At 42.9% G+C, this 144,179-nt stretch overlaps 7 protein-coding genes across 13 annotated transcripts; 3 read left to right on the plus strand and 4 right to left on the minus strand.

The window, feature by feature from the left end:
• Positions 1-21,976: 21,976 nt before the first annotated feature.
• Positions 21,977-29,672, minus strand: sec22c (SEC22 homolog C, vesicle trafficking protein). Its single transcript, XM_034108650.2, has 7 exons — positions 29,432-29,672; positions 28,684-28,895; positions 27,146-27,309; positions 26,619-26,798; positions 26,417-26,535; positions 25,540-25,605; positions 21,977-24,643 (listed from the first exon to the last, which is right to left on the minus strand). Exons 2-7 carry the CDS (start codon positions 28,863-28,865, stop codon positions 24,443-24,445), a joined length of 912 nt encoding a protein of 303 aa, XP_033964541.1. The 5' UTR covers positions 28,866-28,895; positions 29,432-29,672; the 3' UTR covers positions 21,977-24,442.
• A 220-nt stretch (positions 29,673-29,892) lies between these two features.
• nktr (natural killer cell triggering receptor) lies at positions 29,893-44,795 on the plus strand. Of its 7 annotated transcripts, XM_034109024.1 has the most exons (17): positions 29,893-29,992; positions 31,418-31,490; positions 31,963-32,037; positions 34,276-34,383; positions 34,653-34,697; positions 35,773-35,860; positions 36,466-36,495; positions 37,457-37,602; positions 38,000-38,213; positions 38,309-38,455; positions 38,551-38,638; positions 39,013-39,161; positions 39,242-41,566; positions 42,573-42,650; positions 43,240-43,299; positions 43,999-44,100; positions 44,204-44,795. In XM_034109024.1, exons 2-17 carry the CDS (start codon positions 31,433-31,435, stop codon positions 44,250-44,252), a joined length of 3,762 nt encoding a protein of 1,253 aa, XP_033964915.1. In that variant the 5' UTR covers positions 29,893-29,992; positions 31,418-31,432; the 3' UTR covers positions 44,253-44,795. The 7 variants fall into 7 exon arrangements, 6 of the variants coding, with proteins under 6 accessions (XP_033964915.1, XP_033964917.1, XP_033964916.1 ...); XR_011645103.1 differs by lacking the exons at positions 29,893-29,992; positions 44,204-44,795 and adding an exon at positions 43,700-43,894 and having other exon boundaries at positions 31,295-31,490; positions 43,999-44,084; XM_034109025.2 differs by lacking the exon at positions 29,893-29,992 and having other exon boundaries at positions 31,296-31,490; positions 39,266-41,566.
• Positions 44,796-49,307: 4,512 nt separating this feature from the next.
• Positions 49,308-76,802, plus strand: zbtb47b (zinc finger and BTB domain containing 47b). Its single transcript, XM_034108553.1, has 6 exons — positions 49,308-49,517; positions 66,503-67,768; positions 68,588-68,735; positions 70,022-70,137; positions 70,705-70,849; positions 71,677-76,802. The coding sequence occupies exons 1-6, from the start codon at positions 49,515-49,517 to the stop codon at positions 72,066-72,068; spliced, it is 2,070 nt and encodes a 689-aa protein (XP_033964444.1). The 5' UTR covers positions 49,308-49,514; the 3' UTR covers positions 72,069-76,802.
• Positions 76,803-76,914: 112 nt separating this feature from the next.
• klhl40b (kelch-like family member 40b) lies at positions 76,915-81,183 on the minus strand. The gene is made up of 6 exons (XM_034108297.2): positions 79,870-81,183; positions 78,868-79,028; positions 78,683-78,790; positions 78,422-78,607; positions 77,931-78,080; positions 76,915-77,762 (listed from the first exon to the last, which is right to left on the minus strand). Exons 1-6 carry the CDS (start codon positions 80,986-80,988, stop codon positions 77,651-77,653), a joined length of 1,836 nt encoding a protein of 611 aa, XP_033964188.1. The 5' UTR covers positions 80,989-81,183; the 3' UTR covers positions 76,915-77,650.
• An 803-nt stretch (positions 81,184-81,986) lies between these two features.
• Positions 81,987-91,951, minus strand: hhatlb (hedgehog acyltransferase like, b). The gene is made up of 12 exons (XM_034108831.2): positions 91,767-91,951; positions 89,710-89,847; positions 88,205-88,272; positions 88,014-88,127; positions 87,366-87,560; positions 86,419-86,628; positions 85,833-86,004; positions 84,734-84,878; positions 84,620-84,655; positions 82,855-83,056; positions 82,556-82,697; positions 81,987-82,341 (listed from the first exon to the last, which is right to left on the minus strand). Exons 2-12 carry the CDS (start codon positions 89,813-89,815, stop codon positions 82,115-82,117), a joined length of 1,617 nt encoding a protein of 538 aa, XP_033964722.1. The 5' UTR covers positions 89,816-89,847; positions 91,767-91,951; the 3' UTR covers positions 81,987-82,114.
• A 531-nt stretch (positions 91,952-92,482) lies between these two features.
• LOC117465569 (glycine--tRNA ligase-like) lies at positions 92,483-98,900 on the minus strand. Its single transcript, XM_071206966.1, has 17 exons — positions 98,631-98,900; positions 97,763-97,864; positions 97,492-97,594; positions 97,257-97,398; positions 97,087-97,175; positions 96,515-96,591; positions 95,486-95,631; positions 95,256-95,405; positions 95,021-95,183; positions 94,775-94,939; positions 94,579-94,687; positions 94,306-94,450; positions 93,835-93,920; positions 93,648-93,757; positions 93,460-93,553; positions 92,920-93,110; positions 92,483-92,835 (listed from the first exon to the last, which is right to left on the minus strand). Exons 1-17 carry the CDS (start codon positions 98,673-98,675, stop codon positions 92,719-92,721), a joined length of 2,034 nt encoding a protein of 677 aa, XP_071063067.1. The 5' UTR covers positions 98,676-98,900; the 3' UTR covers positions 92,483-92,718.
• A 1,530-nt stretch (positions 98,901-100,430) lies between these two features.
• On the plus strand, positions 100,431-113,125 carry LOC117465568 (glycine--tRNA ligase-like). Its single transcript, XM_071206965.1, has 17 exons — positions 100,431-100,719; positions 101,166-101,267; positions 101,798-101,900; positions 102,926-103,067; positions 104,110-104,198; positions 106,173-106,249; positions 106,341-106,486; positions 106,647-106,796; positions 107,907-108,069; positions 110,327-110,491; positions 110,570-110,676; positions 110,821-110,967; positions 111,054-111,139; positions 111,537-111,646; positions 111,741-111,834; positions 111,937-112,127; positions 112,666-113,125. Exons 1-17 carry the CDS (start codon positions 100,495-100,497, stop codon positions 112,789-112,791), a joined length of 2,223 nt encoding a protein of 740 aa, XP_071063066.1. The 5' UTR covers positions 100,431-100,494; the 3' UTR covers positions 112,792-113,125.
• Positions 113,126-144,179: the final 31,054 nt, after the last annotated feature.

The raw sequence follows: 144,179 nt of genomic DNA on the forward strand, positions 1-144,179 counted from the left end.
TTCACACTTGGATGAGAACCATTCGCGATTCATTGCACTGTACAGGGGAATTAGTGAGTCATATCATTATGGATCATTTGGTCAATCATTATCAAGTTCCCCGTGTGATGTGTCGCATTTTTAACGGGTTAGGTTAGGGAATCCTAATGTGAACTGCTCCAGCAGCTCTGCAATCTGATGTAATTATCACTGGTTAAAAATCACTTAGCGGATTCCTGCTGCTCCAAATGAACACGGCTGGTGCGACGGCGGTTAAAAGAAAAAGGAGCGAAGGTTTTTCTTTCAACAGCAAATCTAATTATCTATATCGTGGAGTGACATCAGAGGCAAAGAATAGCACCAGAAACGCTTTGTGAAGATGTGTTTGAATGTGAGAGGTGACCACAAAAAGGACTTGGATGATAACATGTAGGATCTTTTTTTCCAATAAACGCTGAACTGACCTCAGACCAGTGTGCTGCTGATTCCCAGCGATGGGTCTGGAGCATAAATGCCCTTCTCTGCACTAATCACTCTCATGAGAGACTGATTTCCATCCCATCAGTACAGCCCGCCCTCTTGTTCGTGTGATATCTGTGTTTTTATTGTATTTGATTGCACGTGCCGATCGCTGACGAGTGCCTGGTTTCGTTGTTTCCGAAGAGACACTTTCAATCCAATCTTCACCGGCTGTGAGCTGAGAGGAACGCCTTGAAGCAAATCAGCCTTTCAATGTTTACAGTTATAAATAGCATTGTATAAGAAATAACTCTACATCGTCGTGCCATACCGTTTGCATTGTTGCTACAATAAGTTGTTGTTTGATAAGTCTGTGGCTAAATGCTTAGTATAACAGATAATTAATTGCACCGCATTACACTTAAAAACAGACTTGTACAGAGAAGTGTCTGAGCAGTGCTTCTGTGGATTTGAATTCTCTTTTGACCCGTCTGGTTCTCCGAGGAGGAGTGTGTCCGACATGTCAGCAGAGTTTTGTTCAAAGCAAAGCAAGGTGACAGGGATGACTGGTGCTGTCCCCCTCGAGGCCATCATTGTGCTTTTCAGACGTGATGTTTGCTGGCTACAAAAGATAAGAGTAATACTGCATGTTTGGAAATCTTCGTAGTCCTCAGTCCTGTAATTGTGTGCCGACGTACCTCTCATATCGTGAATGTCGATATATGTACATACAAAAGAAACAAGCCAAGTGATTTTAAATCACTCAGGTGTTGCTAGATATTATCTTTTTAGTGTGTCGGTGACTTTGCATGGTTGTTTTGTATCAGTGCGATAATAATACAAAGGTTTTGAAATAACAACTATTTAAATGTTCACGTAAAGTAATAATGCAGTGTTGAATTATGTGTTACATAGACGTGTTAATATGCAAGCTTGGATAATGTGTATATGTAGTATTTGATTGGTTATGTGTCGCATGTGACAGTGGTGCAATGCCTCCATTGTGGAGCTTCAAATGTGACACAAAAGGCTCTTTCTTAGTTAAAAATAATTGTTGTTTTTTAAATATTATTCATTGTTTTGTTGTACAGTGCGTCAAGATTGCTGTCTTGGCAGAAAACTTGCCATAAAATATTGACATTGTTCAAACTGTGTGAAATAATTACTTTTTTATTGACATCATTTCAAATTCCACGTTGTATTTTGCTGTCAAAATGAAATCCCAATCAAGTCAATTATTTCTGCTGAATGAACATCCGTGATGTCCTTATTGACTACATGTGACGTATTGTTTGCTTAAATGAAGTGTGCTGACAAGGGCATCATTTAAAGTTTTATCTACAGAGATGCTTACTATTACTTAAAGAGACCCTATTTGTTTCGTAATTGCAGTTGAGCCTCTACTATGACATGTCTCCATGCTTTAAAGGGCCCCTGTCATGCCTTTTCTGGTTTCCCTTACCGTCCCCTTGTTGTTATGTAGCTTTTATTGCAAGTAAACGGTCTGCAAGGTCACAAACCCTCAAAGTACACCCTGTAGTGAGTAAACTCTAACACAGAAAATACTTGTCTATGCTGCCCCAGAACGCCTCGTTGGAGATTTTCTCTTTCCATTGTTTACTTTTTGGGTTATAGTGACGTAACCTAACGTCCATGGAGCCGTTACGTTTGGACCAATCCGCGGACTTCCTCTGCTGCGAGGAGCTGGCTCAGTGGTGTGGGGTCGGCGAGACAACCGCGGAACTCAGCCTGGGCCACACACAAACTCCCAAGCCATGCTGTTGTGTGTGTGTGTGTGTGTGAGTGTGTGTGTGTGGGGTGTGTGAGTGGGTGGTGTGTGTGTGTGTGTGTGTGTGTGTGTGTGTGTGTGTGTGTGTGTGTGTGGTAGTTGTGGTGTGTGTGTATGGTGCTGTGTGTGGGTGTGTGTGTGCTGGTGTGTGTGTGGTGTGTGTGTGTGTGTGTGTGTGTGTGTCGTGTGTGGTGTGTGTGTGTGTGGGTGTGTGTGTGTGTGTGTGCTGTGTGGTGTGTGGTGTGTGTGTGATGTGTGTGTGTGTGTGTGTGCTGTGTGTGTGTGTTTCGGCCTGGGCTTCACGGTGTCTCGCTGTCCTCGCAGACGGCCTCTGGCTCACAGGGGGGGGGGGGGGCAGGAGCTCCAACAAGCTGTTTCAGGACAGATAGTGAATACACTTTACAGAGATGCTGTTTGAGAAACCAATGTGAGTTTGGAAAATTGCACAATATACATGTATTCTAGTGGACCTCAACAATGGAATTATGATCAGTAGAAATGGCCATGACACGGGATCTTTAATGTTCTATTTTCTCATCCTTCCTGCACCCTGCAGCATGTCTTTACAGGCACGACAACCTACATGAAAAGGAAAAACCCCTAAAAGCATAATAGTGCCTCTTTAAGCTTCAGACATAACACCTGTAATTGAAAATGATATCTTCACAGTCTTTTACATTAGCAATATTCACATTTTACAGCTTGAATATAATCAGGTAGCAATTAACACATGTAATTAATTAGGAAGAAAATGTGTTATTAAGAGAAGGGAAACACTATCTCCAGCTTGTAGAGAGAGGAACAGTAACAGTGCCTTTAAAACTAAATAATTACAAAACACACCTCTAAATGTACAAACCAGGCATACTCCTTTCAATCAAATCTCAGTATTTCTCCAATGGGATCTGAAGTCAGAAATCAAAGCACCTCTCGCTCCAGTTCCCTCCATTGTTAGTTCAGTTACAATATTTGACGGGTATAACTGGCCCCGCCTGAGCGAATTCAACCAAGGAAAAAGGCTGTGTGCCGTAAAAAGATTAACAAACACACCGAGCCATGCCTGGTTGAACACATCAGCCGCTCTCGGGCCTGATGTTTCATTAGCTCTGACCATGAAGTGGAAATGAGCATGCAGATAATACGATTAACTATTAATAGGAACTGTAATTGTTGTGGGGGGATTATTAGGGTTGTTGCATTGAAAACATCAACCCTGAGCGTTTTGTAAACGCTTAATATATAGGTGTTATAGTGTCGTGCTCTCATTAAACAGGCAGTGGGCTGCAGACGAAAGAGAAGACGGATGATGTTATTTTCAGATTCCCAGTGACACTTAAAATGTGCGACAGGTGTCCTGCCTTTAAGCGCCTTTTAATATTCATGACACCGGTTAAATATTCATGTTGCACAATAAAGCAAAGTTTGGAGAGGCGAGGGTCCAACGGCGAAGAGGCTGCTTTGATTTCCGTGACTCTGATTTAAAAAAGCGAAGCCGTCGGATCCGATCAGAAGCCAGGAGTCATGCTATTGAACATCAGAGGAAAGGCTGGAGGATAAGCCTCGCTGTTTATCAATGATTTCATGAAAGCATGAGTGAAAAGGCTCTTCTCTTCCATGCGAAAGCTTAAAGAGAGATGCAGCTTTGTTGGATAATAACAGAATTGAAAGTTTAGGAAAATATCTCGCTTTAGCATGCCAACGAATGCCAGCGGGTATGAGACCAGGCCCAGACTGGCCATCGGAGGACCGGGACTGAGACCCAGAAAGAAAAAAGGTTTCAAATTTCCGTTTTTGTGATCACACAAGTCTTTAGGGTGGTATAAACATAATGACTAACGAAAACTAAAAATATATATTTGTATTTTTGTTTTATTGTGTTTATCCTTTGTAGAGGACATCGGGTGTTATACGAAGCATAGTACACAAACAACATTAACATACAAGTACATTTAGACAACATTAGGCAGGCCAAGGCAAGTTTATTTATATAGCACCTTTCCACACAAGACAATTCAAGGTGCTTTACAAAAAACGAAAGACTTTAAGAAAATGGCAATTTAAAATCACTCAGTAAAAAGAAAAGCTAATAAAAAACATTAAAAGAAAAAATACATGGATAAAAGTTTACAGTGCAGTTTAGAAGATGTGATAGTTCAATTAAAAGCAGCGACAAAAGAAAAGTCTACAGCCTGGATTTAAAAGTAGTCACAACATTAGAGCGCACAACAACTCAATGCAACAAATACTGAGCCCTCATTTGTAGTACTCCATCCTTTTTTGAAATGCAAAGATATCTGACACTTGAGGCACTTGATGTATGTTTTCCCACTGCGTCCGTCTGCCATGACCCCTACAGAAACCTACGTGTTACTTTTGGCTCATATGGACTCCATTGTGTCGTGTAAAATGGGGGAAATAAAAGTTAGCAAATCCCCATGTCCTCCTCAGAGGGCATTCATAACAACATAGTTTTAGGTCAAATAAGTCTTACACTGCTCTGAAACTCACTACACTAACTCCTAAGATGTTCCCTTGCTATAAGTAATTAAAATATTGAACTCACAACACTGGTAATTACAAAATGATAAACTTACCATTTCTCTTTCTATAAATAGTGCTTGGTTGATGGACGCCATTTTGAAATACAATGACATTATCTTTTTCAAAGCCACACCCCCACATATGGCATATGTCTGAAAAGCCCAGGATGTCCTCTGTGGGGTTCAATTTGAGTTAATGCTCTGTCATGTATAACCTCAAAGTAATGGACCAACACCCAATGTGCTCCACAGAGGGTGGGTCTCTGGAGGACAAAAGAACAATATGGACAGCTCTAGATCTGATGGTGCCTCATCGAATACGGCACAATGTGGTAAAACTGCAAACTGGTTATAGTTACAGTTTTCAGTCTGACCATCTCTTCTGAACCACGAAAAGTCGGGGATGGTTCAAATGCTTTAGTATGAGAAAAATAAAGCACTTTTTGAACACTAAATCATGGAAACATATCACAGTAGAGGCACGCAATACAAATATGCAAGATATGTCTTCTTTAAGTAGTTGTACCACCAAAAACATAGCCAAATATTGAACATATATTCATCAGGAGGACATTATCACAACTCAGAGTGGAAGCTAACGCTGCTCCACGTCTGCTGGATGTGTTAATAAGCCACTGTTTGCTAACACGTTCAACATTACATATCTATCGAGTCATGTTTTCCATTTGTTGTCGCTTGATCTGCTGCCGCCATCTGAACAAAGAAGACCAACTAATCATGAATGAATACAACAGAAGTTATTTCCCCCTTCACGTCTGTCACTGCCAACACACAATGTAGTGTTGCAGATATGGGCTCCTTGATTCACGTTTATCCGAGGTGTCAAAAAGCTTGGGAAGTTGTTTCACACATTTAAACAATGACAGGATGCTTCATATCGCTTTTGACATAATTAATGTAGTATTTAAAGCATGCCGCCATGTCTGGGTGAAGTCATGTTATTGTGAAGGCCTGGGTTTGACGGAAGGGAGGGTTTTCACTTACATACAGTCTATAGTTATCGCTTTGTATTATACACACGTGGGATACTCGGTGAATATCCTTCAGATACAACAAATAAGAAATTATAAGTAAGTTTTGAATGATAACAGATTTTAAGCATTGACTGACTGAAGCAAAACAAATCCTTTATTTTCGAGAACCACAGATCTATCAAGTTAACTGAATCTCTTTGGATCAATTAATTAAGTGTCAGAAATCCACTTCAAGGCAGACAATAACTTTGTACTGGCGAGAATGGAGTGGAGTAAAGTTTATGATTGGATTTGTCTCTGCTTTGAGATTACAATAATTGTTGAGTCGAGCCAGCAGGGAACATCAAAGGCTGTGGGTTTATGAACTGTTGAGCATCCTAATACGCATAAGGCACCCCCTGAGTAACAGACCGGGAATCAACACATGACAGAACATAGTGTGAATGTTAAAGCCATTGTTTCCGCATCAGCTACGAAAGCACACTATGGGAATCCAAGAAATGCACAAAGGTAGATAATTGTTGCTATAATAAACCATTCTTAATATGTAAGGATTCAAAATATACCCACTGCTGTTGAAGACAGAGAACTATAATGGGCATAATTCTTATATCTCTGATATTGGAGACCTCCACAGAGAGACTAAGTCATGGCCCTGAGAAATGAATAGTATTTGAAATGTATGGGAAAAGCTTGAGTGGCCGCCAGCATGGGCACTGGACCTGGGACAAATATTAAATAGCCTTGATAAAAAAAACGGTGGTTGCCAGAGTCACTCACATTCTTCCACGGCACAAGGTAATTTCATACAGTCTTGGAGCGTCCAAAATACTTCCTGCCACTGTTAAAATATCAGGGAAGAGGCATGACATTTTAAATAATAAGGTTGTTCTGGTGGGCTCTTGCCTCTGCCACAGTTATTTTAAATTATGAATTGGATAAATTGGATATTACAATATATGTATTTTTCACCTTTTGGGCTGTCCATCATTTATCCATTACGCTGCTGTTGGCTATCTAAACCATTTATCCATGACTTGTAGCTAACCGTTTCAGCTAGCTATAACTGTCAATTCACCCTTTACTTAAGGTGACCAGATTTTCAAATTAAAACCGGGGACATTTTGAGTTTTGCGGTCAATATATCATTAACACATCCAATTGTCTTCACTGTTAAAGAAAAAAGGGGGACAATTCTGGTTCAATGTAATTCGGACATTTGAACTGTTGGATACAAACAGAAGGAAGATAGCTCATATATGAGACTTCAAAGCTTTTTTATTTTGAAACTCTGCATCAGATTGTCCTGATTCTCTCTGAGTGACTAGATGGGGTCTCCTGCTATCACCCTGAAGTGAAATAAATCTCTGATAATTTGACAGTTTTTTATTTATTCTTGTACAAAACAGAAAGAAGTGAAATAAGTATTTTATTGAATTTGAATGAGTCTTTGATTATGGATGGTTTTCATTAAATAATAATCAAAATGTAGATGGACAATATGTCTAATTTGAGATTTTAAACAGCATACATTTTAAATTGTGCTTCAGAAAGTAATGTTATTTTAGGAGTGTTGTGAGATGGTGTCAACATCAATTGAAATTAGTCACCCAGTGGAAATGTCAGATATGTCTTCATAACTGTATACTTACATTTTACATTCACTCAGTTATAATGTGGTAGTTATACGTAGTTTGTTTTAAATTATTATTGATCACATTATATAGTACATATTTCTTAATGTAAGCTGCAGTATATATGAATATGTTTGGTGTGTTCTTTAGGTATATTTGTTATTGACCAAGTAAACGCTTTTATTTTGAAGGCCTCTACTCTACTCACCGCAATACAACGTGCGGGCCGGCTTGAGTGTGTTTTCCGAAGTGGGGGCTGACTCGACCACAGTCTGTTTACCCAGTGTTTCCTGACATGAAACGTTTTTATTTCACCTTGCTATGTGTTTTTAACGTATATTAAAAAACGGGGACATTTCCGGGGACAGGCCAATACAAACGGGGATTGTCCCTGGAAAACGGGGACGTCTAGTCACCCTACCTTTACTCAGGCCCGGTTCCAGAACAAAATGACTCAGGGTGCATCTGAGATTAGAGAGGGTGCAGGGGTAAAGTGCTATTTTTACAAGTGGGGAGTGGACCTAACACCCTCTAGGGGGGTCCTCACCTCCTCTAGGGGGGTCCGGGGGCATGCTCCCCTGGGAAGATTTTCTTTCAAATATTGAAGTTAAAAGCATCAATCTGGTGCACTTTGAGTGCAAAATGAAGAGATCTATGGATACATCTCAACACCCATATGAAACAGAACTGTAAACAGATTTACTTTTTCTTTATGGATATTTTACAAATCACTCCCCTTTTAAACTGTATTCTTGTTTTACTGTCATATAGTATTTAATTGTTAGTGAGTGAGTTACTCAGATGAGTACCAGGAGACAGCGGTTGGTACTCTGGTACAGTTGTGGTATCTGACTTACTTGAACTGAAATGTCTACATGCATAGCAGAAGATGGCATCTTTTCACATGAATATTCCAGCCAATCTGTGTTTTAAACCATGAGCTGCAAAATGAGCGCCTTGCCCCACTGTACAGGCGAGTTGGGTACTTTTTTTATATACCTGTGCAGGGTCTGTTTCGCCGAGGTCCTCTGGCACTTGCGGGCCGCCAACGGGTGGTGGTGTTTGGGGCAACGAGTACGGCTGCGGCTGCTCCGCCTCCGTGGGCGAGGCGGGCAAAGCCGGCGAGTCGGGCGGGAGGACGTTAGTGTCCACGACAGTGGCCACAGGTAACGTAATGTCCCCATGATCTGAACTGTTATTACCTGCAGTAGATATAGCTGGTTGTTTTAACCATTTTCTGATGTCCATCATTGACTATATTCTTATTCTTATTGTTATTATTACTACAATTATTCTTATTGTTATATATGTAATATTTTTCACTTTATATATATTTATTTTTTACTTTTAATCCCTTAATTCCACCCTTATGCACCCCCGTAGAACCGGGCCTGCCTTTACTGTAAATGGTCTGCTTAATATTTTATCATTCATCCATTACTTTAAGATAACTGTTTATCCATTGCTCTACGTATTTGTTATTTATGTTTTCTACAGTTTTTCCAGCTAGTTTAATCAGTTAGCTAGCTAGCCAAAGTAAAAACAGCAGGCTAAGCTAACTTGCTAACTGTTAACCATTACTTTTAGCTAGCTGCTCCATAATTCTACCATTCGTGTTTTATTTACATGCTAGTTAGCCATGTCATTACCAATATGAACCTATTTTTCCATAGTTATTTCGTTTATTTTTATATACTGGGACGGGTGGCGCAGTGGCCTGTGCATCCGATCATCAGATCAAGGGGTGCTGGGGACCTCCGGTTCGAAACCCGCTTCCGCCCCCACTGCGTCAGGCCGTTGTGTCCTTGGGCAAGACACTTCACCCGGATTTGCTCCTGTGGGTATTGTCCACAGTACATGTATAATACCAATGTGTACTTGTAAAAGCGCCTCGAGGCGTGAAGATGGACGGTGTGGCGCAGTGCACTGGGCAATGATCATCAGATCAAGGTGAAACCCGCCGCTGCTGCGTCTGTAAAGCCGGTGTGTCCTTGGGCAAGACGCTTCACCTGAACGTGCTCCTGTGGGTATTGTCCACAGTATCTGACCATTGCATATATGATATGTGTAATGTGTGTTATGTAAAGTGCTTTGAGTCATTGAAAAAGCGCTATAATAAATGGAAGGAATTATTATTATTATAAAACATTCTGTCAATGACAATAAATAGCACAGACATGAAAAACGTGTGGGCAAAAACCAACACATTTTATTGTTAAAAATAAACATTATAATTCTCCCTACATTACGAAAGCAAATATACATGTATTCTAGTGGACCTCAACAATGGAATGATCAGTAGAAATGGCCATGACACGGGATCTTTAATGTTCTATTTTCTCATCCTTCCTGCACCCTGCAGCAGTCTTTACAGGCACGACAACCTACATGAAAAGGAAAAACCCCTAAAAGAATAGTGCCTCTTTAAGCTTCAGACATAACACCTGTAATTGAAAATGATATTCACAGTCTTTTACATTAGCAATATTCACATTTTACAGCTTGAATATAATCAGGTAGCAAAACACATGTAATTAATTAGGAAGAAAATGTGTATTAAGAGAAGGAAACACTATCTCCAGCTTGTAGAGAGAGGAACAGTAACAGTGCCTTTAAAACTAAATAATTACAAACACCACCTCTAAATGTACAAACCAGGCATACTCCTTTCAATCAAATCTCAGTATTTCTTCCAATGGGATCTGAAGTCAGAAATCAAAGCACCTCTCGCTCCAGTTCCCTCCATTGTTAGTTCAGTTACAATATTTGACGGGTATAACTGGCCCCGCTGAGCGAATTCAACCAAGGAAAAAGGCTGTGTGCCGTAAAAAGATTAACAAACACACCGAGCCATGCCTGGTTGAACACATCAGCCGCTCTCGGGCCTGATGTTTCATTAGCTCTGACCATGAAGTGGAAATGAGCATGCAGATAATACGATTAACTATTAATAGGAACTGTAATTGTTGTGGGGGATTATTAGGGTTGTTGCATTGAAAACATCAACCCTGAGCGTTTTGTAAACGCTTAATATATAGGTGTTATAGTGTCGTGCTCTCATTAAACAGGCAGTGGGCTGCAGACGAAAGAGAAGACGGATGATGTTATTTTCAGATTCCCAGTGACACTTAAAATGTGCGACAGGTGTCCTGCCTTTAAGCGCCTTTTAATATTCATGACACCGGTTAAATATTCATGTTGCAAATAAAGCAAAGTTTGGAGAGGCGAGGGTCCAAACGGCGAAGAGGCTGCTTTGATTTCCGTGACTCTGATTTAAAGCGAAGCCGTCGGATCCGATCAGAAGCCAGGAGTCATGCTATTGAACATCAGAGGAAAGGCTGGAGGATAAGCCTCGCTGTTTATCAATGATTTCATGAAAGCATGAGTGAAAAGGCTTTCTCTTCCATGCGAAAGCTTAAAGAGAGATGCAGCTTTGTTGGATAATAACAGAATTGAAAGTTTAGGAAAATATCTCGTTTAGCATGCCAACGAATGCCAGCGGGTATGAGACCAGGCCCAGACTGGCCATCGGGAGGACCGGGACTGAGACCCAGAAAGAAAAAGGTTTCAAATTTCCTTTTTTGTGATCACACAAGTCTTTAGGGTGGTATAAACATAATGACTAACGAAAACTAAAAATATATATTTGTATTTTGTTTATTGTGTTTATCCTTTGTAGAGGACATCGGGTGTTATACGAAGCATAGTACACAAACAACATTAACATACAAGTACATTTAGACAACATTAGGCAAGGCAAGGCAAGTTTATTTATATAGCACCTTTCAACACAAGACAATTCAAGGTGCTTTACAAAAAAACGAAAGACTTTAAGAAAATGGCATTTAAAATCACTCATTAAAAAGAAAAGCTAATAAAATAAACATTAAAAGAAAAAATACATGGATAAAAGTTACAGTGCAGTTTAAGATGTGAATAGTTCAATTAAAAGCAGCGACAAAAGAAAAGTCTACAGCCTGGATTTAAAAGTAGTCACAACATTAGAGCGCACAACAACTCAATGCAACAAATACTGAGCCCTCATTTGTAGTACTCCATCCTTTTTGAAATGCAAGATATCTGACACTTGAGGCACTTGATGTATGTTTTCCCACTGCGTCCGTCTGCCATGACCCTACAGAAACCTACGTGTTACTTTTGGCTCATATGGACTCCATGTGTCGTGTAAAATGTGGGAATAAAAGTTAGCAAATCCCCATGTCCTCCTCAGAGGGCATTCATAACAACATAGTTTTAGGTCAAATAAGCTTACACTGTCTCTGAAACTCACTACACTAACTCCTAAGATGTTCCCTTGCTATAAGTAATTAAAAATTGAACTCACAAACACTGGTAATTAAAAATGATAAACTTACCATTTCTCTTTCTATAAATAGTGCTGGTTGATGGACGCCATTTTGAAATACATGACATTATCTTTTTCAAAGCCACACCCCACATATGGCATATGTCTGAAAAGCCCAGGATGTCCTCTGTGGGGTTCAATTTGAGTTAATGCTCTGTCATGTATAACCTCAAAGTATGGACCAACACCCAATGTGCTCCACAGAGGGTGGGTCTCTGGAGGACAAAAGAACAATATGGACAGCTCTAGATCTGATGGTGCCTCATCGAATACGGCACAATGTGGTAAACTGCAAACTGGTTATAGTTACAGTTTTCAGTGACCATCTCTTCTGAACCACGAAAAGTCGGGGATGGTTCAAATGCTTTAGTATGAGAAAAATAAAGCACTTTTTGAACACTAAATCATGGAAACATATCACAGTAGAGGCACGCAATACAAATATGCAAGATATGTCTTCTTTAAGTAGTTGTACCACCAAAAACATAGCCAAATATTGAACATATATTCATCAGGAGGACATTATCACAACTCAGAGTGGAAGCTAACGCTGCTCCACGTCTGCTGGATGTGTTAATAAGCCACTGTTTGCTAACACGTTCAACATTACATATCTATCGAGTCATGTTTTCCATTTGTTGTCGCTTGATCTGCTGCCGCCATCTGAACAAAGAAGACCAACTAATCATGAATGAATACAACAGAAGTTATTTCCCCCTTCACGTCTGTCACTGCCAACACAATGTAGTGTTGCAGATATGGGCTCCTTGATTCACGTTTATCCGAGGTGTCAAAAAGCTTGGGAAGTTGTTTCACACATTTAAACAATGACAGGATGCTTCATATCGCTTTTGACATAATTAATGTAGTATTTAAAGCATGCCGCCATGTCTGGGTGAAGTCATGTTATTGTGAAGGCCTGGGGTTTGACGGAAGGGAGGGTTTTCACTTACATACAGTCTATAGTTATCGCTTTGTATTATACACACGTGGGATACTCGGTGAATATCCTTCAGATACAACAAATAAGAAATTATAAGTAAGTTTTGAATGATAACAGATTTTAAGCATTGACTGACTGAAGCAAAACAAATCCTTTATTTTCGAGAACCACAGATCTATCAAGTTAACTGAATCTCTTTGGATCAATTAATTAAGTGTCAGAAAATCCACTTCAAGGCAGACAATAACTTTGTACTGGCGAGAATGGAGTGGAGTAAAGTTTATGATTGGATTTGTCTCTGCTTTGAGATTACAATAATTGTTGAGTCGAGCCAGCAGGGAACATCAAAGGCTGTGGGTTTATGAACTGTTGAGCATCCTAATACGCATAAGGCACCCCCTGAGTAACAGACCGGGAATCAACACATGACAGAACATAGTGTGAATGTTAAAGCCATTGTTTCCGCATCAGCTACGAAAGCACACTATGGGAATCCAAGAAATGCACAAAGGTAGATAATTGTTGCTATAATAAACCATTCTTAATATGTAAGGATTCAAAATATACCCACTGCTGTTGAAGACAGAGAACTATAATGGGCATAATTCTTATATCTCTGATATTGGAGACCTCCACAGAGAGACTAAGTCATGGCCCTGAGAAATGAATAGTATTTGAAATGTATGGAAAAGCTTGAGTGGCCGCCAGCATGGGCACTGGACCTGGGACAAATATTAAATAGCCTTGATAAAAAAACGGTGGTTGCCAGAGTCACTCACATTCTTCCACGGCACAAGGTAATTTCATACAGTCTTGGAGCGTCCAAAATACTTCCTGCCACTGTTAAAATATCAGGGAAGAGGCATGACATTTTAAATAATAAGGTTGTTCTGGTGGGCTCTTGCCTCTGCCACAGTTATTTTAAATTATGAATTGGATAAATTGGATATTACAATAGTATTTTTCACCTTTTGGGCTGTCCATCATTTATCCATTACGCGCTGCTGTTGGCTATCTAAACCATTTATCCATGACTTGTAGCTAACCGTTTCAGCTAGCTATAACTGTCAATTCACCCTTTACTTAAGGTGACCAGATTTTCAAATTAAAACCGGGGACATTTTGAGTTTTGCGGTCAATATATCATTAACACATCCAATTGTCTTCACTGTTAAAGAAAAAAGGGGGACAATTCTGGTTCAATGTAATTCGGACATTTGAACTGTTGGATACAAACAGAAGGAAGATAGCTCATATATGAGACTTCAAAGCTTTTTTATTTTGAAACTCTGCATCAGATTGTCCTGATTCTCTCTGAGTGACTAGATGGGGTCTCCTGCTATCACCCTGAAGTGAAATAAATCTCTGATAATTTGACAGTTTTTTATTTATTCTTGTACAAAAACAGAAAGAAGTGAAATAAGTATTTTATTGAATTTGAATGAGTCTTTGATTATGGATGGTTTTCATTAAATAATAATCAAAATGTAGATGGACAATATGTCTAATTTGAGATTTTAAACAGCATACATTTTAAATTGTGCTTCAGAAAGTAATGTTATTTTAGGAGTGTTGTGAGATGGTGTCAACATCAATTGAAATTAGTCACCCAGTGGAAATGTCAGATATGTCTTCATAACTGTATACTTACATTTTACATTCACTCAGTTATAATGTGGTAGTTATACGTAGTTTGTTTTAAATTATGATTGATCACATTATATAGTACATATTTCTTAATGTAAGCTGCAGTATATATGAATATGTTTGGTGTGTTCTTTAGGTATATTTGTTATTGACCAAGTAAACGCTTTTATTTTGAAGGCCTCTACTCTACTCACCGCAATACAACGTGCGGGCCGGCTTGAGTGTGTTTTCCGAAGTGGGGGCTGACTCGACCACAGTCTGTTTACCCAGTGTTTCCTGACATGAAACGTTTTTATTCACCTTGCTATGTGTTTTTAACGTATATTAAAAAACGGGGACATTTCCGGGGACAGGCCAATACAAACGGGGATTGTCCCCGGAAAACGGGGACGTCTAGTCACCCTACCTTTACTCAGGCCCGGTTCCAGAACAAAATGACTCAGGGTGCATCTGAGATTAGAGAGGGTGCAGGGGTAAAGTGCTATTTTTACAAGTGGGGAGTGGACCTAACACCCTCTAGGGGGGTCCTCACCTCCTCTAGGGGGGTCCGGGGGCATGCTCCCCTGGGAAGATTTTCTTTCAAATATTGAAGTTAAAAGCATCAATCTGGTGCACTTTGAGTGCAAAATGAAGAGATCTATGGATACATCTCAACACCCATATGAAACAGAACTGTAAACAGATTTACTTTTTCTTTATGGATATTTTACAAATCACTCCCCTTTTAAACTGTATTCTTGTTTTACTGTCATATAGTATTTAATTGTTAGTGAGTGAGTTACTCAGATGAGTACCAGGAGACAGCGGTTGGTACTCTGGTACAGTTGTGGTATCTGACTTACTTGAACTGAAATGTCTACATGCATAGCAGAAGATGGCATCTTTTCACATGAATATTCCAGCCAATCTGTGTTTTAAACCATGAGCTGCAAAATGAGCGCCTTGCCCCACTGTACAGGCGAGTTGGGTACTTTTTTTATATACCTGTGCAGGGTCTGTTTCGCGAGGTCCTCTGGCACTTGCGGGCCGCCAACGGGTGGTGGTGTTTGGGGCAACGAGTACGGCTGCGGCTGCTCCGCCTCCGTGGGCGAGGCGGGCAAAGCCGGCGAGTCGGGCGGGAGGACGTTAGTGTCCACGACAGTGGCCACAGGTAACGTAATGTCCCCATGATCTGAACTGTTATTACCTGCAGTAGATAATAGCTGGTTGTTTTAAACCATTTTCTGATGTCCATCATTGACTATATTCTTATTCTTATTGTTATTATTACTACAATTATTCTTATTGTTATTATATATGTAATATTTTTCACTTTATATATATTTATTTTTTTACTTTTAATCCCTTAATTCCACCCTTATGCACCCCCGTAGAACCGGGCCTGCCTTTACTGTAAATGGTCTGCTTAATATTTATCATTCATCCATTACTTTAAGATAACTGTTTATCCATTGCTCTACGTATTTGTTATTTATGGTTTCTACAGTTTTTCCAGCTAGTTTAATCAGTTAGCTAGCTAGCCAAAGTAAAAACAGCAGGCTAAGCTAACTTGCTAACTGTTAACCATTACTTTTAGCTAGCTGCTCCATAATTCTACCATTCGTGTTTTATTTACATGCTAGTTTAGCCATGTCATTACCAATATGAACCTATTTTCCATAGTTATTTCGTTTATTTTATATACTGGGACGGGTGGCGCAGTGGCCTGTGCATCCGATCATCAGATCAAGGGGTGCTGGGGACCTCCGGTTCGAAACCCGCTTCCGCCCCACTGCGTCAGGCCGTTGTGTCCTTGGGCAAGACACTTCACCCGGATTTGCTCCTGTGGGTATTGTCCACAGTACATGTATAATACCAATGTGTACTTGTAAAAGCGCCTCGAGGCGTGAAGATGGGACGGTGTGGCGCAGTGCACTGGGCAATGATCATCAGATCAAGGTGAAAACCCGCCGCTGCTGCGTCTGTAAAGCCGGTGTGTCCTTGGGCAAGACGCTTCACCTGAACGTGCTCCTGTGGGTATTGTCCACAGTATCTGACCATTGCATATATGATATGTGTAATGTGTGTATATGTAAAGTGCTTTGAGTCATTGAAAAAGCGCTATAATAAATGGAAGGAATTATTATTATTATAAAACATTCTGTCAATGACAATAAATAGCACAGACATGAAAAACGTGTGGGCAAAAAACCAACACATTTATTGTTAAAAATAAACATTATAATTCTCCTACATTACGAAAAGGTAGCTAACTCTGGACTTAATCATTTAAGGCACTCGTCTTTGAGCGAGAGAAATGTCAGCCATAAACATTTCAGCTGGACGACCCATAACTATTTTTGTTAAAGGAAAGATGGCAGCTTCTCAACACAAGGAGCTTCTGCCAATTAGGATAAAATAGGTTCATCCCAGCAGATGAAGACTGGACTGATCATTTAATTCAAATGAATTGCAGGAGTGATGTCTCTGTGGATATATAATGACTCTAAGGGGGACATGTTCAATTAGTTTCCAGGTCGTGACCTCACATATCCTGTTTAATATTCATGAAAATGCTGACAAGCCCTCTGCATGCTTTACAGCTAATGACACCGCTGAGTCAAAGTCTGTAAAATAAAAACGCCAATAGAGACAATGACTCAGATATTTATGGGAGGGTTTTATGGGCCTCTCTAGAAATGTAACAGAAGCTTATTTGTGATGTTATGGGCCATGAGGGATACAGTAGTTTAAGGTCAAAGGTTGTGAATGGTAAATATCTCTGTGTAAAGTAAGACCTACCTTATTGATTAGAGGGCGTAATCTCTGTCTTTACCCTAAAAAAGGCACTAGAAATACACTTTCTCTTTTCTATTTGAGAAAGTTTGCAATCAATTATCCAAAGACTTCTCTAACAGTGTTTGCAGGCAACATAAACAGTTTATCTGATGAAAAAACCGAGCAGTATTTTTAAAGTAAACCCAGCTCGATCTGTCATTGAGTAAAAACTCTAGTCAAATGAGGACACAAATATTTGTCTGGACTTTAATCCTTAGTTGATTCAGTTTAAACATTTTGTACTTGATTTGACTTTTCCAGCGGTTTACATTTGACCAAAGTACATAGGTCAGGTACCAACTCAGGGTCGCCAGATCTCAAAAAGAACAGAACTATTATTTCCACAAATGCTTAAATGCGTCATCTACGAAAAGATCTTCCAAGCAGTATATATTCCCACCTTTTTGAACTTTACTGTAAACGGGATTATTTCTCAAATGCAAATAATGACAAACTGTAGAGATACAGTTCAGAACACTTTATACCAAAAGATGTGTTTGGCTTTTACACTAATGTACATTTCTATTACTATAGGATTAAGGCTTAGGAAAAACGTATATAGATAAATGCAGAGGTGGGAAGTAGTGGAGTACAAATACTTCTTTCTACTTAAGTACATTTTCTGGTATCAGTACTTTACTCCACTACTTACTTTTCTGACGACTTTTTACTTCTTACATTTTGAACACAAATACCTGTACTTTCTACTTCTTACATGTTGAACTCAAATACCTGAACTTTCTACTCTTACATGTTGAACACAAATACCTGTACTTTCTACTTCTTACATGTTGAACTCAAATACCTGTACTTTCTACTTCTTACATGTTGAACACAAATACCTGTACTTTCTACTTCTTACATGTTGAACACAAATACCTGTACTTTCTACTTCTTACATGTTGAACCCAAATACCTGAACTTTCTACTTCTCACATGTTGAACACAAATACCTGTACTTTCTACTTCTCACATGTTGAACACAAATACCTGAACTTTCTACTTCTCACATGTTGAACACAAATACCTGTACTTTCTACTTCTCACATGTTGAACACAAATACCTGTACTTTCTACTTCTTACATGTTGAACACAATACCTGTACTTCTACTTCTCACATGTTGAACACAAATACCTGTACTTTCTACTTCTCACATGTTGAACACAAATACCTGTACTTTCTACTTCTCACATGTTGAACTCAAATACCTGTACTTTCTACTTCTCACATGTTGAACACAAATACCTGTACTTTCTACTTCTTACATGTTGAACACAAATACCTGTACTTTCTACTTCTTACATGTTGAACACAAATACCTGTACTTTCTACTTCTTACATGTTGAACACAAATACCTGTACTTTCTACTTCTTACATGTTGAACACAAATACCTGTTGTAATGGCAATTTCCTTTCCTATGTCCTATATATTTTTGCCGTTACTTTCACAGAAGGGCTGAAGAGTGATCCAGACGCAGACACAAACAGATGAGTTTCCGGTCCTTTGTTGTAGTTTATAATGAGGTTTTATTCAGCTTTACATACCAGGGTTAATTGTACAGTTCTAATTGTTGTGATGAGCATCTGCCGGGCTGGTGGAATCGGTAGCTCTCTTCCTTCTGTGTCCCTTCCTCTCCTGTCACCTATGACCTCTTTATATACACCCGGTGCAGCTAAACCCCGCCACCCAGTGTTCATAAATAATATTGCACTATACATATAACTTAAATAAACTGACACACCAACAACACCCATAAAATGGCTCCTACACCTGTACTTTCTACTTCTTACATGTTGAACACAAATACCTGTACTTTCTACTTCTTACATGTTGAACACAAATACCTGTACTTTCTACTTCTTACATGTTGAACACAAATACCTGTACTTTCTACTTCTTACATGTTGAACACAAATACCTGTACTTTCTACTTCTTACATGTTGAACACAAATACCTGTACTTTCTACTTCTTACATGTTGAACACAAATACCTGTACTTTCTACTTCTTACATGTTGAACACAAATACCTGTACTTTCTACTTCTTACATGTTGAACACAAATACCTGTACTTTCTACTTCTTACATGTTGAACACAAATACCTGTACTTTCTACTTCTTACATGTTGAACACAAATACCTGTACTTTCTACTTCTTACATGTTGAACACAAATACCTGAACTTTCTACTTCTTACATTTGAACACAAATACCTGTACTTTCTACTTCTTACATGTTGAACACAAATACCTGTACTTTCTACTTCTTACATGTTGAACACAAATACCTGTACTTTCTACTTCTTACATGTTGAACACAAATACCTGTACTTTCTACTTCTTACATGTTGAACCCAAATACCTGTACTTTCTACTTCTTACATGTTGACACAAATACCTGTACTTTCTACTTCTTACATGTTGAACACAATACCTGTACTTTCTACTTCTTACATGTTGAACACAAATACCTGTACTTTCTACTTCTTACATGTTGAACACAAATACCTGTACTTTCTACTTCTTACATGTTGAACACAAATACCTGTACTTTCTACTTCTTACATGTTGAACACAAATACCTGTACTTTCTACTTCTTACATGTTGAACACAAATACCTGTACTTTCTACTTCTTACATGTTGAACCCAAATACCTGTACTTTCTACTTCTTACATGTTGAACACAAATACCTGTACTTTCTACTTCTTACATGTTGAACACAAATACCTGTACTTTCTACTTCTTACATGTTGAACACAAATACCTGTACTTTCTACTTCTTACATGTTGAACACAAATACCTGTACTTTCTACTTCTTACATGTTGAACACAAATACCTGTACTTTCTACTTCTTACATGTTGAACACAAATACCTGTACTTTCTACTTCTTACATGTTGAACACAAATACCTGTACTTTCTACTTCTTACATGTTGAACACAAATACCTGAACTTTCTACTTCTTACATTTTGAACACAAATACCTGTACTTTCTACTTCTTACATGTTGAACACAAATACCTGTACTTTCTACTTCTTACATGTTGAACACAAATACCTGTACTTTCTACTTCTTACATGTTGAACACAAATACCTGTACTTTCTACTTCTTACATGTTGAACCCAAATACCTGTACTTTCTACTTCTTACATGTTGAACACAAATACCTGTACTTTCTACTTCTTACATGTTGAACACAAATACCTGTACTTTCTACTTCTTACATGTTGAACACAAATACCTGTACTTTCTACTTCTTACATGTTGAACACAAATACCTGTACTTTCTACTTCTTACATGTTGAACACAAATACCTGTACTTTCTACTTCTTACATGTTGAACACAAATACCTGTACTTTCTACTTCTTACATGTTGAACCCAAATACCTGTACTTTCTACTTCTTACATGTTGAACCCAAATACCTGTACTTTCTACTTCTTACATGTTGAACCCAAATACCTGTACTTTCTACTTCTTACATGTTGAACACAAATACCTGTACTTTCTACTTCTTACATGTTGAACACAAATACCTGTACTTTCTACTTCTTACATGTTGAACACAAATACCTGTACTTTCTACTTCTTACATGTTGAACACAAATACCTGTACTTTCTACTTCTTACATGTTGAACTCAAATACCTGTACTTTCTACTTCTTACATGTTGAACACAAATACCTGTACTTTCTACTTCTTACATGTTGAACCCAAATACCTGTACTTTCTACTTCTTACATGTTGAACCCAAATACCTGTACTTTCTACTTCTTACATGTTGAACTCAAATACCTGTACTTTCTACTTCTTACATGTTGAATACAAATACCTGTACTTTCTACTTCTTACATGTTGAACACAAATACCTGTACTTTCTACTTCTTACATGTTGAACACAAATACCTGTACTTTCTACTTCTTACATGTTGAACTCAAATACCTGTACTTTCTACTTCTCACATGTTGAACACAAATACCTGTACTTTCTACTTCTCACATGTTGAACTCAAATACCTGTACTTTCTACTTCTTACATGTTGAACCCAAATACCTGTACTTTCTACTTCTCACATGTTGAACTCAAATACCTGTACTTTCTACTTCTCACATGTTGAACTCAAATACCTGTACTTTCTACTTCTCACATGTTGAACTCAAATACCTGTACTTTCTACTTCTTACATGTTGAACACAAATACCTGTACTTTCTACTTCTTACATGTTGAACTCAAATACCTGTACTTTCTACTTCTTACATGTTGAACCCAAATACCTGTACTTTCTACTTCTTACATGTTGAACACAAATACCTGTACTTTCTACTTCTTACATGTTGAACACAAATACCTGTACTTTCTACTTCTCTCATTTTCCAAACAGCTGGTTCCTTTAGTCTGAATGTGTGAGTAAAGAAGTTTAGTCAGTACTTCTACTTTTACAAGAGTATTTTTAAACACGAGTATCTGTACTTCTACTTGAGTAAAGGATGTGTGTACTTTTCACATCTCTGGATAAATATCATCTACTAAAATATCTGCTGACTCAAATGGGGATTAAACTGTGAAAGGGCTCCATCTAGTGAAATATTGGAAAAAACACATGTACTGTCCATCGTTTGCTCCAAGTCCGACTGTGAATTAACAGCTTTCCTTATCTGGATGTAGCATATACTTGTACTTTTAAATTACCTTTAAAAGTACAAGTATATGCTACATGAGCCTCATAATGAATAATCATTTTCTCATAATTGGAAACACAAATCAAAGACCGACAAATGGGAAAAAAGACACTGTTTATTAATGAAATGTCAGTTTTACCACAGCAGGAAAAAATAAAGCCCTGTCGTCACCAGTGTATTTGGCAGTTACATTTAATTACATTACTTGCCATTATTCCCAATAGGTTGCAGCCACAAAATAAACAATATCAATCTAATTAGAGTCCAATTAGATACAAAGCATTCAGCTGACTGCTTTGTAATTGAACAAGATTAAGAAAATGTCCCGTTAAACATACCTCATTCAATAATTTAAAACCGTTTCCTGTATTCTGATCACACTTAAGACTTTTAGAACAAAATATTAAGGGAAGGCTTCCACATGTTTCTGCTGTACAGTGCATTTCTCCTGCATGTTATTCACCTTCATAATCTACTAAATGATCCTTCATTTCCATTTCAAATGTTCAAATATCTCCCACATTATTTTACAATTTACGTGTCAAAAAACTTGTTTTCAACAGTACAAATGGTGGTTCAGTAAAACCCTCTTTTTTTATGAAAGATATTACAGATTCACTAATTATATGCACAGAAAATATAAAAAAATTATACTTTTTATCTGAAATTGAGCCAGTAATAGACCATTTAGAGCAGGGGGGTCAAACTCAATTTCAGCATCAGCATCAGCATCATGGTTGCACTCAAAGGGCCGGTTGTAACTATATAAATATACATATATAAATATATATATAAAATAATGTATTATATTACATTATCAGATAGGGTAATAACTTCATAATTAACTACGTCTGAAAGCAGAAATCGAGGGCAAATAATTGCGCATGTCACAAAATGAGATGCATTGTGGGATATGTAGTGTATGGGCAACCTGCTTCTGTAAAGTGGCCTGTAACCGTATAATAAACGTGTTATATTCTTTGCAAGTTCTTGCGGGCCACATCAAATGAAGTCGCGGGTCGGATTTGGCCCCCGGGCCTTGAGTTTGACACCCCTGATTTAGAGACAACAGTTTACTCCTCAAAGCCAGTGTGATTCTCACAAATCGCCAAACGTTTTATAGGAACAAATTGAGTTTTGTATTAAAAGGCTCCTCACTCTTTGTACTAACTAAAAGTGACTTTATCTAAACTATTTCTACATTGTGAAGGACGTTTGGATTAAAATTCCCTCCAACTTTCTTTGTAAAATACTTACACAATGCCACAACGGTACTTGTTTGTCAAACACAATAAACTAAGAAATTAATTCCCATGCTTAACAGATATTAGTGCAACTGTTAAGCTATAAATAAATGAATATCTAAGAAGCTAAATACCCAAAAACATTAAAAATAATTAAGTAAAATTAGACATTTCCTATTCGTTTAGCAGCACTACTGTTCTATATTCAAACATCGATCATAAAATGTGATTTCATGTTTATAGGAATCTGAGAACTACATACAGTCAACATAAAATCAGGATATAAAAAGCTGAACCCGATATGCAGCACATTCAAGAATGATCGCCGTAACCAACGCAAAACAAATCTTAGCCTAATAGTGCAGTCCAAATAAATAAACTCCGACTAATTTCCAAACTATTTTACCCATAAAACAGTGCCTTCATATTTATACCCGCAGTTTTTACAATTTAAAAATGGCGAGATCAGTAGAAAAAAGAATCTGCTTTGATCGTACAAAAATGTAGTTGATGTGATAAATGTCTCTTAATATAACATGCCTTAAACATAATGAATACAACACTTATATTCCCTCAGTATTGAATGTAGTCATTAAACAATACGGAGCCCTTACATTTGATCCTTTGCAATGACTAGCTGAGCACTTGCCGGTGTATAAGACAACACAATCAAACAAAATCAAACAATATTTTTCATACAATAAGGCGCGAAACAAACCCCAGATTAATAATTACACCTCTGCATTAGGGTTTTGCTGAAGCCTAATGATTAAATAATGCAAAATACATTTTTTAAAAAAGCTGCATTGTCCGCATTACCCGACTGTTTCTGACCTCAAATGAAACCCACCATTACCAAAGCAGATATACCACTACTAACTAACTAGCATATGTTACAATCACCAACTGTCACTCAGCGTTGTGATCACACGGAGATAATCAAACCCTGGAAAGCAGAAATAATACTGAGCCGTACGAGAGCTGACATGCTTAAAAATAGCAAGTAGGACTGGATTGTATCTTCATGAAAGACTTTGGTCAGCAATTCTGACAGAAAAACAACTTTCCTAAAAAACATTTTTGGAACAGGATGGCACGAACATTTTGTTTCTAAAACCTCGAAGCTTTTGCAGATCATTTTAAAGTTCCAGAAATAGTCACTTTCATTCTCTTGAAAACAAATGTACACAAAGTGCAAGTACATAATGTATACAAGAAAACATCAACTTGTAGTTATAATTGTCCGTTATGACACAACACGAATGATTTGATGATAAGAACCCCTCTTCATACCTCACGCTGTGCGCGCTGCAACGTAGTAAAATGTCCTCTCGTCCTCAGACTCCACAGTCATTGCTTCTGTCGATGAGTTTGCGGCGGAGGATGAGGAGGGTGGAGATGCAGGCCACTGAGATGTGGAAGAGCAGCTGCCACGGGTTCCTCAGGCCGAGCAGGCAGAGGTTGCATAGGACGATCACACTCAGCAGAGCGAAGGACTTGTGTTTCTTCAGAGAGGAGTGGAACAGGTAGAGGTGGCACTGCGAACACAGAGGTCACATGGTGTCTGTTAGAACAATATCACTCGTCCCCGGCTTGAGCTTCAGCCTCAGGATCCGAGTGTTTCTGATCCTCTCCAGAAGGGAAGGAGTCATCACATACAGAGCATCAGCTAGTTCCTGAGCAGTGTCCTTCACATGCTGATATCCAAGAGAGGGACACAGTCACAAGATGGAGGAATACCGGTTATTCTAGGTAATGATACATCCTGTCACGTACAAAATACTGAGGTTTTTCTCAAAATGTTGGTGTTTGGACAATTTCTCAAAATTCGGACTTTTTCTCAAAATCTCAAAATTCTATATTTTTTCTCTAAATCAAAAGATTCTGACTTTTTTCTCAAAATCCTGTATTTTTTCTCAAAATTCTGACTTTTTACTCAAAATCTCAAAATTCTGACAATTTTTCTCAAATATCTGACTTTTTCTCAACATTTTTACTTTTTCTCAAAATTGAATACTTAAAAATGTTAATAATCCCTGGTCCCCGGCTTGAGCTTCAACATCAGGATCCATGTATCTGTGATCCTCTCCAGAATGAAAGGAGTCATCACATACAGAGCATCAGCTAGTTCCTGAGCAGTGTCCTTCACATGCTGACATCCAAGAGAGGGACACAGTCACAAGATGGAGGAGTAGAAAGCAGTATTCAATGTTTACTTCAGATTAGCTCCACGTCAGAAATGAGCATGCTTGATGTCTCTCTCCATAGAGGCTGGATCATCATGTTAATCCCATATGTTCACAGCTACAGTTGGGATACCTTTGTTATCATGCTACTCTCATGGAAGAGCACATTCAGTATTATCCCAACAGTGTCAGAAAGAGACGACACAGGTGAGTTTCTCCGTGACCATATAAAACTGAACTATATTTACCTGACACACACAACAGGCAAACGCCAGCAGAAACGCCACCACGTTCCAGATGCCTTCATAATCGTCCTGAGTGTGGAGAGGGCACAAACTGATGATTTGACATCATTTGAAGCACTTTTATTTCAGAGTAGGGCTTATTCACACAAGAGTGATAAGTTTGCAGTTTTACACAGACCTCGTTATTATCAAGCTTCCACCGCAGTACTGGCCGCTGTGTATTAGCATGTTGCCGTGAAAGCATTAGTGTGATAATAACGAGGTCCGTGTAAAACTGCAAACTTGTCACTCTTGGAATTAACGTCGGCTTATTCAAGAACTTTTTTAAATAAAGTCCCCAGCGAAACATGGGTGTGTTCCAGTGAGTGCGTGAGAAAGACACCGTGCAGCATAGTTTCTCTTAAACCAGGGGTGTCAAACTCAATTTCATCGCGGGCCACATCAGCATTATGGTTGCACTCAAAGGGCCGGTTGTAACTATATAAAATATATATAAATATATAATATATATAAAATAATGTGTTATATTACATTATTGCCCCTGAACTGGATTATTATCGGATAGGATAATGACTTAGTAATTAACTACGTCTGAAAGCAAATAATTGCAAGTCTCTTCAGTGCGCATGTCACAAAGCGAGATGCATTGTGGGACATGTAGTTTATGGGCAACCTGATTCTGTAAAGCGGCATTTAATCGTATAATAAACGTATTACATTCTTTGCAAGCTCTTGCGGGGCCGCATAAAATGAAGTCGCGGGCCGGATGTGGCCCCCGGGCCTTGAGTTTGACACCCCTGTCTTAAACAATAAAACACATCAAATATAATGTATGAAGCCCAATCATGCTAGACTCCTCTATGGACATATCTGAAGTTACCTGAAATGTGTACTCTATGAGGTGAACACCACGGATTATGTTCAACGACGCACACACGATATTAAGAACCAGAGAGAGGATGCCTGGCGCCGTCACTGGCTCCAGTCTAACGTTCGGACCTGAAAGAAAGTCCCCATAAAAGCTGTTAAAAGGACGAAACAACACAGACTAATACATGCTATGTTGTACAAGTCAGTCGGACCTGATGCAGGGCCTTGCTCCAGGTGTCCGTTAGCAGTGCCGTTGGTGAGGTCCACTTCCTCCAGGTTAATTTCTTGCGGTGGATGGATGATCAGATCCCCCTGGACCTCTGCCAACGTCACCTCCAGCGCCGGACCCCCGCTCTGGTTGTACTGCTGCTTCAGCTTCTGAATGGTGCTGTCTGTAACATATTAGTTTTTATATAATAGTTTAAAATATCTCTTATTTGGTTTTTCCCACACACAATGCAGGTGCTATATAAACCAAAAAACACGTTGACATGATAAACCCCTCAGACCCTCCCACCTCTACCAGTACTCGTCAAAAAAGGAGAAAGAAAGGTTCAACTACTTGAGTATTTGTCATAGCACTTCTTCAGCCTAGTTGTTGGATGTTTTCTATATAATTCCTAAAGTACTTATCAAAGAGATGTGGCTTTCTAAAACATCTCAACACAGGAGCTTTGTTTGTGATTCCCCAAATCCTCTGATCCGCCCGAATGACCAACAGATTTCTCCTCGGACTCACCAAATTCCAAAAACGGATAAGGCCTGTCTGCCAGGGACACAGCCGTGCTATTGAAGCACGTTGTGAACTCCCAGCGCAGGTCTTCCAGGAAGCAGAAGGCCTTCGCCACAGGGAGGCTGCAGTGACACACCGTCATGTAGGACACTCCCTCTGAAGAGATGAAGCTGAACAGGTGAGAGCAGAAAGGCGTTTAGTAGACAGACACAGCGGGACACCGACGCCCCCGTGATCAAACATTCTCCTGAACCTCTGCAGCAGCGGCAGCGGTGTCCAAACTACGGCCAATTCAAAAGGTATAATGGAGTACGGCCCACAAATGAAACTTGTGCTCGGCTTATATTGTACTTCTTGAATATAAATGTAAACATATATCACACGGTAGTATTCATGTGATAATGAGACCACTTTTCAAAGATATTCAGTCAATTCAAGTTGGAAACATTTTCACATCTTAGTTGATAAGATAAAAGTGGTGAAAACGGCAGAGAACATTGCCAGGACGGAGCTGCCATCCGTGGAGGGCCTTTACTCCCAGCGGCTCAGGAAGAAAGCCCTCCGGATTATAAAAGACCCCCGCCATCACCCCAGCCACAAACTGTTCAGTCTGCTGGCGTCCGGCAGGCGTTACCGCAGCATCCGGACACAACCACCAGGCTCAGAGACAGTTTCATCCCACAGGCAGAAGGTGGAGGAAACCCTCTTTAATGGCCACACATGCAGAGCACAGTGAAATGTGTCCTCTGCTTTTAACCCATCCTAGTAGGAGTCTAGGAGCAGTGGGCAGCTATTGTACAGCGCCCGGGGAGCAATGGGAGTGAGGGGGGAAGGGGGGTGTCCGGTGCCTTGCTCAAGGGCACCACGGCAGGTGAACTGGGACCTCTCCAAGTAGCAGTCCACACTCCATATTTTAGGTCCGGTCGGGGACTTGAACCGGCAACCCTACGGCTCACGGTCCAAGCCCCTATGACTGAGCCACGGCCGAACAAAAAGACTGTTAAACACCTGAACATAACATTCATCTGCTACTTAGTAATTATGTATCTATGTATATAATATATAATTCCAATAGCTTGCATATAGACTCTATTTCACTTTTTTAAAAATATTTTTCTTTTTGTATTTACTTTTTAATATTTACTTGCACTATATTGTTCTGTTTATCTGTGTTATTGTGTTGCACCGTTGGAGAAGCCTGTGACCTAAGATTGTCATCGACATAACTACTCTGTAGCTACGTTCGTATGACAATAAAGAACCTTGAAGAGCCCAATGACTTATTTCCATAACAAGCTTGAAACACAACCTTCCTATTTCTCCTTATTATAATCAATCTGACGCTTCTGTTTTACGGGATGAGCTGCCAACACTCAAAAGCATCATTTACCTACATCTGATTGATTTAGCTAACTTATAACTGAACTTATGAGGCGATATACCTCGAGTGAGCGGCCCAGCCCTTATGTGGCCCTCGGTGAAAACAGTTTGGACCCCCCTGATCTACAGACAGTCTGCTGCCGCTTTGTTTCCTGAATCCTTACAATATGTTGAGCTCCTGGCCCTTGACGGTCCCTCTCTCAGGGAATCGGGCCAGGCTCTTGCTGATGGTCCTGAGCTGCTGCTTCCTCTCCTGGAGCTCTCGGAAGTGTTCAAAGTCTGTGGAGGCCGACAGGGGGAGTCCATCCCTGAGCCGAACCACGAAGGCAAACAGGATCAGAGGCATGATCCACTAGGTCCATGGAGAACACACTGCCTGCATGGGGTGAAGAGCAAACCATCAGTGATGCTATGTTAGGGCTGCATGTTAATTTTCTTGAACAAATCCATTCATCTTTGGTCTAAAAAATATAAAATTGTTAAAAAAAACTCATGTCTCTAAAGGCACCTCTGACAACTCTAAATGTCTTATTTTGTTGTTTATTTACAACTTTTTTTGGTTTGAACATTTAAACATGATCAAAATAGTTGCACATTGATTTCCTGTGTTTGACTTCCTATATCAGTTAATCAAAAGCTACATCAAATAAAGTTATATGAGCTACTACTCTTGGAATAGTTCTGGCAAAAGATAAACATGAAAGAATAATGTAATAGTCCTGTTTTCTTTGCATATCAACATACACTAGCTTCAGCAGGTGCACACATGGACTGCCAACTGGGTGTGTATTACTAGTTAACTACGTATGTTGTTCAATTGTGCAATATTGATACAAATGCCCCTGCTTTTAAAACAGTAAAAAATATCAGTTTATGGTTATTCTATAGGTGTAGAAACACATAACACCTTACCTCAGTATCATGGGTTTCATGCTGCACTTTGTGACTTAGCTCCTGGAGGCTAGCTTGCTATAGCATCATATAATGCAGCAGTAAACCGGCAAAAAGCTCCACATACAAGTTACAATTGCGTACTTTCTAAATACAGAGATTTAAACATAAAACATGTGTTATAACATTAGCGGAAGAAGTTATATTTAAATTAGCAAACGAGCTAGCTTCACATATTCTTCCGGATACAAAAGAACCACAACAAATGCACTACGGAAACAAGGGAGGGACCAAACATTCAAAACCAGTCGGGTTTTTTTATGTATCTTTTTTTAAATTATTATTTCATATTTCTGCATCTGATGAGACGATTATAGTATGCAAAATGTATTATAATTATATGTCCTTGAATAAAAAAATTAAGAAAAACTGAAAAAAATACTAATCTACTACGGAATCTACAGAGGGTCAAAAAACTCAAAACCAGTCGTAGTCATAATGCAGCGCAGCAACCCTTTCACTTAAAAGCGAACTTAGCACCGTCAGTGACTAGCTGATTACTTGGCTAGCTACTGTGCAGAGGTGAGTAACGCTTTGTGTTTAGCACATTAATATCAAGCTGTTCTTTTTTAACATCTCGTAACATGTGAATATTAAGTGCGAACTGTGAGCTATTGGACGGAAGAGAGCTAGCTGCTAGCTGTTAGCACAACCATTTTGGAAGCTTCAACGTTTTTGTTTACAATATTTAACATTTAAATATTTGTTTTCTGTCACTGGGAATAAACATGTCGTAATTTAAGATTGTTTGCGGTATTGACTGTTAGCTGTTATACAAATAGTGCATGTTGACATTAGTGGGTTAACAGTTTCGTGTGAACTGTGTTTTGATCAGCTGTTCCTTGTTTTTGATTGACACCATTTGGGATGGATTACATTTTGACTGCTTTTAAATCATGTATTAGTCACTGCGGTCTTCATGCCCTGGAGGAGATCTAGTTTAGGTCACTGGTGTTTATTATAAGTTAACTAGGTTGGTTTCAAAATGTTGCAATATTGTTAAATGTTGCTCTGCTTCGAAAACAGTAGCATTGCAGATTATGATCAATTCTATAGGTGTGCAACTAAATAACTGATAATACTTTGCACAATTCAGACTTCTCCTTGAGTTGTTGTGAGTATTGCTTATTATTACAATGTCTACATCAACACATTCAATGTAACACGATAAGGCTATTAATACACTGCATTCCCGTCAACATATTTGTATTAGTGTGAAATGTGAATGCAGTAAAACTCAGCTGCACTGTTAGCTGTGAATGTACATACAGCAAACACCAGTGATAATCAAATACTGTTTGACCTCTTATCTCTTTGTCACACTACTACACCCAAAATACACAGTCATTTCATAATTACAACATGTCAGCACAGGGACAAAGCATTTCCTGAACAACACGCACCCTGTGTATTTCAAATTGTGAGAAGATTAAGCTTTTAATAAATCCAGACGTTGCTGACAGATTATTGGACGCCCTGCTGTTTTGCCAGCAATCCACTGTCCAGCAGAGAGGATGTATCGGTGTGTGTGTGCTGCTGACACACCACATATTAGAGTGAAGATATAACAAGTCTATTGTCTTTATTACAACAGGAGATACAAACAAGTTGAGGCAGGGTGGGTGTTGTGAATTTCCGAATTTCAGTCAATCTAGTATCAGCGTGTTTGGGACATTTCACACATTGACACCAAGTAGAGAGTGGAAACGAGGAAGCAGCGCCATGCTCGACTTGTGATACGCAAAGCCAATACATCTCCCCACAGACTTCCCTCACCCCCTCCCCTCTTTCTCTCTCCTCCCCTTTCTGTTGCTCTCTGTCTTTCAGTCTCTCTACTTTGCCGGCACACTTCCTTTAAATATTCTGTACAGCTGACCGCTCCTTAAAGAGAAGTTCTTTCTCATCATGTTTCCTGCTTAGCTTCTGTGGTTTTATTCTTCATTTCAGCTACCTTAGGTGACAATGGGGGTGAAAGACCGCCCTCAGTGTTACTTTGATGTGGAGCTCAACCGGGAGCCAGGTAAGAGCATTTTTGAAAAGTATAATATGTAAACAGCCGATAACGGTAAAGTGAGATCATTAAAAAATATGTTTTTACTGTATGTATGTTGTGGTTTTGTTACTTTTCAGCTTTGTGCAACTGATGTGAATTTAAAGACCAATTTAAAGGCCTCAGGTAAAAATAAACGGTCATGTTTGGCCAAGGAGAGCTATCCTCCAATCAGGATGTGAGGGGAGTTCTCCATTTGCTCCTGGCTATAGAAAAGTGTTTACAAAGTCTGAGCTTCACCGCAGGATTCTTCTCACAATTGGAGGCCACTCAAAAGTGTGCAGCGTAGTAAAAAGGATGCTACTCTTAATTGCCTCCTAAGGCTATTACTGTGCCATCCCTCACATGTTGTGTAGCCCCACGTCTACATTGACAAAGCCTCGTATCGTTAAACATGAAAAAGATGATGGTGTGCGTTAATATTCTTGTGTGTGTTTTACAGTCGGACGCATTGTCTTTCAACTGTTTTCGGACGTGTGTCCCAAGACGAGCAAAAACTTTCTGTGTTTGTGCACTGGTGAGTAGAAGCATTGCGTAACCGAGTATGTGTACAATAACAACTAAAACAAGATAACCCTGTAAGAGAACACGGAAGGAACAGTATGTCTTTGCGTGGCTTATATGTAATGTGCTGAAAGCGCCATGTCAGCAAGAAAACTAATAAAAAGATTTTGAACGAGTTGGAAAAACAGAGCCACAGTCAGAGGCAATCTCTCCGATTTAATAGAGATATTTGGGATTTAAAGGCAACTGTCTTTCTGTTCCTCATTACACTTCAGATATGTTTTCTTTCTGTCTCCCAGAAACAAAAGAAATCGGCAAATATATAAGAATATAAACGGAAAGTTAGAGCAACAACATCATGTAGACACACCCCTCGTTGGTGTTGAGGAATGTGTGTGTGTGTGTGTGTGTGTGTGTGTGTGTGTGTGTGTGTGTGTGTGTGTGTGTGTGTGTGTGTGTGTGTGTGTGTGTGTGTGTGTGTGTGTGTGTGTGTGTGTGTGTGTGTGTGTGTGTGTGTGTGTGTGTGTGTGTGTGCACGTACACACACAGTGACAGATGGCGTCACAGGAAGCCGCTGTGTCTCCTGACTTTAGATACTTCATCCCGCCGAGCAGGACACGCTGTACTGTAGTCGCCGCGCTCTGCCTACAGCGAGCCATAAATCTGCAAACCGGCTGCAGATCCGTCCTCGCTCTCATTTTTCACCCCACCTGGCCGCGGGAATGCAACGCTGACAAGGGCAGATAGGCTCGTTAGTCTGTTCCTTTTCCTAGAACACACACACACACACACACACACACACACGGTGATACACACACACAACCCAGGTCTCTAATGTGTCCTTTTAGCAGGGGATGGGCTCATAAGAAACCAAACCCTTGGAACAACATTTCGAGAAGATTAGCAACCTAATCTGCCCATTCTAACAGCGAGCCCTCTGTACTCCAAACACACCCTGAAACACATCTCGTGAAGTCTCTGCACACATGTCTCTTTTCACCCCAGGGAAGGGGAGATCCCGGGGGCTTTAGATCTGGGACGATGTATTCTGTTTTCTCTCCAGAGGAAGGGTAAAAGCAGGAGGCCAAACAAAGGCATCTGCTTTATTGAAATCGACTACATATTTGCATTTATTCCCTTCTTTAATTGACGTGGCAGCATGTATTAGACCACATGCACAGGGTGTACATCATTCTAATAATAAGGCTTTATTTGTTTAGCGCTTTTCATACACAGCGATACACACAATAAGACACTAAAGACAAGATAAACAGAAAAAATCAATTAAATTCAGGTCAAAATAAATACTGAAGATATATTTTACAAGGAGGAAAAATAGGCAAAACATTTTGATAGTAATAATAATAATTCAGAACAGAAAACCCACACAGTAAACGTAAGAAGGACATAAGTCAAAAAAGTTATAAATACGCTAAATATTAAACATGATATTTAAAATAATTAGATCAAATTGAATTCAAATATATCATTTATTTATAATAACAATATTAATAATGATAATAATAAAGATTAAAATAACGATGAAAGGGGGATGTCTCTGATTAAAAGAATATAATATCTGTTTGCAGTTGTTTAAAAATGGCCACTGAGTTTTCCTCTCTGACATTTCCTGGCAGTGGCCGTTTCTCAATGTCGAGTAGAGCTGCTGCAGAGCCACTATGTCAAGCATACTCCGTCATCGAGTGGCGCCGAAGGACCGTTTAAATGCCCAGCATTCGGCGCCACTCGATGACGTGGTGTACTTGAAATAATAACAATACATTTTATTTTTAGGCGCCTTTCATGACACCCAAGGACACCGTACAATTTAAAAAAAAAAAAAAAAAAAAAAAGAGGCAACAGAACAAGATAAAAACACAAACAGGAAATCATGGAGGAGACAGTCAAGTGGACACAAATGAAACATATAATGGGGAGCACTACAGTGAGTAAGCAGATTTGAACAGGTGGGTTTTTAATTGGGATTTGAATAAGGTGGTTGTGTCTGACTGTCGGGTGTGCGGGGGGAGGGAGTTCCAGAGTCTGGGAGCAGTGCAGCTAAAAGCCCGAGCACCCATGGTGAAAAAATAGTGGCTCTGCAGCAGCTCTACTCGACATGGAGAAACGGCCAGAGTGTTCCGGAGTGTGTAGTGGATGTGAACGACTCGATATGCAAAGGAACCTCCTCGAGTAGCCGCTCTGTCATGCTCTGTGTCGGGCGAGAGCTCAGTTAACATGCGTGTGATTTCAGGTGAAAAGGGAACTGGTAAAGTCACCGGGAAAAAGCTGTGCTTCAAAGGCTCCACCTTTCACAGAGTGGTAAAGAACTTTATGGTCCAGGGAGGCGACTTCACCGAAGGTAATAATCCGCTTCATATACTCTGAAAGTGTGTTTTACATTACATCCAATGGGAAGCAACACGGCTGTTCCTAGATGTTATTCGGTCTGACTGAGAGGAAGTAAATACTCTAAATAGATACTTTTCTTAGTTTCACAGCAGTTACATTCTGATAGAGATATACGCGTCCAACTGTGTTCGTATTAGCAGCCATTATTCACTTGCGTCGAGAGCACTTTCTTTTGATGCCGTGCAATTATCTTCAATATTTTATTATGTTGGTTTCCAGGAAATGGAAGAGGAGGGGAGTCGATATACGGCGGCTACTTTGAAGGTAATTTAATATTACGTAATACACAGTCTCATAAATGTTCATCTAAATACAACCGAGCTAATTCTGCATGACCACAATGCTGCATGTTGTGCTGATAATGTCACTTTCCTACCTTTGACCTTTGACCTTTTGTCTCGTGCTGTCTTCTATTGAGTCGTGGGCTTTATCAGATGAGCATGGAGAGTAGGTTTTCTCTCTCTCTACGATCTACCTGCCTAAAATTTTCAACATATTCTTTTATTTATAGAGTGGTCTTTTGCAAAATGAGAAGGTAAGAGATGTACACAGCTCAGTAACACCATGTCCACACTGCCCCCCCCCCCCCCCCCCACCCCTCTGTGAGGTTTCACTCAGGCAGCTTCCTGTTAGACGTCATGCCCCCCCGACGCAGGGTGCTAAAGTTACTCTCTGTTACATACGTGCTATTTAGGCGGCAGGGTTCTCTGCAGATGAGATATTTAGCGCCCTGGACACATGTAGATATAATACTTGGAACACAAACTGGAAGCATTTTAAATAACCTTTATATTTGCAATTGGCTTAATGACTTGGAGCTTTTCTCATTACATCTGAGTCTGTTAAATCAGAATCTCAAAGCTTGTATTCGTCCCACGGCGGGGAAATGTACAACTTTATAGCAGCAAGGTAAATTATAATTCAAACGTACGCACACAATGGGCATGAAAATAGCATAATAGGGCCATTTATAGAATATTAACATGTAAGTACACCATGGTTAAAAATAAAGTAGCATTGTTTTAAGCGAGTGAACATATACAAATATTAATTGTGAAGTAGAAAGGATGGATAATCTATCTCAAGCAACTCCAAGCAACTGACCTCCCATTTAACTGAATTGAACCCAGCTTCTCTAACACCAGCTCAGAACATAAGTTGTATTTAACTTAAGCTTCAGAGAAAGACTAGACACTTAAAAAAACAACACATCCCTTTCTGGAAGGACTGGTCGGTGAGGTTTGACGGTTTACAGTCCTGTTCTCCCCTGAATATTTCCGCTGTTCTTTACCGGAGAGCACACTGTGAGACGGCGCCGTTTCTTCTCTGCTCCCCACAGATGAGAACTTCCTTCTCAAACACGACAAAGCGCACCTGCTGTCGATGGCCAACCGCGGGAAGGACACCAACGGCTCTCAGTTCTTCATGTGAGTTCCACTTTGAAACCCCTCTGCACCTTTTTAATACCATGTCACTGACACGATCTATTCACCTCTGTCCCGTTTGAAACTGTAAAGTAGAATTTGCCATTGAGTGACAGATTCTACTTTGTGCAGCTAGATTTTCAAAGTGCACAGAAACATGGATTCATTAACTTTTTTACCTACAAATGTGTTACATTTTTTCTCTTGCCGTTTTTGTGTAAAATTTACAGAATCTCTAGCATCCTGCTCTTCCAAGGTAATGTGTCTCCAAGGCTGTGTTTCTCTCTCTCCTGACTGTACTCATCTTTAAGTATTCTGCAGAGTGTTTATTATGTTTGGAACAACATTCATAAGTGGCTGAGGTTATTGTAGACTTCACTAAAACACCCATAAGATGGAAATGAATAAAGGAGGAAATGTCTACAGACTGCCTTCCTCATATTTGCATTGTTAAACAAATGTAAAAATCTGCACCTATTCTTCAGTAGCGCCCACACTTTGATGAAGTTTCTTGTTTATTCTCATTCCTCTCCTTCTTTTCTCCTACTTCCATGTCCTCGTCCTCGGTTGACCTTCCTCGGCTTCTTTGCTGAATTTCGCACAAACAGCACAACCAAGATGGCGCCTCATCTCGACGGGTAACATTCAGCGTCACTTTGGAACCTATATAAGCATTACAATACAATGGCCTTAAGAGCCCTTTAAAACGTGGGTTTCTTGATGTTATTGTGACAAATCAATCAATCAATCAATGTTTATGTATAGCCCAATATCACACATGTTACATTGGTCTCAGTGGACTTCACCGTTTGTACAGAATATCAGTATGACAATACGACACCCTCTGTCCTTAGACCCTCTGTCCTTAGACCCTCTGTCCTTAGACCCTCACATCGTACAAGGAAACACTTCCAGAGAAACCCCACAGTTTAAAGGGAACATGGGAGAAACCTCAGGGAGAGCAGCAGAGGAGGGATCCCTCTCCCAGGACGGACAGACGTGCAGTAGATGCCGTGTGTGAATTGAAAAGATAATACATTTTACAGCATATAGACCGAATGTTAGGAAATGCATGTGTCTGTAATGAGAAGATGAATCCACGAGGATTTCAGCTACAATCCTGTGGGAGCCATCAGGGAAGTAGTGTGATGAGTCAGGCAGGACCACAGAGACAGGTTCAGCCACGACTCGAAGTCCAGGACTCGGATCAGGACTCAGATCAGGACTCAGATCAGGACTCAGGACTCAGGATCCAGGCGTAGATAGACACCAAAAAGACATTTGGGGAAGCTGGGTTATTCGGAACATGAGAGCACACGGGTACAGACGGAGAGAAGGAAGAAGTCAGGTGCCCCCGACAGTCTAAGGACTCTAAGCCTATAGCAGCTAAACTAGCGGCTGACTCTAATCAGCCCTAACTATAAGCTTTATCAAAAAGGAAGGTCTTAAGCGCACTCTTAAAAACCGATAGGGATCAATGGATCAATCAAAGACGTTTTGGTGCGTAGAATAGTCTGGGTTTGTATGCTGACTTCATTAAAGACACTTAAATCATATAATAATCCCGCTGCTGTAACATGCGTTGATGTTGCGTTGCAGAGTCCACGTCGTCTTCGGCTCGATCATCTCTGGTTTCGAGGTGATCAAGAAGGTGGAGGGGCTGAAGACCGATTCCTCCAGCAGACCCTACGCTGACGTGCGAGTGATGGACTGCGGACAGCTCTTCACCAAGTCCGCCAACGACGGTGAGGTCACTCGGATGTACTTGAAGCTGTTACGGTTGGCCTCGACTGGGAGTGCGGTCTGTGAGTCTGTCGGGAGATCCTAACCGATGTTAAATCAGACATCCAGTTCAACGGCCCGAGGGGTTCCTTACAAACACATCTCTAGTTTTGAATAGCTTGAATAGATGGTATTAATAACTTATCAGTGATGCATACATGAGCTTCATACCACTTTGTTTGCCTTTGTTGTTGCCTCTGTGAAGTTCAGCTGGCATCGTCCCAGCCGACTCTGCCAGCTTTCACTTTCCCCCGACATACCGAGAGCAGCCAAACAAAGCCTCGGTTGTTGCAGCGCCACACCACCCTGAAAGTGACTCCTGGCTTCTGACCTTTCTTTCTTTCTGCTTTCTTGCTCCAGTTCTCGAGGGCAAGAGGAAGAGAAGCTCCCACTCTGCCGACTCGTCCTTCTCCTCCCACGACTCGTCCTCTCGGTACTCCTCGTCTGAAAATGAATCGGGTGAAAAGCACAAACATCACAAGCACAAGAGCCATGCAAAGAGTAAAGGCTCCAAAAGGAGAAGAAGGGAATCAAAGCAGAAGGAGAGCGTTGAAGTTCTGCCCTCCAATCAGAGGTACCGTACAAATCAGGAGGAGAAGCCACCCGTGGACACGACTCACTGCTGGGTTCTTTGCATAACACATTACTGTTTTGCATGTGTGGCTGTAGCTCTCCCAGTGCTGTGGAGGTGCTGGAGGTGGAGCAGAGCGGGAGGAGAGAGAAGCTCACAGTGCGCCCGGAGGAGATCCCCCCTGTGCCGGAGAACCGCTTCCTGCTGCGACGGGACGTGCCACCTCAGGAAGTGAAGGCGGAGATGTAGGTTTTATTGGATATATGTCATCTTACACATCGTAACAGTGACGACCTACATATTAAGTGTCTGTGTTGACTTTGAAACTTGATATTCGCAGTGTGGAAACGGAAGAAGCGTGTCCTTTAACTGACCCGAAACCATCAGTCTCCAAGTCTGGACGGAAGATTAAAGGCAGAGGAACAATGGTAAGCTCACATCTACATAGTCTGCTTTTCATTTGAACCTGAACCACTAGTTCCAACGTTCGGTTAGGGTTTGGTTGCACAAACAAAAGCGCTACCATTGCTATAAATAATTGACCCACATCTACATCTGCCCTATTGTGCTTTTTGTAGTCCTAAATCTTTAAGCACAGCCTCGGTGAGCGTTAAGAGTTTTCACTTATTTGTATCAATGCGATAGGAAGTATCACACCGACAGAAATGTAGTAGTCGTTACCAGGACAAAAACAAAGCCATGTAGGCCTGCTTTAACTTCCTTACAAGTACCACCACAGTGTTGGCATCGAATATGGGTTATTGTGACATCCCACGTATCCGTATATTTTCCTTTTTTGCAGAGATATCACACCCCGACGATGTCCAAGTCTCGCTCGGCGTCAGTGGAGGAACGGGGCAGCAGCGAGACTCCGCCACACTGGAAAGAGGAGATGAAGAGAACCCAAGTGTACCAACCTCCGAGTATCGAGAGGTGGAGCAAAGGAGACAAGTAGGACTCAACCTGTTTACCGTTTCCTTCAAACATCAGATTGTTCTCTGTTTTCCTTCACGCATCTCTTGACTTAACAGATTGAATGACCGTTCCTCAAGCAGATGGGAGAACAGGAGTGACTCTGCGTGGTCCCGGTCTGCAGATCACTCCTCGGATCGCGGCTCAGAGAGATCGAGCCTGCCGCTCCAACCGAAGAAAGAGAAGAAGAAATCCAAACACAAGAAGAAGTCCAAGAAAGGGAAACGCGGGAAGAAGAAGAGCTCAAAGGACAAACCTCCAGAGCCTCTCGCTACCGTGAGTGAAACGCCAGCGTCGTCAGAGAGGAAGTCCAAGAGATCCCGGTCGTCTTCAAACCAGCGGGACTCCTCAACTCAGAGGAAGCTACGGTCCTCGCCTTCATTTAGAGACTCAAGATCCTACTCTCGATCGTCCTACAGCCAGTCCAGATCCAGAGGAAGGTCTTACTCGAGATCCAGAAGCCGTTCGAGGTCTTTGTCTCGATCCAGATCTCGTTCCTATTCTCGATCCAGGTCAAGATCCAGGTACAGGTCTAGGTCCTCGTCCAGGAAGAATAGTTTATCCCCGAGAAAGATGAAAGGTAGTAAGCCCAAAGCGGCCGCGATGATGCCCGAGAAGCTTCCAGACAGCAAAGCCCCGCCTCTTCCCAGACTCCCAAGTGTCCCGGCTTCAGAGAGTACCCCCGTGATCCCGATGAGCGACAGCCCCCCGCCGTCTCGCTGGAAACCAGGTCAGAAGCCCTGGAAGCCGTCGTACGTGCAGGAGGTTAAAGCAAAAGCAGCTCTCGGCTCGTCGTCCGGACCAACTGTAGCCGGTGTTACAGAAAAAGCTCAGACTGCCCTGACACCAAAGTGTCCGTTGGTTGACTCTGAAATCCACAAACGCAGCAGGTCTTACAGTCGCTCCAGGAGCAGGAGTTACAGCAGGTCCTCCTCCTACAGCGGGTCGGACTCTGAAAGCTCCAGAAAAGCACCAAGCAACAAAAGAAACTCACTGGACAAGGAATGGAAAGAGTATTACAGCTCCCTGAAGAGGGTCAACAGCGTAGATAATTACATTTCGCTCGCGAGTAGTCAAGATGCCAAGTCTGGGTCGAATAGTCCGGATGTCTCAAAGAGATCGCCGGATCAAGAGGGGAAGCAGCTCGGCTCAATGCCTGCGGAGAGCTTTAACAGCCGGTCTGAATGGGACAGTGACACGGAGAGAGGGAGCAACAGCGGGGCTCGGTCAAAGAAGCAGAAACGAGCCGTTCAGGCCAGAGAAGTTCTCGAGAAGAAGTCGTCCGCGTGGAATTCGGAAAGCGATTCGGATCATGTGCCCGCCAGGAATTTGGCTATATCTGAGAAAGAGGAAGGGGAAGCTAGTTCAGAATCAGAGTTTGAGACCTCCAGGAAAGCTTCTGGAGAAGTGTCTGCGCCAAAGACTGCCAAGGCTGCTGCCAAAGGTCCCGAGGAGGTCGCGGAGAAACACAAGAGCAAGAAGAAATCCAAGCGTAAGCGAAAACACAAGCGGCGGCGCGAGAGCAGGAAGGAAAAGGGAAAGAGATCCAAGAGGAAACACCAGAAGCTCAAAGAGACGTTCCACTGGCAGCCTCCTCTGGAGTTCGGAGAGGAGGAGGAGGAGGAGGAGGAGGAGGAGGAGGAAGAGGAGGATGAGACCAAACGAGAGAAACAAAGTCCCGGGAGAGTTCTCAAAGAAAAGCTTGTTGTGGAAAAAATAACCTCGAACCCCAAAGAGGAAAAGATTAGGAGAGCGAAGGAATGTATCAACGAGAACTCGAAACACGTTGAGTCTCTTCTTCAGCCGTCCAGCAGGAACGGGGCTGAAGTACCCGTCTTCGACCAGCAGGCGTCTTTAGACGATATGGACATCTGTACGCCAGAGCATGACGCCGAGATTGTGCAACCAACAGATCTTTCTACTAATGCACCTGAATTAATCGTAAAGCCTACCTCAACGATTTCAGATAACGCTTTACCTCAAAGCAAAGACCCCACTGCGCCCTCCTCTGCCGGACTGCAAGACGAAACCCGCGGAAAACCTCCCGTCGTTAACTTCAAATGGAGGCCTTTGAAAGGACCGTCAGCCCCACAGAACGTCGCCATGGCGCCCGTCAGCGTGGTGCGCGTCCAGGAGGTCCAGAACGCCTCGGCGCCGGGAGTGAAGATGGAGATAAAGAGCCAGAGCCGGGTGCGTCCGGGGTCTCTGTTCGACGAGGTCCGGAAGACGGCTCGGCTCAACCAGAGGCCGAGGAACGAGGAGAGCTCCAGCGAGGAGAGGTCTCCGTCCGCGGGGACGACGCGATCCCCCAAGAAGTCTCGAGGCTGGTCCCGGTCCTCAAGCCGGTCCAGGAGCCGGTCCCGGAGCTCCAGCTACTCCTCCAGGTACAACAAGGACTTAAAGGTCACCTATTGTGCAAAGTCCACTTCTTCATGTCTCTTCTACATCAACATGTGTCCCCTCTTCTTCATGTCTCTTCTACATCAACATGTGTCCCCTCTTCTTCATGTCTCTTCTACATCAACATGTGTCCCCGCTTCTCCATGTCTCTTCTACATCAACATGTGTCCCCTCTTCTCCATGTCTCTTCTACATCAACATGTGTCCCCTCTTCTTCATGTCTCTTCTACATCAACATGTGTCCCCTCTTCTCCATGTCTCTTCTACATCAACATGTGTCCCCTCTTCTCCATGTCTCTTCTACATCAACATGTGTCCCCTCTTCTCCATGTCTCTTCTACATCAACATGTGTCCCCTCTTCTTCATGTCTCTTCTACATCAACATGTGTCCCCTCTTCTTCATGTCTCTTCTACATCAACATGTGTCCCCTCTTCTCCATGTCTCTTCTACATCAACATGTGTCCCCTCTTCTTCATGTCTGTTTGATCCATTTCTATAAAAACCTGTCTGAAAATGATCTGATCAGATTTTGGTCACTTTATGATGTCATAACGATGTTTTGTCTTGTGTAACCATTAGCCAATCAGCAACCACGGTACCCCCCCCCTTATCACCTGAATCTCCTCCTAGAGCACCATTGAGTTCTTTGTAACCAAATCTCTCTCAGAGGGGCGTGGGGAGGGGCTCCTTGTTTTCATCTGAAGTAACAGACAGAGAATCAGCACTTTGGAAACAGGGCTGAAACAGAGGGGATTCTGGGTAATGCTGCAATGATCTGCTTGGTGTTTCAGCCAATCAGAGACAGGCTCTGTATATATCTGAGGCCTGTGATATATTGATGAAAGTATAATAAGGGACCTTTTTAATGAATAACGCCAGAGGGCAAAATGTCTCTTTTAATCTAAGAGGTCGCTCACGCTTGGCCTAAAAGAAGCGAAAACCTTTTGTACTAGAGTTCAAATGTAATTTATAACACATTTTCTTTCAGGAGCCACAGCAGGAGTCGGAGGAGACGGAGAAGAGGGCGGTCGCGCTCTCGTAGCACCTCATATCGAAGGAGTCACAGGTACCCAACCCTCTCTTTATATTTCTCCATCGTGCGTCTAAAGGCGCGGACACACCGGGACGAGTTCGACCGTCGATAGATGTCAGGCCGTCGATGAGCGTCCTGTCGCCCGACTCAGATCGGTGTGTCCCGCACCATCGTGTCTTTTCGGCCGTGCCGATACTGCCGGCTGTCGGCAAAATAAATCACTGATTGGCTGTTCAGCTTAGCGAATCAGAGCATGAGAAGCTAAACGGAAGTGAAGAAGGCACGCACAGACGGCCATTATTTTTCATTTTCCAATACCGCACTAAACGTGTTTTCGATTATAAGTCGTTACGTGAAACGGCCTCTTTTGAAAGACGAATACACACTACCGCCGCCTGCTGGTAAGGAGAGTTATTGCCACTCACGCATGCGCAGTGCGTACATGCTACTTGGCCGTCGGCTGAAGTCTTTGCGGTGTGTTGCAGTGCGACTTTTTGGCCCAGACGCAGGAGACGTGAGGCGACACAACAATCGGGTCCGTCGGGACGTGTTCTTTGGTGTCAGTTTCGTGTGTCAGGGCCTCTTTCTAACCGTGTGTGTCTTTTTCTCTTCCCTCTTTCAGTCGTACGTACAGTCGAAGTCGTTCCAGAAGTCGCTCGCGTCATCGCCGTCGGAGATCAAGGTATGTTAGCTTTTTAATGAGCTAACTCGAAAAAATAAATCATGTGGGGTGTCACTTAGTGATAAACATGCTCATGTATATAAGGTTTCATAGAAAGAATGAATGCTGAGTAATACACTTTCAGGATTATTCTGTCATGATAGAATATTATTGATTAACTTCTCTTCCCGAATCAGAAACAGGTTTATTACCAGGTAGGTTGACACGTACGAGGAATTTGACTTGACGTCGTGGTGCGTACATAAAAGTAAAAACACAGATAGAGAACTAGAAAAATATTTAAACATATAACAGTATTTACCGTACTTTTCGGACTATAAGCCGCGACTTTTTTCCCCATTTTTTTTTTTTGTACAGCTAACGGCCACTAGGGAACCTCCTAAATCTATGGATCTTACAGGTAAAATTAACCACCTTTAACACTATGGGCTCGATGACCGGTCCGCGCCCGCCACCTTTAAGAGGCGGGCTCCAGCAGGAAAAGCTGGAGGACGGAAAAGAGTGAGACAGGACGCGCGCCAAAGTAAAAGTGGAACCGAGAGACAGAACGAGAGCAAGACAGACGGACAATTTAGCTGCTGCGGCTCATATGCAGGTGCGCGTTATAGTCCGAAAAGTACGGTACATAGAAATGGAATAAAAAAAATAAAAATCACTTCTAGCAAAGTGATGAAATGATATCTCTGTATGTTGACGCAGGTCCGACTCCTACGACAGCTATTCCAGTCGGAGTCGCAGTGCGAGCAGGAGGCGAGGGCGCCGGAGGAGTCGCAGCCACAGGAGCTCAGAGCGCCGGTCCCGGTGAGAAGCTGCCCAAAGTCTCAGTCCTTCATGCATCTGCATTTTAGATTATCGCCATATCAAAGTAAGCATTTCACATTGTCTCCTTCATGTTTTTCCGCAGGTCCTCCCGCTCGTCCAGCCGCAGCTCGTCCAGCAGCCGCTACAGCTGAGAGGAAACGAAAAACCACACAGGCTGGACACAAAAAAACAGATAAAGCTCAGAGGAAGAGTTGTATTCCTTTTGTTACATGTTTATAGTGGGACAGTCTTTGAGGAAATGAATGTAAATAAGTAAACCACTTTACAGGCGGAGCTTCTTATGAAGTGACTGTCTGTCAAAGCTGACAATAAGCTATACAAAATGTTTTTATGAGAAAAATGTCCATATTTTATACTGTATATTTTGTTTATTCCTTTTTAACTTGTTCTTCTTAAACTGAAATGGATACTTATTATTCTGTAAGTGTCTAATCCGCTCAGTTCTGACGTGTTTGAGGAGTTATAGGTTGAAGTTATGCCTTAAATTCAGATTTTAAAAAGTTATTGCTTTTTGTAGCAGTGTAAAGCTTTATTCAAGCTGATTTATGTTCATCTCATTCTTTATTATTGTATCATGAATGTTAAAAGCTGTACTCAAAGTATAGTCTCTCTGATTTGCATTGTATTCAAACCGTTATGAATGTGTATGCTGAATAAATACCACAGCATCTTAAGTCTCTCTGTTGTTCCTCACTATGTACAGTAGATGGTCAGTTAATGGACTACCTTTACAATGGCGCCATCTACCTTTCAGAACTGCATTGTATTTTTATTTTCATCCTGGCCAATTTAAGTGCATGTATGACATGTGTCAAACATTACAAATGCACTGACCAAATACTAACTGTACTCTTCTGACGATATAATCTTAGATATTGTGCAAAAAAGAAATGCAATCTCAATTTGGTGCTTTATAGAAATTTAGAAAAAGGGAGTCTATTCAATTGCAAATCCTTAATTGAAAAAACATTTCAAATATGTGTGTACACTAAAAACTGATGGTGCTGAACTCTTGTCTGTCTATACTGGAAAATATACCCCAAAAAGTAGAATCGGGCCCCTGTGACGAAGGTGGCTTCGTCACTATGGACTGACGGCTTCAGGCCGGGTGATGGGGCACTTTATTTGCGTGATTGCACAGTGTTGTCTGTGGCTGATGATTGTGTGCACCTGGTGTCCTGTGTTGTCTCCTCCCCCCTCCCCCGTGTCTTGTTGTGATGATTGGAGGGTGGGTATTTTAGGCTCTGTTGCCCTGTCTGTTGAGAGGGCTGGGTGTGTGTGTGTGAGATCCTTGTGGCTGCAGGATGTGTGAAAGAAGAACAGCAGGATTGAGACTGTGAACTTTGTGCCCATGTTTTAATAAATATTTTTGGACGTTCTGCCTCTGCCTCCTTGCTTGGTCTGGGCCGCTCAACGGTCAGCTTCACATATGGTGTCAGAAGTGGGATTTGACCAAGTAAGGAGGTGAAAATTAGAAGAGGGACCAAGGAGAGGAACCGCGGCTGGGGGTGCCTGGAACGGACCAGGGGGCCACGGCTGTTGAGGCAGCAGGAGAAGAAAGAAGCAGTTTCCCCTCCGCCATGAGGAGGAACTGTCTCGTTCAAAACAGGAGAACGAGACACACCGGAAACTACTGTTGCCCTGTCTGTTGAGAGAGGTGTGTGTGTGTGTGTGTGTGTGTGTGTGTGTGTGTGTGTGTGTGTGGTGTGTGTGTGTGTGTGTGTGTGTGTGTGTGTGTGTGTGTGTGTGTGTGTGTGTGTGTGTGTGTGTGTGTGTGTGTGTGTGTGTGTGTGTGTGTGTGTGTGTGTGTGTGTGTGTGTGTGTGTGTGTGTGTGTGTGTGTGTGTGTGTGTGTGTGTGTGTGTGTGTGTGTGTGTGTGCAAAGAGAACAGCAGGATTGAGGTGGTGAACTTTGTGCCCATGTTTTAATAAATGCCCGCGCCGGGTTATATGTGTGGACGCTCTGCCTCCTTGCTTGGTCTGGGCCGCCAACGGTCAGCTTCACAACCCCTTTAATGTTTAACCCAACAACACCTCATGTCCATACTGAGGTCATCATTTGGCAATAGTAGACGCACTGCAACAGGATTGGATTAATGTTTCCTTCACAAAAAAGCTCCTACAGTAACCCTTTCATTGTTTGCAGCCTTTATTGAACCAGGTGAAGCCCCTTGAGATCAGAAGATCTGTTTTTCAAGGGTGACCTGCAGGACACTAGTTACACATGTAACATCAAAACAACAGAACAACAATAAGGAAGACACACAACATAATGTACATTTTACAAACTCTACTCACAGTGACAGGTACCATGAGTATCAGACAGCATGGCACCCAGCCGAGTTTCAGAGTGATGCAGGGGAACCAAAGTGCTCAGTTTTAAACATGTTTCCAGACTGTTTCAAGTTAGTGGAGCTGCTCATCTAAAAGCTTTCTTCCCTCAGACAGTCCTAGCACTTGGCACATTTAATAAAACAACATCATGAGATCTCAGGCAGTACGTACTTTTAATTCGTCCAGAGATCAGAGAGCAGATATAAAAAGGTAGTTTACCCAGCATGGCTTTATAGATGAACATGTACCAGAGACTGAGCCTCCGTACAGTTAGTGAAGGCAGACCTGCCTCGGCATACAGGGTGCAGTGATGAGTAAGTGCTTTGCAGTTAGTAACAAATCTCAGTGCACCGTGATAGGCGGCATCTAACTTGTCCAGGCAATGGGCCGGTGCATTCATATAGACCAGATCCCCATAGTCCAGCACAGGTCAAAGGTCACAGAGCCTTTTCCTGGCCTCAAGCAAGAAACAGGACTTGTTCCTGGAGAAGAACCCTAGCCTAACCCTCAGCTTTTTAAGCAGATTAATGACCTGAAGTTTAAAAGAGAGACAATCATCAAGCCAGATACCAAGGTATTTGTAACAGGTAACAACTTCAAGTTTTGTTCCTTGCGTAGTTACAATATCAAAAACAGGCTCTGGTGTCTTTTTAGCTTTTGAAAAGAGCATGACCTTGGTTTGATCCACATTTAAAAGAAGCTTTAATTCAGAGAGCTGAGTCTGGATAGTGTTAAAAACAGCCTGTGATTTAACAGCAGCCTCTTTAATGGAGGGACCTGCACAGAACATCACGGTATCATCCGCATACAAATGTAAAGTAGCTTCGTCCACAGCATCATTAACAGCAGGTGTTGCTCCAGGTATGATTTCCAGGCTCCTTCCAGAAGGTGGAAGCTTTGTTGAGCTCAGGTTTCATGAGGAAAAATCACTATCCTGCTGTCACCTCACACAATGTCTCTCTTTCATTTGTCTTCATCGGAAATGTTGATATGAAATACATATAGTTGTTTTTGCTGTTCGGAGAAGCCAAACTACACTAGTACACATCCACATAATGTAGATCAAAGCAAATCTCTAAATGCTGTAAGATGTTGTTGTATAGTGGTCAGCCTCCCTGCGTCCACCCTGACGCTGAGGCGCAGAGTGATGAATGGAACCTGCTCCAGGTGCAGATCGATATTTTTCCCTGCTTGTTATGAGCGTATTGACTTCTGCTTCATACGGTCTGCTCCGGAGTGAGAGATGGGGTCCAGGGATCCTCCAGGGGGGGAGACAAGGCTGCATTACTAACTGGGCAAAGCGGGAAACTGCCCCGGGCCCTCAGAAGATATAGGCCCTAAAATGTGTTAAGAAATGTAACATCAAACTTTTTTGTACATCTGATTGTTCCAGCACATTGGCACAGATGCTGTACATCATGGTCAACAGAGTATCATTAAAGGGGGCCTATGTTTCGTGGGGGTTGCCTTCACTGTAGTGTGTTATATAGGTTTCTGTCTGCAAAGGCTAAAATCCCATCACTATGGAACATTTATGCTCCTATTGGCTATCGCTCCAACATATTGTAGGCCAAGGGGCGGGACATATCTAAGCGGTTGACCAATCACAACGGAGCAGGCCAGCTAAACATTTTGGTCTCTTCAAATGTGATAAAATGATACTTGTTGCATTTAGGTCACATGTGTCAAAGTCAAGGCCCGGGGGCCAAATCTGGATTTAATTTCGGCCCGCAGGATAATTTGTAATTCCTATTAGATCTGGCCCGCCGGTATATTGCACGCACACCTTCACTCCATCCTGAGGGTCTCCTCCGCTCAGAGCCGGACCCCAAACATTGATGACCTTGCACCCTGATGAGATGCTAAGTGTCTGAACTAGCATCACAGAGCAGCAACCTGAGTTTAATGGATGCTTCCTTCTGCACTTTCTCTCTCACGGCAACAGGACATGTTTGGTTTCTCTCTGAGGGAATAGTTTTGTTGAAGCTGTTGTTGGCCTGTGGGGAAATGTGCTCATAAGAAACGACTCTGGAGAAGCTGCAGATAGAGCCATGAGAAATTAATGCAGCTGATTATTTAATGTTTAATGTTGTTTTTATAGGCAATAGTTTAAGCTTTGTTAGTTCCAGGTTCAATATGTGCAATAAGTTCATTTCAATACGTTATGCAATAAACATTGAACCAGTCCGGCCCTCGACTAGTACTGATTTTTATTTTGGCCCACTGTGTATTTGAGTTTGACGCCCCTGATTTAGGGTAGTGTGGTTTATAATCATTTACACACCATCAAAACACACAATTATTATAAACATTCAAGAAATGATAGGGGCTTTAGGAGACACACTCATTGTTATGTTGTTGTTATTTTCAGTTTAGATTATATATTTTTTAAATAAAATTGCTAAATCAAATCACCAAAGACCCTAATTTAGTCCCAATAATTGAAATGCTCACATTTTCTCTAATTATGGTTATATTTAACTTCGCAAATTGTGATATTAAAATGTTATATGATGCTTATATATGTCACAACCCATTTATATATATTGTATAATTAAATTGATTTATATAATGACTTTTGTACTTTGATAAAATGCATGAACTTCCGGGCCTCCGCATAGTCTGGCCCGTGACGTCACACAGTTGCACGAGCGCACTGACAGGAAGCGCACTCAGGTTTTTGCGCCATATGCAGATGCGTATCCTTCCCAATTTCCCTGTTTACGCCAGAACATAAATAAATAAATAAAGTAGAGTATCCTACAAAGAGAAATGCGCCTCTCTGCCAACTCCACGTGAAACAGTGCGGTGTCCCTTTAACAGCGCCTGACAAAAAGCCCATATGATCCCCGAGCTCCAATCACCAATTCCTCCTGCAAAAGCAGCCTCTGCATTTTTGTCTGTCTGAATGCTACAGCAGCACGGGGGGAAACAGGATTGAGGATAAGAGCAACAACTGAAGAAATGTGACAATTGCACGGTCCTTTTCATGGCGGAGGGGAAACTGCTGCGGAAGGAGTTATTCTGGGACTCCTTTGAGCCTCGAAACGCTGGATCAAAATGGTAGGCTTCACAGGAGTGCGCTGCATTTTTGTTTATTTGTCTGTGTCCCGCTTTGATCTCTTGCACATTTCAGCTACTTAGCAGGCCGATGAAAACTTGCCACACTTTGTGCCTCCTTGTGTGTTTGCCGCAGGCACACCGTGTATCTCTGTGTAAAGTTTGTAACTTGCAGACATGGCACAAGTTGGAAATTGAAGCTGCTTGGAAGAACGCAATGGCTACAATAGCCACATTGATGCAGAGAAGGAGTTAAATTCTTTCATATCAGGGCGCTCCTGTACACACAAAAAGGGCTCAGGTCGTGACTGGTGCGAATGGAGACAGGATGAGAGGAAGTCCTTTAGAGCAGGACAAGTTTGACATGCATGCATACATTAAAGATCCATCGAGAGGAGGAGATGTCACTCTTCATGTCGCAATAACTTCATGTGTTGCAGGTGACCCTCAGGTAGAGGTGCTATCAGCTTGTTTGAAGTGTCCTAGTTCAATGAAATGCAGATTCCACAGTCTGACAGTCAAAGCAGAACTGTTTCACTGGATTAATCAGAATCAGGAATGCTCTACATCAGGGAAAAGCACAGTATTACAACATCAAGAGTGCAGTGGATATATTATACAAACAAAGTATGTACACTTTATTCATAAAAAAACAACAACACAATAAGTAAAAACCGATAAGTACACCATGGTAAAAAAGTGGCCATGTAAACATATTGAAGTAATGTTTACAGATTTAAAGAAAAATACAGTGTATTGCACAAAGTTTTAATTCACAAGCAGTGTTATGCACAAAAGGGATATGTCGGCATCCTCTTAGCATTCCCCCATGTTTGTATTCCCTTACATGATACGAAGCACAGACAGACTTATGGGAATGGAGAGGCAGACAGTGCGCTCTGTCTCCAGGGTCATATTAGGATGCCTCATTAGGAAAGCATGTGGAGCCCGATGCAGTGGTGGAGTAATCCCAGTGCGCGTTCACATCTGGAGGCTTGGGTTAATATCTGGGTCAGGGTCAGCGGGGTCAGATCTGGTGCTAGCTGGGTGGCTTCCGCTGGTGCTGCGAAGAGAGAAGGAGAGAGGTTGTGTAGTCTATTGGAGAGTAAATCTGCGAAGGGTAACGCGCCGGTGATCTGAGATACTGTATCTTTTGAGTGTGTGTGCCCCCGATCATTTCTGTTTGTTGACAAGCTGATTAGTGTGTGCTAATTTAGTTTTTATCATTAGCCTCACATAACCTCCCTTATTTGTGGGTGGGTTACTGAGCAGGCAAAGGGGTTTAGGGGCCCCAAGCCTGGACCAGAGCCTCCGTATGAAGTGACTGTTCACATTTACTGTAGGAAAGTGAATACAAAACACTAAAGAGACACAAAACACGTTACAATAGACGCACATGTCAAAGAGATGACAAGGGATCACAAAGATATTACAAAAAGTGCGTTTTAAAATGACTAAAAGAGACAAATAGCTGTTCGTAGTTTCTTGATCTCTTTTAATCTGTGGTCTGGATCGCCTGCTACAAGATCCATTGAATCATAATCCGCCTACCCTTTATTCGAATGATTGTGTTTCTCCAAATACGATGGATTTGCACAAATATAAACCTGTTTCTCTGCCAACTTTTAAATGTTTGAAGCGTTTTTTTCTGTGGGCCACCTGACTGAGTTTAATCTCAGCGTTGTCAGGTCCCGAGTAGCTCCTTCTCTCTCCTCGCAGGGTGCTGTGAGTTTTACGTAACTGCCTATTCAGAGCATTCCTGCCCACCCTTGACTTCGAGGCGTCTCTGGGTGCTGAGCGAGGAAACGGTCTTTAGTCCTTGTGACAAGTGCAGTCATTCCCGAGCCCTGGCAACACACTCCAGCTCTCCGTGGAAACTCGGAGCATACTGTAGGTGCTGCTTATTCATGCCCCTGAGATTAAGAACAGTGAGCAAGGTCAAACGCACATATCTTATGTAAGGTGGCTTTTGTTCTTGTTGGTTAAATTGGCACAAGTTTGTCCGACGGGGTGGATTTTACTCTTGGTATAATAAATTCACATTTTTATTGTTTTTCTCAGCAGTGCCAGCCTGGGAAGAACAGTTACTTTAATCTATCCCGTATGGCACTTCACTTCAAAGAGTCAAACAGGCTTTCTTTTTGTATGTACACCTTAAATGAGGATTTCTATTAGCTTTCCATTGACATACATTTATAAACGTGTTCTTAAAGCTATTAGCTGAATCCAGAAAGAGAGACGCAGGAAGACGGGAGTGAGTTGCCATGCTGTTGTTGTAGAAAATAAATACAAAGAACAACTTAGAAACACGAAAACAAATACATTATTTATTGAAATACTATTTAATCTGTAGTGTTTTAAAAATACACTTATTTGGTTTCTTTGCAGACAGTTTGATAAGAAGATTGATCTCTCTGTAGACTTAATATGAAGCTACAGCTAGCGGATGGTTAGCTTAGCGTGAGGCCTAGGAAACAGCTAGCCTAGCATAGCTTGAAGCTGACAAAATATGCCCATCAATGTCTCCAAAGCTTACTAATAAAGCACTTTATGGTTGTTCAATATATAAAACAAACTATTTGCTGTTTTACTGGTACAATGTATCGGCTGGTTAGCTTAGCATGAAGCCAGGGCAAACGGCTAGCTTAGCTTAGTTCGAAGGCAACCAAATATGCCCACCAGTGTCACTGTAAAGCATAGTATAAAGCAAGTATCCATACATAAACTATTAACTATTTTACAGGTGTTATGTGTCTGACAATATATCAAGGAAGTGACTGCTCCTTCATTACATTACATGTTACTTGTTACATGTTAGACGCTTTTATCCAAATCGACTTACATACTCAATACTGTGGGCAATCCCTACAGGAGCACTTTGGGGTGAAGTTTCTTCAGGGACACAACGACATGCTGACTGCAGTGGGGTTTGAACCTGTGCTCCCCTGATCCGAACACCAACGCACTACTCCACTGCTCCTTGCCAAGAAATGTCCAATGCATGACCTCGTAAGGTGTTGCTAAAAGGCTATGCTTAGCCAACCAGTTGATGTACATTCAATGTTTTTTGTGTCCAACTGTTTACCAGGAAGCCGATGATGAACACCGTCTCCAAAATGTGAAACTATTCTTTTAAGCTCATATTCATAATTTCTCTGACCTGCATTGATTGGCTGTGGCTAAAGAAAGGCGACGCTCCGCCTCTACCTCTCCTCTTTGTCCTCTCTGACCTTCTATCAAACATATCAACCACACACACACACACACACACACACACACACACACACACACACACACAGAAATATTCCTGCCACACCACTGAGATTCCTCTGATAAGGAGCTCTGTAGAGTCTTGTGTTGCGTCTCCCGTGTGCGTGTCCTGCTATGAAAGGGATAATAAAGATATCTCCATTTCATGGTGTAATGGCCCTCGGGTGTGTCTGCACCTGCCCGCCGCTTCACATCAGAGTGATCTGTTGTCTCTAATGGATCACTTCAAAGGTGCATCGTTCACTCTTTGTGCCTTAAATTCGGGCAAATCGCATTTTGACACTCCAGTGACTTTTTTATGATCTATGACGATGGGAAATATCTCCCTCTGTCTTTAAAGCGCCACAGGTATTTGGTTTCACATATCTGTGATCACTGATGAATTTGAATGCACATGCGTGTGCGGTGCTGGCTTGGGAACAGTGTGTGATGACTCCAGCGGAGCGGTGGTGTGTGAAGCGCTGTAACGCGTGTGTGTGAGGAGGAGATGCCAGCAGCACCACGGGCCTCTCTCTTGGCCGGGCTTCCTGACTCAGCGCTTCCTCTCCCAGCTCCGAGCCGGCAGAGCTTCAGTGCGGACGCTCCAACCTCATCACGACACACACACGTACACACACACACTCACACGTACGTACGTACGTACGTACGTACGTACGTACGTACGTACACATACACACACACACACACACTCACACGTACACACACAGACACACACTCACACGTGTACACACACACAGACACACACACGTACACACACACACACGTACACGTACACACACACGTACACGCACACACTCACACGTACTCTCACACGTACAGACACGCACACACTCTCACACGTACAGACACGCACACACACACACACGTACACACACACGTACACACACACGTACACACATGACCGCCCCTGGGCAGCCTCTTTGATTTACCAACTGCCCGTCATCTCAACGAGCCAGTTGATGTCTTCTTTCAACATCACTTCTGATTGGGCCCCACACACACACACACACACACACACACACACACACACACACACACACACACACACACACACACACACACACACACACACACACACACACTGTCAGCTTTACCCAAACTGATAGCACACACTGTTGTCCGGCATGTTTAAAGCAGAAATGGACTTCATGCGGCTGAAGCAATCCTGCTCACGCTGTCAGATTTGTACCATACGTCGCTAAAATGCCGCTCATGCTGTTCTCATCCTTATTTTTTGTTTGTCCATCCCAATTTCATGCTCGGCTAAACGCGTATCAGTCGTAGATTGACTTGTCACCTGTGGTCGCATTAACATATAGATGGAAATGTGATTCAATCTAAAGGTGAAAGCAGCCGGAGAGCTCCACGAGGTTAGGCAGGGCGAGGTCCAAGCTGCCATTAGGGAAGCCTTCGTGTGCAGCGGAGATTGGATGTGTGGAATTAGAGCCGCAGAAACGCTGATAATATTGTCTTTATTAATTGCAGTCGGCAGTGAATGCTGGGGTAAAGAAAGTTAACTGTTTTACTAAACTGAGGGGAATTAAATAATTAGCCAAAGTGGTGGAAAGAGAATAACCATCAGCTCATTTTTAAGTTATTCAGGATTTGCCATGCTGAACATTTTGCCTCTAATCGCAAGTGTTGGGGCAGTTCTTGTGACCTTTTTACACATCATCTCTATTGGCTAGCACTCCAACACATTGTAGGTGATAGGCTAAGGGGCGGGACATCTCTAAGCGGTTGACCAATCACAACAGAGCCGGCCAGCTAACCAATCAGAGCAGACTGGGCTCTGGTTTCAGACGGAGGGTGAAAAGAGGTGCTGCAGCACAGGCAGTATGAGAAGAATAAAGAACTGTTTGAACATTAAAGCATGGAGACACTACATACTGATATACACCTGAACATCAGCAGGAGAGGACTCTTTAAAGTAGAGACACTACATACTGATATACACCTGAACATCAGCAGGAGAGGACTCTTTAAAGTAGAGACACTACATACCGATATACACCTGAACAACAGCAGGAGAGGACTCTTTAAAGTAGAGACACTACATACTGATATACACCTGAACATCAGCAGGAGAGGACTCTTTAAAGTAGAGACACTACATACTGATATACACCTGAACATCAGCCGGAGAGGACTCTTTAAAGTAGAGACACTACATACTGATATACACCTGAACATCAGCAGGAGAGGACTCTTTAAAGTAGAGACACTACATACTGATATACACCTGAACATCAGCAGGAGAGGACTCTTTAAAGTAGAGACACTACATACTGATATACACCTGAACATCAGCAGGAGAGGACTCTTTAAAGTAGAGACACTACATACTGATATACACCTGAACATCAGCAGGAGAGGACTCTTTAAAGTAGAGACACTACATACTGATATACACCTGAACATCAGCAGGAGAGGACTCTTTAAAGTAGAGACACTACATACTGATATACACCTGAACAACAGCAGGAGAGGACTCTTTAAAGTAGAGACACTACATACTGATATACACCTGAACATCAGCAGGAGAGGACTCTTTAAAGTAGAGACACTACATACTGATATACACCTGAACAACAGCAGGAGAGGACTCTTTAAAGTAGAGACACTACATACTGATATACACCTGAACATCAGCAGGAGAGGACTCTTTAAAGTAGAGACACTACATACTGATATACACCTGAACATCAGCCGGAGAGGACTCTTTAAAGTAGAGACACTACATACTGATATACACCTGAACATCAGCCGGAGAGGACTCTTTAAAGTAGAGACACTACATACTGATATACACTTGAACATCAGCAGGAGAGGACTCTTTAAAGTAGAGACACTACATACTGATATACACCTGAACATCAGCAGGAGAGGACTCTTTAAAGTAGAGATACCACATACTGATATACACCTGAACAACAGCAAGAGAGGACTCTTTAAAGTAGAGACACTACATACTGATATACACCTGAACATCAGCAGGAGAGGACTCTTTAAAGTAGAGACACTACATACTGATATACACCTGAACACCAGCAGGAGAGGACTCTTTAAAGTAGAGACACTACATACTGATATACACCTGAACATCAGCAGGAGAGGACTCTTTAAAGTAGAGACACTACATACTGATATACACCTGAACATCAGCAGGAGAGGACTCTTTAAAGTAGAGACACTACATACTGATATACACCTGAACATCAGCAGGAGAGGACTCTTTAAAGTAGAGACACTACATACTGATATACACCTGAACATCAGCCGGAGAGGACTCTTTAAAGTAGAGACACTACATACTGATATACACCTGAACATCAGCCGGAGAGGACTCTTTAAAGTAGAGACACTACATACTGATATACACCTGAACATCAGCAGGAGAGGACTCTTTAAAGTAGAGATACCACATACTGATATACACCTGAACAACAGCAAGAGAGGACTCTTTAAAGTAGAGACACTACATACTGATATACACCTGAACATCAGCAGGAGAGGACTCTTTAAAGTAGAGACACTACATACTGATATCAGCAGGAGAGGACTCTTTAAAGTAGAGACACTACATACTGATATCAGCAGGAAAGGACTCTTTAAATATCAAACTATGTATTAAACTCGACTTTTTAATGTGTCTGTGCATTTGACCCTGGTGTGTGTGACCTCGCCACCCGCTGCCATGGCTCCCGCCTTCAGTCATTGATTTTTATTAGCATGTTTTATCACAGCGCCGTAACGATCACCACAGGGCTTGTTAAAAGTGAGAGCCGAGTGCAACATGTCTGACGAGGGGGTACCGTTACAGTTAGATCCCCCCTCTGCCTCTGCGAGCATCAGCAGTGTCATCACACGCCATGTTTCTGTTTACTGACGTGGGCACAAACACATGATTGTGATGCAGGTGAGCGTGCGGGGGGGGGGGGGGGGGATGTGAGGGTGGGAGAGCTCGTGCCTCAGATACTGTATGTGCTTCCTCTACCTCAAGGTCAGTGCTGGGTCTCTGTGCTGATTGGATTTGGAGAGGAGGGAGTGCAGACTGCAGACGGAGGAGAAATCTTCCACTAGACGGATTATGAGAGAACGGCAAAAAGCCCCCCACCCCTCGTACAGGCTAAAACACCGGTGGCTTTGTGGTCACTCGTGCTTGTTCAGTGTCCTGTTGCCTGTCTTTGTATTCATTTTTCATCTTTGTGTGCTCCGTTTCTCCCTTTTTGTTGTTGTTGTTGTTGTTGTTTTGTGCCTTTTTCTTCCGCTTTTAGTCATGTTGTGATTGTTTTGGCTGTATTCCTATTGATTTTTCCTTTGGTTCTTTGGCATCAGTCTCCGTGGGTTTCTTTTGCGTCTTCATTGAGCCTGATTGTTGTTGTTTTGTTTCTGCAGTCGTGTTTCCAAACTTTTCAGTCATTGTTGCGTCTTCTTGTAATCGCTCTGCCGTCTTTGTAAGACTCTTAAATGGGTTATTATGCATCTCTTTTCGGTGGTTTAGCTTTCCTCTGTCGTACTTTCGCATCTAGTTTGTATCGAGTCTCCCAAGTGGTAGTATTGCTTCTCTTATTGGTCCGTTTCTGTCAGGGTTGCCTCTTGTTCTGTGGTGTGCCTGTCTCTGTAGTCATGTCGTCTTTCCCTTTCGTCGTTTGGCCTCAGATCCTAGTCATGTTGTGTTCGATTGTAGTAGTGTTGTGTCGGTTTCGGTTATTTTGCTTCTGTCATCTAGATTTTTCTCTCCAACAGCAATGTTGACAATCACTCAACAGTAAATGGAGTCCCGTACCCGGGGGACCTGGGAGACCTCGGCCTTCCTTTCCTGTATCAGAAACCACATATTCCCAGGACATCAGGACTTCCTGCTCTGGCTCAGCTTCTCTCAGACCTCACCTGTGTGTCAGCAGCAGGAAGGCCTGCTCTGCTCAGAGGACACGGTGTCAGCCATTAACCTGATGACTTTTTAATGGCTGATTTTACTCTGCCAGAAACGACGTGCCCTTGTGCCGTTCTTTTTTGTTTGTGCTCATGATCCTATCCATATCCCACCCTCTGATGTTACTCTGAGGCCAGACTGCATGATCTCTGTGTGTAGCTTGTATTCAGGCTCGTCATGCTTTGCTCTCGTCTGGTGATGACTCAGGGGTGTGCGTGTGTGTGTGCGCGTGTGTGTGCGCGTGTGTGTGTGCGCGTGTGTATGTGTGTGTGCGCTCCCCCATCTCCATGCCAGTGAGTGAGATGCGGCCTGACGCGGTGCCCACTCTCCTTCCTCCGGGTGTCAGTCACGTCTGGCCCCTCAGCAGGAGCCCCTCTCTGCTGAGGGTGCTCTTTACTGTAGGTGGAAGGGCTCCATGGGTGGAAGGGGCAGAGCCAAAATACCTAAACTTCCCGCTGAGTTGCAAGAGGGAACGAGGCATCATGGGATTGCTGTCTTAAAGGGGCCTTATTGTGCTTTTGGGGGGTTTTCCCTTTCCCGTAGTTAGTTACCAGATATATTGATATTTGAGATTCAGTGCACTCTAGTGGTATTGACTGTTCCCATATCTCCCACAGACGTTTGTTTAGAAAGATAAAGAAGGAGAAGTGAAAGCACACTGAGTGCAGTCAGAGACTGTTGGCAGGCGGCACAGAAAGATTTAACCCCGTGTGTGTGTGTGTGTGTGTGTGTGTGTGTGTGTGTGTGTGTGTGTGTGTGTGTGTGTGTGTGTGTGTGTGTGTGTGTGTGTGTGTGTGTGTGTGTGTGTGTGTGTGTGTGTGTGTGTGTGTGTGTGTGTGTGTGTGTGTGTGTGTGTGTGTGTGTGTGTGTGTGGTGTGTGTGTGTGTGTGGTGTGTGTGTGTGTGTGTGTGTGTGTGTGTGTGTGTGTGTGTGTGTGTGTGTGTGTGTGTGTGTGTGTGTGTGTGTGTGTGTGTGTGTGTGTGTGTGTGGCAAAAGCATTGATTGACATGTGCCAGTAGAGGACATTAGGTACATTGACTCAATAACTATATCCTGTATTTGCATGTAATGCTATAACAAGCAGCACTTTCACTTGTAATGGTGAACATGGCGTCACACGACATCTCAGTGAGCAGAGGAGAGCTTTTGTAATGGCAGCTGTGTGGAGGTCACAAACATTCCCAGTGACGGAGGCTTCACAGAGCAGTAAATCCACACGGGCCGTCCCGTGCAGGTGCTGGAGGGAAAAGGGCATTCTCACCAGTAAAAGTCAAATTAGAAAGAGAGATTATTATTCTCACACTCGTATCTGTCTGGCTCAGGTCCAGGAGACAAGCGTCTGCCAACAAGACATGGCTGAGGATTCTCCACTTGCTGTTATTTCACAAGCTTTGATTGACGCATTCATGATAACTCAAGCTAACGGCTAATTAGCTAAACTAATGAAGTAGCTTCCTGTTGGTCCGAGCAATACTCCTGTGCATCATCCATCAGAACCGGATTAGTGCTAAACTAGTTTCCAAGTTTGAAACCTCGATTTGGAATGAAGGCTTTGCCATCAGACATGTTTTTTTGTGTCATTATCTTCCCAAAATGCATCTGCCCTCCAAAGTTGTTCAAATATGGTGTCTGACACTCTTGAGTGACCACCAGTTAATCAATGTTTCACAGGGCCAAGTAGAATAATTTACCGTACTTTTCGGACTATAAAGCGCACCTGCATATGAGCCGCAGCAGCTAAATTGTCCGTCTGTCTTGCTCTCGTTCTGTCTCTCGGTTCCACTTTTACTTTGGCGCGCTACCCGTCTCACTCTTTTCCGGCCTCCAGCTTGTCCTGCTGGAGCCCGCCGCTTAAAGGTGGCGAGCGCGGACCGGTCCTAGAGCCCGTAGCGTTAAAGGTGGTTAATTTTACCTGTAAAATCCATAGATTTAGGAGGTTCCCTAGTGGCCGTTAGCTGTACAACAAAAATGGGGAAAAAAGTCGCGGTTTATAGTCCGAAGAGTACGGTAGATTAGATTCACTTTATATATTAAATTAAATGTAAAATAAACAAACTAAAAGAGTAAATATATACATGAAAACTGTAGAATATAGTATGTAAACGTATCGACAGTTAAAGATATCTACAGAGTATCTCTATCCAACACACAATGGAACATTTTCTCAATAGACGATTGCCTTCTTCGAAATTCTGCAACAATCCAACATATAAGATTATAAAACAGTGTCGGTGTGCAACAGGTCCTCCACATTAGGAGAGGATCGCCCCACATGTTGTGTTTGGCAGATTAAATGCTGTGTGGACGGAGAGCTTTGATTGAAGCCCGTTTAAATGACACCTCTTGTCAGTAATCCCCCCGCTGCGTGTTTGTCACGGGTCAGGCCAAATATGAATAATGTATTGGGAGACATCTGACTGAGAGGCTGGTTAAAGGTGGCGCTCCGTCTAATGACAGCAAACAAGCTCTCTGCCTGACATTTGGGAGGACAAAGATGGAGCCAGTTGGATGCAGAGTTGAATTGCAAAGTACTTGTTTGGCTGCAGTTCTGATTGTGATGAAATGTGACTGGATGGCTTGAGCTTTATTGCATACTGTGACAGATGAGGCATGGAAACTGCAACTATTTGATGATGTAGTTTAAAGCATAAAGCAGTGATTGAATGATTGAAACCCCTCATTTACCAGTTAGGGTGATTCTCTGAATCGGGTGCCCTTTGTGTGTCCCAAGCACTTCAAAGATTTTAAATGAAAGGAAACTACAACATGTATTTTAAAGCACTGAATTAAAGGAACAGGGTGTTTTGCATTAGATCAGGGGTGTCAAACTCAATTTCATTGCGGGCCACATTCGCATTTTGGTTGCACTCAAAAGGCCGGTTGTAACTTTAATACTATATAAAAATACATATATAAATATTTAACATATATAAAATAATATATTATATTACATTATTGGCTCTGCATTGGATTATTATCGGATAGGGTAATACCTTCATAATTAACTACGTCTGAAAGCAGAAGTCTAGGGCAAATAATTGTAAGTCTCTTCAGTGAGAATGTCACAAAATGATTTAAAAAGAAAAGCCAAATTCTGAGAAAAAAGTCAAATTTGAGATGCATTGTGGGACATGGAGTTTATGGGCAACGTGCCTCCGTAAAGTAGAATGTAACCGTATAATAAACACATCATATTTTGTGCAAGCTCTTGTGGGGCCACATAAAATGAAGTCGCGGGCCGGATTTGGCCCCCGGGCCTTGAGTTTGACACCCCTGCATTAGATAGATAGATAGATAGATAGATTCAACTTATTGTCATTACGTAGTAACTATGGTACTATGTAACGAAACGGTTTCTCTGCATTTGACCCATCCATCCCATTACAATGTAAAACTAAATATATATATTTAGTTTTTGTTTTATAATAATTAGTTGTCTTTGTAGACAACACACATGTTTGTATGTCCTCACTGAGCATCATCACATATTCATTGAATATTAAACAAATAACAATTGCCAATTATACCAACATTTTGATGCTAATATAAATCATAATGCGTGTGAACTTTAACTGAGAAGAAACAATCTGAAAAATGCATGAATTATCTGTGAAATTGCGCTATTGACACTCGTCCCCCGGTTTGTTTCAACCCCGTCTGATTATTAACATAATGGATAAGTCCATGTGCCATCTGCATTGAGGGAGTGACATCACAGAAGTCTATTGAGGAAACTTATAGTAAGCAATTATTTAGGAAAAATTAAACAATAGTTTTGCAGAATATTACAATTTTATGATGTCCTTAAATTCCATGTGGTGCCGTCTTAGCTAAACAAGGTCTCATGGCTACTTTTTGCCAAAAACTTCAACCCCGTCACATTGTTCAAGGACATTCTTAGTAATTATTAATTTTGTGCCTGAGGTGGGAACATTTGTTTTCTCAAAGTTTGAAGTAGTCCACTACCAGATGTTATGATCAAAAATGCAAAAAATGTAGTTTCATTTTTCAAAAAGGTAAAGACCCAAAAGGCGGTTCAGAGAATCACCCAGTAGGTTTGTGTTACGAACTCAGACACAGGATAGGACCCAATTGCAAGACCCGGGAGACAGAGGCAAAGTATTTGTAAGATACTTTATTTTCCAAAACAGCATTGAACAACAAAAAATTTAACTCTCAAATCTCTCGCCGAGATGACAAAAATAGAGAACAAAAAATGAAAGCGCTCACATAGTGAGGAATCAAACTTCTCAAGAGTACAAGGAGCATAGACCTGACCATTAAGAGACAATATGCATCGACCTGAACATGACAAAAACGACTGACACTGAACACTGGGGTTGCGTTCCGATAAGACAAAGATCAGCTCCTAAGTTCTAACCCTATCGTCTATTCCTTGACCTCTGAGTGAAACGTTAAGGGATAGTGGATAGGAGACTTTAAAAGGACTTAGGAGAAGAGACTGCGGTACTTTAGAGAATCCGACTGCACTTTCGCTATCCAACGTGTTTATGATGCGCCAGCGGACGTCATGAATGTGTGTCTGCTGCTGTGGGGAAACCATGGAAACTACAGTTTTCTATACAGCGGACTACAACATGGATGTTCAATAAGAACGAGGGACTCATCTAGAGACTCTGCACCGTGCTCTGATGCTGCTGCTTTGTGCTTTATGAACGTGGACAACAGAGAAACATATTCTTCATGACCAAAGTTGGAATTGAAATAAAAAAGGAAAGTGAAACTAATGCTCGTCACCCTCTCCCTCCGGTCCACATTAATACCAATGATCTCAATACGTATGATTGTATGAACTAAAGATCTTAAAATCAATACAGATGTATTTATTATAAACGTTAGTCCTTAACATCTATCTCTGTGTATATCACCATTCAGACATCTTTTAAAAGTTGAACAAACCCCACACAGCTCAGTAAAGACTGTGAGATGTTGACTTTATTTGATCATTTCAGTAAAAACTAACGTTCATATTTCTCTTTTGATTATAATACTGATGAACGTTCAAAACAAAGCACTTTGGCAACTTACCACATACGTTTTAAAATGCTTAATAAGCACCGTAACTTTCATGATATAATTTCTCCGTCATAATCGGTTGTTTCCGTGAACGGCCGACTGTTGAGTGACGGCAAATGCTGCGGCTGCAAGGCATTGTGGGGCAGCATTTTCGCTTCTCCTGTCGGTTAGGGAGGTCCAGTGGTTCCTAAGCTAAAGGAGGTTATAAAGGAAGTTTGAAACCTCCTTTCCTTTCATTTAGAGAATTGGAACGGCACTTATCGTGGCTGCCACTGAGGGACTTCCGGGTCATTTCACTCGGTTAGGAAGGTTCCTAAGCTAAATGGACTATTAGAACGCAACCTGGGAGACAGGGGAATTTAAGGGTAACAAGACACAGGTGGGAATAATCAGGGGCGGGACTGACGCTGATGAGCACAGGAGACACACAAGGGGTGACAGGTGAAAACAATCAGGAAATTAGACACACCAGGGAAACTAACGACAGACAGGAAAACACAGGGAAAAAAGACCAGACAATATACAGGGAGGAAAACATGACAAGGAGAACAGAAAAACACCCACTACCAGACACACAAACTTAAAACCGTGACAGTTTGGCTATAAAATATGTTCATCTTATTGTTTAAAACGCATGTGACTGAAGATTTTGACCACATACAAGCACCGGTGTAATGTCATTTACTCAAGAACTGTACTTAAGTAAATCATTTAGGTACTTGTACTTTGCTTTTAAAATAAAACAGCGCAGCTATTTTGGTTTTTAGCTTGCTAGCTTCCAACGGATAAACAGCTATGCTAGGCTAAGCTACTTGGCTAACATCATAATCAACAGTTAGCCCTGCTGCTAGCTATTTTATTGACGTTAGATATCACGAAATTAAACAAAACAGGCTTCTAGTTTCTAGATGAAACCAGCGCCATATAGAGAGAAGAGTTACGACAACGGAAGTCCAAAAACGGTTATCGTCACGTGGTTCATGTAGACGAGGATCGTTCCCCGGAAGTTCATGGCGGGCAATGTTAATGCATTGATAACTACGATTTTTGGTAATAAGTAGTGAATTAAGGTTTTGATTTGCAATATGTATACAACATATCGATGTGTATATACTGTAGTTACATCAGTATTTGAAAAAGTTAAATTTGCTAATATTTGAGGATTAAGATAAAATATGAAGTACCGTACTTTTCGGACTATAAGCCGCGACTTTTTCCCCCATTTTTTTTGTTGTACAGCTAACGGCCACTAGGGAACCTCCTAAATCTATGGATTTTACAGGTACAATTAACCACCTTTAACGCTATGGGCTCTATGACCGGTCCGCGCCCGCCACCTTTAAGCGGCGGGCTCCAGCAGGAAAAGCTGGAGGCCGGAAAAGAGTGAGACAGGTAGCGCGCCAAAGTAAAAGTGGAACCGAGAGACAGAACGAGAGCAAGACAGACGGACAATTTAGCTGCTGCGGCTTATATATATATATATATGCAGGTGCGCTTTATAGTCCGAAAAGTACGGTACTTTATTGATACCAATTTGGGAAATGTTTGCTTTGCAGCAGCAAAAGACAAGGCATTGCACATAAGACAGTTAAAAGACTAGAATTAAACAATCGAAAATGTACACATCTCAAATAGAAATAAAATAGCAGAAAATATACATAGTGTGAACAGCTATCTTACCTGTTAACATACATGTTAGGCTAACGTTGCCTTGGTTACAGAGCCTGTTGCTGTTGTTTATTGCTTTGATATATTTAGAGGGAGGGAAGGAAGGTTTCAAAATTCGGATTAGATTCATTTCTACATTTTCTTAAGTTCATGGTGGTTTCAGTAATCCCCTGGTAATTGAGGACGTATCATTCTATTATATGGCTCTGGATGAAACTAATTTCGTTAGCCAAACTGTAGCTAACGTTAGCTCGACAATTCTGTCTCTGGCTCGCTTTTAATGTATCCACCTGACGAATATGAACTTAATCTACAATGTAAAGACATTTTGTCTAAATAAATGCACCAAATAACACAGCTATTGATGTTTGAGTATGAGAATGCTATTCATTTTATAGAATTTAAGCTTTTGACAGCGTTGTCTTATTTATATCTCCAGAAGCAGATGTCGATTGTTATCGCAAAAGCTGCATAATGTCCGGTTTGCAACTTTCTCTTGATCTGATTAAGGCTGCAGTGTTTTGCCCTTGGGTGACGTCTGTAGCACGGGGAGAGATAACCCGATCTCTTCTCCTGCTCACAGTCCAATTTATCATCAGCTCAAAACTATGAATAAATCTAACACATAATTGAATTCTTCAAACGGGCCATATTTTCAAGGTTAGGCCAAGACGTGAATCCGTTTCCCAGCTGCAACACTCTTTGTTGTGCTAGAATCGTCCTAAAATGAATGAATATCTTGCCTTTTTATTGCACGTGTCTTGTGCCTCCCATGTTACTGTAAACACTGATGGATAAGTTATGTAGAGAATGTAATCATGGCTCCCAGCTTCATCCTCTCCAGCCAAAGCCAGGCTTATATTAGCACTCGTCCTGTGTTGCCTCCAGGAGACGCCTCGAATTATAAACTCCCTTAATTGTTTTCAGGGTTAGTTAGTATTTATTCAGCATCGTTTTCCTAATTATTTCTTCGGATGTGTTTTGTCTTGTGTGTACTTCCCAGCTCCTCGGGGACGGTGTAGTTAGTGGGTGTGTGGAGGGAGCCAGCTAATGGGTGGGGGGGACGGCAATGAATACCAATGCTCAGACAAGTCAGTCCTGGCACAGACCTGTGTGTGTGTGTGTGTGTGTGTGTGTGTGTGTGTGTGTGTGTGTGTGTGTGTGTGTGTGTGTGTGTGTGTGTGTGTGTGTGTGTGTGTGTGTGTGTGTGTGTGTGTGTGTGTGGTGTGTGTGTGTGTGTGTGTGTGTGTGTGTGTGTGTGTGTGTGTGTGTGTGTGTGTGTGTGTGTGTGTGTGTGTGGTGTGTGTGTGTGTGTGTGTGTGTGTGTGTGTGTGTGTGTGTGTGTGTGTGTGTGTGTGTGTGTGTGTGTGTGTGTGTGTGTGTGTGTGTGTGTGTGTGTGTGTGTGTGTGTGTGTGTGTGTGTGTGTGTGTGTGTGTGTGTGTGTGTGTGTGTGTGTGTGTGTGTGTGTGTGTGTGTGTGTGTGTGTGTGTGTGTGTGTGTGTGTGTGTGTGTGTGTACATCCCGTCTGGATCGAAGCCCTGCCCTTCCTGTGCTAAATTAAACCCACCTTGGGAAGTTGAGGACCTTGCACAGAGTGCTGAGTGTTCACCTTCTGATGCCGTGCGGCCTGCGTGTGACTTGGTGCAATAACATTCTGAAAATCAAATGATACCGGCTTTAGGATGTATTTATTTAGAAGTGATATTCAGGTCTCTACTTTGAGGTCAAATCAACACAGGTTGCAGAGCCTCTTCAGGCAATGATGGATCCCTTTCTCGTTAGAACATTGGGAGTCTTTTGTCAACTCAAGAAACTTTGTTTAGACAACTTTATTAATTACAACTTGCAAAAATATATCTTTAACATTAAAATAACATAATAATACAAATGCAGAAAATATAATTGTATCAAACTGTATTATTCCACAAGGGGTATTTGGGTTGTAGCCAGGTTTTGTGAAAGGAGACAATGAAGTGATGAAAGGTACTAATGGCTTCCAATCTGAAACTTCAGCTGATCATATTTCTAAATGTCTTCTTCACCTTTTCTCTGTCCTTCTCCCTCCGGCGTCTGCAGCTCATAGTGGAGAAAACCACAGACTTCCCCTCTGCTGAGTTCTCCCTGGTGGAGGATGTGGCCCTGCACTTCACCTGTTTGATGGACAGGCTGAACGAGCAGCGCCTCTTCCAGCCCGACCTGTGTGACGTTGACATCGTTCTGGTTCGTCAGCACAGCACCTTCCCGGCCCATAAGGGGGTCCTGGCGGCCTACAGCCCTTTCTTCCACTCCCTGTTTGCGCAGAGCAAGCAGCTGCGGCGGGTGGACCTGTCTCTGGACGCCCTGACCTCCCAGGGCCTGCAGCAGATCCTGAACTTCATCTACACCTCCAAGCTGCTGGTGAGCAGCCGCACTGTCCGCGACGTGCTCAACGCCGCCGCCCTGCTGCAGATGAGCGACATCGCGGCCTCCTGTCGCGACCTCATCAGCAGCCACTCGCTGAGAACCACCTGCGCAGACATGGCCAATCAGGAAGGAGCTGGTGTGGCGACGCCCTCCAGCCTGCTGTACACGGATATCAAACAGGAGGCAGAGCTGGGGTATAAGAGGGAGGGCAGCTTCTCTGTGAGGGTGGAGGAGGCAGGCAAGACGAAGGTGGAGAGCAATGGAGAGCAGTCGAAGAGCCCAGACAGCCACGCCTCCTTCAACAGAGACCAGATCATTGTTGAAGTCAACCTCAACAACCAGACCCTCAACGTGTCAAAGGGCCCCGAGAGCAAATCAGCAAACATCATTGAGGCCGGCGCCATGTTTAGTTGCTGCCACGACGAGAGAGATTCAGAAGAGGAGAGCGAGGCGGAGAATGACGACACAGTTGGAGAAGAGGAAGATGATGACCTGAGGAGGGGGGGGATGATGGGGCAGAGCAGCGGGGAGGAAGACGAGGAGGAGGAGGACGAGGAAGAGGAGGAGAATACTCTAAACATTCCAGGTTTGGAACCGCCGGCCCTGATGGCTCGACCCCGCCGGGGAACCAGAGCCTTCGCCATTTCCTGTACAACCACCTCCATGAGGCAGACTCTCACCGAGGCGACGCTGGCCAATCAGAGGCCGGGGAAGAGGATGCTGGATCCAGACGGGCCGGGCCAGAAGGTGAGGCTGGAGGAGAAGCAGCACTTCCCCTGTAAGAAATGCCCTCGCGTCTTCAACAACCGCTGGTACCTGGAGAAGCACATGAACGTCACTCACAACCGCATGCAGATCTGCAACAACTGCGGGAAACGCTTCCTGCTGGAGAGCGAGCTGCTGCTGCACCAGCAGACCGACTGCGAGAAGAGCATCCAGGTAGGACTCGGCGGTGAATATGTTGAAGGACATCTCACTTCTTCCTAGTGTAGGTCTCCCAGCAGCCACAGAACCCACAGCCACATCAATGAATAGGTGGATCTGCTCATGGGGGCCATCGAAAGCCAGTCACATGTTGTCCTGTTGAAATACATTTTGGATAGTTTGACACTTTGCAGAGTTTACAATTCTAATTTTGATGTAGTAAATAAATATAGGATGCTATTGTAGCGTACTAGCTTAGCTGCACCATCCAATTGTTTACAGACAGTGTCCTTATCCATTATTTCTACTATACTGTGTGAACTGTTATTATTTACTGACATCTGTTTCCCTTATTTAGTAAAGATCTGCTGTGTTTAATGATGCGATCAATATTATGGATCAAAATGCAAATCCAACATCATCTCCTCTCGAGAGTAAAGTCTATATTAGTGAAACCGACATGATTACTGCGTAAAATATACGGAAATTAACACAGCTTGTCTAATTATGTTGCTTTCATTATTATGGAAGCATTGTTGTTCCACACTTCAGACAGAACCCTTTGTTATAATAGCAGTCACAGCTTTAAAGTGTTACTCAGTACATGCACAGCTGCCATCATGCAAGTGTATTAACGCCGATCAGAGTCAGCAGCTCCGTCAACTGGCAGTCCGTAATAATACATGATGTGTCGAGTACCTCCACTCTACACACGCTTTTAGAGATCATTTGCCGCTTTAATCTACCGACTCTAATTACGTTGTTCGGCACCGTGCACTCGATCCTCAAAAACGCTCCGATAATAACTGTATGTTGCCCCTTTGTTCCCCGTAGTGTGTAACATGTGGCAAGGCCTTCAAGAAGCTGTGGTCGTTACACGAGCACAACAAGATCGTGCACGGTTACGCCGAGAAGAAGTTCTCCTGTGAGATCTGCGAGAAGAAGTTCTACACCATGGCTCACGTCAGGAAGCACATGGTCGGTGAGTGGCAGCCGTCCTGATTGGTCGCTTTGTTCCTCCAGGCTTCCTCTTCCACTGATTGTTGTGCGGAGATTTGTTTTGGGTGTTGCTTTCCTCTTCCACCTTTTTGGGAGATAGGCATCTTATTTCCGTTCAATGTCGGCTTCCTTAAAGGTCCCATGTCATGCTTCTCCGGTTCTTACCCGTCCCCTCGTGTGTTCTGCATGTGAACGGTCTGCTGAGTCACACACCCTCAAAGTGCACCCTGTAGCGAGTAGAACTCTGACACAGAGAAGACCTGTCTGCTGCCCCAGAACGCCTCGTTGGACATTTCTTTTTTTCTTCCTGGACCCATGGGTGCTAGTGGAGCCTCGCAGATGGGGGTGCTGCAGCCCCCTCAGCACCCCCCCCTTCCCGCGTCCATCCGCGATGTCTCGCAGACCCCACGCCATTGTAACACATAATCACTGATGTTCTGCTGTAACGGTGGTGGACTCATCAGAACAGAATGGGCTGACCAATCAGAGCACAGTGGGCTCACAGGGAGGGGGGGGGGCAGGAGCTCCAACAAGCCGTGTAGGACAGAGAGTGAATACACACACTATACAGAGTGTGTGAGAAACCAATGTGAGTTTGGAAAATTGCAAAATGTAAATCTATTCTAGTCGACCTCAACATTGGAATTATGATCAGGAGAAATGGCCATGACACGGGACCTTTAATGTAGTCGAGTAGAAGTATAAAGTAAAGTACATCAAAATAGTACTTTGCTACTTTCCACCACTGCGTCATTGTATCTCTATAAGTGTATATACGTCCTGTTTATCCTCCCTACTGACCGAGTGACTTGATCAAAGGAAATCAAAGGCAATAGATTTCTTTACCAGACGAGACACATCCAATACCCTTGGTGCAATTAGCCAATGACAAAGCCCCGGTGTTGTTCTTTAAGTGCTATTTTAGGGTTTGCTTATTTGTCCTATTGAGTGGCTCACTATTGAATTCCATTAACTTATTGTGTGTGTGTGTGTGTGTGTGTGTGTGTGTGTGTGTGTGTGTGTGTGTGTGTGTGTGTGTGTGTGTGTGTGTGTGTGTGTGTGTGTGTGTGTGTGTGTGTGTGTGTGTGTGTGTGTGTGTGTGTGTGTGTGTGTGTGTGTGTGTGTGTGTGTGTGTGTGTGTGTGTGTGTGTGTGTGTGTGTGTGTGTGTGTGTGTGTGTGTGTGTGTGTGTGTGTGTGTGTGTGTGTGTGTGTGTGTGTGTGTGTGTGTGTGTGTGTGTGTGTGTGTGTGTGTGTGTGTGTGTGTGTAGCCCATACGAAGGACATGCCGTTCACCTGTGAGACGTGCGGGAAGTCGTTCAAGCGCAGCATGTCCCTGAAGGTGCACTCTCTGCAGCACTCGGGAGAGAAACCCTTCAAGTGTGAGGTTTGAGCTCCTTTAATATCCACCACACTTAACTCACATGAAGAGTTCCACTCGGACCGAGACGTCGGCGGAACATTCCTGAAATGATTGGTGAAATGAAATGAGGCTCTTTATGGCCGTCTCTTGTGAAATACTAAGGTCAAGGAATCTGGGCGTGGTGGAGAGCCAGGGTGAAATGTTTCAATGTACAAAAATACATCTCAGCTCGGATTTGAATTCAACATGATTACCATTTATCTTTATTTATTTTTTTATACTTTTTTTTATTGAGTCAGGCACAATGAGTTTACATTTATACAGTCAATATTTTTATTTATTTTTCCCTCCCTCCGGTCCTAGCTAGTAAAATAACTAAATAAATAAGATATACCTGTATAGGTAAAAGTAAAGTAATATAGAAGATAATATTAAAAGAAAATGTATAGATAAGGGAATAAAGAATAGTAACAGTAATACTTGTACCCATATACTCATATGTATACCCACATGTACACATGCACAAATGATTACCATTTATGGCACCATTTCTGACTTTGTGTAAAAAGTGTTAATTGGGTTTGATTTCAGAACTGCAGCGAGCGCTTCCAGTACAAATACCAGCTGCGCTCCCACATGAGCATCCACATCGGACACAAGCAGTTCATGTGCCAGTGGTGCGGAAAGGACTTCAACATGAAGCAGTACTTTGACGAACACATGAAGACGCACACTGGTGAGTCACTTCCGGCAGGACTTCTAAACAATCTTCAAAGTCACGGTGTTGGAGCCAGTATTTAGATTTTATAAGAAAGGCCACCTAATTGTGACGTCTGTAGTCCACGCACTATAAAGGACTACAATTCCCACGGTGCCTGGGCTACCGCCACAGTGATGGGCAACAGTTTCTAACCGCACACGTACATACGAACCGTACAAGTACCCTTTAAGTTCCGAAGTTATATAAGCATTATCAAGAAAGAAAGAATACCCAAGTTGTTATTTTAGTTTTGCCTATTTCTTTTGAATCTTGTAAAGGCCTATTTTCTTTGTTGCATGTGCAAAAGTTTGTTATTTTATTTTGAGCAAACACATCGCAACATCATCTAAACCATCGGAGGCCAAGCAACACTTCAAACTGTGAGTAATCTGAAGGAAAGAAACGAGTTGGCTTGGAAGGAAGCCACGACACACAGTAAAAACAAAACGCAGACCAAGTCTTACACTCTGCTCCATGTCGAGTAGTTAAATACTTGTTGTGGTGCAAACAGTTAACTATTTCAGCGTTCAGCAGACACACAGTAACTTTATTTGGAGATGTGTTGCTGGCCATGGAAGTCTCACCCTCTATTAGCTCTATTTTGGTCTCATCCAACTCCTGAGGGAAATATCTTAATCTGCTTAATGCTCCATTACATTCACCCAGTTGCTAGATCTGTCTAGATGTGGGCAGGTAGTGTTGACACTGACTGCTGTGGCTGAATACAATGCTATTAATTAAAGCCTTAAAGAGTTTCTCTCCCACACCCCCCCCCCCCTCCCCACTTGACCCTCTGTGTGCAGGAGAGAAGCCGTACATCTGTGAGATCTGCGGGAAGAGCTTCACCAGCCGGCCCAACATGAAGCGCCACCGCCGCACACACACCGGGGAGAAGCCGTACCCCTGCGAGGTGTGCGGTCAACGCTTCCGCTTCTCCAACATGCTCAAGGCCCACCGAGAGAAATGCTTCCGCGTCAGCAACCCCATGGTGAGCGACGGCACCGACCCCCTCGGCCTCCACCAGCCTCTGGCCTCGCCCGACGTGGACTCTCCCGGCTCTGCAACCACACCCTCCGCTGCCTCTAACCCCCTCCATGGCTCCCTGCTGCACTCCATGGGGGGGCTGCCTCCCACCCAGCATTTACCCCCACCGCCTCCCCTGTTTTCAGCCGGTAGGATGAACTCCAACAACTAACACATCTCTGTAGCATCAAAAGCACTTTTAGTTTTTCTCAGTGCTCTTACAAGGACTCCTGCAGCGGGACAGTGCTGCTCCTCCGTGAAAAACTGGCTACATGGAAACCTCACCTCCACCTACACCAATAAGAAATAGCTTTTTTACTCTGTTAAATACAATAGATAACCTCAGAGTCCAGTAGGACGTGTCATCACCGTGCTTCTCCTCTTGAGTTTCTCACCTCTGTTCTGGTTTTATTTTGGATTTTCCACCACACATCTCTCCAGAGCCTTGCACAATGCATGGATTGTAGCATATTTTACAGAGTGGGTGGAGAGAGTACCTACATCCTCCCTAATGTGTGGGGAGATTTTCTTTTTTTTTGTATCGTTCTCTGCCAAGATGTAGCGAGTGGTTCTGGTCCGACCCGGCAATAACCAAATTCTGATTTGTCTCTGAGCGTATACATGTACGGCATTGCCAATAACCAAATCCTGTAAGCTCACCTGCTATAGTTAGATAATGTTATACAGCATTTATAATCGATCCTGCACCTTACATTTAACTCTAGTGATATTTAAAATGTACTCCTAATCGTCCCCCTTTTTATAATTGTGATTGTGTGTAAATCGTGGCACGTTAAGTCAATTTGTAAGGAAGCGAGAGAAGGAGATGTGATGCGTGGAGAGTCCGCAATGGAGTGTGTGGTGTTTGTAAAGGTGTGTGTGAGGAAGACTCGTAAGATGAGGGTAGATCTACATTAAGCTAATCAACGCTTAAGCTTCCACAAAAGCCACAAGTCGGAGTAATTTGTTGAATCTTTTGCTTACATTAAGCAAGCGCTCCTCTCCTGTAGATCTCACTCTGAGACGATATAGCACTTTTCTGTGAGTAAAACCTAATGTAATCAAACCTACAGTATATTTGTAGGTTCAAATGTTCAAAAAATGCTAACTTACTTTTTCCAACTAAACCCAATCTGTGTAATACGTTTGGAGAAAAACGAAAAAGAGTGTAGGTATATTCACAAAACCTGATAGCTCATTAGTGTGTACATTTCATCATTATGTATATTGTGAAATGATAAACCCTATATTACAATGCCTAAATCTCCCTAAGAGCACTGACATCCAGTACTTTTGTCACAACAGAAAAGGGCTCCTTATAATTACATCTCTATCATAAACAAGTCAATTTTGTATCTGAAGAAGTTGATCAAATTTAGGGATATGTGGTATGCAATAGCCCTCAATCATTCGTGGCTCTGTGTGCACTTTTGACAATTGTTTGTCCTAAACCTACTGGAGTAGAACAGAAAGGAATCCCTGTCAGTAAAAATGTCTGTAAGTAAAAGTTTGATATTTTGAGGAATTCACACATTTGCTTTCTTGCCAAGAGTTAGATGAGAAGATTGATTTGCAGCTATAGCTAGCTGCTGGTTAGCTTAGCCTAGCACAAAGACTGGAAGCTAGCTTGGTTCTGTATGAAGCCTAAAAAAGAAAGAAATCCACCTAAATAGCACCCAAAACTACTTAGCACGTCAAATCTGGTTTTGTTTTATATGTGTAAAAACAATAATTTGTGTATCGTTAAAAGTCATTGTGTTTTTAAGCTATCTCCCTGTGAAATCACAAATTGTCATTTTAACACTTTAAGGTTAGCTTTCTTCCTGTCTCCTGTCTTTAAGCTAAGCGATGCTAGGCTAGTCTAGGCTAAAATCACCGGCAGCTGGCTGGCTGTAGCTTCATAATTAGCATACAGGTATGAGAGTGGTATCTTTGTGCTCTGCTAACTAGCACGAAAGCAACACGCATACTTCTCAAAATTACAAAATATTCCTTTTAAATCTGACATTTCAGTCAATTAATGATCAAAAAAGAGTCTGTGCACTATTGATGCACTCCCGTTCACTTTCTGTATAGATAGCCTACTTGTAGTGTAGCCTATAGCGTTAACCTGTACATATTGTTACGGTGTGTTTCTCCCCCTGTGCTTAATTCCTCATGTTTACATTTGGAGAGTCATTTGATGGCCCCCACGTGTCTTGGCTGGTACTACGGAAAGTTGGATTTTGTGGATAAGCTTTTTGTAAATGTTTGAAGCTATTCGTTGTTTTATTTAAGAAGAAAATAACGCACCTTTTTGTAGTCTTGGTTCACCCCAGTTACATGTATTTCTTAAACTACCATGGTTAAATGGTAATGGCCACATTGAAAAAGGTACTTTTTTATTTTGTTTCTTCATGTGTCTAACACATGTTTTGTACTTTAATTTTGCTGCTTTTGTACAGGGTCCAGTTTGAAACTGCCCTTTAAATGAAAAGTCTAGAGCTGTTAAATTGTTGAATATATTCTGATCTAATTTAGCCTTACTCGACCAAGAGCTCCAGGGTCACAAATGGGCTACAATTTAGACGTTTTTAAGCAGTTTGTCGCCAACATTGTATACCAATCCAAGGATTCATCTTGTCTCTGGGAGATTGACAGAGAAGGCAATGTCACATAATCTGTTGCTCTCTTGTGGTATTTTAGTGAACTGCACTCTGTTAGCTCCATTTAGGAAAGAGGAAACATGTACCAAGTATTCCCCTCTTCACTGCTTTGAAAGGCACCAAGAGACAATACTGAGATACTGTGGTTGTAGTGTGTGTATTCGCTTTATATTTGGAGGGATTGCATGTTGTTTTTGTGTGTTATAGATTATGATGGTAAAGGAGGAGGGATAGTAGTTAGTTCTACTGATTAATGCACTTTGAATTTGATTGCTACGCTAGCCCATTATGGGAACATGTTTTCAGATACAAGGTGAACAACAGATACCGGAGCAGAGGTGTGTAGTGAAAATATATCTGCCACACAGCAGGCGTAATCCAAAGGCAGACATTTTACATTTATCGTTTTTGTAAATGTATGTTTTTGAATAATTTGAAAAAGCTCTTCAAATATTGATCAGATTGTGGATTGGGTGCAGAAGGGCCTGATTTACATCATTGGCTGTTTCTGATTGGCTTGTTCCCCGATTACTACATTTATAAAAAGAAGTTCTGACCAATGTGCGTCTATTTAATGGGCTTTAGTCGTATTTCTTTCTATGTGAAATTGGAAAGGAAGTTGTCAGTTGCCAAAATTGATAAATGAGAGAGATATTAATTATTATGAGCACTTTAAACTCCAGTTCTCCTAGTATGTTATTAAGGCTGATGCAGTAGCAGTTAAATGACCGGAAATCTGCTGATGGCACTTGTGTTTTTTATATTTCCATGACATAAGGATCATAGGAAATGCAGTCTCTGCCAGAAACGTGTCCTTGGCCGGTGATAAATCCTTTGAACCAACATTTAGTTCAGACCTCGGGGACTTCAGAGGTGTTTGTTCAGACCCTAAAATCCTGTTTGAAGTGAGATGGAAATATAATAACAGCAGCATAAGTGATGACGGGTTTCCAAACCAGCGAAGTATTAATGAATGGATTTTTAATTAGTGAAACAAATTGGGTCATATTTATATTTTGGAGTTGATTATTTTGTTTTTAAACCCTATACAACATTTGCAAGTGCAACAATCTGAATCCACCCTCGGAAGCAGAATTGATTTGTCGATCCTTTGTCTTGGATTATTTAGCGTTCCCTAAATCCAGACGCAAACGAGACAAAAACATGTAATCGAGCTCTGGATTAAAATCTCCCCCACATCCTAAAAAGAGTATTTGTTATTTAAAAGTGAAATGACAGTGAAGCTGAGATATACGAAACTGAGAAGGGAAACGTTTGCACAGGCAAGGCTTTATATTTGAAGATTAGCCAAATTGTCCTTTGCTAAAGCTAGCAGCCTAGTTTGTATTAGATCAGGCAGAAGTGGACCTGCCCTTGTCCTTAAAATAGGGTCTCCCGGTGATTAAGTGGATGCCTAGACTTCACAGCGACGTGCATTCTGCGTTGCCCTCGGAGCAAGTGTTCATCACGTAATGAAGCATTGAACATGGCCGTCGGTGCAAAGCAGAATGCTAATGGCACGGACAAACTGGGTCTCCATTAAAACTTGTGTTTCGCTGCTCGAGCCGAAGTTTGTATCCAGAACGATTTGTATCCGTGGCCTTCCTGGAAAATGTTGGGATTCATTTGAGTGGCTTCTAAGGTGTTGACGAGAGTGGAGAGAAAGCATTACGTGTGTGTAAGGATTCATGTTTTGACGATGAAAAAAGGTTATTTTTTTAAGAATGATGGGGCCGTTTTTTTTTTTGTCTTTACCCGTGTTTTGGGGCAATTTTGTGGAGCCCCAACACCGACCACACTTCTACATCTGGTCGGTTTTTGGACTCCATGAAGACTTGAAAACAAGTTTGTGTTACTTTGCATTTGAAAGTTTGGTTGGCTGTTTTAATAAGTTTGTTCGAAGATATGATGAGAACCACAATGTCAGTCAGACAAAGACGTATTCTCCACAAACCCTCTACATTTTCCATACTTACTCATACTGTGTTAAATCATAATGTGTACTGTTATTTCTCTACTTTATAATGTAAACACTATGTCTTAGTTAACTGGTGTACAAAGACCATGTGTAGGCAGTAGTCCAGCTATATTAAAATACTAAAACCCGTTCGAGGACAGTAGTGTCTAGAGGTGCTAATAACATTAGACTGTATTTTCTGTCTTTTATTGTATTATTGACTAATGTTTACTGTCTGTAACACAGCAGAGCGTAATGACATCATTTAAATATTAAACAATATAGATATATTATTGCAAACGGAGACGTGTGCTGTGTTTTTGTTCATGTTTGTTCCTCTTAGAACAGGGGTGTCAAACTCAAGGCCCGGGGGCCAAATCCGGCCCGTGACTTCATTTAATGTGGCCGACAAGAGCTTGCAAAGAATATAGTATGTTTATTATACGGTTACATGCAGATTTACAGAAGCACGTCATCCATAAACTACATGTCCCACAATGCATCTCAAATTTGACATTTTTCTCAGAATTTGACTTGTTTCTCAAAATATTCATTTTTTCTCAGAATCTCACTTTTTTCCCATAATGTTACTTTATTTTTATTAACTTTTTTTCCAGAATGTGGCTTTTCTTTTAAAATAATTGTGTGACATTCTCATAATTAATTATGAAGTTATTACCCTATCTGATATGAATCCAATGCAGAGGCAATCATGTAATATAATACATTATTTTATATATATTAAATATTTACATATGTATTTTTATATAGTCTTAAAGTTACAACCGGCCCTTTGAGTGCAACCATAATGCTAATGTGGCCCGAGATGAAAATGAGTTTGACACCCTGTCTTAGAATCTGTTGTGAAATGTCCAGCTTGTTGCAAACACATTTTCCATGATTGTCATGACTAAACATTTTATTTCATTACAGTGCAAAAAAGGCCAACAGGATACAGTTTGTTTACAGTTTTAAACCACAGAAACACACATATATAAAAACGTATTCAATCAAAATGAAAATTGTGCATGATTTTAAACCAGAACCGCATAAAACTGCTATTGCATTGCGCAATATCAAACAGATGAGTCTCAAAGGCTCTGTAGACGTCGCGGTAACAGATGTGTTAACAAGCAGGAACTGGAGTGGGTTTTACATCTTAGTGAGACGCAGGGTGTTGAGGCGGACCCCCAGAACCGTGGCCCCTGCAGCGTACTGGATCTCTCTGAGGACCCCCGTCCACTTCCTCTCCGTTTCATCAAACCTGAGAAGGACGGAAGACTTAAGGTAAAACTCAACCGTGAAAAACCCTGAAACAGTGCCATTGGAATGGTATTGTCTGACTTCCTGTTATTTATTCTGTCAACCTTATCCAACGTGACGGTGAGGAACACTATGGATAAGTTAATAAATGTATGATGTTGTGACGCACCTCCAGATGTCGTTCATCTCTTTGGGAAGGATCTCCTCGCTGTCCTCCAGAGGCATCATGGCGAAACCTCCGACAGCGTACAGCTGGCCGGCCAGAGACACCAGCATCAGAGAGCTGCGCTCCTGAGGGAACGCGACGAAGTCTGACCACCTGAACAATGTAAACACACACACACACACACACACACACACACACACACTTAAAGGAGCAGTTCAATAGGGTGCACTGGGAAAATTACGATAATATTTCCTCTTCAAAGCTAAATTGAAAGGTTTCTCCCTGAGGAAAATAACTGATTTAAAAATGAAATAGTGTTGTGAAAATGTAACTGCAGTTTAATTAACTAAAGGAAATGTGAACAATATCTCTTCGTTCCCTCTTTCTGCAAAATGTTGCCTTGGGGCCAGAAACTGAATGTTGCTGCATCATTGATTGATTGATTGATTGATTGATTGATTATCTGCCTTATTCTCAGATTTCGGGGCACTCACGTGTTGGTAGCGATGTCGTACACCTCCAAAGTGTCCGTCAGCCCTTCGTCGGTGACTCCTGTCCCCACATATATTTTATCCTCATGAACTGTGGCTCCGAATAAAGAGCGTGCAAGCTTCATGGGTGCAAGCTCCTTCCATTCAAATCTCCTGGCGTCGTACGCACACATCTTCTCCAGACAGGTCCTTCTCACAAGACACAAAGAACATCATGAAGAAAAAGTATTTGCACTAGATGCTTTGATTGCACTTGATACTCACTTGCTGTCTCCCTTTCCTCCAATCACATAAACCACATCTTTGTGGGATACAGTCGCATGGCCATACACCGGCCAGGGAAGTGACTCCGATTCCCCCCATTTAAAAGATCTGTAGAATTATAAATACATTCGGATTCAGTCCAGAGAAAAGCAGATGTATTCACAGTAACTTGAACTCATACTCACTCTCTGTCGTAGACCAGCACTGAGTCCAGCGTGCACTCCGTCTCCTTCAGCTCCCTCCCTCCCAAAACAAAGATGAAATTCTCGGCCTCGGCCATACCAAACAGGAAGCGAGGCGACGGGAGAGGGGGCATCCCCAGCCAATCAGCACTGACCGGGTCATACTGAGGTCACAGGAGGTCAAACAATTGTGAATGGGGTTGTAGGTACACAAACACTGCAGGTATGTGTACTCAGGTTGATACATAGTTATTTCCCTGTATGTAGCTACATGTAAAAGGCTGGAAAACACATATTATTCAACTTTTTTCAAGATATTTAACCTAAAAATGCCAAAAAAAAATACATTGCACTTTATTATCAAACCAGATATATTTTTGTTGTCTTTCTTATATAGAAACTTTGAGAGTTTTGCCTTTGCAGACCATTTACATGCACACAAATCTATATAACACAACCCCCACAAAGTATAACTTGCTTCTAAAAGGTTTACCATACAAATATTTCAGCGGTACAGATGTTATATTATATAATAAAGAACAAAAAAACACAAATGTTTAGTACTATCTCTTATCTCAGGTCCTTATTTCAGAGGTCATTAAAAACCTGGAAAAGTTTTTGGAAAACAATATTTTTCCCAAAGTTTTGGAAAAGCCATGGAAATGTAACTAAAGTTGCATCAAATATAATTTATATTTTATCTAATCGCCGAAATAGTAATACTATAATGATAATAAATACTGTATCGTATAGGAATGAAACGGAAAATGGCTTTTAACTGACGAGGGGTTTTGCTGGTGAGAGATTTGAGTTGCTTTAGCGCGTAGAAGCTATAGCCTATTTTATTTATTTTAGATCGGCACAACATGTTTCAGACCTTATTCTCCTGTTCCATGTTAAAATAAACCATACTCTGTGGTGCCGCTGAGAAAGAGTCATTTCTTTGGTCATGGAAAATCAGTGTTGAAAAAGTGTATGAACCCCGTTATTTCGAGCCTTCCCTACCTGTAGGAAAAAGGAGCACAGTGGATCTTCTTTGTTCTGCTCGTCGACGAATAATCCTCCCGCCACAAAGATCTGGTTCTCCTTGGTCACCAGGCTGATGTGGTTCTTGGGCACCTGTGTGGACAGAGAGGCCAGGAAGCAGTCGTTCCCCGTGGGGTCGTACGCCACGGCCCCGGCTTCGTTCACCATGAGGATCAAGTTCCTGACAAACATGCCGAATCTCAGCGTGTCGTTCAGGATTCCCGGGAGAAGACCTTCCTCCTCCTCTTGTTCCTCATCCTCTCCTTCCGCTCCTCCGTTTTCCGTGCTTTTGTTTTTTTTAACTTCTGGCATTATCCCAGCGAGCGCATCTTTAACCACCTGGATCTTCTGCTGCAGCTCGGAGTTATTGGAGATCAGTTCGTTCTTCTCCACCTTCTCCTTCAGGTAATCCGGGCTGACCAGACGCAGGCGAATGCAGTCCAGCAGACCCGGCAGCTCTTTCTCTCTGCTCCCCGTGTCCCGACTCACCCAGTTCATCAGCACCTCGAACACGGCCTCTTCGGTCTCTACGTTCAGATTATCGTTTGCTAGGATGGCGGCCAACTCGCTGGGGAGCAGCTGGTAGAACTCGTCGTCTCTGGAGATCAGCTGGAAGCGCTCGCAGGCGTAGTTTCGGGCAGAAAGCGCCAACCTGGGGCAGTCCAGCATCAGGCCGAGTCTGAACACAGCCAGGCAGTTGCTCAGGCTCAGGCGCTTCTGGAGGAAAGACACACACACTGTGAAGATGGAAGGGATCTGGTACACGTTAGCCACGGCGAAGATGTCCTGGACGTTCTGCTCTGTCACGTTGATTTTGCAGGTGTACAGGTACTTGAGGACCAGCCCCATGACGCCCGGCTCCACGTCCTCCAACACGATCTCCTTCTTCTTGCTCTCCTCCAGGTCGGACAGGAAGATGGAGCGGAAGAAGGAGCTGCAGGCGCACAGCACCAGGCGGTGGCAGGGGAACTCTTTGTCTTTGATCTTCAGCACGCAGTCCACCAGCTTGTTGTTCTCCAGCAGTTCGAACAGGCCGTCCTGCATCAGCGTCTGCTGGTACATCCTGGGTTCATCCATGGGGTCTATGGGCAGAGCCATGGTTCCTGGCAGAAGAGCCTTTCAGGGGCTTCAAATCAAACCGAAGTGGGTCTTCTCTACAGCTGAGTTATAGTTGCTAGCCTGGATTCAGAGACACTGCGATCGCCCTCACCAGCTGACCCCCGACACTCCCACCCAGCTGTCCTGACCCTTCAACTGAGCTCCATCTGGGAGCCTATTTATAGCCCGGGGCCTCAGTCTGGAGCTTCATTCTGGAGCATGAAATGCAATACCACACCAACAGTCCTCTTCCCTTCCTCTAAACTCCACCCTACCCACTCCCCAGGAACATCCGCCCACTCTGACAGCTGACATGGTGCTTCATGGGAAATATGTCCATCCTGAGTCATGGGTGTATCTGCAGTAAGTGGGTTAACAGGCGGCCCCCTGCAGACTCTGACTCATTAAAGTCGATGACACAATTCTTTATTTATGTGACTTCACATTGTGATATGGATCTCAAGCTACAGTTTGTCCGAGCCATCTTTGCTATGGTGCAGAAAATAACACCAACATACACCGCTCAAGTGCCTCACAGAAGGAGAATGCACTTTTCAGTATAAGAGCCAGGCTGTTTTATTGGGCGTTTCTTCAAAAATACAATTTATATTCATTGTAATGTCTTTTTTAAGATTGACTTTGACAGTAAATGATTATATACAAGCCCTCTATTCGGGCTTTTTGTGGATTATCCCTTTCCTGTCGTGTGTTATAGGTTTGTGTGCATGTAAATGGCCGGCAAAGGCTAACATTAGCATAGCATGTCCTCTTCAAGACGTAGTCAGGCTATTGAGTTAAATATCAGTTTGTCTTTTATCACATGTCCAGGTCCAGTGATTCGTCACAGGTGTGAGCAAAGTGTGTTCCAGTGGAGGCGTCCGTCAAGCTGCTGAGGTAACGCTTCAGAAATACTTGAACCGAACACAAGACTTGACACTGACTCACGTGCTGCAAAAAGACTGTTCTCTCGTCATATTCAGAAAAAGAAACTAGCCACAAACATTTGTACAAACTTTATTTTTTTGGAGTAAGTAAAGGTTTCAGAAAAGTCAAATGTGATTATTGCATCTTTGGTGATTTTACACTTATTTAAATATATTAGACTCTTTTGGGTATTAACACACGTCTACTCTGATTTCTCCTTGCTAGGATCTACGACGGGCTGAGCAGCGGGGGGTGCAGCTGCAGCGCTGGTGGAGGAGGAGGAGGAGGTTGTGGAGGTGTTCGTTGGAGGTGCAGCAGGAGGAAGAGGATCTGGATCATCGATGAGAGCCTGCCTCCTCTCCCTCTCCTTTATCACTTGAACCAGGCAGTAGGTGACAAACATGACGATGATGGTGGTGAAAGGGAAACCTGGGAATGCAAGGAAGAGGCTTTAAGATCTCATACTGGCTTTAAATCCCATAATATTCACACAATAATAAATAAGTGCCCTTAAGGGACACCAACTCCAGCTGCCTCGCCCATAGACACCCATGGTAAATGTTCTGAGTGTGGCCATTGTTGCTGGGCAGATTAGGGATAGACACAGACTTTTAATCAAACTGAAATGAAATAAATAAATCACCTTTGAGAAGCAGCCTCTTGGCGACCAGCTTGGCAAAGTCCAAACTGTTTAAAGCCAGGATGTTGGCCAGCACGATGCTCCAGAAGTTGAACGTGTTGAAGACGGCTCTGATGCGGCGGGACGTTGCTTCTGACATTCCAATCTGTAAGTAAAACATCATTCGTTTAAAAGTGTCAGAATTAAAATAAGGATTATCATGTTGGCTTTCAGTAGAAGTCAATATTCGTGTGTAAATGTATTCCCCTCAAGCTTCTCAGGTTCGGCTAAAAAAAACACAAGATCTTGACACTCAGACACACCTCTAGAGAAGCGAAAGGCTCCACGGCGAAGAATTTGGCGGTCCACAGTTCGAAGTTGAGGCCGAAGCAGTTGAAGAAAGCCCAGACCAGCACCACCTCGCAGGGTCCGAGCCACAGGATGGTGACCCCGAAGGTGCAAAGTGAAGCCACCAACTCCTCCACCACGTTCGCATGTTTCCCTCCCAGGTGATCGTACACATACCTGCAGACGATCAGGCGGCAAACACATGGGCACATACTACAGTTTAGAAAAGCAGAAGGAAAATATGAGCTGAAAGAAAATGCTCCGTTTTTGTTTAAAACACACATTTAAGCTCACACACACTATTTTATGAACATATAGGTTCACCTGCTGAATTAAAAACAGATCAAAGAAAGTGAAACCCATGAAGCAGATTCAGGCAGTAGAAGTATTCACACTGAAAGTATTATCCTACAGAACAGAACAGCTCACAGAGAAGAGAGAACATCTGATCCCCAGTGGTTCCCAAACCTTTTCTGTCGGCCCCCCCAACACAAGTCAGGCTCAGTGGCGGCACCAGAGATTTCTTTCGGGGCTGCTGTGGGGTAGCTTGACGTTTCATAGAGGGTGCTCAAACATTTAGGGTTTCCCATTAATGTACCGGTCGCTACAGAGGAATGTTCTACTGCAACACTCCCCACAGTGTGACAGTTACAATGAAGGCTCGAGGCATATAGGTGTAAGCAGGGGTAAAGTGCTATGTTTATAGGTGGTGTGTGGGCCTCACATAGGGGGGTCCGGGGGCATGCACCCCGGGAAGATTTATTTTTAAATATTGAAGTTAAAGCATCAATCTGGTGCACTTTGAGAGCAACATGAAGAGATCTATGGAGACATCTCTCAACACAGAACTGTAAACAGATTGACTTTTAATTTATGGATATTTTACAAATCGCCCTTTTAAACTTTATTCTTGTTTTACTGCCATATAGTATTTCATACCTGTTTTTCATTTATTCTCTTATTTTCTTATAACTATAATGATCATATAAACGTGTGCCTCGGAAATAAATGTGACCAAAACGTTTGAGACCCACTGAGGTAACGCTGAGAGAGTCCTTTAGCTCACTGAGTCCCTCAGTCTGACGGGAGAGGACTCTCGTCCACTTCGTTGTTGAAAAAACTCCTTATATCCGTTAGCGTAGCTTGCTAGCACCAGAAGCTAACAACAACGATCTCCGGTACCGGTGCGCTCTCTCTCTCGCTCGCGCATGCAACATGGCTCGTTCCACACACACACACACACACGCACGCACGCACACGCACACACATACCATGTATACACCACTTCAGAGGACATTACATTAACTTACATGCATTTCCTAGAGACTTACCCTAACCAAGTCTTCACCCTAAAATTAATGATCCCCCTCATGGGGACCTCCAATTTGTCCCCATAAGGGAGGCGAGTCCCCACACGTGACTATGTAAACAGATGTAGGTCCCCACAAGTATAGTAATGCTAGTCCACACACACACACACACACACACACACACACACACACACACACACACACACACACACACACACACACACACACACACCACACACACACACACAGACAGAGCCGAGCTTTAATGACACAGAGACCCAGACGTCATATCATATTATTTTCGAATCAATAATTGTTCAAATTATGATTTTATATATTTTTTAATAACCATTTCTGCCTCTGCCCCCCCCCCCCGGCATGCCTCTGCTATCCCAATGTTATAAGCGTAACAGTAAATGACTGATCTTACTTGCACAGCCACTCGTTGATCCCTCGGTCAAAATGTCTAAAAAGAAGAACAAGCATATTTAGTTTGACAGATTCAGGAATAATGATCCAACAGTGTTTAAGCTGTTTCACTCACGTTTCAGAAAACACATAGAGCAAAGTGATGCATTTTGGGGGCTTGGGGGGGTCCAGGTGGTCCAGTCTGGACACCGTGTTGATGATCCCAAACATCACCGCCGCTTTCACCCAGTCATACACCAGGTTGAAGTAAGCCAGGCCCACTGGGAACAACACCGTGGATACATTGGTTACCACACCACAGCATTTAATGTCTCTTCTACATCAACATGTGTCCCCTCTTCTTCATGTCCTCTTCTACATCAACATGTGTCCCCTCTTCTTCATGTCTCTTCTACATCAACATGTGTCCCCTCTTCTTCACGTCTCTTCTACATCAACATGTGTCCCTTCTTCTTCATGTCTCTTCTACATCAACATGTGCCCCCTCTTCTCCATGTCTCTTCTACATCAACATGTGTCCCCTCTTCTTCACGTCTCTTCTACATCAACATGTGCCCCCTCTTCTCCATGTCTCTTCTACATCAACATGTGTCCCCTCTTCTTCACGTCTCTTCTACATCAACATGTGTCCCTTCTTCTTCATGTCTCTTCTACATCAACATGTGTCCCCTCTTCTTCATGTCTCTTCTACATCAACATGTGTCCCCTCTTCTCCATGTCTCTTCTACATCAACATGTGTCCCCTCTTCTCCATGTCTCTTCTACATCAACATGTGTCCCCTCTTCTCCATGGCTCTTCTACATCAACATGTGTCCCCTCTTCTTCATGTCTCTTCCACATCAACATGTGTCCCCTCTTCTTCATGTCTCTTCTACATCAACATGTGTCCCCTCTTCTCCGTGTCTCTTCTACATCAACATGTGTCCCCTCTTCTTCATGTCTCTTCTACATCAACATGTGTCCCCTCTTCTTCATGTCTCTTCTACATCAACATGTGTCCCCTCTGTGGAAAGAGACTCTGAAAGTTTCAGGAACAAAGATTTTCTCTCTTTTTGATCCATTTCTATAAAAACCTGTCTGAAAATGAGCTGATCAGATTTTGGCCACCTTGTGATGTCATAACGATGTTTTGTCTTGTGTAACCATTAGCCAATCAGCAACCAAGGTATAATAGGGGATCTTTAATGTAAGTATGTTGGGGTTTAGCACAGACCTAGAGCCCAGTCGGAGGAGTGCTTCAGCAGCTTCAGGTCGGTGGGGATGGTCAGGATGTACATGAAGTGGAAGAGGAGGTCCACCATGATGACGACCCCCAGGTGAGTGAGGCCGTGCAGACTGATGTTCCACAACCCCCACTCCTTCCTGCTCAGGTCCGACTTGTTGGCCTGCAGGGGGCAGCAGACGCTCGATAGACATATTTTTCAAGATTCAAGGCTTTTATTGTCGTGTGCACGTAGCTACAGTGCAGATATAAGATATGCCAATGAAAATCTTAGGTCACCGACTCCTCCAACAGAGCAACACAAAACAGATAAAATAGTTGAAATACTTTATCAGTCTGTGCATTTCAATTTCAATGTATCTGTGTTTATATACTGGAGCACGCACCATACACCAAGGCAAATCCCTTGTATGCGTGAACCTATAGTCAAAGTCAACTTTATTGTCAATCTTTCAGTTTGTGTATACAGACGAAATACTGATTCCCACAATCCCGAATATAAAAGAAATACAATAGCAATAAACGTGATTTTATACGCAGAAAATTGGGATTTTGGAGTCCCTAAAAACGTACGTACTTGAACATAAAACTTGTCAAAGGTCATGATGGGCCCGAAGTAGAAGAAGGGGAGGTAGAAGTTGTACTTGAGCAGCTCCAGGATGCTGTAGTTCCCATCTTTCCTCTCGCAGTTCTCCAAAGCAAAGCTCATACAGCGCATGATGGTGAACCCACATCCTCCGTAGAAGAAGACGTGGCGCAGATCAAAGTCCCCGTCCACAAAGCCTGCCTGCATGGGGTAGAAACCATAGATTGCATGGGGTAGAAACCATAGACTGCATGGGGTAGAAACCATAGACTGCATGGGGTAGAAACCATAGACTGCATGGGGTAGAAACCATAGACTGCATGGGGTAGAAACCATAGACTGCATGGGGTAGAAACCATAGACTGCATGGGGTAGAAACCATAGACTGCATGGGGTAGAAACCATAGACTGCATGGGGTAGAAACCATAGACTGCATGGGGTAGAAACCATAGACTGCATGGGTAGAAACCATAGACTGCATGGGTAGAAACCATAGACTGCATGGGTAGAAACCATAGACTGCATGGGGTAGAAACCATAGACTGCATGGGGTAGAAACAGCGCCAACAAATCCTATTCATCTGAGTATGTACTTGTATACAGTCTGTTGTCATCATTATTTTGTTGTATGTATTTATTTTGGTCTATTCCTTATTTTATTTGTACTTGTACATATATTTTATTTTTATGACCATTTATTTATCTTTCTGTCGTATGTTAGTCTATTCATTGGGAATACCACGTGGAGGGGGTGGGGTTCGCAACTTGTTGTCATAAATGTTGGACATTTGTCATGTAACTCAGAAACGATTGTACGTACATTGAATCTTGAATGAACATGGCTCTTAGTATTGAAAAATAACAAAATGTTGTACACATGATGTCTGCATGCATAATGTCTGTTTGGATAACAGTTGGTTTCCTGGCAGCTGCGTACCTGCCAGGACACGAAGGGTTCACACTTGAAGGTGGCGAGCGTGCAGAGGCCGGTGACGAAGCACAGCCAGCGGATCTTCACCAAGGACACGCTGTAGAGCAGGATGCAGTGCGACAGGATCAGGGTGACGTAGGTCCAGCCCAGACTGGTCCACACGGCCAGCATCCCGTACACCATGTACACCAGGGACCTGTGCTGTGGGGCACATGGAGCGCCGCCACCAGGACATGGATGTTATTACAATCACTAAGTGCTGACCTGAAGGGAACATTCGATACACTTGCATTTAACTCAGGGGGTCCAAACCTTTTTCACCGAGGGCCACACACAGAAAGATAATTTTTAATAACAATTAAGATTAGTTTGAAAATGTTTCCAACTTTAATTGATTGAATTTATTTGAAAAGTGGGCACACATGAATACTGTGATATATATGTATACCTTTATATATACAGTCTATGATTTATATATATTTAATTAGTACAATATATGACGAGCACAAGTTTGATTTGTGGGCCATATTTCATTATACTATTTGAATTAGCCCAGGGCCGTATCAAAATGGGCCGCGGGCCGTAGTTTGGACACCCCTGATTTAATTGAATATTTATATTTTTTGCAACTCAATCAGCGGATTATTTCGTCACCTTTGGAGCCAACATGGAGCAGATCTTAGCGAAGAGCACATGGCCGGCGAGAGCAAACAGGATGTGCTCTCTGAAGGTGGAGAACCACATCACCCACTCCAAATCAGCTGAGTCCTGCAGATCCACGAAGACATCGATTAGAAACATTCTTACACCGATGACTTATATCTGAAATATGACTGTTTTCTCACCCTTTTCCTCCCAAAGTAGTACCATCCCGGCTTCACGCTGGGTTTGAACGCCTTTCTGTTTGCGCCGGCTGACAAAGAAGAGGTAAGAAAACATGTATTGTGATTGTAAATAGAGATATATTTAAAGCTTCCTTGTCCTTTGAATGCCGATGTGCAACTTGTGTTCCATGACAGTGACACTCCTAATAAACACGGGGCTAACACAGGATCTATTTTCTTCTTGTGGTATTCACACTGAAACCTGATCTCCTCTGCAGGGTCTGCATAGCTCCAGCTCCCCCCCCCCCACAGCCTCTCTACTGTGTACACTGCACATTGTGTTGTCGGGGTGTAGCTGCACCACACTTAGGTTTGAACTCATGCCATCAGGTTCACAGTTTAGATGTTGGGGTTCAATGAGGCAAAGATTCTTATTCTGCTCATGTTCAGGTTCATATTAGTATCCAGTGCCTCTGCTGTGAGCCTTTGAAGAGCCTTTACATGCACACACACCTATAAAACACGCTACAGGAGAGGATAAACCTCCAGTAGCATAAAAGGGCCTCTTTAATCCATCATTTTCACATCTCAAAATGCAGCACATTGCATTGTGGTGCTAACCCTTTTGTGCTGTAGACCAGAAGACTTTAGTCCATTCACAGGTAACAACATGAGTGATGGCTAAACTCCGTTCACTCTCGGGTTCTTGTATTGTGCTTGCTGGCTTACTGGAACACTTGCTGGCTTACTGGAACACTTGCTGGCTTACTGGAACACTTGCTGGCTTACTGGAACACTTGAATAAAACAGAGCCATCATTAATGTCGGTAATAACCTCCTACACAAGTAAAAATCTCTGCTTTCTATTGTGCTCATTTTTCAGGGCACTAATTATAGAAATATCCAAATAATTGCATTTTCTCATTTCTAAACTACTCGATAAAGCATGCCATCTCACTGCAAGTTTGGTTGCACCTATTAAGATATAGATATGGACAGATTTATTTAGACTAAACATTACTAAAACATGCATTTGTTGGGGACTATTTTAAGCTGTGGATGAATACACATTTGGTGTTCTAGTGACTCAAGTTGTGCAGGAAAGTGTTAAGGACCCATGTTCATTTCAGAAGCAACAGTGCATGTGTTTTGGGGGCGAAAATGGAGATCTGTCACCGAGGAAATAATTCAAACTAGCCCTGGATACACGGAAAAACATTAGGACCATTCAATTAATTATAAACGTTGAATATAACCTGAACAATCCTTAAGTTGAATACGTTTTTGTGTGTGTGTGTGTGTGTGTGTGTGGTGTGTGTGTGTGTGTGTGTGTGTGTGTGTGGTGTGTGTGTGTGTGTGTGTGTGTGTGTGTGTGTGTGTGTGTGTGTGTGTGTGTGTGTGTGTGTGTGTGTGTGTGTGTGTGTGTGTGTGTGTGTGTGTGTGTGTGTGTGTGTGTGTGTGTGTGTGTGTGTGTGTGTGTGTGTGTGTGTGTGTGTGTGTGTGTGTGTGTGTGTACTCATACTCACAGCTGGACACCTCCAGGACCCAGCTGCCGGCCCACAGCGTGGCCAGGCAGAGCACCGTGTTGTAGAAGTAGATCTCATATTTAGGAAGGGCTGATTTGATCCCCATTGCTCCACGGACAGCACGAGCTCTGGAGGCTCCTGCGCCAAAAGGAGACCGTCAGTAAAGATCTGACACCAGGTCTGACTGGTTTTACAGCACACATCCTTCAGCTGGGACAACAACAACAATGCCACTTTCTCTTTTGCACCTGTAACTAAAAAGATATCCGCTGCTTGTCAACCATTCTGGATTTAGCGTGAAGTCGTTGTAAAGGTTCTTACAATTCAAAAAATAACAAATTACTTTTAAATCCTTTTCTATCGTAAGTGCTGCACCAGCATTCTTTTACTGTAACAATTTATACTTTGAAATGCTAACTATTTATCAACGATGGGGAAATATTCAGATCCTTTGCTGAATAAAAGTCACAATGTCCCTTTAAAAAGTAAAAGTCCTCCATTCACTGAAGTAGAAGTACATGATAATTAGCAACAAAGTATGAATGCAAAGTAAAAGTACTGTAGCAGTACGTTGAATGGCCCAAGTCACTGTTGTGTTGTTATATAATTGTATTGATGCTTTAACATGTAAGCGAAAGGTCAACTTGTATTCTGCTTTATATACAGTTTGATACTTCCTTGCAGTGGTTACAAGTACATTTACTAAAGTACTCTGTTTAAGTATAATGTTGAGGTAGGAAGTATTTTCATTTTACGCTACGAGTAAATAAACAGCTTGATTTACTTTACAGATTCATATTAATAGCTAAAACTAAATTACTGTAAATAAACATTGACAATTATACAATTATAGGTTTAATATTAAGATGTATACTGTGTATGATTCTGAGATGGAGTATTATACACAACAAGTACTTTTACTTTTGGTTTTTTTTATGCAAACACTTTCTCTCATTTGCTCAAGTCAGATTTTGATTGTAGGACGTTAGGGTTATTTCTTATTGCTACTCTTACTTCTGTCTGACAATGCATATCGACACGTGTGAGGTCAAAGTAACTGTAGCTGCAAAGTAGTGAAATGTAGTAAAAAGTACCGTAATTCACTGTGAAATATTGCAGTATAAAGTAAGAACGAGTACCGCTGATAATCACAATCAACAGTGGTGGGCAAATGTGAAACTTTCAGAAGATAAGAATTCCGAGACCCCAACAAAGTAGATAGCAGTTTGATACTTCCTTGCAGTGGTTACAAGTACATTTACTAAAGTACTCTTTAAGTATAATTTTGAGGTACTGGTACTTTACCTAAGTGTTTTCATTTTACGCTACGAGTTAATAAACAGCTTGATTTACTTTACAGATTCATATTAACAGCTAAAACTAAATTACTGTAAATAAACATTGACAATTATAGGTTTAATATTAAGATTATATGATTCTGAGATGGGGTATTATACACAACAAGTACTTTTACTTTTGGTTCTTAAAGTTTTTTTTTATGCAAACACTTTCTCTCATTTCCTCAAGTCAGATTTTGATTGCAGGACTTTAACCTGAAACAGAACATTTTTACGATTTCTTATTGCTACTCTTACTTCTGTCTGACAATGCATATCGACACGTGTGAGGTCAAAGTAACTGTAGCTGCAAAGTAGACGGTGAAATGTAGTAAAAAGTACCGTAATTCACTGTGAAATATTGCAGTATAAAATAAGAACGAGTACCGCTGATAATCACAATCATCAGTGGTGGGCAAATGTGAAACTTTCAGAAGATAAGAATTCCGAGACCCCAACAAAGTACAGCTGCTGGCTATTTTTAAACCCAACACCTCCTTTCCAATCAACTTATTCAGACTGTAACTTCTCCTGCATCAAAGCATTGTGTTTTGCTAATTCAACATGGTCTCAAATGGCTTCATATAACGGCACATATGTATTTATATTTGTAAATCTCTGTTACAACCCCTGCCTCCTGTTTTCTCTTCACAATGCAGCTGAAATGCCACTCGGCCACGCTCTCAGTCCGTCCTCCGCAGCACCTGTTGTCCCACTGACCTTGAACGCAGCAGTCCCGAAAGAGGAGGTGCAATAGAACCCCCACTTGTTTCCGATTATTCAGAAAAAAAAATCCAGATTTAAAATATCAACTTCCAAAAGCATCTAAGGAAACCTTCTGCATCTGCTCAGGCTTTGTCTGCGCCTCTGACTCCCGGAGAGGGAGCTGCCACTGGGTAAAGGTGACGTGATGTATTTATACTTTGACCACTGACACAGAGGGGGGGCGGAACAACACACCGAAGACACACATTAGGAGTCTATTATGTTTTACCTTCCTCTAATACTTTAAAGTACTTCTGTAAAGGATGCACCAAAGAGTAAATCCACTTTCTGCCCGATAGCTCTGCAGAATAGTGTGTGAACAATCCCAATTAGCATCATATTATATCACAAAAGAGCATCAATTAGCATGAACGTGTTGTCGTAGCAATGAGGAAGTGTGCATCCTTTGACAATTTCAAGCTAAAAGTCCCCTTGTCTCTTTTCTCTCGCCGCTATTTTCCACCTCCTGGGTTCCAGGTCTGTTTTGGGAGGTCTAAGCCTGCTGCCATTTTGAGCCGAAGCCAAACGTCCATCCATGCCTCTCTCGTGTTCGACAAAGGACTGTAACACAACTCTCAGTGGCGTCTAGTGACAGCAACACAACATGCAAAGCAACACAACATGCAATGCAGTGAGAAGCAACTCAAAAAAAAAAGAAAAGAGACATGAAGTACAGTATATAGTTTATTAAATGTATAAAAATGCGGCATACAGTAAGCTTTTAAAGAAACTTAACTCCACCTGGCTGCTTCTTACTTTCAAGGCATCAGTGCTGCTCGTCATGTGGGACGTGTGTACTGTATGTCTGAGCAGAGCTATGACGGAGAAAACACATCGTTCCTACAGGTATAAAATATATGTATAAGCTTTGGTAATATGTGAAATCTTCTGTTGAGTCCCAGTCTGGCTACTCCTTCTTGCTGCTGGTCTCTTGTCCTTCAAAGATGGGGAACTTTTTCTCCACCTCGACCCACGTCAAGGTGCCGTTAGACAGGTCTCGAACCATCGCTGGCAACTCGGCGACCTGCAATAGGGTTGTGTGTGTATTAGAAACAAAAACAACAGCTGGATGTGATGCTACACACAGCTGTGGTGATTGGTGCGGTACCTCGGCCCTGATCTGCCTCATGGAGTCTCGGTCTCTCAGCGTGGCGGTGTGAGGCGTCTTGTTCACCGTGTCGAAGTCGATGGTGATGCCGAACGCCACCCCGATCTCGTCCGAGCGGGCGTAGCGTCTCCCGATGGATCCTGAAGAGTCGTCCACTTTGTAGGACACGTTGTTTTTAGTCATCGCGTCGGCTTAAAGGACGGAGAAGAAGCAGACATTTTGAGTTTCAGTTTGAGGGGATGATCGAGCCGAAAATATTGAAACTGTTGGATGAGAAAAACCAAACAATTGTTAAATACTAAGCTATAGCCTGCTAGTTAGGTTAGCTTAGGATTTGATACAAAGTTACTGTCTGAAAAATGATCCCACCTCGACATAACATTGTAATAAGTGAGCTTTAAAGTTGATGGTGGGTAGGCTAGCCGTTCCCCTACTTCCCGTCTTTATGGAAAGATACGCTAACCATACCATTCAGCTCCAGCACACAAACAAGTTACACTTCATAATGCTGTATGTTAACCTGAGAGTTAGCACACTCACATAGCTGCTGGACAAATGGCGTGAACTCCTGATTTTGGCTCAGAGGAAGGATGGAGCATTTGTACGGCGCCACAGGGGCAGGGAAGCTGAAATACTGGAGAACAATCATTCCTTTTCAGTTCAAGGTTCACGGTAAAAACATTAAAACGAGCACCAAGACGTCCTTTCTGGTTTTACAGCGCTCTTACCGTCCTCTGTTCGTCGCCCTCCCTCTTGCGGAACGAGTGCTCGAAGATGGAGTGCATGATCCTGCCGATGCCAAAGGACGGCTCGATTACATTGGGGACAATCTCCTCCACTGTGGGAAAACACAGACGGTTGATTTCCCACAAGCATCATTATCCTGCTCTTCAGCTCCGAAGGCGGGTCTCTTACCGTGCAGAGTCTTCTGGAACCGCTTCACACTGACCATGTCTTTGGTCACTTTGAATGTCCGTCCCTGTGTCTCGATGCTGAAGTCTCTACGGACATAAAACACCACCGATTTAACAATATAGAAGACACAAAAGGACATTAATATTAGGGATGCCAGTGATTATTCGATTATTCGAATATTCGCTACAGTCTCCATGATCGAATATTATTTTGAAAAATCGATTATATTTATATATATTTTTTTTTTTTTATGTATTATTGGTTTTTTTTCTGGCTTAGTTTCAACCAAAATATATATAAATATATATATGCTAATAATAGTAATAGTATTAATAATTGTAAATGGTCATTGGTCACATTGGGGTCGAATAATCAATTATTATTCGCCAGGGCTGCCGAATAATCGATTTTGATCATGGTCAGTTTCTGGCAACCCTAATTAACATATAGGTTCTTAAAGGCGGAACTTACCCTTTTCCCGTGAGGAGCTTCTCCTGGTCGGCGATGTAACATTCGTCACACCCGGCCAGGAACTCCAGAACCAGTTTAGCATCTTTCTTGTAGGAAGTTCCTATGGCTCCCTTATTGGGCTCAAACTGGACAACGTTTACCACTTTGTGCGACGAAGTTAAGGCGTTTAACTGAGGAATCCAGCGTACAAGCGATCGAGCAAAGCAAGAGTACGTAACTGAGGATATCAGTCATTCAAAGTTTAAAAAAACGATATTATGGAAGGAAAGGATATGGGTTCTTTCAGGGGCTTCTCGGCCACTAGAGGGACCTTCGTGGCTTTGGAGTGGCACGACAGATCGTAGCAGGCGCGATCAGCACATCCAACGATCTCAATCCAGCCCTGAGAGACGCAGACAGACTCGATTTAACTTGTGCCCACTCGTTTTTTAACTCCATGCATGTAAACACCCAAGAAAATATTATTTACGTAGGACGTTTTGGACTCGGCGTCCCAGCAGTCGCAGGCGTAGTGAGCCATCTCGTTCTCCATGTGCTGTCGGAAGCGCACTTTGTCTTTGGACAGCCCGACTTTGATGAGATAGAGGTAGATCCTTCCAATGAAGTAACCCAGCACTGAGTTGTTGATCACCCCCTGCAGCAGACACAGAGGTATGGATACATCAGTAACTATATCCACAATATCTAACACGTCAATTATGTGTGTCCCACCCACCTGCTCCACAGCGTCCCCCAGCCTCACGACCTGTGCAGACTGACCGCTGGTCTGAGCCTTGGAAGAAAACAGCAGAATATCCAGGTCGGCAACGTTGGAGAATTTAGGGTGGTTCTTCTCGCTTGGATCCACAAAGTGCTCGATCTCAGCCATGGTGAACTCTCTGTGAGGAAGATTTAACGTCACTATATTGTCGTTATATCTGCAGGTGAGTAATGAGGAAGCTTCTAGCTACCTGACGCGGATGAGTCCAGAGCGAGGAGAGATCTCGTTCCTGAAGGAGTTTCCGATCTGAGCGGCACCGAAGGGAAGTTTTCCCTGGTTGAACTCCAGCAGACGCTTGAAGTTGAGGAACATTCCCTGAGCGGTTTCAGGCCTCAGATAGCTGCGGAGTCACGGCAAATCAGTCACTCAACAATGACACGAATGCTACCCAAACTAAATGATCCGCCGTATTATTTTTACCCCGTCATGTTCCCTCCTGGTCCGATGGACGTCTGGAACATCAGGTTGAAGGAGGTCGGAGGTGTGAGGTCATTTCCTGTGGACGGAGACTTCACGTTGTATTTCACAAAGAGGTCGGCCAGCTCCTGCTGAGTGTAGTTATCCATCTGGAACAGAAAGCAAAACCTCAGAGGGATATCTTCCCCAGCCAGCAGGTGGCAGTATAGAGACGTGTGTGTGTGTGTGTGTGTGTGTGTGTGTGTGTGTGTGTGTGTGTGTGTGTGTGTGTGTGTGTGTGTGTGTGTGTGTGGTGTGTGTGTGTGTGTGTGTGTGTGTGTGTGTGTGTGTGTGTGTGTGTGTGTGTGTGTGTGTGTGTGTGTGTGTGTGTGTGTGTGTGTGTGTGTGTGTGTGTGTGTGTGTGTGTGTGTGTGTGTGTGTGTGTGTGTGTGTGTGTGTGTGTGTGTGTGTGTGTGTGTGTGTGTGTGTGTGTGTGTGTGTGTGTGTGTGTGTGTGTGTGTGTGTGTGTGTGTGTGTGTGTGTGTGTGTGTGTGTGTGTGTGTGTGTGTGTGTGTGTGTGTGTGTGTGTGTGTGTGTGTGTGTGTGTGTGTGTGTGTGTGGCATTACTATACTTGTGGGGACCTAAATCTGTCTACACAGTCACGTGTGGGGACTCACCTCCCTTATGGGGACAAATTGGAGGTCCCCATGAGGGGGATCATTAATTTTAGGGTGAAGACTTGGTTAGGTTTAGGATTAGGGTAAGGTCTATGTCACCGAGGAAAAATAAGACTAGCCCTGGACACACGAAAAAACATTAGGACCATTCAATTAATTATAAACGTTGAATATAACCTGAATGTTTCTTAAGTTTAAGTAGTTTTCTTTTATGTCGAGCAGTGTCAGAGTTGTGTGTGTGTGTGTGTGTGTTGTGTGTGTGTGTGTGTGTGTGTGTGTGTGTGTGTGTGTGTGTGTGTGTGTGTGTGTGTGTGTGTGTGTGTGTGTGTGTGTGTGGTGTGTGTGTGTGTGTGTGTGTGTGTGTGTGTCACCCACCTGAGTGATGACGTCCTCCAACTCGGCGGCTTTCTCTGCAGAGCATTTCTCGTCAGACATCAGTTGTTTTAAGTGAGCTGCGGGGAAACACATATCCTCATTTAGCAGCTGTCAGGGATTCAACTCAATGTTCTCACTAGTAAAAGTAAATATGCATTTTTTTTGTCAAACAAGCCTTAAGTAATATTCTTTTTGTGACAAAAGGCCTGCTTTTCATACAAACACTTACAGCCAAACTATGTAGGAAATACATCTCAAAGTTACTGAAATGTTTTTTGATCCGGACTGACATATATTAGACTCTAAAGCCGCACATTGTCGTCTACTTGGTTTGCAGACATGAGAAACCAGTCGATCGGACACTTTCCCTCGTGCTTTCCTCTACATACCATGGCCCTGGGATATACAGGACAACCAAGTCAGACGAGTACAAACATGTCCTTATGTTGAACGTTCAGAAAAGCGAAGTCATTGTGCTTTCTATGGATTAAACCCGACACCTTGTCCTTAATGCATGCACACAACGGAAAGCTTTATGGAGGACTCGGTGGAGCTCCTTCAAATCCGGTCACCTTTGAGCAGGTGATCGGCGCGGTAGCACTCTCCAGTCTTGGCGTCCTTCACCATGTAGTCTGCAAACTTATCCACGTGCCCCGACGTCCTTCAGGAGAACATAACGCACATTTCTCAGTCAATTCGAAAAGAAGATGCAGTTTATGTTCTGGGGTTTGTCGTCACCTACTTGAGGACGGCCTCGGGGGTGAGCATGGTGCAGTCGATCTCCAGGATCTGCTCCTCCTGGATGAAGTGCTGCCTCCACACCTGCAGGATGTTGTTCTTCAGGGCGCAGCCAACAGGGCCGAAGTCATACAGGCCGCTCACACCTGAGGACGATGTGTAGAATGTGTCGAATGCAATATTTGAGCTGATAACTTCCTGAAATGCGATGACGTAGTTTCAGTTTCCTTTAGTTTTACCTCCATATATGGCAAAAGCCTGGTCGTAGAAGAATCTCCTCTTTAAGGTGTCCTCCATCTTCACTCTGTCCACCGTGTCATCTTTAGGCTGCAAAGCTAGCTCCTGCAGGAGATGATGAAACAACAACAACAATCAGATCCCAGGAAGTAAACATTCTTTGACTCAAACTGAAAGTGGAACCAAAAGGTGTCCGAGTACGCAGAAGCTGTGAGACTGCTGCGATATCCTCTGAAGGATGTGACTGATGATTTGAAGGTGTGGACTTCTCACTTTTGCTTCCAGAATCTTCTTCCGGGCTTTCAGTTCTGCAACAGCTTTGTTCAGCTCCTGCTCGTTGGCGCCTTTCGCCTTTAGCTCGTGCACCAAGTCCCCCTGCAGGAATAAAAAGCACTTACACAAAACCTCCTAGAAAAACATACACATGTACCTTATCTGTCATTTTTCTTTCGGTTATTATATCTTAGGAATACTATATATAGATTTATATATTAAAAATGCATATATGTAAAAAGAAAAATGGTAAAAAAGAGAGCTGTAGTTGTTTGTTTATTAAAATCTGTTTATGATCTTTGATAAATCCGCTTTAAACAGCCATCATCCCCAAATGGCCCTTTTGACCACAGCAGCCACGCCTTCACTTCTAGTTCCACTTTGTCTTCATGCCACGAGGCTCTGTATAAACTATGGACCCTGAAGAACATTCAATAATTGATTGTACTCAAACTGTATTTGTGTTATATTACTTTTTAAATTGGTATTTTCACATTGATACGTTTTCTGTTATCGCATTGTTTTACATTGTTTTACTTGTGAAGCCCCCTGAGACAAATAGGATTTTGGGCTATATAAATAAACTTGAATTTAATTGAATAATGTGTAACCTGTTGCAATAACCAAACATAATATAAAGTGCATATTATTTAATACACATTATTGTATTATCTGTTTCACTCTGATAGACATTGCATCTGTTTCTGTTACTGCTGTAAATGTTCCATTGAAGTGATTTTTCATGTAAACTTATCATTTCATATTCAAAACTAGTTTTTAAGCACATGCAAAACCTCTCCAATAGCTGTCCAAGCACAAGTCGCTGCATGCCAGTGTGTTGTCGTGCAGGTGTGGCAGCTGCTCTCACCTGTTGCTTCACAGACTCCCTCAAAGGCGCCAGCACTTGCTCCATGTTCTCACTTTTATATATTCTATGGTTGACTCGTTTGTAAGAAGCTCTCGTCCTGCAGCCAGCTGTGGATCTGCGCTGAACTCAAATCCTTTCACGTTGGTCTCCTTAAAGCTAGGGGGAAGCAGGGGAGGCGCCTGTTTCTGTTCAGATGAGAGTGGAAACAAGGGCTTTGTGTTGCATCATCCAGGAGGAAACTTAACATTCTGCCGTGAAGAATAAGCAAGTTGCAAATTGGAGACATGTCCAACCTTTTAATGGAGGAAGAACCTTTATTTATATCTTTGCGCATCTGGGATCAGCCGAAATAACACGATGGTGACACAGTCAGAATGCAGGTGGGTTGTTTATGGGTTGTGCGTAAAGACTGCATTGTGACGGCAACCTCTGGAAAACAGCATTCAATAAGGAAGTGCCAAACACTGCATTACTTATAACAACCAGCAGAGGGCGCTGTTTGTGTAGAAGTCTATTACAATAAATGACCCATTTCGTAGAAGTACTCAGATCTTTTACTTAAAGGGCCATGTCATGCTTTTCCGGTTATTACCGTGATTACCCGTCCCCTGTCAACGGTCTGCAGAGTCACAGGAGCTCCAACAAGCCGTTATACAGAGATCCTATTGCACAATATAAATCTATTTTAGTAGACTTCAACAATGGAATTATGATCAGTAGAAATGGCCATGACATGGGACCTTTAAGTAAAAGTCCTGTATTAAAAATGTTACTCAATTAAAAGTACAAAAGTATGGGCATGCAAATATAGTTAAAGAACCAAAAGTAAAAGTATTCATTGTGCAGATTGGTCATTTAAGGAGGCTGATGTTAAATTACAGGCTGTTTTTTTTTAACATTATTCAGACTCGGCTCTCTGAGCTAAAGCTTCTTTTAAATGTTGATAAAACCAAACTAATGCTCTTTTCTAAAGCTAAAAAGACTACAGACACGGCTTTGGATATTGTTACTATGCAAGGACAAGTACTCAAAGTGGGTACCTGTTATAAATACCTTGGTATCTGGCTTGATGATTGTCTTACTTTTAAACTTCAGGTCAATAATCTGCTTAAAAAGCTGAGGGTTAGGCTAGGGTTCTTTTTCAGAAACAAGTCCTGTTTCTCGCTTGAGGCCAGGAAAAGGCTCTGTGACCTTTTGACCTGTGCTGGACTATGGTGATTTGATATATGAATGCACCTGCCCATCTGATTTAAGTGTTATAAATAGTGTTTATCATTAATCTAGTCACTTGTGGAGTAAAGTACACCATTTACCTTTGGTGTGGAGTAGAAATACAACATAACATGGAAATACTCAAGTACAGTAAATGTGTTTACATCATGAGGGGTTTCAGTCTGGCTATAAGTATGGTTTTATTGACTCGTGCTTTTACATTAGTTTATTTTTGTCCTATCGGTTTTGTCTACATGTATTTATGCTGCTTTTTTTTTACATATGTATTGATGTACAGCACTTTGGTCAACTCTGTTGTTTTTAAATGTGCTATAAATAAAGTTGGATTGGAAGTAAAGTACCTCAACATTGTAAGTACAATAATTGAGTTAATGTATATAGTTACTTAACACCACTGTCAACAGCATTTAATTATTTTCATAGTAAGAAATAGACCAATTAACTAAAAATATGTGATAGAAAATGCAACATCAACAATTTTATATATCTATATTTTTTTCTTCTGTGCGTCGAATCTGCCGATACGTTTTAAAACCCTGCACCAATAGTAGCGAAAGTGCTGCACTGACGCCGTTTCTGCGTTTACATATCCCCACAGATTTCATCATCTCCTCTCTTGTTACTGAGGTCCATGCTTCGTAGAACATCAGAACTGCTGAGGACCAGCACCGAGATATCCTCCTTCTCCTCCCTGTGGTCAAAGACCCGGTCCGGAAACAACAACAGACCGTTTTCCGTGTCTCTGTGCCTGTTTAAGAGGAACAAGAAGAGAAGTCTTTGGCTGCAGGAAGGACGAACCATGGACGGAAACATGGAGGAGATTCTGGCCCCTTTGAGGCTGGCAGTCAAAGAACAGGTAACAAAGACATCCATAATGACTTAAAACTGATGTGGTATGGGTTTCTTTAGGGTTCGATAGCTTTGTATTACCTCTGCAAGGTGACAGCTAGGTTGTTAGCATGCAAGCTAACCGGCTAACCGGTTCCTTTTTTTAAATTTAAATGTTTGTATTTAATTTTTCTTTCTTTCTTTAATTCAAACGATTTATTGATTTGATTTTTTGATTTTATTAGATAATTGTTTACGTCACCGGTTCCTCGTGAAGCTGTCAATGAAAGAGCCATTAGCTAAATGCTAACACTAGTCGGCAGTAATGTCTGCACCCTTTGCCACGTTTCAATGAGCTGCTGCAGATATCTGTGAGCAGGGTGGGGTTTAAAGAAGAAATTCATGCTGCTACAAAAAAAAAGATGTTATTAAACCAGAGGTAAAAAGCAGTCTAAAGCCCCTCTCTGTTTTTAGGGGGAACGGGTGCGTCAAATGAAACAGGATGGAGCTCCTGATGTGGATGTTACTAAAGCTGTGGCTGAACTGAAGGCGAGGAAGAGGGCTTTTGAAACCAAGGTGAGTCTCGTTCAACTGTATATGATGCAATATATTTAGTATCAATTCAAGCATCTGTTCTGAGGAATAGGACTGTAAAACACTTGCCAGCTCTCCACTTAATGACCAGGCTGTGCCGCATATATGATGCACTTTAATTAAAATATTGGCAGCGTGTGCCAACTTGTTTTGTTCATTTTTAAACTGCTATTGTGACAAGCAGACTGGGAATTGGGCGCTTGCTGGAGATGCAGGTGTTTGACACATCATGGTAGATATTATAATCAGATGCATTCAACCTGGTTATAACACATCTGGTGTCAAACCTATTCAAAATATGCAATATTCCTAGAGTCAGCTGTCAGTGCTGAACTGTGGGTTTTTAAAACGGGCGCATTGATGCTCCTCAAGCAGCCTTCCATAGCCCGGTTGCGGATACAATGTTTTGGACAAGCAACTTATTTGATCATGTCTTGATGCGTTTCTTTCCTGGGACCGAATTGGCTGACTATGAGGTGTCAAGAATGGAGTAAATATCCTTCTCATTGCAGGAACTGTCATTACAACCCAAAGATGACATCGTTGACAGAACCAAGATGGAGGACACCCTCAAGAGGAGATTCTTCTACGACCAGGCCTTTGCCATCTATGGAGGTAAGACTGAGAGCTAGTGTTAAAGGTCCCTATCATACTGCTTCTCATCACTATATCACAGGTCTCAGATATATCCAGAGCCTGTCTCTGATTGGCTGAAACACCAAACAGATCATTGCAGCTTTACCCATAATCCCCTCTGTTTCAGCCCTGCTTCCAAAGTGCTGATTCTCAGTCTGTTATTTTAGATGAAAATAAGGAGCCCCTCCCCACGCCCCTCTGAGAGAGGTTTGGTTACAAAGAACTCAATGGTGCTCTAGGAGGAGATTCAGGTGATAAGGGGGGGTTACCCTGGTTGCTGATTGGCTAATGGTTACACAAGACAACACATCGTTATGACATCATAAAGTGGCCAAAATCTGATCAGCTCGTTTTCAGACAGGTTTTTATAGAAATGGATCAAAAAGAGAGAGAATCTTTGTTCCTGAAACTTTCAGAGTCTCTTTCCACAGAGGGGACACATGTTGATGTAGAAGAGACATGAAGAAGAGGGGACACATGTTGATGTAGAAGAGACATGAAGAAGAGGGGACACATGTTGATGTAGAAGAGACATGAAGAAGAGGGGACACATGTTGATGTAGAAGAGACATGAAGAAGAGGGGACACATGTTGATGTAGAAGAGACATGAAGAAGAGGGGACACATGTTGATGTAGAAGAGACATGGAGAAGAGGGGACACATGTTGATGTAGAAGAGACATGAAGAAGAGGGGACACATGTTGATGTAGAAGAGACATGAAGAAGAGGGGACACATGTTGATGTAGAAGAGACATGGAGAAGAGGGGACACATGTTGATGTAGAAGAGACATGAAGAAGAGGGGACACATGTTGATGTAGAAGAGACATGGAGAAGAGGGGACACATGTTGATGTAGAAGAGACATGAAGAAGAGGGGACACATGTTGATGTAGAAGAGACATGAAGAAGAGGGGACACATGTTGATGTAGAAGAGACATGAGGAAGTGGATGGGCAGGTTCGTCTTTCAGCCCTCTGTTACCATGCAGTCTTGCCCCTCAGGTGTGAGCGGCCTGTATGACTTCGGCCCTGTCGGCTGCGCCCTGAAGAACAACATCCTGCAGGTGTGGAGGCAGCACTTCATCCAGGAGGAGCAGATCCTGGAGATCGACTGCACCATGCTCACCCCCGAGGCCGTCCTCAAGTAGGTGTTTCGCCCATCATATCATGGCTTAGACATGACAGATAGAGACACTACAAACTGATATACACCTGAACATCAGCAGGAGAGGACTCTTTAAAGTAGAGACACTACATACTGATATACACCTGAACATCAGCAGGAGGACTCTTTAAAGTAGAGACACTACATACTGATATACACCTGAACATCAGCAGGAGAGGACTCTTTAAAGTAGAGACACTACATACTGATATACACCTGAACATCAGCAGGAGAGGACTCTTTAAAGTAGAGACACTACATACTGATATACACCTGAACATCAGCAGGAGAGGACTCTTTAAAGTAGAGACACTACATACTGATATACACCTGAACATCAGCAGGAGAGGACTCTTTAAAGTAGAGACACTACATACTGATATACACCTGAACATCAGCAGGAGAGGACTCTTTAAAGTAGAGACACTACATACTGATATACACCTGAACATCAGCAGGAGAGGACTCTTTAAAGTAGAGACACTACATACTGATATACACCTGAACATCAGCAGGAGAGAACTCTTTAAAGTAGAGACACTACATACGGATATACACCTGAACATCAGCAGGAGAGGACTCTTTAAAGTAGAGACACTACATACTGATATACACCTGAACATCAGCAGGAGAGGACTCTTTAAAGTAGAGACACTACATACTGATATACACCTGAACATCAGCAGGAGAGGACTCTTTAAAGTAGAGACACTACATACTGATATACACCTGAACATCAGCAGGAGAGGACTCTTTAAAGTAGAGACACTACATACTGATATACACCTGAACATCAGCAGGAGAGGACTCTTTAAAGTAGAGACACTACATACTGATATACACCTGAACATCAGCAGGAGAGGACTCTTTAAAGTAGAGACACTACATACTGATATACACCTGAACATCAGCAGGAGAGGACTCTTTAAAGTAGAGACACTACAAACTGATATACACCTGAACATCAGCAGAATATGTCCTTATAAACACTATAATGTAATATTTCTTCTCATAATTCTAGGACATCAGGACATGTGGACAAATTTGCTGACTACATGGTGAAAGACGTGAAAAATGGCGAGTGCTTCAGGGCTGACCACCTCCTCAAAGGTAAGCCTTTTGTACATCCTGTGTGTATTTAGCAGAGGTGGGAGTAAGTCCCACATGAGCAAGTCTCAAGTCTTGACCTACAAGTATCAAGCAAGTCCCAAGTCACTGTGGTGAGTCAAGTCATTGCTCAGGTCAAGCAAGTCAAGTCTGACGAATAAGCCCAGTTTCCGCATTTAAATCAGTTAAAAGACCGTGGTTATGAAAATGGATTCAACCCACACTATGATCTTCATTACATACACAGTTAATCATTTGAAATCTAATTTAGACCGATGACAATCATATTGGATTCATATTAACCCCAGAACTGCAGACAATAAGCTAGGACTCAAGAAGTCTATTCAAAAAGGCAGAATTCCAGGTAAGAAAATCGTATATGGCATTTTCCATTACACATATTTAATTTAAACGTGTTAACACTAGAACCGCCAACAGCGTCAGCACCTACATAGATATCATTTTCAAATCATTTAATTTGTTCCTCTTCATAATTTCCTTATAAACTAATGTCCTGCAGGTCACCCTTGACCCCGTCACCTGGTTAAATAAAGGCTACAAACAAACAGGACGATTTAAAACTCACTTAATTTGGTTAATTTAGAAATTGCTTCAGCTTATCATCATAACAGATAAAAAAGTTCAGATTCATTTTACAATAAATCAAGGAATGATGCTCTTCTACAAACAAAAACAACATAATTAAAACATTTAAACAAACTACTAAATGTCAATGAACTACATTATTCAGTATCAGGGTTAGTCAAAATGAATCCCTTGGCGGTTCTAGTGTTCATTTACCGTTTTGTCTTCTCTTTGCTTAATCGATTTGAAACCAAGTCTAACGTAGCTTAAACTTAGCGTTAGCTTTCTAGCTAACACAACACATGCACGCACCTTTCTCTGTGGTTTTTTTTTGTAGTAACGAATGAAGTTGGATGCTGTGGTGGTCGTGTCACTGATCTTTATGCTGCAGACCCTGCATACCGCTGTTCTCTTCTTATTACTGGCATCGACAACATAATCCTTGAATCCAAACTTCACTATTTGTGGAGCGCTAGCCGCTGCCATGTTAACTGACACTCCTGCCGGCGTCTAGTGGGTTGCCAGGTTTGCGCGCATGGCGCTATAATCACGTTTTTCGAAAAAACTAAATGTAATATCTCACTACAGAAACAGACGCAAATATTTAATTTTAAACACTCAAGTCCTTTCAAGTCATCTATCTCAAGCTTAAGTCAAGTCTCAAGTCATGAATACCAAGTCAAAGTGAAGTCTTTTATCAATGTTAGTCAAGCAAGTCTCAAGTCAAAAAATATGCGACTGGAGTCCCCACCTCTGGTATTTAGTGATTTACACTAAACTAAAGATTAGTCATCCTAACACAGCAGGGTCTTTGTAGGTTTTTCATGTGGATTATTCATGGGTGTGCCGAGTGAGGGGGGATGGAGGCGATCAAGCTTGTGTTGTCAGTGGCTGCTGCTGGTTGGGATGCTCTGAGTATCACTGTGGTGCCTGAGGGAGAATGGAAGTTGCTGGAACAGCAGAAATCACACGGCTTTCATAGCCGTGTGAGCTGGGACCACAGAGACTGGAGCTGTGCCAACGAGCCGGCAGACATAATGTGAGATACAGGAAGAACGTGTCATTTCCTTGAAGGCTAATTGGCTCCGATGACAAAAAAGGAATGACGTAATTCATGAAAATGTTATTTAATGAAAGTATGTTATTTATTATCTGAGATATGGAACGTGTGCTTATTTATTATGTTGTAACACCTTGTACAACATGCTTTGGCAATACTATGTTTGGATATTGTCATGTCAATGAAAGCGATATCTTTTCACGATGCAGATTAGTTTCGAGACCATTCTCACACTTCTCAAGATGAATTTCTTCCATTTGATTTGTATAGTCTGTTTAGCATTGTCCCACGTTTGTAAGAGTATTGATTTGATGTCTCTGTGTGTCCGACAGCCCACCTCCAGAAGCTGATGTCCGATAAGAAGTGCTCAGCGGATAAGAAGGCTGAGATGGAGGAAGTCACCACTCAGGTCCGTTGTAACCGAGACAAAATGCTCTCTAGTGGAAAAGCTGGTTCTGACAGTTTTTAATAATTCCCTGTTTCGCCTATTTCTGTTCCAGATGGACAACTACACCCAGCAGGAGCTCACCGACTTCTTTGTGAAATACAACGTGAAGTCTCCCATCACAGGAAATGACCTCACCGCTCCTACCCTTTTCAACCTGATGTTCCAGACGTCCATCGGACCAGGAGGGAACATGACGGGGTAAAAATAAAACGCAATACAGCGGAGGATGCAGTCTTACAGATGCTATGTTTTGGAAACGCACCGTATTTGTCTTGATGAGCATCTTTCCTAAGACATGTGGACCACTTTGCTGACTATGTGCTGACTATGTGCTGACTGATTTGCCGTGACTCCGCAGCTATCTGAGGCCTGAAACCGCTCAGGGAATCTTCCTCAACTTCAAGCGACTGCTGGAGTTCAACCAGGGAAAACTTCCCTTCGCTGCTGCTCAAATAGGAAACTCCTTCAGGAACGAGATCTCTCCTCGCTCTGGACTCATCCGCGTCAGGTGAGAGATCCACCAACACCTTTTGATTTGATCCGTATTCAGAATGACTCATGATGTTAAACAGGAATATTACATGGTTTAGTTGAATACTCGATTCTGATTGGTCAATTCAGAACACGTGACACCTTGTTAATCCAGTAGTACAGACCGCTGTCAAGGACTCATTGCCCGTTGTTGAGGACGCTCACATCTGCAGAAAGAAGTCCGGTCGATTTAACTGCGTGCCGTTTGCTTTTCAAACTGGGACAAGAAAACAGCGGAGAAGTAACGGGGCAGAAACCCTCCTTTTTACGCAGCGGTCCAGACATAGACATCAAACGGCGACACATATTCAGTGTGCAGTTCCTTTGGCATTAGGGCAGGGATATCTAGATACTTCCCAAGGTTTGACATACTGAGTCGTGCTACTTTTAAAGCAAGCAACGATGTTTTCAAACCTGTAATCAAAAAGCTCCTCAAAACGCTATCGAAGCAGTTCCTGCCGTTGCTACGGAGGATCAAGAAAGAGAAAGGAAAAGACGGAGCGCTGGACGTCAGATAAATCCCCAGAAGGAGGCAGAGGGCAAGTGCACACTAACAGGGACACGGTGTGGGCGCTGCAGAGTTTAAGGACTTGTTAGTGGATCAGAAACCGTGGACAGTGTCGCCGTAAAGTTGTTGTTGTCGCAGTTCCAGCCGTTGGTGCGCCGGAACGGAGTTTTCTTTTTCTTAGCGGAAGAAATACGATCATTTTTAAGTCAATGAAATCATTTCAATTAATATTGGGAGTCGAGTCGTTAGTTTGTTTAGTATCTGGCCGTGAGATAAGCGTAATGACCAAGTCGCTGCACATTATCCCTTACAGATAATCACTCCTCAGGCCAGAGGATGGTTAAACACCTGCACTTTTGAAAGAACATCCATCTGTTTGCAACTTATATATATCAATATTCCAATTACTTGTATATAGACTGTTCTGCACTGTTTCTATTATATTCAATTTCATTTACTTGCACTATTATCTGTTTTATTGTGTTGGAGGAGCCTAAGATTGTCGTTGTCGTAACTACACTGTAGCTATGCACACATGACCATAAAAGCCTTGAATCTTGAATCCACGTTTCCCCACAGAGAGTTCACCATGGCTGAGATCGAGCACTTTGTGGATCCAAGTGAGAAAATCCACCCCAAATTCTCCAATGTAGCCGACCTGGACCTCACGCTCTACTCCTCCAAGGCTCAGACCAGCGGACAGTCTGCAAAGATCATGAGGCTGGGGGACGCCGTGGAGCAGGTGGGAGTCACTAGATAAGCCTTTTAGGTCACTCGGCAACACATCACCTGATTTGATTGGATATTAATGTATGTATTGTTAATAATACTGTGTTCCATGCTCAATATTATCTCGTCTAATGTGGCTTTATAACCAAGCTTGAATCGGTATTAGGCAGCTTCAGTGACAAAAGCTCAGACACTTTGAAGTTATTCTTCTTTTGTGACAAGAACATTTCAATTTGCACCATGGTGAAGATTTTGGCCACTTTGTGATGTCATAACAATGTGTTGTCTTGTGTAACCATTAGCCAATCAGCATCCAAGGTAACCCCCCCCCCTTATCACCTGAGTCTCCTCTAGAGCACCATTTAGTTCTTTGTAACCAAATGTCTCTCAGAGGGGCGTGGGGAGGGGCTCCTTATTTTCATCTGAAGTAACAGACAGAGAATCAGCACTTTGGAAACAGGGCTGAAACGGAGGGGATTATGGGTAATGCTGCAATGATCTGTTTGGTGTTTCAGCCAATCAGAGACAGGTTCTGTATATATCTGAGACCTGTAATATATTGATGAAACACAGTATAATAAGGGACCTTTAAATAATAATAATAATATACACTTTATTTGTATAGCCCCTTTCATGCACAAAGCAGCCCAAAGTGCGTTACAGAACAAGATAAAACATCAAAAGTGATCCTAATGAAATTCCCTTGAATTAAAGCTGGCAATACATTTAAATAGGTTCAAATAAAACAATTAAAAAAAAATGTAAAATAAAAGCAAAATAGTAAAAATACAGTAAAACATGGACAATGATACCGGTGAGAATTCAAAGTTGACCCAAATTTAAAAGCGATATTAAAAATATGTTTTGGACTACACACCTCTGGAATAACAAAGCACTTTAATTACGACTGCTAATTAGTCCCTTTTTAGACTGTGCTGTTTAAGGCGAGTGAACTTGCCGGTGCCAAAGACACATTTCCATTTGATCTGAATCTGAAAAAAAGATATACTCGGTTCAATAGAGAACCGCAGTGACGCGTCCTAAAACCCGGAAGTAAGTTAGCATTTTTACCACGTCCGGTTCCTTCGATAAAAAGCAACAGGATTTCTCCAGAGGGTTTGGGAAAAGAGCTGGAAATAAGGTCTGAGGTTGAGACAAATTGAAGAGACGGATCACGTTTTGTTCTACGACATTAAATCCATCAGCAGTCACTCCACTGGTGATTTCTGAAGAGTTGACGTGTCTGAAAAACGATGGTTGTTACCAAGTGGCTGAATAGGACTACAGAAGTTGTCCAGGCCGTTTTACGTCATTACACCGAACACGTAAACACTCCTCTAAGTTAGTTTCTGTTCTGCTTGAAAGCAAGTCCCTGCCTCCTGCAAAGTGTTCAAACAAACGCTTCAACTCGTACCATTTACAATCTGTACGTTTGAATATCGATCTTTCAGTTGGCGTGACGTTGAAGCAGCGACCCTGCTGGAGTTCCTTTATAGCATAACGTTAGCATTTTGCTTCTGGCGACTAGATTTATGCTTTGAAAATGATAAAAGTAGGATAGACATTTGGATATTATCCGGCTGAACAAAACGTGACCCGTCTCTTAAATGCGTCTCAACCACAGACCTGATTTCCAGCTATTTTCCTAAATCCTATGGAGAGATTACATTGCGTTTTGACGAAAGAACCGGAAGGAGTTTACATCCGGGTTTAGGACGCGTCACTGCGGTTCTCAATGAGCACATGAAACCTGTGGTCAATATTATCTCGTGTAATATGGCTTTATAACCAAGCTTGTATCGGTATTGGGCAGCTTCAGTGACAAAAGCTCAGACACTTTAAGAAGAAAATTGCAATTTGCACCATGTTGAACCACGACTTTTTACAAATAAATTCTAGTAGAAATGGCATCTTGTATCACCAAGCAAAACATTTTACCAACAGTAATTCCAAGTCCACCTTGAGTTAGGTTAGTTTCAATTGAGAATAATCTCCTTTCACACTAATCCATCCTTCTGTTATTTTGTATATATTCATGGTTGTGTTTTTATTTAGTTAAAAATGTATATATTTTTTTTAACTAAATAAAAACACAATTAAAAAAAAAAATATATATATATTGTTGTGTTTTTATTTAGTTAAAAATAGGTATATACATTTTTGCACACATATTTTTATACATATATTTGTATATTCGGGATTGTGGGAAACGGTATTTCGATCTCTCTGTACACACAAACTGGAAGATTGACAATGAAGTGTTCTTTCAGGGAGTGATCAACAACACCGTCCTGGGATACTTCATCGGGAGGATCTACCTCTACCTCACTAAAGTGGGTATCTCCAAAGACAAGCTGCGCTTCCGTCAGCACATGGACAACGAGATGGCTCACTACGCCTGCGACTGCTGGGACGCTGAAACCAAAACCTCCTATGTACGTACTGTCGCGCTTACGTCCTCGTAGCTCGGCAGGGAGTCCGTGTGCTTTTAAGTGAATATCTTTTCGTTGCAGGGCTGGATCGAGATCGTGGGATGTGCCGACCGCTCCTGCTTCGATCTGCAATGCCATGCGAAAGCTACAAAGGTCCCGTTGGTCGCTGAGAAGCCTCTCAAAGAACCCATATCCTTTTTCATTAAACTCGCTGTTCCATCAAGTCTCAAAAGAAACAGCTTGTATGCTTTTCCCGTTATCAACGATATCAACCTGAAAACGAGCATGATAGGGCCCCTTTAAGGCATTTTATTGCTCTTAACTCCTCCACACAAAATCGTAAACGTGGTCCAGTTCGAGGCCAACAAAGGAGCCATCGGGAAGGCGTACAAGAAGGACGCTAAGATCGCCATGGAGTATCTGTCCGGGTGTGACGAGAGCTTCATCGCCGAGCAGGAGCAGCTGCTCACTGACGCTGGGTGAGGCCCGTTAGCCGCAGACACACGAGGTTGTTGATTGGTTTGATATTCGCAGCACACTCAAGGCTGTTCCTCTTATTGTGCAGAGAGTTCACCATCGAGTCAGAAGGCAAGTCCTTCAAACTCACGAAGGACATGGTCAGCGTGAAGCGGTTCCAGAAGACTCTGCACGGTGAGGATTTCATGTAGAGCTGCTACTAATGGATCATTTAGTTACAATTCATCTGCTGATCATTGTTCTTGATATATTATTCGGTCTTTGAAATCCATCCCAAGTCTTTTTGTTTGTCAAAAAGCCAAAGATATTCCCTTTTTGATAAGACAAATAGAACCCAAGAAACCTCCATATTCGAGTGTCTAAAAATAGAAATAACAACTTTTTATTATCATCGACTTATCCCTGAAGCGATAGTTTAAGTTTAGATATATTTTATTGATCCATATGTGGAGATATCCTGCTCGGTGCGACGATTGTGTGAGGTCGTCTTTGAATTGGAAAGTTGTGGTTTGAGGTGTGGATATTTGGAGCGACTGCTTTAACGTCGTCTGCGTGTCTTGGTCGTCCACAGTGGAGGAAATAGTTCCCAATGTAATCGAGCCCTCCTTCGGTATCGGCAGGGTCATGTACTCCATCTTTGAGCACACGTTCCAGGTCAGAGAAGGTGATGACCAAAGAACGGTAAGTTCATGAACTGGATCTGAAATATTACAGGATATTCACTTAAGAGCGTGTTTCCGCCATTAATGCAATTCCCGTTTTCTTCTCCCTGCAGTACTTCAGCTTCCCTGCCACGGTCGCTCCTTACAAATGCTCCGTCCTGCCTCTGAGTCAAAACCAGGATTTCGTGCCCTTCGTGAAGCAGTTATGTAAGCGCCCACATAATGATAACCTCCAGTATCCGATCTATTCCCGTCACGGAGGAGGGAGAACATGCTGCCGTTTTGTTAACTCGCCTTCTCCTCTTTCAGCCGAGGCGATGACGAAGAACAACGTGTCCTACAAGGTGGACGACTCGGCGGGATCCATCGGGAGACGCTACGCCCGGACGGATGAGATCGGCGTGGCGTTCGGCATCACCATCGACTTCGACACGGTGAACAAGACGCCTCACACCGCCACGCTGAGAGACCGGGACTCCATGAGGCAGATCAGGGCCGAGGTACTGCACTAAATCACTACTTTACGTCCTGCGCCTCACTGAAATAGATCCTTAGTCGCACTTCTCCACGGTTTGTCACTCTGAATGAAGACCATTTGCATATGTAGAGGGCGCTCTGCATTCAGGGGGAGGACAGGATTAAACGGGTGGATGCTTTGACACAAATCCATCGCTTTGGACATCACTTCCTGTCAGCTGAGGGGCTGTTTCTTCTTTTAAATGTACACAAGCCACAACAATGCTCATGTTGGCTTTGTGCACGAAACCAAAGCCTGAAGCATCTTATTTGGGTTTTACGTTTCTTCCAGTTGTATGCATGTGACTTCAGTTTGTAGATTGAGGACCAGAGAGTGTTGTGTCTAACGTCTGCTACATATCATGTGTAGATGAGCTGTTCTGCGCCTCTAGCTCGGAGTCAAATGAAGGTCGTTCGTTGCCCAAAGTGTCGACCTTTTTCATCTATTTATTGCTCGACATCCCTTCAAATAGTTTCCTAAACGCTGCCGCCTTTCACCTCACCGTGTTTTCCTCTCCTCAGGTCAGCGAGTTGCCTGACATCGTTCGAGACTTGGCCAACGGATCACTGACCTGGGCCGAGGTGGAGAGCAAGTTCCCCCTCTTCGAAGGCCAGGAGACCGGCAAGAAGGACACGGTCGAAGAGTAACGCCCCCCCCCCAATGAAAACCCCACGGACTTGCATCACCAGGAAGAATATTGCAGCTGTATTTTGTACAGAGGTGCACTCCACTGCAATCACTAAATTGTCATGTATTCATCATATCTAGCGGTTGTGGAAGGCTTGCACAGGACTGATTTCTCCGACTAGCGACACTTCATCCATGTACGGCACGTCGATGTGTTTTTAAAGAAGGAAATGTAATCAGGTTGTTGTCGTCAGTGAAGGAAGCTTCTGCCGCTCCAGGTTCCAGGCAGACTGGATTGAAATATTAAAACATTTCAATAAAAACAACCAGCACTTACTGGACAGGGGCACAACAGCTGTCATGTTTGTATCGAGTTTCTAAAGCTGATCCCGAGCACACTGTATTTAAGATGGGACTGAAAGGAGGGTCATTGTTGGTCGTCATGGGGACAGTAGGCATTAATGCTACACTTAATGCCTACTTTACTTCTTAAATGCTTGCATGCTATCTAATACCGCACACTGGGACACTTTGAGCTGCTATTTCTTGGTTCTGTGTAAAATATCGAAGCCTTCCGGTTCTTAGCGTGTTTTTATGGCTCTGTTGGAGAAACAATGGCTGCTTGTGTTTTCAATCTGCTGGAGTTATGACTTGCTTGCCCTTTTCCGTGAACTTCGCATGCCCCCTCTCTACTTCTGCTCTTCAGTTATTCCCATTACACATCCGTGGTATTATTTCAAAGTCATTTCCAAAGTGGCACATAAGAAGCATGCAGCAGCTGTTCTGTTTTCAACTTCTTACAAACATTCCTCTTGCGTATCTTCTCCAACACTGGGGTATAACAGATAAGCAGCTTTCTGTGCAGATCCTCCTCCGTCCTCCAGAGTCTTGTAAAGATTTAACAGAAACCTCGAGTAAACCCTCTGGTATCGTTGAATCCTCACTAATTATCCATCCTGTGAGATCTGCTCTTTTCACCAGGATGGTCTCTTTGTAAAGACAGTCGTTGATTCCATCCCCAGGGATAAATCCCAGACGCTCCACCACGTACCCCCCGGGGCTCAAATCTCATCCCAGACTTTTATTAAAACTTGTCCTGATTTTAGAGGAATGACCTTTACTGTTTCATTTTAAATACCTCCTCGTTGATGGAGGTTTCCTGACATTTGATTGATGATGGATGCTTTTCTCAAGGTCTTCTTACTTCTTACTCCGATACGTCAGTAAAATCACGTTCAAGGTGTGTTAAAGTGCTGCTTCAACAGCCCTGAGCTCAGATGCCCCTGCTGTATGTTTAAATACACACCAACACTTTATGCTATAGTAAAGGTGCTTAAAATTCAGACACAATATGCTCTTTTTTAGATTTACTTACATTGTAATCCCTATTTTTGTTTTAATGTTAGAGTAATCTGATTTTCTGCAACTGTAAGAGAATACATTTTTTTTAGTTACCGATAAATAGCTCATAGCAATTATAGTTCTAACCCACAAGGGGGCGCCAAATGCAAACTGATGATTTTTTACAACATGAAATTTGCTTGTTCGACAGAGGCGAAACCTACAGACACAATTACTGTGTTTTATTGATGCTGTTTGACATTATTGTTCAATTATTTTGAACAGTTTTTGAAAGTTGGACATGTGGTTTTAATGCGACAGATCTGGAGTCTGTTGATATTTTCAGACCACTGAAGAAGAAGAAAGGTAAGCACTTTTATGCATATTTCAAGCTTTTCTAATAATCTCTTGTTTCTGTCTTTTAATTTGTGTTTGAAACCGATCAAACTTGGGTAATCATGTGACCTTTTCTAATTTTGATAACAGTTATCAAAACCATCAGTGAGCACCTTTCAGCACGCGACAATTCAAAATAAAAGACATAAACACATTATATAATGGCATTTTACAACAGGCATTTAAAAGGCAAAGATAATTAGATAAACACAACAGTTATACAACACATGAATACAAAGCAAACTGCAGTGTGAAATTGAATGAGCAGTTCAATTAAAAGCAGCGGCAAAAATGTTTTCAGTCTCGATTTGAAAATAAGAGTTTCTGCGGACGTGCATGATTCAGGCGGTTTGTTCCAGATTGTGGGGACATAATATCTAAACGCTGCTTGTCCAAGTTTTGTTCTTAATCGAGAGCAGACCCGTTCCAGAAGACCCGAGACACCTTGCTGGTTCATAATTATGCAGGAGATCGTTGATATACTTTGGTCCTAAACCATTTAGTGATTTAAAAACTAGCAATAGAACTTTAAAATAAATTATTTTGCCGACTGGAAGCCAGTGTAGAGATTTCAGAGCCGGACTGATGTGATCCACTCTTAATGTTAGCGAGGACTCGAGCAGCGGCGTTCTCAGTTCTCACTGAACTAACGACACCCACGTTCACAAAACATTCAAGCACCCCGCAGTCTGACAGCACTCCAGATGTACACGAAAAATATCATCTGTGTCCTATCCAGAGGCGGCGCTAGGGGGTGGCTACTTGGGCTCAAGCCCCGGATGTTTTCTGAAAAGCCCCGGATGTTTCACTTAAAAAAAAAATAATTAAAAAAATAATAATAATTAGATTTTTTTTTTTTTTTTTTAAATGTCTCGGGAGTAATGTGCAGTACCGGAGTCCACCAGAGAGGCAGCCGCTACGTGACATTAGCCTGCGTACTGCGTAGCCTTCCCTGCTCTGAAGAAGAAGTGATCCTTCCTAGTGCCTGACGAGTTTTAATCTAATAGCCTATAAAGTTATGGATATTAGAAAGTTATTTTCATCGAAGCAGGCGCCACAAGCTGCAGCAGCAGCAGCTAGGGTGACCAGATGTCCCGCTTTGCGCGGGACTGCACAGCATTTTCCCGACTTTTGGTGCGTCCCGCAAATTGAGACGATGTCCCGCATATTTCATTTTGATTGGCTAAAACGCTTTTCTTTAAAATCAGATTCATCCAATGGCTGTTGAGAAAGCAGGGAAGGCTATCATCAGGGGGCTGTGTTTGCTGTCAATCAAACTGTAACACACGGCGGGTGCTGGTCAAGTGTTAACCAATGAGAGTAACTCACTCACACACACCCGCCAAACAACAACAACGAACGCAGGCGACGCAGCAGGTTATGGAAAATGGAGGAAACTGAAACTACAGCTAAGAAGATGCACATACAACAAAGACTGGGAAGACACTTACCCGTGGGTGCAGCCAGTGCAGGGCGACTCTCAGAGAGTAATTTTTAAATGTCACATGGCGGTGAATACGACGTCAAAAGACACAGAGAATGCGATTCTCACAAGAAACGTGTCGCTCAAAAAGAGACATCCCACTCTATGGAGACATTCCTCCTCAAACCAAAACACGATGGCCACTCAGACAAGGTAACAGCAGCAGAAATAACCAGTGTTTACCACGCAGTGCAACACTCCCAACCATACCGGTCAAATGACTGGTAACAAGCTAGCGCCGACCATGTTTCCAGACTCTGAGATAGTAAAGAAAATGTCATGTGGTCGTACAAAAGCAGCGTCCATAATAACAGATGTGCTTGCCCCTGCCTCTGTGGAGAGTTGTTTGACAGAGTCAAAGACACCAGTGGTTCTAGGTGACAACATAGCCCACACACTGTGTGGGGGCCCACCTTCTGTTGCTGTGATGGACAAAACTGAAAGCTATTTTATTTTATTTTATGTATTATTATGTTTCTGTTCCCTCCTGGCCAGTGTTGGTCTTATTCTATCTATTAATTTATGTTGTGCCTACTTGTACAGGTAATACACTAGTTGAATTAAGAAGATGCATTTCTAAACACTTGAAGTGAATAATGCCTGCTGCCTTAGTTTACTGTTCTTTATTAAAAAACTGCATTTTGACTTCACTTTCTGCTCAGTTGTTATATATTTGTTACGTTTTTTTTCTTCCGGGAGTTGGGGGGTGCTGTTGAGAGGGTGTCCCACATTGTCCCACACAACCATACTCCTTGTCCCACATTTGGTTTGTTGGGATCTGGTCACCCTAGCAGCAGCAGCAGCAGTATCAGCAGCAGCAGCAGCAGCAGCAGCAGCTGCAGCAGCAGCAGTATCAGCAACTGACAACAATGTCATCACCAGCAGTGAAGAAATGGATGATGTTTCAGGTGTGTGAATCTAATGGTGATATCTGCACTCTGGCTGACTCAGTAAGAAGTGAAAAAGAGTGATGTACTGTAACGTTAATCTTATAGCTAGTAAACATGGAGTAACCAAGGCAAGGCAAGTTTATTTATATAGCACCTTTCAACACAAGGCAATTCAAGGTGCTTTACAAAAATGAAAGACATTCAGACAAAGGCATTTAAAAACAGTAAAAGATAATAAAAGAAACATTAAAAGAAAAAATACATGAATACAAAGTTACAGTGCAGTTTAAGATATGAATAGTTCACACAGAAGTTCCACTTTACTGATGAACACAACAGCTCAGTTTAAATTAAAAGCAGCGACAAAAAGATAAACCACACTATGTCAATACCCCTATATGTTAGTATGTATACAGAACATGACTACAAATTATTCTAAGATGTAACGTTAACCCTTCATACCTCAGTCTACTTTTAAGACACTAAAATAACGTATTCCAATTTTATTTTGTTTTCCCGCGTGGAATTATACCGGCTCTGGTTTCAGTACACATAACAACGGAACCATAGCAACGGAACTGACAGGCAACGGAACTGACAGGCAACAGTCTGAATCCGATTGGCTGTGACTGCATCCACTCAGAGTGCCCGATTCAGAAACATGACTCTTACACTCTTTACGTCACAAACAAAGATGGTGGATGAGAATAGATCTATAAAACAATAAGCAATGCGCAGTGGATCGGAAGAGGACGGTGTGTCGGCTTTGTTCGATAGCGGTGCGGTATGCCAATGGAAACACACGCCAAACATGCTAAATCACATCAGAAGGCAAAATGCAGGATCTGTTTGGTATTTTGAAAGAAAAACTATTTATATACTTTATATAGGTATGGCCCTACAATATATTGTTCAAATATAGCATGATATGTCCCCTTTAAGGTATTATTAAGGTAGGGTTAATGTTGCTCTCAAAGTGCACCAGATTGATGCTTTTAACTTCAATATTTAAAAAAAATCTTCCCGGGGGGAGCATGCCTAGAGGAGGCGACGACCCCCCTAAAGGATGTTTGGTCCACCCCCCACTTGTAAAAAAAATAGCACTTTACCCCTGCACCCCAACAACTCCTGGGCTAAGCCCCGGATCTCCTACAATCCTAAATCCGCCTCTGACTCCTATCAGTCAGAATCAAGACTCTTTTTAATTATTCATCAACAGAAATACGCTGCTCCAGGGGAAAGAGAAATGTCAGAGGCCAGCAGTGTTTGATGCCAATGATAGAGAAGTGATTTACAGTGTATAGTCCCATGTCTCGAGGTAGTGTTAGTTCATTATGAGTGGGTTTTTCTTCATCTCTGACTGTGACACTCGCCACTCCCTTCACCAACAACAGGCTGAGGAAGTGTTTGTGCCCTCAGGCTGTGATTGTTCAAAGGGCCATTATGTGTGTCCCCAATACGCCCTTAAGAACCGAGCAGCACCCAAATGACAAACAAACAACTGCTCATGCTGCACTAAATGATTATACATCTACAACTGTATCTATGATTGATAGGATGAGTCAGAACATGTAATGTATCCTGCTTTCAAAGTCTTTACAATTATTCAACAGTGCTGTTTAGATCAACTGTAGGGTTGCTAGGTTGTGTACATATTCTTTGGCATGTGTTCACCCCTTTGCAATACATCTTAAAGGTCCCATGACATGGCCATTTCCACTGATCATAATTCCATTGTTGAGGTCTGCTAGAATAGATTTACATTGTTCAATGTTCCAAAATAATAATAATAATAATAATACTACATTATATTTGTATAGCCTACAGCTTTTCTCAGACTCAGACGCTTTACAGTGTGAGGGAGGGTATACAAACAAGGACAGACAACAACAAAACAAAAAATAAACAGAAAAGGCATGAGAGGAAGTTGATTGAGGGGGGGGCTTATGGATAGACAGAGCTGAAGAGATGGGTTTCGAGCATGGTTTTGAGGCGGGACTGGAACAGGGTGAGGGACTAGTCACGGATGTCTTGGGGGAGGGAGTTCCAGAGCTTCGGGGCTGCCACAGAGAAGGCTCTGTCCCCAAAGCTCCGGAGTCTGGCCCTGGGGGTGGAAAGCAAAATCACATTGGTTTCTCAAACAGCATCTCTGTAGTATGTGTATTCACTCTCTGTCCTACACGCCTTGTTGGAGCTCCTGCCCCCCCCCCCCCCCCCCCTCCCTCCCTGTGAGCCAACTGTGCTCTGATTGGTCAGCTCACCCACTCTGTTCTGATTAGTTAACAACCGTTACAGCGGAAGATCAGTGATGTGTTACAATGGCGTTTGTTAGCTTACAGAAAATGACACCAGTAATGACAAACAGATGAGAATGCTGGGGGGTCTGGGTGCCGTGTTGGCAGGACGTTGCGGGCAGGGGCGGTTCTAGGGGGGGGCCAGTACCCCCTAACACTGACCTGTGGCCCCCCCTAAAAATGAAAAGTGAAAAACATGAAAAATGTATGATTTATTACACGATTTATTGAATGACGGAATAGGCGGAACAAACGTTATTCGTCATTCTAATCGGACCCATTAGAGCGGTGCACTCAGGACCCATTAGAGCGGTGCACTCACTTTCACTGTCCGGCTGAAGCGCGCAAAAAACAACCACTTTTCATCTCGGATCATCAGAGGCTGTTGCATCCAAGAAAGACTGATTGAAACCTACGTTTCGAGAGACTACCACGATAATTGAAGGTGAGTTAAACTATTGTATCCGTGTAATTGTAGATGTAAAGTAGAGATGTAACTGTTCATTGCCTTTATTTTTATATAAATAGGGTGTTAGTGCAAAAATGGTACTATAACTTAAGCTGAAGCTAACAGTAATAACTATAACGGAGCGTCCACACTACAGCTTCAAAAATAGCTTGGAGCTGGGCGTGTCTGGAGCTTGGGGATTTTATTCAAGCAACACGACCAACAACCAATCACATGAATCTCCCGCCCCCGACATACAAAGCAAAAACCCCCGGGGATTGTATGGGAGCAATATATATATAAACTCCCCAAACAGGCGAAAACCTACCAGTTTCCCCCACTGTCTCTGCCACCTCCCTCCATGCCTGGTTCCTCCGGTTTGTATCCCGGTAGGTGAAGAGGGTCTGGTCATACACAACCGGGTGATTCGCTACGGCGATAGTTAGTTTCTCCTCCAACTTTTTTTGAAATATAGAAATGAACGGCGGGATATCTCTCCCAGCTTAGACGCGGTTTGATTGGCTACGGCTTCAGCTGTCAGATTTTGGGAAACGGGATTTGATTGGCTGGCGCTGGCTACCCACAATTCAGTTCGTCGAAAAAGCGCGGCTACGTGACGTCACCCCATTGAAAGTGAATGGGCAGATTGGAGCTTTCGACGCTGTCGACGCTGTAGTGTAGACGGGCCGTAAGATCTATCTGAAATAAATATGTACTGAAACAAATACCAATAACTGTATTGCATTGTTTTCTTATGCGCAATTACTTCATACTGTCTAGTTCTCTTTTTCGTCCTGCATTTATTGTGCCCCCCTCAGAAAATAACTGGCCCCCCAGCGGCCCCCCAGTCAAATTGGTCTAGAACCGCCATGGGCTCGCTGCTCCGCCCTTTGAGGCTCGAGGAGCGGACAGTGTGAGCTGGATTACTGGTATAGTTTCCTGGTTGCTGCGTGGGGTCTGCGAGACAGTGAGACACCGTGGACCTCACACACACACACACACACACACACACACACACACACACACACACACACACACACACACACAAGCTCCGTGTGTGTGTGTGTGTGTGTGTGTGTGTGTGTGTGTGCAGCTCCGCAGTGTTACGTCACTATGAGCAGGAAGAACAAAATGGAAAAAGAAAAATCTCGAACGAGGCGTTGTGGGGCAGCATAGACAGGTATTTTCTGTGTACAGTTTGACTCGCTACAGGGTGTACTTTGAGGGTAATAACCGGAATAGCATGTCATGGGACCTTTAATAACACAGTGATTGGTTTTTTGGCCACTAGGGGGCAGTAGAAACAAGCTAATAATAATAATAAATGTTATTTCTATAGCGCTTTTCTTGAACCCAAAGACGCTTTACATTTGGGCAGGAGTATAGACAAACAGCTGTAATTACAACTGACATATCACCTTCAGTGATGATATGCCAAACTTGGTATCTAACTATTGCATTTATTTAAAATGGCAAGACGTGACATAATTCAGAAGGATTTTTTTACAATCTGGCAACCCAAACATTAGTTTACTGATATAGGCTACAAAGCACAGATAAACAATTCAATAACTAATAATAAAGCCTTAAGCTAGACCTACTATGCTATTGGGGGTTTTACCTTTCCTAGTGTGTTCTATAGGTTTGTGTGCATGTAAATGGTCTGCAAATGCTAAAATGGGCACTTTTATTTATTTAACCCACACAGTCTAATTATCAATGATGCACTTAATGATCCTTCCTTTGAGCAATTATTTGTTTTATTAACATGGCAAACTCAACTGTGTTCCTTTGAGAAATTAGTTGTTTAATCAGTTTGAACGACATCACCGACATTACCCCAGTGTTAAAGGTGGGGTAGGTAAGTTTGAGAAACTGGCTCGAGATCGCTAGAATTTGAAAATACACAACCGGAGAAAATCTGCCACTTCCTCACAGAGCCCCTCCTCCAACACACACGAACGTGCACATGACCAATGAGGGCACGAGATAAGTTTGTGCCCCGATGGAAGGCTGACAGGCAGGTAGGCCATCCAATCCGTTTAGCCGGATTGGTTGTACTTTTTACAGTATTACGGCTTCTACAGATGACATTTTTGTATGGATTTTTTGTCAAAGCACTTAAGATATTCGTTGCTATCGGGATGTTAAGAGCATTCCATGGAATATAACAAAAAGTGTATCTCGAGCCGGTTTCTGAAACTTACCTACGCCACTTTTAAGTAACTGCTCCGTGTTGCATTCAGGCTCTGTGTTATCACATTTCAAGTGACAGTCAGTAACCAGAGACTCGCTACCAAGTGCGGACAAGTGCTTGTGATTGTGGCTCAGAGACCGGTGCTGTGGTGTCACTTGTTGTGTGCATACATTATCGTAACAAAAATCAGACTCTGACCCACATTGAGAGTAGTCTGGGAGATTACACACTAACTCTGGGCAACAGATGACAGCCTGCACTTAGAGATGTTTTCCTCCTGTCTGTGTGCATCACACTATACTCTCAGGTGGGGTCGTCCATTAAAGTGAAGAGTCAGGTGAAGAGGAGGAAACACTCAGGAGCGTCACTGCTGGCACTTTATCTGCCCTGTTGTTATTCTACGGTCCGCTGAAGCCGAAGTAGCTTGAATAATGTTTGTTTATCAGAGAAAGTGGAGGGAATCGTTCTGCGGTGAACAGGTGGAGATACGTTTGAGAGATGGGGAACAGGTTACATGATGTAGACAATAAATTAAAGGGTCAGATTACTCAAAATAAAATAGTCCAATCATCGCTGAGTCACCCCTGATGTCATCAATATTTCCTCAGACTTGACTCAGCGATGATTGGAATGTTTTATTTTGAATTGAAAATGCGTTATGGAGCTTAAAAATGTAGTAAATTACCTCTGAAAAAATGCATCATGGGAATTGTAGTATTAAGCATTTTTAAATTGTATTTTGCTGCACAGATTTTAAATGTGGTAACTAAGTAATTTACTAAATGATGGAATGCTAACTGTAGAAATTCACTCGTATTTTTTTTGCTGCCCTGAAGACACCAAGGTCATGCCCTTTAAATTGTTTTACCTGATTCATTAAATTATTTTTTGTCACATTTGGATGTTTTGTTCTGCATTTGAAATGTTAATGGCGGAAATATGAATCACCAATAACCCTGGCATCTTTGGCTTTGAAAGTATATCATACAGTGAGATGTTCAGAAGACAGCAATGTGACTTTAAAGGAGGATGGGTGGATTTGGTGAACTCTTGACCTCAGTGATTTGGGAAATCCTCGTAAAAATGTACCAAATAATTATTTTATTTGGACATTTTATATCTGGCACCTCCCATATTCTGAATAAAATGAGTTTCCTTTCTGCACAAAGGCTTTATAAACTACAGGAACACCAGCACACTGAGAGGTGGGCGGACTGAAGGCGTGTTGTTGAGCTGTGAGGCGGCAGGAGCACGGTCGCCATCTCTGGATAAACACTAACCGAATCACGCAGTTGATATTGTGTGTGCGTGTGCGTGTGTGTGTGTGAGAGAGATAGTGTGTGCGTGTGTGTGTGTGTGTAGGAGCTACAGTAGCAGCAGCAGCAGCAGCAGCAGGCGGTGCTATGCTGCCTGCACCAGCGGACACACACATCTCCAATGCGGGACTACTGACGCTTTGTTTGTGCACATCGGGACTGTCACCTCACATGTTCGGACGCTCCCCTCTTTCTGACATTGGTCGTGTGGATGGGACTGCATGCATCGAGTTAACATGGGATGTTAACAGAGGACGCTTCTGTAGCGCGTGCACAGCTAAGGGACTGTAGTGCGCTTGGTAATGTTTGCCAAGGAATAAAACGGTGTAGCCAAAAGGTGCAAAACATCTCGTTTCCATGGACAACACGTCCATAATAACACAGGTTGCAAATCCGAAAGAGGAGGAGAGCATCTCTTCAAGTCAAGATAAAGGTAAGGAGGAATTGCACACACACGATTTAAATGTCACCATGCATGGCTGGGTTTTGGATTATTTACGGTGCCAAATGTGATGTGAGCCCTCAGTGCAGAGAGGGTCCTGGGCTCCAGCCAGAGGGTATCGACGGAAAACCTCCATTGTTCAGCTGAAGCAGAAAACCTTGATTCTCCTGCCAGCATGTCAATATATGTATAAATCATGTGGGGGGTGCACTATAACTCTAATGTAAGGAGATTTATACAAAACCAAATATAATTTTTTCATCTGTTTTTGACTCAAATACATGATATTTTTATTGGAGTATCTGGGTTTATTACAGGGGGCGGGTACTCTAATCCTTTCCCCCCTTGCACTGTCCCTGAATGCATCACTAACACTCATACATTCCTGATATACTACCATCATAGTTTGGCTAAGATGCATGAAGAAAAACACCAATTTCTTGCATATTTTATTCATTGTTTGATTGACTTTATAGAAGAAAATCCAAGGGTAACATGTAGTGAAAATGTATTTCCAACATGGTCCCTGGTTTTATAAAAGAACAGGACGTGCAGTATGTTATTGTGCATGTAGTAATCCCTTCATCCATGCTGCAGAAGATGTTTTAAAACTAATTTATAAGTCGAAAAAAACCTGAATAACATAGGATACAGATCAATATGTTGTCTAAGAATAACAAAATGGTTGTGCATCTATAGTAAAACATCAGCTCCCCTGCACAGTGCTTGATGATACCCATAAGACACATTTCTTAATTGACTTTAAAGAAGACAGTCCAAGGGTAAAATACGTGTGTACATCTATTACCAACATTGTCCCTGATGTTATAAAACAAGTTATTGTGCATGTAATAGTCACTTAGCTGTTTTTGAACCTCATTTAAAGCCAGAATAACATATAGGACACACATGAATATTTTGTCCCTCTTAGAATAAAATGAAAATGCTTAGTGATTGTGCCGCTACAGTAAGAACAGCAGCTCCTCTGCACAGAAGAAACAACAATTATCAGTCAACATATGTTTACATGGTCAGAAACGTCCATTTCCAGATACAAGTCCCTGAAAACAAAAGCTCAACAGCTGCTGCACAGATTACAGTGGCTGAGTGCAAGCACATTTCCTCTGTTGTTTTGCACAAGAGTCGCCCCTTCGCCATGTGGTGATGACATCAACGACAAATCCCCCTCATGGGTCTGGAGCTTTCTAGTTTTGATTAACTTTGAGGAGGAGGGGGCTTTTCTTTGCACTCGACATACATCTGGCTGTGGAGTAGTGTGTACACACGTCAGATACACAGGTGTCCCTGGGAGATAATTGTTTTGGTTGTTGAGACCTCAAGGTTGTGATATTCCCCCATTTCACTGAGCCACAGGGCGCCTGGAGGCCGGAGGGACCCCCACTTCCTGCTGGAGAAAAGGTCACCTTCCTGAACAACACATGAAGCACTCTGACTCTCTGACCTCCTGCACGGCCGGCATGAATTAGTCGGCTTTAATAAGTAATTTAACCTTTGTTTTCTTTGCTCGACTCCAACTGATCCGCATGAACATGGCAAGCAATTATAATAATAATAATAACTTTTACTTACAGCACCTTTCATGCAAGATGCAATTGAGCAAGATAAGATATAAAATCAATAACAATAAGTAAGAAACATAATGAAACGAGTTGTAAAAAGATAGGTGTTAAATTTACTTTTAAAAATTCCAAGATTCTTACATCCAAGATTAGGATTTATGTTACACCCGATATTTATCTGCCTCATCCTAATCTTCTGCTGTCTCTTGATAATTTAAACCATCGATAAAAACAATCACTATCGTCTTCCTTACCGACTAAATGGATTCATAGAATTCTAAAAATGTTGCTTTTAGCATGTTTTTAATCCCTCGCAGAATTCCCACACTTTGTTGTCTGCGTCATCCTGCTCGTCTTGAACAGTAAATCCCACCGTGACATGTGGAATCCAACAATTAATCTTGCGGGATCAAACGCAGCGCCAGTCGCTGACCAGAGACGACACAACAACACGCACGCGCACACACACATACTGAAAGGGCTGCTTGGACACACACAGTGTCAACAGGGAGCTTCCTGAATGGAGTCCCTGCCCTTTAACTACTGCTTCTGTCCATGCAGACAACAAACGGCGCTTGTTGTTCAGGAGAGTAACAATGCTTAGGCTGCAATGAAATGATCACACACACTCACACACACACACACACTCCCACATGCTTAATATTTCAGAGCGCAGGCAGGCTATTTTCAGAGTCCTATCAGTTTCATTCCAAGACATAGTAAGTCATTAGAGTGAGTTTTTTTGGTCAGGTGGAGATGATATCTTTATGCATTATGGATTATGCTAAATGAGGAGAGGGCTGGAATCATAATGTGGGCGGTTTCTCTCTTCAGACCGAGCACATTAATAAGTCAACCGTGTCGTTGAATTCCAAGGCTATTTCTGCCTATGATGGCGGACGGTGGACACATTTAGACAATTGTTTAGTATCAAAGTGTTTTTTATAGGTAAAAATGCTTATTTGTAGCCTTGATATTTCACAGGAGGCATCATGCAAAATCCTAGGCAGCTGAAAAATACCGTTTCTTCTCAAAAGTGAAATCAGGCTTTTCGACTATTCAGGATCTGATGCAATGAAGTGTAACGAGTGGACTAACAACGCACAAGGAGACTCTGAGCGGTCAGCCTGTGTCTCGCTCCAAAAGTCATTGAGGATTTAGTCTGATAACTTCACAGTCCGACAGGTATCAGTGGGCCGAGCTCGTTAGCTTGATCAGATTAGCTCAAATCTGAGTTTAGCTCTTCCCTGCTGCAGCTCGAGTGATGGCAGACACTTCGGCCGCTCAGAGACGATATCAGTTGAATCCGCTAACGTTCTCTATCGTATAGACCAGGGGTGCCCAACCTTTTTTGAACCGAGAGCTACTTTTAAAGTTGCCAGTCTGCCGAGATCTACCCGTCCAAATAGAGAGGCGTAGCCATTACTGACAGCCTACTACCAGGTAAATACACACTTCTACTTGAATAAAACTGACCTTTGTACGATTAATACTTCATAAAATACTGCAGATCCTTTATCTCACCTCTTTCTAATCTACACACATACAAGTATTTAACTGAAGTTACACAACAGTGTTGTTGATACAGAGTTGGAGTTTATTCACACGTCGCACTACAGTGGGTAATGTTTTCAAGAAACATTGAACAGTGCTGCCGCATATGACACAGGAGAAAAAGAAAAGACTCTGAACCCTTTCTTTGCCATTATATAAAAACAGTGTTGCTACAAACGTATAAATTAGGCTTACTAATAAGACGACTCAGATCTGAAGCTACTCAGGAATCTGCTGCCAACGTGCAATAAAAAAGACAACATTAATAAAATCAAACCCTTTTTTTGTTGCATTTTAATAGAGTATAAAAAGAAATGCCTTTACAATAGGATGCAAGCAACACTAGTTTCTTAACCTGAATTGATAGACTATAATCAATTTAAGTTTGCATTCTTATCCCATTTTTTACAATAATTATAATGAATACGTTCAAACAAACTCAAACTTACAGCTGATTAATAACGGTATCTAACTTGAGTTTTTATTATATCAAAAACCTGTTGAAATGCTTCTGTTATTTTTACTGTCCCCCAAAAGCGGGTCGGCAGCCTCCAGGAATGCTTCTTTCACAACTTCGCCGTCTTTGAAAACGACTATGGTTCGTTTTCGTCTCCGTGTGGACGGGGCCTTAAACTGATTACTACATTGATCCACTGATAGATTAGTTGCTTCATTTCCTGGTTGAATAATTAGGCTTATACATTTCACTTTACACACAAACTGTTAAACATACTGTTTGCTTAAAAGGGCCCTATTCTGCTGATGCTCAGGTGTATATCAGTATGTAGTGTCTCTACTTTAAAGAGTCCTCTCCTGCTGATGTTCAGGTGTATATCAGTATGTAGTGTCTCTACTTTAAAGAGTCCTCTCCTGCTGATGTTCAGGTGTATATCAGTACGTAGTGTCTCTACTTTAAAGAGTCCTCTCCTGCTGATGTTCAGGTGTATATCAGTATGTAGTGTATCTACTTTAAAGAGTCCTCTCCTGCTGATGTTCAGGTGTATATCAGTAGTGTCTCTACTTTAAAGAGTCCTCTCCTGCTGATGTTCAGGTGTATATCAGTACGTAGTGTCTCTACTTTAAAGAGTCCTCTCCTGCTGATGTTCAGGTGTATATCAGTATGTAGTGTATCTACTTTAAAGAGTCCTCTCCTGCTGATGTTCAGGTGTATATCAGTATGTAGTGTCTCTACTTTAAAGAGTCCTCTCCTGCTGATGTTCAGGTGTATATCAGTATGTAGTGTCTCTACTTTAAAGAGTCCTCTCCTGCTGATGTTCAGGTGGATACCAGTATGTAGTGTCTCTACTTTAAAGAGTCCTCTCCTGCTGATGTTCAGGTGTATATCAGTATGTAGTGTCTCTCCATGTCTCCATGCTTTAATGTTCAAAAAGCTCTTTATTTTTCTCATACTACCTGTGATGCAACACCTCTTTTCACCCTCTGTCTGAAACCAGAGCCCAGTCTGCTCTGATTGGTTAGCTGGCCGGCTCTGTTGTGATTGGTCAACCGCTTAAAGATGTCAATATAACAGCATCGGGATGATATCCGATGATCTTATGAAAAAACCATGTTAGCTAATACAATAGAGCTGTATGGCACAGAGGAATATTCTCTATCAGTCTTTGGGTACACAGAAAGCTATTTGTTTGTGAGATAAGTTTATTGTTGGTTTTCGTCTTTCATGGGATTAATTCACAATAACCAGCATATACAGTAGATATCACCTGTCGGATTCTTTAAGTGTCCTCTGTAGAATTTACCCTGGAGTCCTTGACTGCTTTGTGATTTTATATTGCATGCTTGTTGCTGTCTGAGCCAGAGGATTATGCATTCTCCTGACGAGACATAATGTCATTACCCCCTGTCATTACTCCAATGGCAGCTCAAGGCTGCAACAAGACATCGTCACAGCACCATTAACCTTTTAAAGCCAGTGGTCAAAGTACTCCTACTTCATGTGAATGTCGCCTATGATGATGAGATATTTAATTTCAGTGGAAGCATTGACGAGGAGCAGCAGCAGCAGCAGGCACTGGGATGTATGTGTACAAATTACATGTTTAAACGATTCCCTCAAAGGCTTGTTGGTTTGAAAATATTTGCATTCCCAGAAAGAAAACGAGGGGGGAAAGAAATACTGAAGCTGTAATTATATATTAATCTGGAGAAAAGCCGGTGATTTCATGCACACTTGGCTTTTGAGGATGATTCCTGGAAAACGTGGCTGTACATTAATAAAGTGTTTATGATGTGTGGACCACGCCTGCAGGAGTGTGTGGAATACAGTTACTCACAGCTTCTGTGAGTTCTGGCTGCCATAATGTCCCTGGCACAACCTGCTACTCTGCTGTGTACAGCTTTCTACTGTCATTCAAGTGCACGGGAGAGGGGAGTTACGATCTTTTACTGGGCCATAGGTGGCGCAGATACATTTTGAGCATACAGTATGTCATTCACAAGCCTTCCACCTCTTTAGAGAAACGCATTGAATTGCAGTGAAGCCAATATTCTTCAGTGCCCCATTTTAACTGAAAGACAGTTGCTGGTCCTTATTACAGATTTATGAGCCTATTTCAGCCAATGCTGCCCAGAAAAGCTGATTATCTGCACCTCCAGGGAGTGTTAAGACACACCGGGCCGCTTTCGGCCGTCGATAGATCTCTGGTCGTCGATGTGCGTTGTGTCGCCCTACTCAGATTGGTGTGTCCCGCACCGTTGTGTCTTTTCGGCCGTGCCGACACCTTTTTGGCCAAAAACTGCAATCGGCCAAAGGCTGTCGGTCAAATAAATCACTCTGATTGGCTGTTCAGCTAGCGAATCAGTGCATGAGAAGCGAAACGGATGTGAGGGACCCAAACAAACGATTAAGAAGGCAAACACAGACGGCTGTTGTTTTTCATTTTCATCTCAGCTGGACGCAAGAGTTTATTTTTCATCATAGCGATCTGGAATGAAGAAACCGAAGACCAACGCACACGCTATTTGTTGTTTGTTTATATCACGCAGTCTGTTCTTCTTCTCTCGGTTATCACGCAGTCTGTCTGCCGGTTGTTGCCTCTTTTGAATGACGAATACGCACTACCGCCGCCTGCTGGTAAGGAGAGTTATTGCCACTCACGCATGCGCAGTTCGTACGTGCTGCTTGGCCGTCGGCTGAAGTCTTTGCGGTGTGTTGGCCAAGACGCAGGAGACGTGAGGCGACGTGTTCTTTGGTGTCAGTTTGGCGTGTCTGGGCCTTTAAGGCACACCTACCCGATTTTGGGAGTCAGAGGCAGTCGGGCATTCGCGGCGCCCTACTCAGGTTGGTGTGTCCCGCACCGTCATTGCTTTACAGCACATTTTCACACCTCCCGCGGGAGGCCAAAGAAAGGCCAAAGAAAGTCGGCCAAAGAAATCACTCTGATTGGCTGTTGAATGACGAATACACACTACCGCTGCCTGCTGGTAAGGACAGTTATTGCCACTCGTCGACTGAAGTCTTTGCGGTGTATTCGTAGGCGGGCGGCGTAGGTGGGCGGCGTAGGCGGGCGGCGTAGCCGACGCAGGCGACGTAGCGGACGTAAAAGTCGGGACACCTTCGGTACGCGTTCTTTGGTCTCAGGTTGGTGTGTAGCGGCCCTAGACACATCTTCATTACTTCAGTCCAATCCAATACTGGGCAGCTGATAGGGGAGAGTTGACTTTTTTCCCCAAGCAAAGCCCCTTGAATGATAAGCTTGTTATGTGCGGGAGCAACATTATTGTGTGGATCAGGCATGTAGCCTGAAGTGGAAGTTGGGGGATTGTATTAATGTATGTCTGTTATATTCATTCAGTCCCTTAACAAGAGGCAATGGAATGTTTTTATAGCTGTAAGTAACAAATTATTGTTTTGTTGTTGTTGTTGTTTGGCGCTGTTAGTAACCACAGTGGACTCACCAGCACTGAATTTCACATTGTGTATGAGCTCACTGACAGTTAATCACCAGTTGTGGCTCCCTTAGGTGTCATGCTTTTGTATAAAATTGGAAAGAAGGCAATCATAGTTTATGTCCATATCTCTCCCACATGTTGTCTTTTTTGGGCCAGTTTGAGAAGAAATTGTGTTTTAGGCTACTCTCCAGAAAAATACATAATGTTTTTGGAAGCTGAAATTCTGTAAGGAGATGAGAATTAAAAGAATAGTTTGACATTTTGAGTAACATCTTTATTCATTTTCTTGCCAAGTGTGAGCTGAGTAAACATTAAGCTAAACAGCCAGCATACAGTTAGCTTAGCTTAGCCAAAGATTTAGAGTATTATCCATTGTTTAAAAGTTGGCTTTGTCCAAGGGTAAACCAAAAAACTCGTACCACCTCTAAAGCTAACTTAATAACATGTATTTTTTAATCTGTACAGAAACTAAAGTATAAAAACAACCAAGCTGCTTTCCTATGTTTATGCTAACTTAAGCTAACTTTCTGCGCGTGCAGGGACATCATTCGACGAACTCCAGACCAATACAGATATATCTTCATTAAAATGTTAATATATTTCATTACAATTATGAAATCACACTGCTGTCAGCTTAATTTTGAATGTTTCCTGGTTTTTAAAGAATCAAAATATCTTTAAATGTATCCACCATTGTATCCTCCATCAGTGAGCTAGCTTAGTTAGCGGCCCTTTTAGCTTCGGCCTTTCTTGTGCACTTCTTCAGTGCTTCTTATTAAGTGTAATAATGGCCAGCAGAGATTTAATTCCCAGAGACAATGTGGGTTATCTTTTGTGACACAGAATGCATTAGGTAAGGTTCATGTCAGATTTTCACATCCTCTCTCAATAAAGATTTTAGTTATAAAATCAGCCCTTAATTAGGAGTCCGCGTGTAAAGATCTATGGGTTGTGAGACACAGTCAAGGAGAAATGCAATCGCTCTGCAATCCGTCCCTGGAGAAGCCACGGGGAAAAATAGTGTGGGTTGTCTCTTTCTTCACTCCTACACTGGCTGACTGTGAATACTTAAACCATCACCCAGACAGAGTTCACATCGCTGCTGCTCTGAAGTCTGTGCTGACATCCAGTCTATTACAGGGCTTTAACATCCTCCTTATACTTGCTCATAAATATTGCAGTTGATATGCTGCCCTTGTCCAGTGGATCCCTCAGAACCACAGGACTCTGATCCAGCTCTAGTGTTGTTGTCCTGCTGCTGTAAATACTCACAGTGCTTTTATTTACTCACTGAAAATAGTCCCACAGAAATGCAATATCTTCTTGTGCTTGAGTCATGTAGCTAAAGATTGATATTGTTTGCAGCAACCAATAGAGAACCGCAGTGACGGGTCCTAAAACCCGGATGTAAACTCCTTCCGGTTCTTTCGTCAAAACGCAATGTAATCTCTCCATAGGATTTTGGAAAATAGCTGGAAATAAGGTCTGTGGTTGAGACGCATTTAAGAGACGGATCACGTTTTGTTCAGCTGGATAATATCCACATGTCTATCCTACTTTTATCATTTTCAAAGCATAAATCTAGTCGCAAGAAGCTAAATGCTAACGTTATGCTAATAAGGTAACTACAGCAGGGTCGCCGCGTCAACGTCACGCCAACTTAAGATCCATATTTAAACGTACAGATTGTAAATGGTACGAGTTGAAGCGTTTGTTTGAACACTTTGCAGGAGGCAGGGACTTGCTTTCAAGCAGAACAGAAACGAACTTAGAGGAGTGTTTACGTGTTCGGTGTAATGACGTAAAACGGCCTGGACAACTTCTGTAGTCCTATTCAGCCACTTGGTAACAACCATCGTTTTTCAGACACGTCAACTCTTCAGAAATCACCAGCGGGGTCACAGCTGATGGATTTAATGTCGTAGAACAAAACGTGATCCGTCTCTTCAATGTGTTTCAACCACAGACCTTATTTGGAGCTATCTTCCAAAACCCTATGGAGAACTTGCATTGCTTTTTATCGAAGGAACCGGACGTGGTAAAAATGCTAACTTACTTCCGGGTTTTAGGACGCGTCACTGCGGTTCTCTATAGGCTTTTGGTACGGGCAGGGTTGGGTGACGATATTAAAAAATGGACTAAAACATAGTTTGTGGAAAGTTAGAAAAGCCCTGTAACCGAAGTAGTCTTCCCATGTAGGCACCCTAGAATTGTTAAAAGGAAATTCAATTTTTTGGACATGTAAGTCCTCAAAGTAACTTTTCACAGTCACAGTTCAAGAATGTCCTTGCTTTTCTGATGAGTGGTTGGTTTGTTTTATTTGGCATGGATTGTATCCGAGTAATACCCTTCTTTCTTTACACTTGTTACCACAATTAGAATGCATTTTATTACATTACATTGAAGCTAAAGTAGGTGTAGGTTTTTAGGTTTGTATTCATAATTCATTCCTCTTCTTATGCAATGCCTCGTTATTGGCCAGATTCCAGGAATGTGTGATTCTGTTCCTGCTGTACATCAGACACTCGACATGTCTCTGCTTTAGGCGAAGCATTTCTTTTAGATGTTGTTTTTCTTAGCCTCTTTTTGGACTATATGTTCGACGGCCTCAAGAGACTATTACGATTCCAAGTGAATTCTTTATAAAAATGACATTCTGCCAAGTCAACCTCCATCTTCTGAGCATCATAATGTAGTTTATATTGATTGTAATGAAAAATATAGAATTTAGTGCAGGACGACAGAAGAACAAGCATCTTGTGTCAATTTTCTTCTTTTAGCATAATGTACTGCAGCTGGCAGTGACTCTCAACTCTTCAAACCTCGCCTAATGGAGTACAGAAGACTGAGTCTCGACCGCTGCATGCTTGTCGTGCCTCGATTTAAACGCGCAGCATTGTTGCGGGATTGCATCACTCGGGCCTTTCCTGTATATCTTGACACATCGGCATTCAACGGCCGTGAATGAGAGAGGATTACTACGAATGCTCCAAAAGTCCCAATCCCTTCAGAGGGAAAATGACCGCCTGCCACAGTCACAGCAGCCTGCATGCTGCCTGTGGAGCGAGGACCGGATTAATTGAGCACCCATCCAGCCGAACGGACGTTGTCAAACCAGATCAATACCATCAGGGAAAGGTAGGGGTCACGGAGGAAGGAGTGGAGGTGTGTGTGTGTCAGGAGAGGGCAACAGTATGGTGTGTGTGACAAGCGATGGCCTTTCTGCATGTGTTGCCCTCGTCTGGATGGCATTCATCGCCAGTAATTGGCTATCTTAAAAGGGAGATCATGTTTGCTCCGTAATGATTTTCTGCCACCCGTCCTCAATTAAGCTGCGTGCCAGTCTGTCAGATATTTGACAGAAGAGCATAAAAGGTTTATACATGTTTTAAACAGATGAGTGTGTATGCAGGCCGTGGAGAGAAAGCATTATTTGCTCCTCCCCGGAGAAACTGTTTCGCAGTGAATCTCAAGGGACACTAAGTAGGACATGCTGTGCGTGGAAATGAAAGCAGAGGCATGGGAAACTGAAGCAGCAATACACACACGCACACGCACACACACACACACACACACTTACATACACAAAAATACATGACCTACTTGTCAGCTTCCTTTCCACTCACAGTGAGCAGCGTTTTAATGAATCTGATGAAGAAAAACAAAAAAACAATGTGTTGTTTCGTTGCCTAATATGTTTTGGTGCTTCCCTATTCAACAATTAAACTTAAATGGCAATCGCAGTGAAAACAGAGTCTGAAATATGATACAATATCTTGATGTCATCAGGGTTTTTTGTAGTTTTTTGAAGGGTCCATATTATGCTTTCATTTTCAGAGACTCCATCTGGAGGGATCACCGGGGTTTGAGCCTGAATTCTCTTGAGTGCATTGTGGGAAATGTAGGATCCCGTGTTTTTTTGCCCTACGTTATGCCTCGGGTGTTTCTCAATGTCGAGTACGCTTGCTCGGTAGCACATGTCTTCCGAGTCACTTGCTTCAGAAGCGAGGCAAGAATCCTTCCTAGCCTCGGAAAACGAAGAATGGTGGGACAGGCTAACAGGTGTGCGTCATGTGCGAGGCCAAAGATTTGGAAATTGGTCCGTGCGCAAAGCATTGTGGGGATTTTAAGACCGCGGAGTCTACACATGTGCAGCCTCGAAATTTCTCGCTACGAAGGACGCCGGCCTCGGTAGAATTCCAAGTATGCTGGACATTGGAACAGTCCTTCGGTGGCACTCGATGACGTGGTATGCTTGAAATAGTGGCTCTGGAGCAGCCTTCCTTGACATTGAGAAACACCCCTCGACTGCTTCACTTTTGACAATTCAATCTTATCTGTCCTTTGTAAGTTCCTGAATTTGATTGAAATCAAGACTAAATTCTTGGAGTTCTCCTTTAAATTCCATTCGTACTCCTCATTGGATCGACTTTCAACATCAATGTTCACACAGCATCTCTGGGGCACGTCTATAATCAAGAGAAGCCTGAAGACAGGCCTTTCATTTCATCTGACATTAGCGTTTTTACAACCAACAGGCAAAGAGGGTTTCCCATCAGCCACTGAGCCTCTGGCATTCAGGGCACGGTTGTAGATGAGCGTATAAAAAAAAGATATATTAATAAAAAACTGCCGCAGCCCCAAACAACGTGGGCTGTGTTGCTGCCGGTTGCGTAACTCCTCAGAACAGTCCTCATTATTTCTCCCGGAGCTCTCAGTGGGTTAATTCCCCGGCGCTTGTCATCTCCTTCATTACGCCGAGCGCTCGAGAGGCAGCAGTCCTCTTCCTCCCCGGGGGGTGCAGGCAGGCCCCCACTTCTCTGTGTCAGATATCTAATACCCTGCAGTTCAACATGGGTGCCAAACGAGTGGTTTATCAATCTCAGCAAATCAAATCTAACTTTATTTATGGACACAAAGGTTACTCAAAGTGCTTCACAAACCACCTCCCCCTTCCCAGGTAGTAACACATAGCTTTGTGATTAAAAATAACACTTAATACAAACACATTTATAAAATAGGGATAAAATACAATTCAGTTAAAAGCCACATTTAAAGAGGTGGGTCTTGAGTTTGCGCTCAACGCTCTCTGCTGTCTTCACCGTGTCTTCTGAGTGAATGTCAGTTACATAAACGCATGTGTGATGCATATAAATATATATATATATATATATATATATATATATATATCATCCTGGATAAGTAGGGAAATAAAGCCAGAGGGGCATCGGAGGGGCATCGGAGGGGCATCAGCTGGGGCCGTGTGTACCTGGCCTCCACAGCCTGTAATGGGCACCCCGGCCTCAGCTGTCCGTGTGGGGGAGTGAGGAGCCTTAATGGGAGTGTATTTTATCATACTGGGCTATTATTGCCTCACATATAAGCCGGTACAGTGAACACACACACACACACACACACACACACACACACACACACACACACACACACACACACACACACACACACACTGTGTCAGCACATCTGATGCTACCTTACTCCACTCAGGTGTGTGTGTGTGTGTGTGTGTGTGTGTGTGTGTGTGTGTGTGTGTGTGTGTGTGTGTGTGTGTGTGTGTGTGTGTGTGTGTGTGTGTGTGTGTGTGTGTGTGTGTGTGTGTGTGTGTGTGTGTGTGTGTGTGTGTGTGTGTGTGTGTGTGTGTGTGTGTGTGTGTGTGTGTGTGTGTGTGTGTGTGTGTGTGTGTGTGTGTGTGTGTGTGTGTGTGTGTGTGTGTGTGTGTGTGTGTGTGTGTGTGTGTGGCGGCAGCAGCTGCTCTGTGGTGTAAATATTGTTTCGGATGCCAGCCTGTTGTAATTACCATCTCTCTCTCTCTCGGGTGGAAACAATCAATCTGTGTGTTGGGATGGCACTGACAGGCTGCTTTCTCTCAGTAGTTATTTTACACACAGTACTAAACTAATGATTAATTGTAAGACTAGAAGACTAAATAACTCCGTAAGGATATTCTCAATATGCTGACATGCCTATAACAATAGTACTTACAATGCTTTATTTACGAGTTAACCATCTTCATTAAACAATCAATCTAGTAGTTGAGATAGAAGTGATGGACCACGAGACTGACATGTGCTATATTTAGACTTTAATCAAACAGAACTATCCCTTTGAAGATGACACACATTTTCCTACATGTAAAACAACAAAGAGATAATTAAAAAAATTGTCGAGGAGAGTGAATATAGAAATTCGATGCATTCAATTAAGAAGTATTTTCTATTCTTAGCTTCTTCCCAGTTGGAGGTAATACTGCAGGGATTCCTAACTCAAAGTTATTCTGCTGACACAGAGCTCCCCTGCTCGTTCTGCAGGCTCCAGGCTCATAGTGTCGTACCTGTCGGTGTTTCTGAGTACAATAATGGGCTAATGGGTAAACATGTTATCCCTTACTCCCCGAGCCATAGACTGCTGCTTCCACGTTTTAACGCAAAACCCCACGTCAAAATCTCAGTGATCGGAAAGGTGATCTAAAAACCCTGCTTGAGGTGATGACGGGTCATTTGTCACTGCTGGTGTCGTCTTGCTATCATCACATGTCAGGAAGCGTGTTTTCCTCCGCTGAAACAGAGATGGAAATCCCTTCGGCTCCCGGCTGTTTTATTTTCGGCGTATGTTAAGTACCCGGCTGTGCCATTTTAAACCAGGCTGTTTTCCATCTGAATTATTTAAAATGCTCCTTCTCATGGACTGTTCTCACGTTCACCTTCATGCCCCCCGGGTGCTGCACACGTCACCTGCCTGGCTGGTCAACCTGGTCACCGATACAAATACATTATTATTACGATATTACTGTGCACACAGCTTACCTTTATTTATGAGTGCCTTTCATACAACCATGAAGCCAAAGGTGCCACATCAAATCAGCAGAACAAAACGACATTTTATATAAGACTGCAATAGTTAAAGTATATACATTTTTTGATATTTGATAAACTTTATTAATCCCCGTGGAGAAATGGTTTCTCTGCATTCAACCCATCCTAGTGTTAGGAGCAGTGTGGGGAACGGTGCCTTGCTCAGGGACACCTCGGTAGCACTTGGTCTTGCCGGGACTTGAACTGGTGACCTTCCAGTTGCCAAGCCAAGTCCCTATCGACTTCGCCACCACCACCCCAAAAGCCAATATAATAACATCATTGCACGGTTAAAATAAAACACCTCCTTTATTCACTTCCAGGCTTCAATAAATGTTACGAGGTCCATTGCCGTGCCGACCGACGTATCAAATAACTGATGTTTAAAACTATAAAAAATGTTATCCAGATATAAACCTGATGAACCTTTGCTTGTTTGCTCCGCTGCCTTACTTCTGGCTGCAGAGGGACAAATGTCCTGATATAAACCTCGCTCAACCTAAACCTCTGGTCGTATTTTAAACGTGGCATGTTGTCTTTTGACTCGATGTGTTTTTAAAGCTACAGTAAAGGGAGGCCACCTCCAGAGTCTTGAGCTAAACCGGGGGATCGGATTCCCTCTCGGAGCCTGGCTTTAGTCCGCGTTGTGGGTCACGGGGTGATGATCTCTTCCTGTCAGGAATGCCGAGAGTTTCCTGCGTGTTCTCCCTCTTCCGGCCGTGTTAGCGGTTGAACATGTGACTCAGAGAGAGAGCGCCTACTGTATCACTGTTACCTAACGCTCAGCAGGCCATAAGGGGACGTCTTTTTGCAGCTCTCGCATCAAGGGAATATGCTGATCAGATGAAGTGTATTCAGAGGGGAAAGGATTCTGCACCTGCTCCGAGGAGGCTGCAGCCCGGCCTCATATCGGAGCTGTTGTTACGTAAAACCACCAGGGCTGTGCGGGAAATGTGTTCCGTTAGAAATTACCTGTAATCTGAGTGTGAAACCTGCCTTTCATGAAGCATAGTCAGGCAGCAGCCGATACACCAACAATGCAATATGTATCCTGATTACGCAATACGTGTAATCCGTCACTCCCCAAGCCTGCATGCAACGCGCTGCTTTGATATCAGTGTTTGATCCCTAATTAAAGCCTCGGTTAGTTCCTGGGTGTTTGAGTTATTTGACAGACCGTGCAGCCTCTTGGATTCGGTGCACTCTAACCTTTGGGCCGATATTCTCAGAGCATTACTATGCAAGGCGAGCCGACTCCATTCGCATTCCTGAGCAAGGACGTTGAAGGGAAAACAAGTTTGCGTGTGTGAAGTATGCAGTTTGTTGATCTGTGTGTGTGTGTGTGTGTGTGTGTGTGTGTGTGTGTGTGTGTGTGTGTGTGTGTGTGTGTGTGTGTGTGTGTGTGTGTGTGTGTGTGTGTGTGTGTGTGTGTGTGTGTGTGTGTGTGTGTGTGTGTGTGTGTGTGTGTGTGTGTGTGTGTGTGTGTGTGTGTGTGTGTGTGTGTGTGTGTGTGTGTGTGTGTGTGTGTGTGTGTTTTGTTAGTGTCGTGGGGAGAAAGGAAGGCTCTGTTTGGGTGGGGGGGAGGGGGTGGAGTAAGAATCAGACCCAAACTTGGCTGTCTCGGCACAGTAACTCTCCCACCCATCGACTCTCTCTCTCCCCCCTCGGTCCCGCTCCAGCTCTCCCACCTGCTTTCATTCGGAGTTAGCGGACCAGGGCGGGAAAATGTAGATGGTCTCAAAATGGAGGAGCAGAGCATGACATCAAAGAGTTTGAGGAAAGTTTAAGGAGAGTGAGCGAGGGTCCCTCCAAACTGGAAATTGTGCAATCACTAAAACCAAATATCTTTGAGTCTCAGACAGCTGTTACCCAAGATGCAATTCATGCAGTCTTTGGTGGACAAAATGTACATTTTTGGTACCACTTTCGAATACACTCCTAATTAATCTATAAACATATGCACTTGTTCCCAACAGTGAGTGCACCGAGGCCACAGAGCAGCACATCTCCTTCAGTCCTCTCTCAGACAGGCAGTGTGTTCAGAACCTATAGCAGCGTGTGTGGACTACAAAGACCTGAGAGAAGAAAGAAGTCGAACCACCGCGGTCTGTCAGATCCAGCCGGAGACGCCCGAGGACAGTTTCAGGATCTGAAGTCTCAGCGTGGCTAACTGAGTCACACGGCTGCATGCCCGCGTTAACAAGACGCCAGCAAGAGGGACACCAAGACAAATGAGAAGTGGACAGACTTCAAAGTCCTGCACAGACTTGGGATCTCCATGCTGAGCGCTCACCTTTCAATCGATTAAAGTGGCAGGATTTCCACTCCAGGAACACCGCGGGATATGTCTGATTTCAGCCTTTGTGCCCACATTTCTATTTGTATCCAGACAGAACATTTAAATTAGAATCCATGAGAGAAAATGTATAACAGCAGACTCTTTGAGCCGGATGGTTTCTGCTCCGCCAGCGGGAAAGTAGGCCATGGGCTTCAGAGACAGTGAAGGAGGTGTGTGTGTGTGTGTGTGTGTGTGTGTGTGTGTGTGTGTGTGTGTGTGTGTGTGTGTGTGTGTGTGTGTGTGTGTGTGTGTGTGTGTGTGTGTGTGTGTGTGTGTGTGTGTGTGTGTGTGTGTGTGTGTGTGTGTGTGTGTGTGTGTGTGTGTGTGTGTGTGTGTGTGTGTGTGTGTGTGTGTGTGTGTGTGTGTGTGTGTGTGTGTGTGTGTGTGTGTGTGTGTGTGTGTGTGTGTGTGTGTTCTCCTCAGAGCTTTGCAGCAGTATTCCCAAAAGAACTGTTTCCAAAATATAGGTTCTTATTTGCATTTCATTTGGAATAATTGTTCTCTTTGACATGTTTCCTGCCGCTTTCTCTCCCATATTTGATATTACTCTGGCTCTTGACGTTAATTAAGCGGCCTGGCTTCCCACAGGGCTCTGGTGAAGGCTATTTTTGTCCCTGCGCTCCATCGCTGTGTTGCAGCACAAACTGCACGTCTCAGCCGCTTTCTGTCACCGTGATGCGATGATGCGTGTGAAACACAACGAGCCGTCACACGGAGCATCGGACATTACACAGACTTTGAAATAGGCAGGGTAAAGTTTATTGTATTGCCCTTTTTCCTTTTCCCTGTCACGCATCTCCTTCAAGGCAAAGTCTAGACGATTTCAAGGTTGAAGTGCATGTCATTCAGAGGGCGTTTTAATTCATGTAAAAGCTTCTCAGCATTGCTGCGAAATGGCACCGAGTCAAGACATCGTGTTATTAATGGCATTTAACACCTTAAAAAGTCAAATGATGATTGGGAGACATTTTAGCCTTGGCAGAACATGTACATGCACAGGAACCTATGCAACACTACAGGAGAGGGGACACCCCAAAAAGCGTAACAAGGCTCTTTGAAATAAGTGTTTCTGGTTTTGCTGAAACGTCGTCTAAATAACCTCACTCTCTCTTCTCCTTCTCTCTTCCAGTCTCCCAGTCCAACAGCAGCTTAAAGAAGCATCGCAGCCGGAGCATCTTCAGCCCCTTCTTCTGCTGCTTCCGAAACTACAATGACTACCACGCGGACCCCCCACCCTCCAACAACAAGACCCTGTCCCTGCCCCCGCCGCCCGAGGAGAATGGCAGTCCTCCCAAGGTGAAGCGCCGTGTATTACGTGATGTTTTATGAGATCCAGTGATTTGCTTGAGAGCTTGTTAGGGGTTTGCGTTCTCCTCCAGAGAGCTGAGGCTGAGCTCCCTCCACAACATTTTTTCCAGCTGCTTCAAACCCGATGAACCGAGAGCTTGTTTACCATCGGCTGCTTGAAAAATACGGGCTGGCTTCCCATCTCGCATTCTTCGATATCTGCCCACGCACACACACTGTCGACACACTCGCTCTTACCATGACAACACTTGTACTGCTTTTAATCCCCCATAAAGTGGGCCGTGTGTGTGTGTGTGTGTGTGTGTGTGTGTGTGTGTGTGTGTGTGAGAGTGAGAGTGTGTGTGTGTGTGTGTGTGTGTGTGTGTGTGTGTGTGTGTGTGTGTGTGTGTGTGTGTGTGTGTGTGTGTGTGTGTGTGTGTGTGTGTGTGTGTGTGTGTGTGTGTGTGTGTGTGTGTGTGTGTGTGTGTGTGTGTGTGTGTGTGTGTGTGTGTGTGTGTGTGTGTGTGTGTGTGTGTGTGTGTGTGTGTGTGTGTGTGTGTGTGTGTGTGTGTGTGTGTGTGTGTGTGTGTGATGGATTGCCGGGCACCTACGCCTCCCCCTCTTCTCACACACACTCTGACCAGTGTAGCGAGGATGTGTGAAGCGGGAAAAGGCGCCAAAAGACTCCGCAAACACATCGCTCTGAAAGTACAGAGGGCTATAAATGGAGCACATTTCCACTACCTGTAAACAGTGGGATGAAGTAACGTTGGGTTACGTATTGTAACCCTTGTAATATTAGCACAGGCTCCGCCCTCTACTGGACTCTATGGGTACTACCCTCTATGCAAGCATTCTCCCACTGAGACTTCTATAGACGTAGCCGGCCTTGGGCGGGCCTACCTGAATGCGCGTGCATCACACCGTATAAAAGGAGGCCTCGCCTCCTGACTATCATCCTACACCTCTCTTCAGCGAGCGGAATAGGACAGACAGTGCCCTGAGTAGAGGGCTCCGCCTGTGCTAATATGACAAGGGTTACAATACGTAACCCAACGTTATATCTCTCACAGGCTCCGCCCTCTACTGGGCTCTATGGGTACAGTGGGTGGAGCCGCGATGTATACGCGCACTGTCGTCCAAAAACAACATTCCACCGTACTGCCCCTGACCGGCCTTTATGGTCAGCAGCTGCTGCCCCACCTTCTCCTTTAACCCGGTTATAACCGAGGAGAAATCTGGGCTGTGGCTGACAGAGCACACCCTGCTGCGCTTACCTCGCAGAAAGTGTGCTCAAAAAACAGTGCCGGGAGACCCAACCCCCCGCCCACAGACGGATGGGGAGAGCCCCCTCGGCCCCGAATGAGCTTACTACACGCCTGCTTCCCTGAATCTCTAAGAATAACAGGGAGAGCGCCAGAGCCCACGTCCCACACTCAAACACTGACCCCGTGCAGAGTGTGTGGACTAAAGTGTGGAGGGCTGTAAGGGCCCAGCGTGCCCCTAGCCCATCCCGGGACCCTCAGAGGGCCCGAGAACAGCGAAGGCGTATTACGTCCGGGGAGGGGGTCAGATGCCAACTGACCTACAACCCCCCTCCCCCCTACCAGTCCTGTGATGCCCCCGCAAGCACAGACGAGGAGAAAGAGCCCAACATGTCCAAGAGATAAAACCTTATGAAGGGGCCTGGCGTCGACCAAGACGCCGCTGTGCATATATCCACTCACACCGTTGGATAAGGCTATCGACGCAGCCACAGCCCGTGTGGAGTGCGCACGAACCCCCGTGGGGCAGGCTCTCCCTGCCTGTCCGTAGGCATGTGCAATGCACTCGCAGAGCCAGCCTGCCAGGCGTTTCTTGGACAGAGCTTTCCCGATCACACCGCCCCCGAAGCACACGAACAGCTGTTCGGTGCGTCTAAGGGCAGCCGTGCGCTCCACATAACATGCTAGCGCACGCACCGGGCAGAGGAGGTGCAGTTTAGCTTCCCTGGCCCCATCATGGGGGGGAAGACTAAAACCCCCTAACTGAATAGCCCTCAACCTGAACGCAGTCCTTAGGTTTTGGGCACAAAGGAGGGGTTCGGTCTGAGTGTCGCGCCGCTCCGGTCACCCCGAATCAGTAAACAGCTCGGGTGCCCCGACAGAGCAGTTAACTCGGACACCCTTTTGGCTGACGTTAAGGCAAGAAGCAAAGCTGTTTTCCACGACAATGCTTTCAGAGAGGAGAGCTCCAGAGGCTCAAACGGCCCCGAGGCCAGAGCCTCGAGCACTAGGGGCAGGTCCCGCCATAATGCAGCCTTTACCACTACGGGTAAACTGCATTGGAGTCTTTGCTCGAGGCGTAGTGTGTTCTCTGACAGCAATACGCCGGCCATAATGTCCCTGCACCCGCATAGCACTCCCCTTTAGATAGCACTCCCTGCGGTTCATCCCTCTCATCTGCGCATCCCACTAGCCACCTCCTTTACAGGAGCTACAGCTGGGGCAGCGAATGGGGAATTTGTACGGTTAACATTGTGTGTAGGCCTTGTGAAAACAAAAGACACTCAGATTTGGATACAGATCAACCTCATTCTTATTAGAAAACGTAGTGATCTGTGCATTATACAGGGAGGAGGCGGGATTCGCCCTCTCGTCCCGGGCGGAGAGATTTTCTCCCCCCGCCAGTCAGATCCGTAAAGACGGAAAGCCCGTCCCCGTGAATGCCGGCACGCCGGTTCCACGGGGTGGGCCGAAGAGGTGGAGGGCGCCGCGGGCACGGGATCTCCCTATACTGGGGTTTACAGCAGGGGCGGGGAGTGTATGACAGTGTTTCTTCCGCTGGGGATGGGCAAGAAGCAGCTACGCTGCGACTACTCCTCATCCCGTGAGCAAGGAGATCGATCCAAAGAGCCCTTCCGTAAACACGGGGGCTCCCAGGAGATCAACACGATCCTCTTTGGAAAGTGCCACGCGGCGTGATATCCCAGGGACATCACACGGCGGGCAGCGGTGGCGGCCTGTGATGAAGTAGGGTCGACCCTATATCACGTGAAGCCACCGAGCACCGGTCCCTGGGG

The sequence above is a fragment of the Pseudochaenichthys georgianus genome, chromosome 20 (assembly GCF_902827115.2).
Source record: "Pseudochaenichthys georgianus chromosome 20, fPseGeo1.2, whole genome shotgun sequence".
NCBI classification, from domain to species: domain Eukaryota; kingdom Metazoa; phylum Chordata; class Actinopteri; order Perciformes; family Channichthyidae; genus Pseudochaenichthys; species Pseudochaenichthys georgianus.

Coding starts and splice junctions, on each gene's coding strand:
- LOC117465569 (XM_071206966.1), bottom strand. CDS start 98,675: ATGGAGCAAGTGCTGGCGCCTTTGAGGGAGTCTGTGAAGCAACAG. Junction 95,406..95,485: donor CCAGGAGGGAACATGACGGG/GTAAAAATAATA, acceptor GTGACTCCGCAG/CTATCTGAGGCCTGAAACCG. Junction 93,554..93,647: donor AGGGCGACGAACAGAGGACG/GTAAGAGCGCTG, acceptor ATTGTTCTCCAG/TATTTCAGCTTCCCTGCCCC.
- LOC117465568 (XM_071206965.1), top strand. CDS start 100,495: ATGCTTCGTAGAACATCAGAACTGCTGAGGACCAGCACCGAGATATCC. Junction 108,070..110,326: donor TGGGGGACGCCGTGGAGCAG/GTGGGAGTCACT, acceptor GTGTTCTTTCAG/GGAGTGATCAACAACACCGT. Junction 112,128..112,665: donor TGAGGCAGATCAGGGCCGAG/GTACTGCACTAA, acceptor TCCTCTCCTCAG/GTCAGCGAGTTGCCTGACAT.
- zbtb47b (XM_034108553.1), top strand. Junction 67,769..68,587: donor ACTGCGAGAAGAGCATCCAG/GTAGGACTCGGC, acceptor TGTTCCCCGTAG/TGTGTAACATGTGGCAAGGC. Junction 70,138..70,704: donor AGAAACCCTTCAAGTGTGAG/GTTTGAGCTCCT, acceptor GTTTGATTTCAG/AACTGCAGCGAGCGCTTCCA.
- klhl40b (XM_034108297.2), bottom strand. CDS start 80,988: ATGGCTCTGCCCATAGACCCCATGGATGAACCCAGGATGTACCAGCAG. Junction 78,791..78,867: donor GTGCTGGTCTACGACAGAGA/GTGAGTATGAGT, acceptor ATAATTCTACAG/ATCTTTTAAATGGGGGGAAT. Junction 78,608..78,682: donor GGAGGAAAGGGAGACAGCAA/GTGAGTATCAAG, acceptor TCTTGTGAGAAG/GACCTGTCTGGAGAAGATGT.
- sec22c (XM_034108650.2), bottom strand. CDS start 28,865: ATGCCTCTGATCCTGTTTGCCTTCGTGGTTCGGCTCAGGGATGGACTC. Junction 26,536..26,618: donor GGAGCAAGGCCCTGCATCAG/GTCCGACTGACT, acceptor ACTTTCTTTCAG/GTCCGAACGTTAGACTGGAG. Junction 24,644..25,539: donor TTGCCTGTTGTGTGTGTCAG/GTAAATATAGTT, acceptor CTGTGTTCGCAG/TGCCACCTCTACCTGTTCCA.
- nktr (XM_034109024.1), top strand. CDS start 31,433: ATGGGGGTGAAAGACCGCCCTCAGTGTTACTTTGATGTGGAGCTCAAC. Junction 38,456..38,550: donor CAGGAAGTGAAGGCGGAGAT/GTAGGTTTTATT, acceptor TGATATTCGCAG/TGTGGAAACGGAAGAAGCGT. Junction 39,162..39,241: donor AGGTGGAGCAAAGGAGACAA/GTAGGACTCAAC, acceptor TTGACTTAACAG/ATTGAATGACCGTTCCTCAA.
- hhatlb (XM_034108831.2), bottom strand. CDS start 89,815: ATGGGGATCAAATCAGCCCTTCCTAAATATGAGATCTACTTCTACAAC. Junction 84,879..85,832: donor CTCCTCCGACTGGGCTCTAG/GTCTGTGCTAAA, acceptor TGTTGTTCCCAG/TGGGCCTGGCTTACTTCAAC. Junction 83,057..84,619: donor ATCAACGAGTGGCTGTGCAA/GTAAGATCAGTC, acceptor GATCGTCTGCAG/GTATGTGTACGATCACCTGG.